The sequence below is a fragment of the Rutilus rutilus genome (assembly GCF_951802725.1).
Source record: "Rutilus rutilus genome assembly, chromosome: 14".
Classification (NCBI taxonomy): domain Eukaryota; kingdom Metazoa; phylum Chordata; class Actinopteri; order Cypriniformes; family Leuciscidae; genus Rutilus; species Rutilus rutilus.
In genome coordinates this window covers 9,731,187-9,852,976 of record NC_140219.1, presented here as the reverse complement: position 1 = coordinate 9,852,976, position 121,790 = coordinate 9,731,187, and the positions used below count along the sequence as shown (strand labels likewise).

The 121,790-nt window shown below is 37.0% G+C and overlaps 16 protein-coding genes across 25 annotated transcripts in view; 7 read left to right on the top strand and 9 right to left on the bottom strand.

Moving 5' to 3' along the window:
- The window catches only part of LOC311304084 (uncharacterized protein), a 7,675-nt gene extending 4,207 nt beyond the window's left edge, over positions 1-3,468 (bottom strand). The window contains exons 1-10 of the mRNA XM_084430949.1: positions 3,303-3,468; positions 3,090-3,215; positions 2,947-2,985; positions 1,658-2,677; positions 1,424-1,563; positions 1,123-1,324; positions 918-1,034; positions 604-806; positions 373-520; positions 1-295 (exon numbers count right to left, since the gene is read on the bottom strand). The exon at positions 1-295 is cut by the window's left edge and continues 389 nt beyond it. Of these exons, the coding sequence (XP_084287075.1) occupies positions 1-295; positions 373-520; positions 604-806; positions 918-1,034; positions 1,123-1,324; positions 1,424-1,563; positions 1,658-2,677; positions 2,947-2,980 (2,159 nt within the window). The 5' untranslated portion in view covers positions 2,981-2,985; positions 3,090-3,215; positions 3,303-3,468. The remainder of the gene's footprint in view (positions 296-372; positions 521-603; positions 807-917; positions 1,035-1,122; positions 1,325-1,423; positions 1,564-1,657; positions 2,678-2,946; positions 2,986-3,089; positions 3,216-3,302) is intronic.
- Positions 3,469-12,693: 9,225 nt separating this feature from the next.
- cnot6b (CCR4-NOT transcription complex, subunit 6b) lies at positions 12,694-24,016 on the bottom strand. Of its 3 annotated transcripts, none has more exons than XM_084430848.1 (12): positions 23,867-24,016; positions 22,633-22,754; positions 22,314-22,500; positions 20,411-20,496; positions 20,215-20,319; positions 15,775-15,843; positions 15,530-15,687; positions 15,000-15,154; positions 14,728-14,882; positions 13,881-14,114; positions 13,432-13,634; positions 12,694-13,045 (listed from the first exon to the last, which is right to left on the bottom strand). In XM_084430848.1, exons 2-12 carry the CDS (start codon positions 22,742-22,744, stop codon positions 12,833-12,835), a joined length of 1,677 nt encoding a protein of 558 aa, XP_084286974.1. In that variant the 5' UTR covers positions 22,745-22,754; positions 23,867-24,016; the 3' UTR covers positions 12,694-12,832. The 3 variants fall into 3 exon arrangements, with proteins under 3 accessions (XP_084286974.1, XP_084286976.1, XP_084286975.1); XM_084430850.1 differs by having other exon boundaries at positions 13,881-14,111; XM_084430849.1 differs by having other exon boundaries at positions 23,881-24,016.
- Positions 24,017-24,717: 701 nt separating this feature from the next.
- On the bottom strand, positions 24,718-31,474 carry simc1 (SUMO interacting motifs containing 1). The gene is made up of 10 exons (XM_084431005.1): positions 31,084-31,474; positions 28,134-29,432; positions 27,093-27,346; positions 26,739-26,808; positions 26,482-26,645; positions 26,277-26,369; positions 25,593-25,724; positions 25,341-25,497; positions 25,158-25,242; positions 24,718-25,004 (listed from the first exon to the last, which is right to left on the bottom strand). Exons 1-10 carry the CDS (start codon positions 31,210-31,212, stop codon positions 24,781-24,783), a joined length of 2,607 nt encoding a protein of 868 aa, XP_084287131.1. The 5' UTR covers positions 31,213-31,474; the 3' UTR covers positions 24,718-24,780.
- A 2,813-nt stretch (positions 31,475-34,287) lies between these two features.
- On the top strand, positions 34,288-43,357 carry mmp17b (matrix metallopeptidase 17b). Its single transcript, XM_084429372.1, has 12 exons — positions 34,288-34,395; positions 37,128-37,399; positions 38,083-38,215; positions 38,299-38,458; positions 38,631-38,739; positions 38,849-39,020; positions 40,078-40,254; positions 40,407-40,533; positions 41,037-41,107; positions 41,300-41,449; positions 42,167-42,430; positions 42,540-43,357. The coding sequence occupies exons 2-12, from the start codon at positions 37,235-37,237 to the stop codon at positions 42,872-42,874; spliced, it is 1,863 nt and encodes a 620-aa protein (XP_084285498.1). The 5' UTR covers positions 34,288-34,395; positions 37,128-37,234; the 3' UTR covers positions 42,875-43,357.
- Positions 43,358-43,740: 383 nt separating this feature from the next.
- On the top strand, positions 43,741-45,126 carry LOC311304332 (saxitoxin and tetrodotoxin-binding protein 1). Of its 2 annotated transcripts, none has more exons than XM_084431292.1 (6): positions 43,741-43,960; positions 44,079-44,227; positions 44,313-44,377; positions 44,463-44,573; positions 44,663-44,770; positions 45,004-45,126. In XM_084431292.1, the coding sequence occupies exons 1-6, from the start codon at positions 43,844-43,846 to the stop codon at positions 45,030-45,032; spliced, it is 579 nt and encodes a 192-aa protein (XP_084287418.1). In that variant the 5' UTR covers positions 43,741-43,843; the 3' UTR covers positions 45,033-45,126. The 2 variants fall into 2 exon arrangements, with proteins under 2 accessions (XP_084287418.1, XP_084287417.1); XM_084431291.1 differs by having other exon boundaries at positions 43,801-43,960; positions 44,058-44,227.
- Positions 45,127-46,689: 1,563 nt separating this feature from the next.
- Positions 46,690-61,595, top strand: LOC311303417 (alpha-1,3-mannosyl-glycoprotein 4-beta-N-acetylglucosaminyltransferase B). 2 transcript variants are annotated; one of them, XR_014629754.1, is made up of 15 exons: positions 46,690-47,063; positions 50,736-50,888; positions 50,961-51,092; positions 51,982-52,115; positions 53,388-53,434; positions 53,534-53,647; positions 53,730-53,805; positions 53,895-54,009; positions 54,410-54,540; positions 54,635-54,742; positions 55,781-55,919; positions 56,708-56,786; positions 57,511-57,586; positions 58,992-59,104; positions 61,068-61,595. XR_014629754.1 is itself a non-coding variant. In XM_084429871.1 (15 exons), exons 1-15 carry the CDS (start codon positions 46,976-46,978, stop codon positions 61,083-61,085), a joined length of 1,581 nt encoding a protein of 526 aa, XP_084285997.1. In that variant the 5' UTR covers positions 46,690-46,975; the 3' UTR covers positions 61,086-61,595. The 2 variants fall into 2 exon arrangements, 1 of the variants encoding a protein (XP_084285997.1); XM_084429871.1 differs by having other exon boundaries at positions 55,723-55,919.
- A 786-nt stretch (positions 61,596-62,381) lies between these two features.
- On the bottom strand, positions 62,382-64,536 carry scocb (short coiled-coil protein b). 4 transcript variants are annotated; one of them, XM_084429872.1, is made up of 4 exons: positions 64,453-64,536; positions 63,918-64,021; positions 63,304-63,384; positions 62,382-63,077 (listed from the first exon to the last, which is right to left on the bottom strand). In XM_084429872.1, exons 2-4 carry the CDS (start codon positions 63,934-63,936, stop codon positions 62,935-62,937), a joined length of 243 nt encoding a protein of 80 aa, XP_084285998.1. In that variant the 5' UTR covers positions 63,937-64,021; positions 64,453-64,536; the 3' UTR covers positions 62,382-62,934. The 4 variants fall into 4 exon arrangements, with proteins under 4 accessions (XP_084285998.1, XP_084286000.1, XP_084285999.1 ...); XM_084429874.1 differs by having other exon boundaries at positions 64,448-64,532; XM_084429873.1 differs by having other exon boundaries at positions 64,441-64,525.
- An 860-nt stretch (positions 64,537-65,396) lies between these two features.
- On the bottom strand, positions 65,397-69,757 carry LOC311303197 (uncharacterized protein). The gene is made up of 4 exons (XM_084429510.1): positions 69,023-69,757; positions 68,651-68,832; positions 67,913-68,009; positions 65,397-67,375 (listed from the first exon to the last, which is right to left on the bottom strand). Exons 1-4 carry the CDS (start codon positions 69,315-69,317, stop codon positions 66,519-66,521), a joined length of 1,431 nt encoding a protein of 476 aa, XP_084285636.1. The 5' UTR covers positions 69,318-69,757; the 3' UTR covers positions 65,397-66,518.
- A 398-nt stretch (positions 69,758-70,155) lies between these two features.
- On the top strand, positions 70,156-71,651 carry mif (macrophage migration inhibitory factor). Its single transcript, XM_084429517.1, has 3 exons — positions 70,156-70,457; positions 71,066-71,238; positions 71,416-71,651. Exons 1-3 carry the CDS (start codon positions 70,350-70,352, stop codon positions 71,480-71,482), a joined length of 348 nt encoding a protein of 115 aa, XP_084285643.1. The 5' UTR covers positions 70,156-70,349; the 3' UTR covers positions 71,483-71,651.
- A 370-nt stretch (positions 71,652-72,021) lies between these two features.
- selenoh (selenoprotein H) lies at positions 72,022-73,987 on the bottom strand. The gene is made up of 5 exons (XM_084429516.1): positions 73,858-73,987; positions 73,138-73,264; positions 72,669-72,811; positions 72,425-72,535; positions 72,022-72,322 (listed from the first exon to the last, which is right to left on the bottom strand). Exons 1-4 carry the CDS (start codon positions 73,877-73,879, stop codon positions 72,429-72,431), a joined length of 399 nt encoding a protein of 132 aa, XP_084285642.1. The 5' UTR covers positions 73,880-73,987; the 3' UTR covers positions 72,022-72,322; positions 72,425-72,428.
- A 977-nt stretch (positions 73,988-74,964) lies between these two features.
- On the top strand, positions 74,965-79,222 carry clp1 (cleavage factor polyribonucleotide kinase subunit 1). 2 transcript variants are annotated; one of them, XM_084429512.1, is made up of 6 exons: positions 74,965-75,054; positions 75,386-75,669; positions 75,755-75,862; positions 76,786-76,905; positions 77,007-77,144; positions 78,373-79,222. In XM_084429512.1, exons 2-6 carry the CDS (start codon positions 75,394-75,396, stop codon positions 79,066-79,068), a joined length of 1,338 nt encoding a protein of 445 aa, XP_084285638.1. In that variant the 5' UTR covers positions 74,965-75,054; positions 75,386-75,393; the 3' UTR covers positions 79,069-79,222. The 2 variants fall into 2 exon arrangements, with proteins under 2 accessions (XP_084285638.1, XP_084285637.1); XM_084429511.1 differs by having other exon boundaries at positions 75,015-75,292.
- A 121-nt stretch (positions 79,223-79,343) lies between these two features.
- zdhhc5b (zDHHC palmitoyltransferase 5b) lies at positions 79,344-92,878 on the top strand. 2 transcript variants are annotated; one of them, XM_084429396.1, is made up of 13 exons: positions 79,344-79,700; positions 81,106-82,409; positions 82,492-82,613; positions 83,308-83,465; positions 83,577-83,749; positions 83,845-83,947; positions 84,075-84,166; positions 84,263-84,377; positions 85,142-85,250; positions 85,370-85,476; positions 86,395-87,143; positions 87,470-87,492; positions 89,786-89,898. In XM_084429396.1, the coding sequence occupies exons 2-12, from the start codon at positions 82,273-82,275 to the stop codon at positions 87,489-87,491; spliced, it is 1,887 nt and encodes a 628-aa protein (XP_084285522.1). In that variant the 5' UTR covers positions 79,344-79,700; positions 81,106-82,272; the 3' UTR covers position 87,492; positions 89,786-89,898. The 2 variants fall into 2 exon arrangements, with proteins under 2 accessions (XP_084285522.1, XP_084285521.1); XM_084429395.1 differs by lacking the exon at positions 87,470-87,492 and having other exon boundaries at positions 89,786-92,878.
- A 743-nt stretch (positions 92,879-93,621) lies between these two features.
- septin8b (septin 8b) lies at positions 93,622-99,529 on the bottom strand. Its single transcript, XM_084429397.1, has 10 exons — positions 99,281-99,529; positions 97,615-97,729; positions 97,336-97,531; positions 97,053-97,239; positions 96,762-96,923; positions 96,570-96,666; positions 95,429-95,597; positions 95,114-95,246; positions 94,695-94,873; positions 93,622-94,235 (listed from the first exon to the last, which is right to left on the bottom strand). The coding sequence occupies exons 1-10, from the start codon at positions 99,344-99,346 to the stop codon at positions 94,232-94,234; spliced, it is 1,308 nt and encodes a 435-aa protein (XP_084285523.1). The 5' UTR covers positions 99,347-99,529; the 3' UTR covers positions 93,622-94,231.
- Positions 99,530-100,273: 744 nt separating this feature from the next.
- Positions 100,274-111,520, bottom strand: sfxn1 (sideroflexin 1). The gene is made up of 11 exons (XM_084431087.1): positions 111,417-111,520; positions 108,165-108,334; positions 107,875-108,045; positions 107,632-107,730; positions 107,451-107,526; positions 107,086-107,171; positions 104,416-104,543; positions 103,431-103,480; positions 103,186-103,235; positions 103,038-103,085; positions 100,274-102,931 (listed from the first exon to the last, which is right to left on the bottom strand). Exons 2-11 carry the CDS (start codon positions 108,326-108,328, stop codon positions 102,835-102,837), a joined length of 969 nt encoding a protein of 322 aa, XP_084287213.1. The 5' UTR covers positions 108,329-108,334; positions 111,417-111,520; the 3' UTR covers positions 100,274-102,834.
- A 1,216-nt stretch (positions 111,521-112,736) lies between these two features.
- ppp2caa (protein phosphatase 2 catalytic subunit alpha a) lies at positions 112,737-117,208 on the bottom strand. Its single transcript, XM_084431004.1, has 7 exons — positions 116,785-117,208; positions 115,339-115,548; positions 115,055-115,228; positions 114,834-114,923; positions 114,554-114,715; positions 113,674-113,792; positions 112,737-113,551 (listed from the first exon to the last, which is right to left on the bottom strand). The coding sequence occupies exons 1-7, from the start codon at positions 116,884-116,886 to the stop codon at positions 113,479-113,481; spliced, it is 930 nt and encodes a 309-aa protein (XP_084287130.1). The 5' UTR covers positions 116,887-117,208; the 3' UTR covers positions 112,737-113,478.
- Positions 117,209-117,994: 786 nt separating this feature from the next.
- On the top strand, positions 117,995-120,217 carry LOC311304143 (UPF0461 protein C5orf24 homolog). Its single transcript, XM_084431003.1, has 2 exons — positions 117,995-118,238; positions 118,744-120,217. Exons 1-2 carry the CDS (start codon positions 118,197-118,199, stop codon positions 119,347-119,349), a joined length of 648 nt encoding a protein of 215 aa, XP_084287129.1. The 5' UTR covers positions 117,995-118,196; the 3' UTR covers positions 119,350-120,217.
- The last annotated feature ends 1,573 nt before the right edge of the window (positions 120,218-121,790 follow it).

The window sequence follows — 121,790 nt, the reverse complement described above, 5'->3', positions numbered from 1 at the left end:
CCTTCTATCATGGTTTTAACCCAGGGTAAATGGACGACAAGCTCCTTGGCTGAGGCCTTGGCCACATTTTCAGCTGTGGCCTCACACAATCTGCCATCAAAAGGTCTGAAAAATGCCTGTCGAGTTCTATTGTTAGCATGTCGTGCAACACGTCCCGCTACATCTGAAATGTAGATAGTCGGTGGAGTTTTTAAATTCAAAAGCGCATCAACGTGGTCCCTCGCTGACTCTTGCCACCAAAGAGGTGAACAAACGTAAACAATGGCATGTGGGCAGCCAACATGGAGAACACCACCTGAAAAAAGGGATCGACAAAAGCTAAAACATTTCTTCTAACGAACTCAATTGAAAAATTGTACATTGTTGCCATACCTCCAGTCTTCTGTAGTTTGATGAACATTTTGGGGTAAATGTCTTTGTATAGAAGTAGCTCCTCCAAGCGATTAATGATATCTGAGGCAGAGCCAGCAACAGATACTCCAAGTTGTGCACATGCTGCCAGCAGCTCACTTTTGGAAGGCTTGAAAAAGAAATGTAACTATTTAGTTTTTTGATTCACAATAAAATGTGTGTTTATAAGTAATAATTATGGCATAGTAATACCTTTTTTGATTCTAGCAGTTTTAGCACTGTGTCCTCAGCAGCATGCGAGTCCACAGGTGGCGACTTGTCACTTAGACGATCTGAAAACCCTTTGAGGATCTCTGTTTTTGTTAAAACTTTTCCAGCTCTGCAGGAGGATCCAAGCCAAGGGGCAAAAGATGAGTAGGACAGTTCACTGGAGAAAGGGTTTCTCTCTTTTGTTTCTATAGGTGATGAAGGGGGAAAGGACAAATTATATATCTTAGCAATTAAGTAGTATTTAAATGACAATCCATATGATCACATAAATTAATGTTTGTGAGTATAGTTCTTACCATAACTGAAACCAACACAAATTAATTCCTTTTCCAATGATGAATATCTCTCATCAACATCAACTGTAAGGTCACTTGGTTGTACATTCTCAGTGCATGGTCTCTTCAGGAGATTGACTAGTGGAAAAAATTATGTCATAAATTCACTACACCAATCATAAATGACTTTTATTTATATACACTGTAATTTCTATAAATAGCTTACCAGGTAAATCAAAGGCCACCTTCCAATTACCATCAGCAATTAGGATAGGTGGTTCATGGCCACAGCGAATACAAGAAAAGTCATAGCTATATCTGGTCATTGCCCAGAAATGAAAAAATGCTTTCCTCAGGGTGTTGTGGTGAATTGTCACTTGAAGAAGGTCCTCCATCATTGACAAAAATCGCCCAATGGCCGTGTTTGTCTTTAAAGTGTGGTAATTAAAAAAATATTCCTTAAAATACATACTTTAAAATCAATTTTTACATGCTGTTCATATGTATTACAAATAACTTTTTCTTACCTTTAGGGCAGATGTCATCATAGCACATAGACGAGTAGTCAAAATGATTCTATTATTGAAATTATGAAAACCTGAAGTGTATTCCTGAAATCTGACTGGTGTCTTGCAGATCAGGCAGTATTTAACACACACTGTAACACCTTTATTAGGAAAGAGAACAAAAAAAACACATACTTTACTGTGGCATTATCACACATTTACAAATGTTTGAATTTTTTTATTGAATGTACAAACCTTTCTTCACTGAATCTATATCGTAGACTGACGCAGTCTTTGTGGCAACCACTGGTTCTGTGAGACCTGGTGGGGTTGGCCCAGGGCAATAAGGACATGTTGCCTCTGTGGGCTCAAACCTTATCGGGACCTGACTTGCCTGAGTCCTTAATTGCTGTGGCAAAGTTTCTGGTATTCTTTTGTTTTGCCAGAGATAGTTGGTCATGGCAACGAGTTGGTGCTTCTTTAGTCCTTCCCCTACAACACCAAGTTCAATCTCTTCATTTTCAGAGGGGTCCCCTGACAAGTCACTGTCTGCTCTGAAAGACTCAATTAATAAATCTTCTCTTTCTTGGAAGAGCCACCACATTGCCATATAGATATGGACACATCGATACTGTTTCTTTGTGCTTTTACAAAGGCAATACCAGTCCCCCAACAATTTGTCAAAGGACACTCTTGTCCGCCCAAAGAGGCACCATCTTTCTTTCTTTCCCGAATAAATGGAAAAGTAAACAAATCTGCCAGAATATCCATGTTTCTCAAAGAAAATAGGAAAAACAGAGCAGATTCCCTCTAATGACGCTGAACTGCTAAGTTCAGTGCACTCCGTCAGTCTGGTGGTGGAAATCAGTCCTTTTTCCTGCATCGTCTTCAAAGATTCTTCTCTCACAGGCTCAGGAGGAATGTATGGTGGAGCAGAAGAAACTCTGATTAAATGTTCACACTCTGCACCAGGCTTTCCACTAAGTTTGGCCAGAGTCATGAACTCCCGGCACTCTGCTACTTCACAGCCAATGACTTGAGAGGTGGTGCTTTTCTGCATATGTATTGGGACTCTTTGGCCTCTACTATTTTTGGCTGTGATGAAGATGCCTTGCTGTACATCAACACAGTAAACAGGATCTGATGTTGCATGAAACTCTTTTTCATGTCTACGAAGACTCCCTGCTGTAGTAAAAGAGGATGAGCAGTGGCAACACAGAAAGCTCTGCTCACCAACAGGAGCACTCACTGCATTTTCATTTTTCTTTGGCTCACCTAAAAATGTAAATAAATTACAGTAGCAGTTTCAGAATTAGCGAGTGAGTTTGATTAGTATGTCATATGTTGTTATGTACCAGGCTTAATTAATAGCTATGGACCATGTTATGTACACATACTATAGAGACCAAGACTAAATGTCATCTGTTACAACAATTAGTTTCCAATTTAGATATTATGAAATGACCGAAAACATTAAGTGTTGTAGGCTTGAAATATCAACAGAAAATTATAACTATGCAGATATAAAATTAACAAATGCATACTTTTATTTGGCAGGTCTCTGAATGGTGTTACCATGCAACCTGCAAAACAAATATATTAAGTCAGTGAAAACAGTACTTTTAATAGGTTATGTGTTTGGCAATAGCATGATTAATAATCATGTAATAGCATAATTAATTCCTACCATGTTTCTGCAGATGATCTTCAAATGCATTTCGCCTTTGTAAAATCCTGTCACACTTAAAGCAATGCCAGTGACTTCTTTTTAATTTGTCAATTTTGTCACAAAAGCATGGTACAGTGAACAGAACTGTTAAAAAACACATAAAGAGAATAGTGTATAATAAAACTAATAATTTAGTGAATAACATATGTTACAAAACCAACATATGCTCACCAAAATCCCCATCTTTGAAGTGCACAGCATATTTAAAATGTTTTTTTTCTAGGTGCTCTTCTGACCCATCCACAGCCTGTCTGCATAGCTGGCAGTTTTTCCCTTCATTGGCCTTAATTAAACTAATACGGTCTTTGAACGTTTGAAGACCTAAGGGACAAAACAATACAATACTGCACCTAATAAACAATTGCGTTTATATAATCATATATTTTATAATATAATACTATATAATTACAATTCTAAACTATAGCTTATAAATTATAGTGGTATATGCGAATAACATTTTACGATACTACTTAAGTAGGCCTACGCTCAGCCTATAAGCTAGGCTATACCACTGCATGACATGCATATTATACATAATGTAATAATCAATGGAATCTACATCATTCTACGTTATTTATATTTAAGGGTATTTCATTTTTGTGATTTTTATCTCGATGGCTTACTTTAACTTAAGTTACTTTCATTGACTTAAGTTAGCCTACTCATCCTCAGTATCGACGAAGAAATCGCTTGACTTACCGTTCATGTTTGACCAAAATGATTGTGGTATAATGATTATAGTTTATGATGAGTATAATGATTATAGTGATTATGATTATAGTTTTTTTTTTTTTTTTTTTCTAGCGTCTTACTCGCAAACAAATACACCACCACCACCACCACCAGATGTTCCTCAACTGTCGCAAGTTTTAGGTTATTTTGCGCTAGCCAGTGTGGACTTGTACTGACACCTACTGGCGTGCATGGAGCATCATGCATCAATAAAGGTTACAGAAACGGACGCGACTGTTAATACGTTATTAGTGACCCATGGTAGATTTATTTCATGTCTTTCCTAGAATGGCCAGTTTGTGACTTTGCGAGATAAACAACATAAAGTAGCACTGGTATTACAAAACATTCAGTGCCACATATACCAATCAAATACGTGACACAAATAACACGTTTGATAAAATATTAATGCACTTTAATTCGTTTAATTGTTATTTTAAATATCACAAAATGAGGCTATTTATTCAGGATTTTGTGCCACAATTACGTCAGTAGGCTATAGGTGTTCGATTAATCTGTCAGTCACTACTGGATGTGTCGCAACACGGTGACATGTTCCGCGACTCGGTGTCAGTCAGGTGTCAGTGTGTCGCGATGTCAGTGACACATGCCACTCCACCACTGGCACATGCCAATAATGTCAGTGACACATGCCACTATCCACTGGCACATGCCAATGAAGACCGGATGTGCCACCGGATGTGCCAATACGCATAGTGACATGTGCCATTGGCTTCTGTGCGTCAGATGCCATGTCACTTAATGTTAATACCGCCTCTCAAGATACCGTAGGCGCGAATTTAGATATGCATTATGCACTGATAAGCGAGCGCAAGTTGTAGCAGCTGCGAGGACAGTGAATGTGCAGGCAGCCAGTCTTAAAGGAGTGATTGATTGTTCGCGGCACTGTGCAAAAAAATACTTAGGCCTAATGTCTGATGTCGGGTTACACAAAGCAAATCATCTACACAATTATTTAGTTTTCTTATTTAACCCCTTAACTGTCACCCCCCTTTTTGAGAATGGACATTAAAATGCACTATTCAAGCTTAAATGGTTGTAATTCAAGAATGCTTTGCAGTATAGACCTAAGTTTGGTCTTGTTTTAAATGGAAAAAGTAGCAGATTATTGCTGAAGTGAAAGCACTTCAAATAAATAAATAAAAAATTATGAAAAAGTTATGGAAGTTTAAATTTACATTAAATCAAATATAATTTATTTAATATTTTTTCTTTTATATAAAATATATATTTTACAAAATGTTTTTACTATAAAATCAAAGCCATATATCTAACGAAGTTGTGTTCTAAATTTGAAGTTGATATCACAAAAATGAAAGTTCCCATGAGATTTTGTTTAGGCGTAATACCAGAAATAGCCACCGGGTGACATTGAATTCCATTGAATTTAATTGTATGCATTCTGCCATAACAAATTAATAAATTTCTGTCCAAATAACACTTCTGTCACAAAACATGGAACCTTGAGACTCAGACCTTTCTGACAATATGTGTTTTGTCAAGATTAGAAAAGATTTTGATCATAAATTATGAAACATAATGGCCGAAAAGGGGAGGAGCCTGATAAAATCATTTAGAGTACTGTTTCTATGGTAATGCAATGTCCAATTTCAAAACGGTTTTCACAGGATAAATTCTGAGATCGTAAGCTTTCGAATGATACCTAATTTATGATAACTACTAAAATATGTAATGTAATAAAAAAAGTGATAAAAAAGATCATATTATATTTTGGATAATATATATATATATATATATTATAATTTTTAGAGGATAATATTATTTTATCATTTTTTATTGACAAATACTAGATTATATGTTATATTATGAACTTTTAGCATGAAACCCAACGTTTCAATTATTAAAAGTGTGATTTTTTGAGGTGCACCATTGTAAAAATTCAAAATAAATTCATCTATTTCTATTCCTACATAATTTCTAACAAAAAACAGGGCTAAACTATCTTAGGAGCCTTAGACCTTTCCAACGATATATAGTTTGTCATGATTAGGTTAGGATTTAATTGTAATAAATTGAAGTAAACTTAAATGTCCCGCTAGCGGGCCGACAATTTAGTTGTAATAATAATTTTGGCATAAGGCTTATTAGCGTTAGGCTACAGCCTGAAAGGTCTGATTTACGCACTGTTACAACAGTCATTGTTTTTGTTTTTGTTTTTTTTGCAATGACATTTGACTTCATGATTTTAATGTTTTTTTGTGGCAGACTAAAGACTGACAGACTGTTGATCTTTGAATAAAAATATGTTTGGTTCAGGTTTGAAATTCATTATATTTTATAGGCTGTAGTCTAATATCATAGTAGATCCTATATAGTAAACAAATAACAACAAACTGTCACAGTCCAAAGACGAAGATGAGTCAAAAGTTCCAATCCAAAGGTACATAATAAAATAAATAAAAACTCAGATAATCTGACACAGTGTAACAACATGTCTATACAAACAATATCCTACAATAAACAGGAAACCAAGGAACTATACAAGGAAGTAGCTATACAATGAACTAAAAGACTACAGGTGTGATCAAATTAAATGTAACTGATAAGAGCGGGAAACTTGAAAAAAGGAAACTAACTCAAAGTCCATGAAAATGGAACTAAACCAACAAATTACTTTATGTGACACAAACAAATAAAACAACCTTTTTAAAAGTTTTGGGTCAGTAAGACTTTTTAAATGTGATGTTTTTATTTGATTTATTTAATCAGAAAATACAGTAAAAACTGTAATATTGTATGGTTCTATTTTGATGTATTTAATTTAACAATTTATTCCTGTGATGGCAAAGCTGAATTTTCAGCAGCCATTCCGTGTCACATGATCCTTCAAAAACTAAAAAGAATTTCATTTTGTAACATTATAAATGTCTTTACTGGAATTTTTGAGCAATTTACTGCATCCTTGCTGAATAAAAGAGTTAATTTCTTTTTCTTTTTAGACCCTAAACTTTTGAACAGTAGTGTAAATAAGCTGTTCGTTTTTAAGCTATACATCAGAGCTAGTTAGCTTTGGTTTCTCATTCTTATTGGCCTCATTTGTGGTTTGCTTAACGTCTTTGCTTACTTTGAGACCAGTAGATCACTTATAAAGAGCGTCAGTCATGTTTTCCACAGGCCTTTGCATGAACTGTGTTCAGGTGCTGTTGTAATCCTTGGAAAGAGAAAGGACGCTAACAGGCGTGACACATCTGCTTACACTTATCAAGATTTTGAACTCTGCCACGTCAATAACCGTGAGATGAAAGACCTGGAATAGCACAGCCAAAACAGAAGACACAAGTCTACAGGAATAAACGAAAGCAACTCCAGCATGCCTTTACTTTATTATTTAATGAGAATGGATTTGGCTCCAACAATCATGACAATTACAACAGTAGGCTAAATTTGCAGAGTTTAATTGCAGTCAATTTCAAGTTAAACAAGTGATTTCCCCATGAGAACTTTGCATTCATTCATATACTTCATATGTATATGCATTTGATTTTGTGATTTAACTAACTTGACATGTACTGGTTTCAAGCAAAGAGGCTTTTTTTTTTTTCATCGGCAGACTATTCCCCCTATTTTCTACCATATCTATATCTATATATCTATATATCTATATTTATATGTCCTCCCATTTTCAACAGATATATTGTATTACTATAAAAAGATTTTAAAAAACGTAGACATAAACTGAACAAATTTCACAGATGTTTGGTGAACAGAAATGGAATGAGTCCTAGAACAGAGCAGGGGTCAATATCAAAAGTTGTCAGTATTTGGTGTGGCCAGCAGCTGCTTTAAGAACTACAGAACTACTCTCATCTTCATGGACGGCACCAGATCTGCCAGTTCTTGCTGTGAAATGTTACTCCAGTCTTTCACCAAGGCACTTGTAAATTCTCTACCACATCTGCAGGGACACGTGGTTTGGCACTGCAAGGATGATCAGCTGTCGTTCCTGTCTCCCGGTAGCACTGTCTTAGGTGTGTTATATTACAAACATTGCAGTTTATTGCTCTGGCCATATCTGCAGTCCTCATGTCTCTCTGCAGCAGGACTATGGCATGTTAACAGAGTTGATCAGGGGCTTGGGCATCTGTCTTCTGGTGGTTTTCAGAGCCAGTAGAAAGGTCTCTTTATTGTCCAAAGTTATTTGAACAGGTCCGGCATATACAGCTCGGCAAACTCACAAGAGGTGAAAAGGGTGAAATGTAAATTAATTAAATTCCTGTATGGGGTTTTGGGGCATCACCCCTTAGAAGAAAATTGTGATTTTCAACATGTAAATTCTGGCACACTCTGACAAGAAAAAAAAGGGAAAAGACAAAATCACCAAAAAAAAAAAGTACATTTATTGACACACTAAGGCTGCCAAATTTGATTAGATTTCGATTCAATGTCAATTAATTTGGCACAGTACATGGCAAAGTTCAAAGAAAAAAAAAAACAGCTAACCAATCACAGCACATTTCGTCTTTCAGAAGGAGTGGCTTCATCGAAAACGAAGTTCAACCAGACTGGGGAGAGAAGAGCTGTAATATGTAAAATATGTGAAAGATAATGTTGTCAATAAATAAATTTTGTTTTAGACTGTTACAGTCTGACACTTTTGTCATTTAGCACATATTTTTATTAAAATATAAATTATTGACAAAACTTATATTTCTGTAAAAGTAAAATGGACAATGTGAAATCAAGGAAAACTGACTACATTAAAAAAACATCAAGACTATGACTACAAAAGAAAAAAAAGCTATAAAAATTAACACCGCACAAGATTATTGCTAAGAAATCCTCCAGTGTTCTGACTTAAGTGTTATCATTCTGTCCAAAAGTAATGTTTACAAGAATAAGCAACAGTCCACTGAGAAAAGATGTTCATGAATCAGCATCAGTGTTGCTAAGAGCCATTTAGTTGTTAAACCCTAAAGACCGTTTTGTGTTCTCAGCTCATATTTGTAACTCTTGGATGTGTGGTTGTGGCCTGTTACGGTCCATCTGTTCACATGGCACCACCTTGTGGATAATACCTCATTAAGCCTCTTAAAGAGAAGAAACCTAAAAGTCACTACTAAAAGTGCCAGAAAAATAATAATAATAATAATAATAATAAAGCATTAAGCTAAATGTAGCATACTGAACATTGTATTTATATTATCACATTTTGCACATGCACCAAAAGGTACAAAGTGACAGATTTGAAGAAAATACAACAGGTCATGAAGCAGAAAGAATTTATTATCAACCATATAGGAAAATACATTACTGTAAAGGAACTTCTATGTACAGATCTCTTAAACTAAAAATACAGAGAACGGACAGAAAATAGTTGCTTACCATTCTTTTCCAGAGATTTTTTTTAAGAGCTGCCTTTTTGGGTTTTTATTAGAGACCGAACATTCATTGAATATCATGAAAGCTTTTCTTTTTCTTTTTTTAATGACTGAGTGTTTATCTCTGCTGGCAATATCTTGAATGGTAAACAAGAGTTGATCCCATGTACTACATAATGGCTCATGACAGTAAGTAAAGTGTTAGTCAAAGAGAAACTACAGTAAAAAGTCACTGGCCTCTATGAAACACACGGTAGGTAAAAATTAAAACAGCCCAGCTAATCTATCAATTTTATTGCAGCAGGTTTTTAGTATCAAAAACAAAGGCTGGAAAAGATCTGTTATAATATAAAGGGTAAAGCAGGAGGAAAGCAAGAGGTAATGGAAAATAAAAGAGGACAGTAAAGACAGATTTGATTATAATTTGCTGTTTCTCACTAGTTTAAGCGTAGATGTTGGATGTGTACTACTGAAATTAAGAAAATACTTTGACATTTAAGGTCTTTGTTTGGGAAAGATGAATTAAATCAATTTAACATGGGTCTTTCAATTTAGTCTCCATTACCTATTCTGTTACTACGATCACTTTAAGCGGCAATGTCAGGTACAACCACTTATTATGAAATGCACCGATATTTGATAAGTCTAATACTTTACCATACCGTTTATGTAAGCGAGACACCATCTCCGATAACACCTGGGGCCGGTTGCATGAACTGCATAGTCTAAAAAGATAGTCATCTTATTTTATTTTATTTTATTCAGGACTGGTCCTAACTTTTTAATGTCAGTTATATAAAAAGGTCGATTGGTCTAATTTGAATCAGAAAAGTAAAACTGATAACCTTTTGACTAATTGCTAGTGTGTCAAATTAGTTCTTAAGACAGAGTCTTAAGTCTGGCTAAGTTTATGCAACTGGCCACTGATGTCAAACCGCTCTCCATCATGACACTAAACTGCACGAAAACTTGTCTACTCTCAAAGCAGGATGCCCTACAGATTTAACATTATCCATCTTTGAGCACCTACTTCAATCAGAGGAGCAAATTTGTTATAGGACCAATAAGCAATGCGAAACAGATCGTTAAAAAGAGACACCAATAATACAGGAGAATGCATTATATACAAACACCACACAACTCATTTGTTTTGTAGAAAGGAAATATTCAATGCACATTTTATTCACATTTTACAAAAAGCTAATTTCATTTCTACTATAATACCATTAACAATTCATGGTCACTTAAGACAAAACAAAAAGCTAAAGAATATTGTGAAGAGGCCCCGAATAACAGAAGACTGCTCTGGTTCTTACTGCTAAAATAAAGCAAGACGTAAAAGCGATACTGCTGCATTGTTGAAAGAAACTGATGTGTGACATGTTGAACGTGTGATGGTCATGCTGACATCAGTTTAGTGGAACAAAATAAATTAAGTGCTAAACACCTAACCACAATCAGACCAATCAGTCTTAGAGATGATAATTTGGTCCAAAGGCTCAGAACTAGGTTAGGAAGATAGTTTCAAAATTAAAAATGCCACGTGAAATACCATAAGAGGACAATCTAACTTTTACAATTGGCTTCAGAAGAATGTATCAAGCTGGCACTAAACAGGAAAGATTATGGCCATTTAAAACCGATTCTAGACAGATGTAAATATGGAAATGTATACACAGTCTTGACTTTAAAATGTGTGTTGCAAAAAAAAAAAATTCTTGAAGCAAAAATAAAATGTCCTATACCTGATTTCTTGAGCCTCTTAGACCTCAAGAAGATGAAGATGCACTGATAGCATGATGCAATCCGAAAAATAATCTACATAAAATTTCCACCACAACAATAGTAAAGGGTTTTTTTTTCAAGACAGGTTGTTGCAGGTGGAGTTGTGCAAAACAGAAACACAGTTGCACTATATATAAAGGAATGGCAGAAGTGTTACTGACTTGACTTCACATAGACAGATGGCATGTTACGGAGCTTCGCGACTCCACTCCCTTTACATATACAGCACCAAGACACACTGAAAAAAATTGTTTGAAATGAATGATTGAATGGACAAGAAAAGCATGTACTCTGTAAGTTACAAAAGAAAATAAAAAAAAAATAAAGTGCAAAATGAGCGATAAGTGCAAAGGCATGGCAGTGAGAACCAGGAACAACCTCTTTGTCTTCTATACAAGCTGGTAAGTTTTTTGATTATTTTTTATAAAAATGTAGCTTACAACACAATCTTATTTTTCTGAATTTGGATCATAATTTATTCTTAGTACAAAAGAACATTTAATAAAATAAAATAAAAAAAATATTCTTGAATGTGGCTCATATACAATCAAGTCAAGCCTAAGTTTTTCTGTTAATATATTCAATTACATTTTGTACAAAGACCTGGGAGAACCCCTCTGATACAATGTAGGGGGTGGTAACGGCTAGGTCGGAACATTACTAGCCTCAAGAACAGTGCTACAGATCTTTCGAAGACGTGTGTAACGAGAGGATAAAAAGGTATGGGAAATCCTTTTCAACCTAATATAGTGACAAATCGCTGGTTAAAAGACTCCCTATATAAAACCTCCATTTCTAATAAAAACCTCCCTTTTATAACCACAGTGATATCAAGCGCAGTTTAAATTATTCACATAGCCTGTCGTACAAAGAGCCTACCCCCATAGAACTGGTTAAAACAATAGTGCGCAAAAAGCAGTGCCGCTGAATCGAGACCTCTAAAATAATTTGGTTTACATATTAAGCTCAAACCATTCCAACTCCCATCTGAGGGAGAGAGAAAGACAAATAAGTGCTTTTTTTTTTTACATAATATAAGCGTGTAAAAACATTCCGTAACAGTGCACTCGCTTAGAACGTATAGAGCGTTCTGAATATTGCACCATTGATGGAAGATTAAAACATCAGGAGATGAAGCACCGATGTAGAGCGAGTTTCAGCACCGCGCAAGTGAAAAAGCTTTTGGGGTTCCATTCTCTTTTCCCGGTTGGGGACAAATTTTACTTACTGAGTTTGGTCTGCACAAAATATTGGTCACTCATCCAAAGGCGAATTATGTAAGTGTGTCTGAAATTAAATACAACTGCTAGCAATGTCTCTGTTCAGTGGAATGTCAACTTTAAAAAAAAAAAGTGTTTAAATTGAGGGTGAATTCATGAAGAAATTGGTTAATGCTTATTTGCAGAAATATAATAACGGCTGGTTATAGTATTAATATCTGACCATAAAAGGAACTAAAACAATCTGCAATCCCTTTGAGTGTGTGACCAAGTCTTAGCCTCATCTTACAGTTGATACATTGCATGCACACAAGCTATGTCCAACAATAAAAAATAAAAAAATGATGATAATATATCAGCTTATGGGAGGGATTGATTCAAAAAAATAAAAAAATATCTATAGCTTAACAAATAGAAAACTTGTTGGACCCTAAAAATGAATAAAGGTACAAGAGAAAAAAATATATATGTGTATATATTATATATATATATATATATACATATATATATATATATAAAGAAACAGCTTCTAGAGGTTTTATCGTTTTCAAAAAACGTATAAGAGTTGGGACTCTGCAGCGCCACAAGTGCCCGGGAGGGCTCACTACCTGTGTCCAGGTAAGTGGATCCCATTAAGAGGGGGAGGATAAGGCAGGACCAACTCCAGTTGTGCAAACAGGGAGAAGTGATCTGAGGGGATGTGAGGGTGTGGGCAACCACTGATATTGTTATCCAAGAGCCAGTTTGTGTCCAAAGGCCCGAGGACACCCAGCAAGCTCAGTTGTGGCCTGGAGTAGAAGATGTAGTCAATGACACCCTAAATTGGGTTTAAAAAAAAGGGAGTTGTGAGCACACACAGTTGAAGCACACAACAAGAGCTGTTTTCATTCTTTCTGCTGTTCATCTGTTATGTTACTGCACATGGCAGAGCAAGAAATGGCACGACATGACACTGCGTGCATGTCAAGTTAACAAAATGAAACGCTATAGTCAATATCAATACATCCATCCCTGTTTAGAGAGTGAGATTTTGGACCTAGAGTTTCAGATACAGAAATGGGTGCTAATGACACAGTTTAAAAAGACAAAGTTGTATCAATACATCATTTTATAGTAAATTTCATCTTGGTATTGATACTTTTGACATAACTAGTTGTAAACTCTGACTTTGGCAGGTCACTTTAATTAGCTCACTGTACTTACCTTGAAGTCAAAAGTGTAATTGGTGTAAGGCATGAGCCCATTCTCATAGGCACTCTTCAACTTGAAACCATGCGTGATCCTTTCGCTAGATGTGCTGATCTTGCCGTTGCAGTTGAAGTTGGTCAGACTGTCGCTGTAGCGCAGTTCCTTGAAGTCTTTGTGTGTGCAGTCCACCCCACCTGTGCTCAGGTACTCCACAACACCTACAATCAGAACCGAAACTCATTAAACATGTCTACAGATGTAACTATTAAACAGATGGTGTAAGGACAACATGAAATCAATCTATTTACTTTGTCATTGGTCTTATTTTGTAGTATACTTTTTTTTATAGCATTTGTACATAACTTTGTCAAACTCACATCAGTCAATCATTTATTATAGGATTCAAAAACACACTTTTAACAACACAAATGAGAAAATGAGACTGTGGCTTTAAGAAGGCTTACCCGAGTCAGGAAGTGAGTTGAGGTCAGCACACAGCACTAAAGGGATGGTGTTGGTTTCTCCAGACACAGAGGAGAGCTTCAGACTGCGGGAGGCCTTGTCTATGATATTCTTCACCTCTGACAGGAACATCATGGTCTGCACCAGCTTCACGTCAGAGTATTCTGGGTCCCAGTGCATGTGAGCATTAGCCACTAGTAGGAGCTGTTTCTCCATAGCATGGATAGACTTACCTGCTGTAGGAAGGGGGGAAAAAGGCTGTTTGTGAAATGTGGAAATAGGACATTATATTTTGCATAAAGAAATTAACATTGCATTATTTTGTATTGTAGAATTATATTTGAATTATATATATATACACATTTGTGATAAGCAAGCACCTTTTATGCTCACCAAGGCTGCATTTATCAACAACAACAAAAAAAACAGTAAGAACAGTAATATTGTGAAATATTACAATTTAAGATTTAAAAAAATATAATAATAATAATAATAATAATAATAATAATAATAAATGAAATAGAAAAGTTATGTAATTTTATCCTACAGTGGCCAAGCTGAATTTTCAGTCTTCAGTGACACATGATTTGAAACATTTAGAAACCATTATTATCAATGTTGAAAACATTTTTGGAAAGCGGATTCTTTGATGAAAAAAGTTCAGGAACAGCATTTATTTAAAAAACATTTTTTTGGTAACAATGTAAAAATCTTTAATGTCACTTTTAATCAACTCATTATTTTAAAGTCATTATTTTTTTTTTATGTGTGAAAGAGGCTGCTCAATTGTCATAAATAGTCTCAATGGGGGGGGGGGGAATGAGGGGGGGTTATCATGCAGATACTCACATGGCACCTCTATTAACTCATTCTTTAGCTCCAGCAATGCGGCCACCCCAATGTTGTCCTTGGTCATGACCCGATTCAGCATAGCCTCCGAGCCCTCTGAATTGGCCATAGCCAGCTGGTTAAACTCTACTGTGTGTTTCTGCACCATGCTGAACCTAAAAGCAAAAAACTTAAAGCTGGTTCCATGTTTTCATTCAAAACAACACTGAAACAAATCTGTCAGACAGAGTCTTGCACCACACTTCTCAACACTTGAGTGTTACTTTACTCACTTTTCAGTCTTGTAGAATATTGCACACCCATCTACATGTTTCCTGTCCGATTCAGACATGGTTCTGGCCCGGGATTTTGGGCTGAAGAATCCATCATATCCCTGTTTACTCAGCTCCACAAGGAAGTAGTTATAATACTGTTCCGTCTCCACTTCCTGTGCATGAAACAGCAGACTAAGTGATTCTGACAAACAGTGCTGTCGGGGTAAACCCATTGACTATTCAGAGCTACCTGTTGTGCATCACTGAGCTAAAAAAGAAAAAGTGACCTTTAAAGAAACAAAACACAGGGAGAACACTTCATCTATTAGGACAGGCATTCTCAAATACACCAGAAGGTTATCAGTGGATTATTATGTGAAGCAAATGAAAGTATTGAAAAAAATTACAGTTAAGATACATTTTAAATACGGCATTTTTGTCTGTTCTGAGACATTGCTGTAATTTACTGCACATTGTGCTCTAAAACTAAAAAGCAACCACAAGTTACGTAATTTGAGTACCCCTGGGCTTGCATAAGTTCTTTATACCTGTAAACTGATAATATCTGCATTGCAGCTGAGGATCTCCTGCATAATGGACTTTTTCCTGTAGCTCCAATTAAGGGCCCAGGACGGGCAGTAGCCATAAAGCTGGCGTGTGGCGTACTTATCACACAGCACGTTGTAGCACATTACAGTTAACAGGGCTGGTAAAGCAAAGAGGAGAGCAAAATATCAGGCAAAGTGTCCTCAGGTTTCGAATTATGTTTCTACGGTTTTCAAGAAACATCTACCTGTTGGTCTCGTCCTTTCAGGCTCCTGCAGCACAATCCAGGATCTGGATGGAGGTTGCTCTGTTGGGACTGTGAAGGCAAATTATATGCATTTAAGGACAATAATTTGAATTTAATCTGCAAAGGTAAAAAAAATGTTTTAAAAATTTAAAAAAAAAAGCTGTGCAATTCTATATAAATGTTTTTTGATTTTTCAGTTGAATCACAATTTAGAAATCAATTGACCTTTCGCCGAGCCCCGCCCCCCTTAGTTACTGTTGCTACGTCCGACAAACAAATGGTCAAACACGACCAGCGCGACAGATTGCCATGACGGGAAGAGGTATACCCGTGCGTGTCAGTGACCATTTTTGGAGCAATACCTCCGCGATATCCTCCAGATCGAGGCAAAAGGGGTTACAGTATGCAGTGGAGGGATATATTCAAAATATAAAAATAGTACGCAATGAAGGAGACACGACTATCTACGTCTCTATCGAGGCTAATGCTTACCGGTGTTCATACACATAATTTGTGATATGACAAAGAACAAGAAAACAAGTGTTTAAAAGCATTGAAAGACACTCACTGTTGTGTTTTTGTGTGAAAGAAAAAACTCTCTGAAAATAAAAGTGCTGTCAGCAATAATTTCTTATGTGTGTTTTTTCGCATAACACACTATGACTAAAATTTTAAATGCTGCAAAACACATGGGAGTTATATTCTCGATGCTGTAGTTTATCTGATCAGTCACAGTATATCATTAATCAAGCTTAATTTGACTTTTCAACTACAATTAGGCAGGGTGAACTGAAAGCTTTTACAATCTTTTAGCTATAACTTATATCATTGACAAAAGTACGTGGTGCATTTTCTTCCAAAAATGATTTTCTTTCTCAAATTCATGCTTCAAGTTGACAACACACAATAAATGAAATCACACAATAACTGTTTAACCAGACATAGCCTTAATTTGCATCTAAATAACTTTCATTGCTTGTCTTTCATAATGCACTTACCATAATATTTATTAGGGGGACAACAGATCACAAAACTCGCGGTTGAGACCATAATATTTATTAGTGGGGCAACGAATCATAAAACTCGCGGTTCAGACAATATTATGTTTTTTGAGTAACAGATAGGATAGTTTTTCAGATCAGAAAAACAAAACAAAAAAAACTTTAAGTAGCCATCGACACCACAGCCAGCAGACGTATTTATGCTTCGTAATGTTCGACACATTTAACTGGGAGTGGGGCCGTCCACACTGTTTTATCCATTGTAGGCATCGCTCACGTTGTGTTTTCGGCTTTGGGAATGGAAAGAACACAACTCCTCCAGACAATCTCTCGGGGTATCTAGTGTCCGATTTACAAACGCCGTGGGCGCACGCTTCACCATCTTGCTAATGTTTGTCGGACCTGCTCACATAGTAACGGTTGCTATGATGTGTGATTGGACAATGGCCGTTTTGGGGGAGGGGCCGGCGAAAGGTCAATTGTATCAGCATTTAAACGGGCTTAAAACAAAAGAACTGCTGTGCAAATTTTTTTTTTTTAAATAACAGAAGCTGAATCAGAATTTGAAATTGAATCAGAACAGAAATTGAAATTACTTGAGTTTTTAAAACACCAGCCTAAATGCTCTCATACTGATAGATACACTAGTTTATATGTTTGAAGGAAGTAGAATAAAATAAAATAAAAGTAAGGATGCATTAAAGCGATCAAGTGTGACATTAAAGACTTTTACATAGTTACAAAACAATTCAATAATAAATGCTGCTATTTTGTACTTCCTATTAATCAAAGAATCCTGTTATCAACATTGGTAAGAGGAAATTATTCTTGAGCACCAAATCAGCATATTAAAATGATTTCTGAAGGATCATGTGACACTGGAGAAATGATGCTGAAAATTCAGCTTTGCCATTACAGGAATAAATTAAAATTAAAAATATATTAAAGTTGAAATCAGTTATTTTACATTGTAATAGTATTTTTATATTTAGACTTTTTGATTGTGCATTAAATCATCAACAAGAGCTTCATGAAGATATTTGATATAATCGCCCAGCACTAACAGTGAATACTGTGAAACATGGACAACTGTCCATGATACTACAGTAATTTTAGAGAGGAAATGTAGAGGGAAAAAAACAGACATGGACAGATCTTTAGGGCTGGACCCGAATATTTGTTCAGTGGGTTGGTATTCGATTCTAAATTTTGGGATTCAAATATTCTTTTTTCCCCCCGCACACCTGGCATCCCTCTCGAAACGGTTCTCATTCGCGCTTCAATATGTTTACACTATAAAATCTTTATCCGTTTTTATTAGGATGGACAGTTGAAGGAGCCCAACCTCGTTATACTCTATCTAGTATTCTCTATCTAGAGCGCACAACTGCATGAGCTTGTATTTTGGATTAAGCTGCGTTGCTTTGACATTGTGGAAAATAGAATAATAGAAAAAAATAAGAAAAGAAAAAATGTATTAGCCTTTTTACCTGTTATTTAGGGCTGTGCCGGTAAACTTGACAACCGCACCACCGGCGGTGGTCCGCCAAAACACATTTTTTGAATGCTGTCTAACTGATTTACATGAATATTATGACACGAGTGAAGCAAAGCTTTGTTTACAAAAATAGGTTAGCAAATAAATGTTACATCGCAGCCATGCAAACATTTTGATTCATGATGAATGAGAGCTGCGTGTGAGCCCATAAAATTAAGCTTTGTATTTTGCGATCTGGGGCCGTATTCACAAAGAATTTTAAGGCTAAAAGTAGCTCCTAACTGGCGAATTTAGGAGCAACTCCTAAAAATAATGGGCGTGTCACTCGTAACTTTTTTGACTAAGAGTAATTCACAAAGCATTTTAGCCCTAAAAGTAGCACCTAAGCCTGGGACAGCTTAAAAGAAGTCGAGAGGACTCCTAACTCACTAAGACCTATTCACAAACCGCTTTTTGTGGCATTTCACGTTGCGATGTTTTTAAATGCGTATACGGCGGCTACAGGAGCTTCCAATCGCGAGGGAACAATTTTGCATTGTAGGCATAACTAGGGATGCAATAACGCCACCAACAACAACCAAAACTAGGCTACTCATTCATTGCATGTAAACTAATTGTAACGTTTGATTGTGAATCAAATTAAAATGTTCTTCTCTTTGCAAACGTAGGCAGAGGCATATAGTGACAGATTAATTCAATAATGTTGCAAAGATATTGCATCAATCCATATGTTTCATTAGGCTACTAGGCTATTTGTTTTTCCTTACTTTTTATTCATTTAGGCTATTTATTCAGTTATTCATCATCTTCCGTCCTTCGCACTACTTGTGTAGCGCACGCATTCTCAGACCTGTCACCTGTCAATCATCATCGTAGGGGAGGTGTTTGGAATCATTCCCGCGTTACAATAATCAGCCAATCAAGGTGGTCACTTCAGTCAAGCTCGTGCATGAGTAATGACGTCATCCATAGCAACAAAGACTCACTCTTAGTTTAGGAGATGTCATTTTTCTTTACTAAGAGTAGGTCTGAAAGGCGTTGTGAATAACTTTTAAGAGAAAACTCCTAGCTAAAATCTTTTAGTGTGATTTAGGAGTACTCCTAGTGGTAAGATAAAATGCTTTGTGAATACGGCCCCTGGTCTCCCGATTATCAGCGAATTTAACAATATTCCATTAGTTATTCCACTGGACATGGAATCTTTTATTTATTTTCCCAAATCTTCACTCACCATTCATTTTATAAACGTTTCTTCCTGTGGTTCGCGTTTAATTAGGCCTATTATATTCGTATTCTTTACTGTGGTAAAGTAGAAAAACTGCTGTAGGACAGATAGTCTAACTTTTCACTTGCACGTAAAAAAAAATTTAACACAGTTTTTGCTTGTTATTAGACTTGGTAAGGCGCGTCAAGATTATTTGTTAAGTGCATTTCACACACGCGGGTGATTTGAGTTTCGCTTTCTCTGGCAGCACAAAATCAAACAGCCTAAATGTCTTGCCCTTGTGGAAGATAAAATTTGCTCTTCAGACATTTTACAACAAGTTGAAAACGAAGATATTAGAAAAGAGATGGTCTCTTTCTTGCTCGTGTCCCACATCCCTCTCAAAGCACAGAGCGGTAGGCTTAGGCTATAGCACGCATCTTTGTGTGGAAATATAAAACGAATATTTTTTTAATATTTAACTTTATTATATTATTTAATATGTTACCTTTATTTACTGATATTTATTTTTAATGCTTTAGTGTGTTGTTTCATTGACGGAAGTGCTCAAATAAACACACATGTCTGTTACGAAATGGATGTTTGAGCCTTGTTTATTTTTTATATTTCTCTCCGAAATGTATTTATTTATTACTACCGAAGCTTCGAAGCTCAAAAAAAAAAAATTCGGACCAGCCCTACAGATCTTAAACAGTTAATTTGTCCGAGACACCTACTGCGCTTAATAGCACCGGCTAGATTGTCCAAAAGGTAATTCAGCAGTCGCCGGGTGCCATCTGGCTCCTGGTAGAGGCTCATAATCTCTTGAGTGAGTGGATTGCCTGCAGAGACACAAACAAACAGTCAGTAGGAAACCTTCACTACAAAGTGATGATCTCAAGATGTTGCAATCCCCAGAACAATGACACTCACCTTTCAACCCCAGTGTTTGTAACTGAAACAGTTTCCCCAATTCAAAAGGCAGAACCCGCAACTGGTTGTTATTTAAAAGCAGTTCCCTGTGGAAAACCGAAAAAGAATGTTAACGACCAATAAACTAATCAGCTGTGCGCTCAATGCTAGATTAAAAACACAATAACAATAAAAACTTCTGAATAAAACCTATTGACCAATCTATTACCATGATTTTCATGTCATGTCAAACAATTATTAAAAAAAAATGTAATCATTGATAACACTTTACAATAAGGTCAAATGTTTTAACATTAATGAAACAACTAACATTGGAAAATAAATAAATAAATAAATATTATATATTTATATATATATTAGGGCTGTCCCCGACTATGGATTTTCATAGTCGAATCAGAATCGTCATGTCTTGCCTATAGTCGACTAATAGTCGAATCATGTGTATGGGGGCGGGGCTTTAACGTTTCAAAGCCGCGATGTACAGAAAATCACACAAAGATATAGAAGAAAATGTATAAAAACATTTTGGATCAATAAAACTAAGAAATAACATAACTCCAGAAAGGCCACACTGCAGACAGGATTTGCATTTCACATGCAAATCAAATTAAATCTGCTAAATTACCTGTGCGAGCAGGCCAGCCTACAGCACAACATCGATGCACCGAAAAAATAAACAATTAATTTACTCAAAATAAATTAGAACAGAATAGGCCTATACCTTTCTAATAAATAAAAAATACAAAACGAAATAAATCAGAATCAAGTCACAAGATGAGGAGCAAATGTGTGCAAAATGCCTAAAGTGCAGGGGAACATATATTCAAAACACAAGCCACAAATAGTTAGATTAGATAACCCTGACAGATTAATAAATAAAATAAAAATAAAGAAATTATTAAAATAACGATAGTAGCCAGAATTTTCAACTTTGTCTTTTTAACTGCAGAAACAACAATAAATGCTAAACTGGAGGCAGTCTTTTTTGCTAAAAATGGTCACAGCATCCAAAAATCAAATTAGAACCGGCTGAAAAGTTTTGAAATCACTTGTACCCTACCTGATCGAGAGAACAAATCCAGTCTTTCACTCTGTCTGTGTCCGTTGGAGTCTTTTCAAATTGTGCACGCGGATAAAATACATTCTAACGTGAAACCCAGTCTATGCGTGAAACGTGTTAACGTTGGTCGGCAGAAGTGCGATCATGGTTTTCCTGATGCTAAATCCAGCCTTGGAGAATATCCTTTCTGATGGTGTACATCCACACTTTAGATTTTCTTATCCCAGACATACATTGTTAAAGATTTAAATCCTTGCCGCCAAGACGCTCCTCTGTCGGTCACGGATCGAAAGTGAAACTTAAATCTGTCACGGGGTGTTTGGATTTATTCACGCACGTTAAAAAATATTTATTAAAAGCTTCTTTCTTTGCACATTTTTATATACAGCATTATCATAATAGGCTGAATATTAACGTATTGACATAAAAGCTAGTTCTATGTGAAATTGAGCGCCCTCATGTAGCCAAAGGGGCATGATCCTCGTTTCATAACACCTCTGCAAAGATTCGACCATGAGATCGGTAGTCGAATCAGGCTCCTCCTATCGAAGCATCGAATCTTCGACTATTCGGGGTCACCCCTAATATATATATATTTTTTTTTTATAACTGATACTCAAATTCACTATTGACATTTATAACCTCGAGATTAGACCTGGAAATCACAATTTAAACTTTCCTGGCATTCCCATGACTGTGGAAACCGTGTTAGGAGTGATCTAGTTTCATCAAGTGCGGTCATAAGAGCGTTTTTCCTTTTTTTCCCTCTGTATTGCAAACACATTAAATGGAACTTAATGATCCATGGAGAGAATAACACAGCTTTTGCTCCAAGTAGTTCACCTGAGAGACACCATGTTGCCAAGCTCTGCTGGCAGGCTCCTGATTTTATTGGACGACAGGTCCAAGAACACAAGGTTGTGCAGCTTGGCAATTTCAGGTGGGACGCGTGACAGGGAGTTGTCACCGAGGTGCAAAGCAGTGAGGTGTGTGAGTGACCAAAGGCCCGAGCTGAGACTCCGAACATTACCTGAGACAGAAACAGACATAAATATTAATAAAAAGATCTCGCTTTAATTGGGTTCACTTCCATTGTAGAAGTGATCTGAAGTTAGTTAATCTAAATAGATTTCAATCAGAGGATTTAATTCAAGACACATACCAGTTATTTCAAGGCCATCCCAAATGGATTTTTTCCCACTGTTTGCCTCCTCACTGGACATTATAGTGTACATCCGCCTGGCATCAAGCGGGTCATATTTCTCCTTGGGCATCCCTAGAGCACTGTGTGGGACAAATACATATACAGATTTATATAACAAGAAAAAATATGCCATCTTAAAGCCTGTTATTTATTTATATATTTATTTATATACATACATACACACACACACACACACACATATATATATATATATATATATATATATATACACACACACACACACACACACACAACTCGTCTGTAAATATAGTTAGACTTTAAAGGATATATAAAATAAGATTAGCCTAGATAACGAGTCACGACTTAGATTCAATAATTCAGATAAGACCAAACATTTTGCTTGTCTCAAAACTTTACGAGCTGCCGATCTAGGCTATACTGCATCATATGACAGCAGCACCAAGAAATTCGACAACTCAAAAGGTTAAGCACAGTCCTTTGTTTTCCACAAATTTTCGTCTTAACTTTGTTTAGGTAATAATTAAAAAGTAGCCTAATAAATAAACAGGCAGCTAAATGACATCGCTAACTATCAAAACAAACGCAACTTGTGAATAACTATCTTAGCTCCTTACAAGAACAAAACACACCTGTTACACACGCTACAACACTAATTAGAATAGCAACATGTCTAATAATATTTAATCGTCATAATTAGACAATTTCGTGCATGTCCAAGAAGACCAAAGGAAGACATGCCACAAAGAACGCAAGCTAACAAACAGCTACGTTAAGTTAGCTCGATGCTATGTTAATGCCCCAATTAAACTCATCAATATTTTAAAACGCAGCCTTCACAGAGTGACATAACATGAAACATCATGTTAATCACACACGTTTAAAATAATAAGCACCCAATGCCTCTGTTTAAAAACAAACATTTTACCACAGCTAACCTGGTTTGCTATCAACATTAGCCACAGGCTACTTAAGGTTCAACACTCTAAAAGATATATATTTCTCTAACATGTGTTAAATAAACTGATATTTGGGAAATACTGTGCACATTTTTTTTTTTACAATAATTACACTTGAATCAAATTATATTCTCTTTAAATGAACAAAGAGTAGCTAACTAGTGTCACGTTAGCTATAACGTTAGCTAACTTGGAAACAAGCCCAAACCGGAAATCGGAACAGCAAATCTTTGCAAATTGTCTTTCAGAATTACCTCCAATAGCATACCAACTCCTAAAGTCAGTTGTTTGTCTCGCTGAGGCTTTAATTCATTCGTTCGTGTCGGCTGTGCAGATACGGGAAGCAGCGCAGCATCATGGCGGAGGATTTTGTACAGCTGTTGTGCTAACTTACTCTCCAAAACAAGGGTCCATGTGCCCATATCATGCTGTTCATGTCTCAAGTCTCAACCCATAATAAGCTGCCTCCCTAGAACGCACCTGTGGTGCTCAAACATCCTGTCTAGGATGCAGCTCAATAGCATTTGAGACAGTCATTCTACCATTTCATTTGTAATAATGTCGTTTAGTGTTTTGGAAACATGTTTTAAAATCAAACTGAACTTAACATGAAAAAACCTTTCCCATTTTATAAAACATTTTCATGAAGAAGATCATTTATTGATGCGGGAAATTACTGTGACGCAGCTTTGAGCAATTATTTTGACATTAAAAGAATAATTCACAAAATGATTTACTTACTGTTAACACGAGAGAGAATACATGATGATCTGGGTAGCCAGAATTTGGGAAAACTATTCCTTTTCGCACACAAAACCATATAAAGTTGTTATTATTTTATGTCTGCTATTGAAAAGTATATTATAATAATAATGTATTATATTATTTCTCTTGTTTGGTATGTGTAGTGAAACAAATTGTATTAAAGTAAATGTATTTAAAAAAAAAAGAAGCAAAGTTATTATAAAGGTTTAATTAAATTGTCAACAGAATGCTTAGAATCTTTTGAAACATGACCTTATATACCCCGACAATTAGCGCTTGAGACTCTATTTATTATTATTATTTGCTTTTGGCTGGTATGTGTAGTGAACAAAAACTCAAATTGTATAAAAAAATTATTTATTTAAAAAAAAAAAGAAAATGTCAAACAAAGTTATTAAAAGGTTTAATGACTTGAAGTAACACTGGACATGTCAGTAATGTGTTCTTGTAGTTGGCATAGTAATTCCTGCATTCCCATGGGGAGAGCGTGGCCGATGTCATCCGCTGCTCGTGACAGGAAGGCGTCTGCTGCCTCTTGCACTGCTGAGCATTTCACCTGATCATCCCGTGTCCAAATCAGAGCACGCATCCTATCAAAGCGCTTTGTGATGGGAGAGTGTAGGTGACCTGGGGAACAAAGATTGAAAGAAAGGTAAAGAGAACAACTATTATGATCACCTGGTTTTATCACTTAAAATTTCTTTCAAATGCTTAATTTTCTTTTTTATTTGCCTTATTATGTATAACCTTAAAAGAGCTGTGATAGCACTAGTTTGTCACCTGTCACCACTTCTTCATAGCTGAGCATCAGCATCCACAGAAGCTGAAGAAGTTCATCCCATTTTCTCCATTTCTCTGCTCCATCCTGTCACACCATGCAGGGAGATCATATCAGTACAGCTGTTATGCAGAATAACAATGCAAAATGTTAATCTGGAATAAAAGACTGTAATGATCTTTTACTGAGGGTTCTGAAGTCAGTGTGGAGCTCTTAAGGTAGTGTAGCAGCAAGCTTAGAGACATGGGCAAGCGTGTCTTCTGAGAACAAGCCTCGTCCAGCAGCAGCTTCAACAACTTGCATCTCAGCAGCTTGCTCTCCAGAGTACTCAACAATAAGAGTCTAAAACAATACAAAGGGCAGCAAAAACTCAACATTCAATTAAGCTCTGTGCAACCTCTGATTATATTGATTATCTTTTTTTTTTTATTGTTCACCTTATCTTCCTGCAAGAACACATTCTGTCAAGCCAACTGAAGAGCTCTTCTGAAAGTTTGTCTGAATTGTAGGTGGGGTCCTTGTCCACCTCTAGGGCCAATGTTAACATCCTCTGAAGAGATAATACAATCCTGTAACAAAGAAAGTAAATGTTTCTCTTTTGCAAAGAAAAGAAGGAAAGTACAATCCAAACTGCTTTCCGTAGACTGTTGTTGTATGGCAAAATATATTTCCCTAAGAATGTGTTATTTTATACTACTGTTCAAAGTTTGGGGTCTGTATGATTTTCTGTTATCAATTTAAAATAACTGTTTTCTTTGTAATTTATTTAAAGCTGAATTTCCAGCAGTCAATACTCCAGTCTTCAGTGTCACATCTTCAGAAATCATTCTGATATGCTGATTTGCCGCTCAAGAAACATTTCTTATTATCATCCATGTTGAAACCAGTTGTGCTGCTTCATATGTTTGTTGATGCGATACATTTTTATTCAAGCTTATTTGATTAATATAAAGTTCAAGATGACATTTTTTTTAAACATTATAAGTGTCTTTGTCACTTTTTTTTATCAATTAAATGCATCCCTGCTGAATAGAAGTATAATTTCATTTAAAAAAAATCTTACTGACCCCAAATATTTGAACATTAGTGTATAATGATAACAAAATGAGCACTTCATATACTTAAGACAGTTGTCCTCTTTCTTTGGATATTCCACATCTTTTGAGTTGTTCACTGACTCCTTAGCAGCATTAATGATCCAATTTATTAGATCCCTAAGAAGAAGAATCACATAATTGCACACATAATATGATATGACAGTTCATTATTTATTACTGTATGCAAAGTCAAGTAAAGCCGATTGCAAAAATTGGGGCTTAAACTCACCTGACTTGCCCAAACGTTTCAGGGCCACATGAAAGCATCTTCTTTGCAACAGAGTGTTGAAGACATTGAGTCCTGAGTTTAAAATGAAAGTCATCTTCTAAAACCTGCAACACATATTGCAGGAGCATGTACCGGACCTCTGTCCGCAACCTCCTAGTGTCCTCCTTAAGACAGGAAGAATGAAGAGTGGAACATTTAAGAAAATTAGAGCATTACTCATAAATATAAGTATTTAAAATGTGCTAGAAAGTACCTACCTGGTCCTTCATAGCCGTCTTCATCAGTTCCCAATCCCATGGGACTGTAGAAGCATCCACAGGGTGGTATCTGAACATACAAAACAAACTGAAATTATAAAATAAACATGAATAGTACGTTTAACACCTGAATTTTTTGGGGGGAGTTGGGGGTGGGTGGATATTTCCGTTTTCATTGAACAGGAAGGGCAGATAGGATCACATGTTGGAGCACATACACTAGCTAACAGGGTACATCTCTGACTTAATCATGACTTTTTCATGAAAATGTAAAATGTTCAGCTAAAATAGTTTCACAAAACTGTTTTGAATAGGGAAAAAACTCAAAGTAGTTGCAGATGTGATCCCACTCACCTCTGAGTCTTCATCAATAGGTTATAGGCCTCTACGACTAGGACATCAGTGCTCTGTGGGTCCAAGAAAATCCCCCTGAGCAGATGTTTCGTAATGTCCACCGGTGGGTAAAACCGAGGCTGAATGAAGTCAGAGAGCAGCTGAAGAGTGCCCTCTGGATAATTCTCCTCAATAGTGCTGTAAACCAAACTAAGGCTCTGTCGGCACAGGGGCTCAGCGGGACCATAGTGTTCACCTTCCTCCTCATCGTCATGCTGTTAAAAAACGAAAAGTGACCGACTGAAATGTATTTCGCTAGGAATGCTGTATGAATACTGATGAAATGCCAAGGTAATATAATGCATAATATAGTCTTATATATTTTTTTCATGAAAATATATATAAAAAAAAAAACTTTGCTCCTATGCAGATTTCACATTCACCAACAGAAAGCTGCTTGGTTTGAAAATGATTTAAAGTGCTTCATACATTGCAACACTTTTGACGGTTGCAAAATTTTTAATGTGATCGTACCTTAAGAGTTTACTGTATGATTTGTTAAAATGAGCTAACATGGCTAGGCCTGTCACAATCATGAATTCTGTGCTGACTATTAATTGTCAAATAACTATGTCGAATCATATATAATAATTAAAGTTATAATAAAATAGGTCCTTATGATTTATTTTGATGTTGTGATGATATTTATATAAAATAATATAATTCATTTAACATAATATAATGCAGTCTGATTAAACCCACAAACCCTCATTTCATATGAAATTACAAGTAAATGTGAATTGAACTGAATTGAATATGAGGGAAGTCTTTTGTGTTTTATATATTCTTTTGCAAAATGCGACTGAAATTTAAACTGCACAATTATTGCGGGGTTTTTTTCAAATTATTGTGATTAATCAAGAATCTTGACAGGCCTTAAATGTGATTTAAGATTAAGATTTACAGTACATACAGAATCAAATTAAGAAGACACCAATCTCATTATTGTGTCTATTGAATGTACCTATAAAAAAAAGCAATGTGCACATCAAAACATCTTACCATCAGTGGAACCATTCCACCCATGCACTGACTTAATTTTCTGTACTGAGCCAGACAAATATGTTGTCTATCTTGTGAGTTGTTTTCAGAGAGATCTGAAACCACATTATCCGGCACATTTTCACTGTCGTAATCGCTGCTTGTCTCCCAAAGCCTGATGGAAGGGCTTTGTGAGGATACTGCATCTAAATCATTTCTCCTTAGCTCTGCTCTCTCTGAAAAGATTGGCGGGGAGGGCTGCGAGAGGAGGAGGCTGAAGGTGCTACTTGGTGAGCTCAGCGTAGACAGATCAGGGGAATGTGCCACTGTGTCGCTGGCAAGAATCTCCGTGGAAGTGGGACTGCAGGGTTTACTCTGGATAGATCTAAGTTCAAGGCTCCAGTGGGGCGAGGCCCTAGATGAGGTAGGTATGGAGGGGGAAGAAGGTTCTGGCCGAACCGGAGTATGTAGACCCTCATTTTCGCAGATATTCATCATTTCAACATTATCATTCAAAGAAAGTGCATTGGACTTTGATGCAGTAAAAGTATCAGAAGAAAGTTCAAAGGTCTGAGGTGACAGTTGACTGTTGTATGTTGTAAATGGGTGATCCTTATCTTCAGATTTATTGGATGAGTCAGAAAATATATAAGCATCTACCTCACTCGGACAGTAATATGGACTGTCAAGACTGTAAGAAGAATGAACACTGCCTTCCCATTTCTGTGATGAGTCAAAATTTTCTTTGTTTTCTTGGTCTGTGTCTATGCTGCAGACAGCTGGTGTACTAAGCTGTGTGTCTTTAGTGTTCTGCGATATATCTGCAATAGAGTTCTTTAATACTTCAGATACATTTTTTAAAGAATTTTTACTTGTATCATTTGAGCTGCAACGTTCCAAACACTTGTCCCAGCTCAACTGTTCAGACGACAAGCTTGAATTACAATTTGTGTCCTCATGCAAATGATTTTCTGTTCTTTGGAGCACGTCTGTGAGACCATTCTCCTGAGAGAGTGACTTAGAGACGACAGACTGCACACTGTTCCCTACAAAACACTCTGAATTAGCTACATCTTTTCCAACACTTGTTCGAGATTGTGATTCTAGAGGTTTTCCAAAAGATGTCAGTGTTACATGCACTTTCTTGTCTTTGCTTTCTACTGATGACAGAGTCGGTGATGGATTCTGAAGCTGGACGTCGCCATCATCAGGAGGATCGTCTTCACTTAAATCTATAACTTCTAAGGAGGAGCAAGTATCTCTTCTTGAGCATCTTCGCCTTGGAGGGGTTAACTTATGGTCTGTGATATCAATGAGGACCTGAGACAAACAAACAATGAAGAAAGTAGGAGAAATCAGGAGAAATATAGTGGTAATTGGACTTTTCAATGGCTTACCACCATTATTGGCAACTACAGAACAGGGGCCAGTTGCATAAACATAGCCATTATTATGATAAGACTGCGTCTTAAGTACTAGTATGACAAACTAGCAGTTAGTCAAGGGGAATCAGGCTTACTTAGACCAATGCAAACAGACAGGCAGACACAGAGATTCCTGCCTTTATTAGAGAGAAGATTATGTTTAGCCCCCTCTCTCCGAAGCTTTGAATATTCGATGTTCATTACTACCGAAGCTTCGAAGCTCAAAAAATGGTATTCGGACCAGCCCTACTAGTATGACAAACTAGTGGTTAGTCAAGGGGGAATCAGGCTTACTTAGACCAATCTATGTTTTTATGTAACTGACTTAAACAGTTCTGAACAGTCTTAAAGGAAGAAATGTGATGACTAACTTGTAAGACTAGTCTTAGCAGTTTATGCAACCAGCCCCAGGTGGCTAATGGACGATATGTAATATATAGCATATAGACAGTTGATTACCATCACAAAATAACACTAAAAAAGGGAAAGGGTTAGGGTTAAATCTCGTTAACACCGTAACTATATAGCATTCACACCAACGCAGAATATCGTTTTGTTGTTTATAATAAGCGCGCGCTGCAGTTATGTCGTCAGCCGCTATGCTCAATGGTTGTCGATGTTTTTATGTTATTAGCTGTGGAAAAATTGTTAAAATATGTTTATCTGTGCCGTTATCGATGTTATAATTAAGTTATAATATGCCGTCATAATTGTGCTATTCTTTAACATCTGCAACGATTTTTAAAACAATATCGTTATAGTTATAGTTACCGTCCTTGTTGTAAACGGGCCTTCATCCCACTTATTATACTGCTACTTAACCAAACAAATAAATACATGGCTATATATTTATTAAAGTTGAAATAGTTTTGTTAGCTTACTTGCACAGAAGGTGGAGCGAAAGATCACGATCTGCACAGCTATCATACTGAGCTCTCAACTGAGCAACGTTTGACCAATCAGATTCACTTATTCCAGAGAACCGCGTAATATAACAGCAAATGAGATGTACACACATTCATCATACACGCTTAAATTAAACTGTTTCACACAATACTCGAAATTTACTAAACATATTCACCAAATATGGTATTATGGGCAATGCCAAATATCAGCCGATTTATTATATTATATATAATATTTTATCACATTATTTTATATAACTCTATAGAAATGCCTTGATATCGAAATAATGAAAATGAAATAAATAAAAATGTTTAATACAATGAATGAAAAAAAAAATAGAAAAAAAAAAAATATATAATATGCACTTGAAGGTTGTTGTGTTCTGCAAGCCTATCAAAATCTCTTAAATACTCGGTGACGTCATTTGCGCGCGTACCAACGTACCTGCAGCCAATTGTCCGCGCGCTATGTGTAAAAAGCGAACAGCACGTGCTGTTGGAAACAAGTGTAAGTTCACGCACACCCTGAACAAATCTCCGATTTGCATGTGTAATCGACAGAAATCGATAAAAGCCCAAGCGGACAAAATCAAGCAAGACCTTGAGACTCTGATAAAGACAAACTGCAAATAGTAAACTTACAGGTGTGACTGGGAGCCATTCTGTTCGGATGAACGGAACTCCATCTTCTTTGTCTTCGTTGTAACTACTTATAACCTCTAAATCAGAGTCGTCATCGGTGCCCGAGCTGACACAAATAATATCCTCCATAATTCTGCCTCACCCTGTCCCATCAGTCATGTTTGTGCCGACAGATGTCTTGAGCAACAAAAATAGTGGGTCCAGGAGAGTGCATGAATAGTGCACTAAAAGTTGATAGTTACTGTTGTCAAACAAACCTCCACAAAAACAAAATAGTCACGCAGGTAAATGTCAATACTAGTGTCACCTAAATGTTTTGGTTTCACTATTGCAGGATTTGATGAAGGAGGAACTTCCGCAAGTGTCGGTTATGCGGAAGTGTGTTTGGATTAGTGGATTTACGGACCGGAGTGATTTATTTATACTTGTCTGTATCGGTATGCTTTTAGTTGCGCTGTACGCAAACATAGATACCCGTTTGTCACATTCCATATGTATATGAAATTCCAAATTCATAGAATGTATTGCTGTCGAGAATGCAGTTTGACCTGAAGCACATATTGCTTTAATCTTGCCATTGAAAGAGGCGGGGATGTAGCTCAGTGGTAGAGCGCATGCTTTGCATGTATGAGGCCCCGGGTTCAATCCCCGGCATCTCCACTTTTTTTTTCGACTTTCTTGTTGTTGTCTAGAATATAACTTGGACTGTTGTCAAAGTCGCGTAATTTAAAAAAACGGATTTTAAAATAATGGATTCTATTTAAAATATTATAAAATGTCATTTATTCCTGTGATGGCAAAGCTGAATTTTAAGCAGCCATTTACTCCATCTTTAGAGTCATAACCTCTTTCATTCTAATATGTTGATTTGAATCTCAAGAAACATTTTATTATCCAATTATTTATTATGTTTATGTCCAATCATGGTTGGAAACTTTTTGCTGTGAAATATTTTTGTGGAAACCATGATAGATTGAAAAGTTTGGGGTAGCCCAAGGATAAGATTGAAAAAGAAAGATAGAAATTAATACCTTTATTCAACAATGATGCATTTAATTGGTCAAAAGTAAAGAAATTTATAATGTTATGTTATAATGTTATAAAAGTATTTCAAATAAATGCTGTTCTTACACTAAAAAAAAAAACCTTTTTTTTTCAAGATAAGCATTTCAGTTAATTAATTCAAATTGAATTGAATAAAAGGCCTATATATTATTCGTATTATGAATAAATAATTTTAAATAAGTGAAAAAGAACTAGAGCTTAATAAAACATTTCGTATAAATCTCAATGGAACAAGGGAATGGACCATTTAGTTTATGTGATTCGTATTCATAAATAAAAAAGAATAAAAAATGAAAATATGTTTAAATTTAAGATTAATACAAAATGTTTTATTAAGCTCCAGTTTTTTTACTAATTCAAAATGCATTTAAAACTCATTCTTAATGTATAATATAAATAATAATATTATTCAATTCAATTTGATGGAATTTTACTATTAATTGAAATGCATAAATCTTGAAAAAAGTATCACGATTTCCACAAAAATATTAAGCAGCAAAAGCTGTTTCAACATTGATAATAATAAGAACCATTATTAACAATTGAGCACCAATAATAATTGAGCCAAATCAGCATATTACAATGATTTCTGAAGACTGGAGTAATGGCTGCTGAAAATTCAGCTTTGCAACCACATGAATACATTTAAAAATATATAATAGAAAAGAGTTTCAATTGCAATAATATAATATTTCATCATTTCGTACGGTTTTTACTGCGCATAAAACACTTTGTTCAAAAGTTTGTAATAATTACATTTTTTTATGTTTTTGATATATTTATATCAAATACAAAACTTTTGCCTAAACAGGAGCATAAGTGACTCACTGGGAGTCTGTATGTTGTGGTATTAATCAGAGGTGACTAGTAAAACATTCCCAGTGCCGCCAGCAATGTTGAGGCCCATGTCCTGGGTGCACAATGAATATCTGTATTGCGGAGTTCCTCTAAAGGGATCCCAGTTGTCTTGGAGACAAGGAAGTTCACTTGGCCTTTTGTGGCTCTTGATCACTCTCTTTTTGAACACTCACATCCATTCACACATAAACTTCCTGCCTTGTGCATCTTTCTAAAAATACGATGAACACATCTGCCCCACTGGCCCGCACACTTTGACCTGTGGGTCAAAATTATCAGTAGGACAACAAGGCATCAATGCACCCTTTGCTTATTCCGCTCTCTCTCTCTGGAAAGTCGTTTGTAAAATAGCAAAAATTACCAGTATAGCCTGTGCCATTTTAAAGCGGTTAAAAGCTGTAATATCTCAATAAGATCGAGCACTGAGGTGATAAGGTTTCTGGCCCCTTTGACAGGTTATACTCTGAGAAGTTTAACAGATCAGGAGGTCAAGTTACACTATAAACATTCAGCACACGCCTCTATTGCCCATGTAAGTATGCTTTTCCAATCCGGATATTCCCCTGGGACTCGCACAGTATTATCCAGCGAAAAAGACAGATAGCCCATCTGGAAATGTGCTTTCGCTCTTGCTTTCTGCCATGATACACAAACTACAAGTTAACCCCTGCACTGAAATCCCAGTTAAAAAAAAAATGTTATTAAAAAAATATTATATTTTATTAATTTTATGTGCGCCGACAAATGTTTACATTTTTTAAATGCAGAAATTGTAAGAAAAAAGTTGTGTATCTCACTCTGGAATGTCGTAGACCAAACAGCAACAATGCATTTAGCTAGATCTGTTCAAATCTTCGTTTTTAAAATTTTTTTAATCCTTTCGTTAAGAGGATTTAATCCAGACATATCCACAACTACACACAAGCCCAAAGATAAAGTGTAACCCTAATCCGGCAGTTGACTCAGATCTCACATAAAAGGATCCATATATATGTAAATGTTCATACTGTGTTCATTAGTGTTTTAATGAGACATTTGAGTTTTAAAAATAAAGTATATGAAATTTGGCAGAGGGTGGACAAACATGTGCAACTAAGCATGTCTCTAAATCTCTTCACTGCATATAAAGAGGCTTTTTTACACTGGTATCTTCCAAACACAGAGAGAGAGAGTGAGCAAATGCCCGATGCACTTAGCAGGGGTGGGTGGGGACGTCATTGAGTGGGGTATTAGGAGTCAATTGTGCAAGTGCAGAGGCAGAAGGAGAGAGAGGGGGGTGGTGGGGGTGTGGAGATGAGAGGAACACATCTGTTCAGGAACAGAGAAGGAGGGCAAGCACGACAGAGCACTCGAGTGCAAAGGGAGAAAGAGAAAGAAGTTGTTGGGACGGTAAGCATGTCCAAATTCTTTCTATTTTGAATGATATAATTTCTTGCATTAACTTCGACTTTGCATACAACTGTAATTGTAACTTTTCTTTGATGTCGTCTGAATATTTTGAGCTTTTTAAATGAGATTAAAATGATTATGGATTCATTGTTATGTCTCATAAATATTTTGTTCTTTATTGTGCTGTAAATTATGGCTTTAAATGAACGCTAACTCGTAAGAAATGCAACCCATCAAGGATTACATGAAGCTAAAATCTCTGTCTGAGAATTTATTACCACACCTTGATCCCTATGTCAACAGATTTCCAAACAGATTGTGGTAGAGCATGTATAAGTGTAACACTTTTTTAGTTTTTCTCATGTTTTCAGAAATGTTTAGCTTAAAGCTTTGAATCCACACACCCAGAAAACACTTGTAATATACAAATTGGCTAAATGTTTTAACCTAAAGCTTTGAAATATGCTTTCATAAGCAGTCATTACTTGTCAATTCAGTTTAAGTCAGAAACAGTTAAACTTGAAGGTTTCTTTCCTATCATTTAGTCTGTATTATTGTAATGGCAGCATATGATGACAAATACATGTTAAATAAAATGAAAATATGACCCTAAAAGTTTTATAAGTTCATACGTTTTTACACTGTCCTCTACACACACACATCTGAAACTGTCAGAGATTTTGTGACAAGGTTGATCGATTGAATTGCAGATCGTAAATGACACGTGGATGCATTGTGCAATATGTTATTGTATTTATTGAGCGCATTTATGCAGGTTCTCCCCTACTGTCTTTCTGTGACTGGGTCAGACACTCGTGATTTATACACATTTACAGTGGGTACGGAAAGTATTCAGACCCCCTTAAAATGTTTCACTCTTTGTTATATTGCAGCCATTTGCTAAAATCATTTAAGTTAATTTGTTCTCCTCATTATTGTACACACAGCACCCCATATTGACAGAAAAACACAGAATTGTTGACATTTTTGCACATTTATTAAAAAAGAAAAACTGAAATATCACATGGTCCTAAGTATTCAGACCCTTTGCTCAGTATTTAGTAGAAGCACCCTTTTGATCTAATACAGCCATGAGTCTTTTTGGGAAAGATGCAACAAGTTTTTCACACCTGGATTTGGGTATCCTCATGCCATTCCTCCTTGCAGATCCTCTCCAGTTCTGTCAGGTTGGATGGTAAACGTTGGTGGACAGCCATTTTCAGGTCTCTCCAGAGATGCTCAATTGGGTTTAAGTCAGGGCTCTGGCTGGGCCATTCAAGAACAGTCACGGAGTTGTTGTGAAGCCACTCCTTCGTTATTTTAGCTGTGTGCTTAGGGTCATTGTCTTGTTGGAAGGTGAACCTTCGGCCCAGTCTGAGGTTCAGAGCACTCTGGAGAAGGTTTTCGTCCAGGATATCCCTGTACTTGGCCGCATTCATCTTTCCCTCGATTGCAACCAGTAGTCCTGTCCCTGCAGCTGAAAAACACCCCCACAGCATGATGCTGCCACCACCATGCTTCACTGTTGAGACAGGTGATGAGCAGTGCCTGGTTTTCTCCACACATACCGCTTAGAATTAAGGCCAAAAAGTTCTATCTTGGTCTCATCAGACCAAAGAATCTTATTTATCATCATCTTGGAGTCCTTCAGGTGTGCTTTCATGTGTCTCGCACTGAGGAGAGGCTTCCGTCGGGCCACTCTGCCATAAAGCCCCGACTGGTGGATGGCTGCAGTGATGGTTGACTTACTACAACTTTCTCCCATCTCCCGACTGCATCTCTGGAGCTCAGCCACAGTGATCTTTGGGTTCTTCTTTACCTCTCTCACCAAGGCTCTTCTCCCCCGATAGCTCAGTTTGGCCGGACGGCCAGCTCTAGGAAGGGTTCTGGTCATCCCAAACTCAAATGAAGGTGTAGAACCATCTCAAGGATGATCAGAAGAAATGGACAGCACCTGAGTTAAATATGAGTGTCACAGCAAAGGGTCTGAATACTTAGGACCATGTGATATTTCAGTTTTTCTTTTTTAATAAATGTGCAAAAATGTCAACAATTCTGTGTTTTTCTGTCAATATGGGGTGCTGTGTGTACAATAATGAGGGGGAAAAAATGAACAAATGATTTTAGCAAATGGCTGCAATATAACAAAGAGTGAAAAATTTAAGGGGGTCTGAATACTTTCCGTACCCACTGTACATGCACACATGTGTCTCTGCCCATTGTTTCCTGTCAGTCTCCCTCCTTTTCTTACACTGTCCTCTGTCCTTGTCCCCCGAGACTGGCAGCGTTTTCCTTTAATTCCATTATTCCATTACTCTTCTTTTCTGTGCCCCATTCCCCCGTCCCTCCTCTACTCTAACAACCCGTCATCTCCCACATTGTCTCATTTCTTTAATGAAATGACACCTGCCAATTTAATTAAAGCCCCACATCCGCTATGCTTCTCGTCTTTTCTTTTAAAATGAAACACATAAAACCTCTGCAGCCTTTTCATCCTTCACTCTTTGATACTTGTCATCTGCAATTCAATCATGCAGCTTTACAACCAAAGCAGTCAGCAGTGTAGTAGTATAAATTATTTTAGGACTGAAAGAGGTCCTGAGTTAAGCAATCCCTTGTAATGAGATTGCACAACTGATTTACATTCTTTTAGGAAGTTGTTGTTGTCCTTTAGAATAGAACACAATCTTAAATAATCATTACTAAATTATCTCCAAACTCTACATTTACAGTGCTGACATCAATCCTACAATTCCTCAACACCATCTCAGTTTCAGCAAAGACGATGTCATTGAAATCACTTGACTGAGGAGGATTGACATTGGGTAACATTGGTATTATGGCGATGTTTTGGACAGCAGTTGTTTTCTACATGTGTGGACGTACAGTGGAAGTTTATGGAACGGCTGATAAAGATGTACTGCCAACCAGTTTGGCAAGAACAGTTACATCTACCGCTTTACCCACTGTCATACCCACAGAAGATGAGAGCATTAAACTTGTGGTGAGAACGTGTCTTGAACTTATACACGATTCAGTTGGAAAATATTGTTCCATTATAAGTCAACATGAAAATTACCCTATTTTCTTACCCATTTCTTTCTTTTCCTTATCCTTAATGTACCTTTCTAGACTTATTGTGCCTGATCCATTGGTGTATGTTTTCCCACATTATTTAGTTAAATTCCCATAAATGATTAACAATGCATAATTAGCAATTATGCCAAGTTTGGGGTCATTAATTGTAAAGTTTTTAAGTCTCTTCTGCTCACCAAGGCTGCATTTATTAGATGTACAATAAAATATAATATTGTGAAATATTATTACAATAAAAAAAAATAACACTCTTCTATTTGAATATTTTTTTTATTTATTTTTTATTCCTCTAATGGCAAATTAGAATTTTCAGCATCATTACTCCAGGCTTCAGTCACATGATCCTTCAGAAATCATTCTAATATGTTGATTTAGTGCTCAAGAAACATTTATTATTATTATCAATGATGAACAGTTCTGCCGCTTAATTTTTTTATGGAAACTATATAAAAAAAAAAAAAATCAGGATTCATTTTTTCAGTATTATTTTTAATAAAAATCTGATAACAAAAAGTCTTTACTGATCAATTAAATGCATCTTTGCGGAATAAAAGTATTATTTTCTTTCAAAAATGTTGTTCTGTTTGGCAGGATTGGCTCACGAAGTATGGATACCTCCCACCCCCTGATCCCTCGACAGGTCAGTTACAGGCCTGGACAGCTGTTACTCAAGCAGTGAAGGAAATGCAGAGGTTTGCTGGTTTGGATGAAACAGGAGTCTTAGGTATGAACAACACTTTCCCACACTCTTTTGAAATCTCAGTCTTATTTAATGCCTTCCTTAATTCCCTCACCTTCCTGTCACAGATGAAGCGACTGTTCAGTTGATGCAGACACCCCGTTGTTCACTTCCGGATGATGATGATGATGATCAAACCATCCAGCTTTCGGCATTACACGGTGATATTGAAAATCAAAGGATGAAAAGAGCTGTTTCTACCTGGACGAGAAGAAATATCAACTGGAGGTTAGACTGATTATTTTACCAGTTGCGTTTTTCTTCCTGCTTTTTCTACCGTCTGCCTTAACTTACTTGATAGTTAGTTTACAGTATCACAATAAAGTAAAGACTGTAGAAAAAGATTAAAAACACATAAACACAACATTTTTGTTCTTAGTCCAACTCTCTTATTTCTCAGGTTGCGCTCTTACCCTGCATCTTCTAAACTGTCCCGTGAAACGATTCGCTCCCTCGTATACTATGCCCTCCGAGTGTGGGCCGATCCAACATTGCTTGAGTTTCATGAGGTTATGGCTATACTTTTTAAAACTCAAAAATTAGCACTGTGTTTCTGACCTTAACAATGTTCCTGTTTTTATGGGTTCATGTAAATACACGTTGAACTATTTTGAATAGGTGCGAGGACCAGAGGGAGCAGATCTCCAAATAGATTTCTTGCATGGTCCCCATGGAGATGGATATCCCTTTGATGGAGCAGGTGGATCTGTTGGCCATGCCTTCTTTCCATCAGACCCAGACAGGGCAGGTGGAGTTCACCTGGATGCAGAGGAGGAATGGGCTTTCAGAGGTAATTCTGCAAAACACTCATAGATAAGGAATAATGTACAAAGCCGAAATAAAACCCAACAGGGTAGATCAGTACATTATCCACTGATATTAATATAATGGCCAAAAATTAAAGCAATAATTTTGCTACAAGTGAATTTAAGCGTCACAAACTTATAATGTGCAATATGAGAGACAAATATTTTTATCAAATATGAGATTTGCTAAATAATTTAATTGAACAGTTATTAAATAATTGTTGTTTTTAGAGATTAGCATCCCCATCTCACACTTGCTTAAGTTTTGTTTTCACGCCATGTTGTACTCAGAGCTGTCTACGTCCTCTGAATTTTGCACTTTACAAGTTGTAATTTCGAGGTTGTGAACGCTTTTTACAAATCGTATTCTCATATTTACTGTAGGCCTACCTACAACATGGCGTGAACACACCTTTAATCTAAATGTAAAAATAGCAGGAAATTAGTAATTAAATATCCACAATGAAGTATCCAATATACTTCATTTACATATATATATATCCAGTATTGATGCATATAATGCCCTTTTACAGTCTTGATTTTGTTTTTAGACTCTACAAGAATAGGCTTTCATGCTTGAATATATAAAAAACACCAAATTTCTTCACATATTTTACTTTGTTGCAGCACCTCTCTTCCTAGTCTGTCAGTAACGCTCTGTTTAGTTCCGGTCTCTATGGCCCTATCCCAAATGGCACCCTAAACACTCACGGTCTTCCTATGAGTCCGCACTTTCATGACATAACACCGCTTTGATTTTCTGGAAGAAGTGTACTGTGGAGCTTGCATCAGTGCGGGCTCGGCAAAAATGCACATCGAGGGCGCATATCAACCGCAAAAGGGGCGCTCGCAAGCACCCTTCTGAAACCTAAAATGACAAATGGGACACCCTACGGTCTCATGGACTTAACAGACACGCGCACGCAGCAGCCATTGTAAGTCCACAAAACCAAAAGTGCATATGAAGTGTGGCATTTGGGACAGGGCATATGAAGCCCCTCCTTCCGAAAAGCTCAATGTGCTCTTAATATTTACATGCAGCAACTGAGGGCACAGATCTGTTCACGGTGCTGGTGCATGAGCTTGGTCACGCCCTCGGACTGACCCATTCATCAGCACGGCAATCTGTAATGCGTCCATACTACCAAGGGCCCCTGGGAGACCCACTCCACTTCAGCCTGGGACACCACGACCTTCAACACATCACGGCCCTTTATGGTAACTGTCATTAAACTCCTCGATTGGAATGTCTGTTCGGCAGTTATAGCTCATGGGATTCATGTGAAATCTGAATATCATGTACATGAGACTCAAATAATCTATTCTGCATGTGTGTGTGTGTGTGTGTGTGTGTCTGTTTATGAATTCAGGTAAGAGGGGTGACCATATTCCAACTGACAAGCCTCTTCTTGTGACGGAAGCCCAGTTGCGTCATCGAGATGGAGGAATACACAGACTCACACACATGTACAGACATGCACACAGTCATTTGGACAGGTAAGAGAGGATCAGTTAAACTTTTTGAATTGAACATCAAATCAAAATTGAGCCTATTTACTAATGCATATTCCTTATTGTGCCTAATGCTGGAATACTACTACAAATATAATATGAAAGGATTTTAAATTGTATTTTGTATTGTATCTAAAATTAAATTTTAGATTATTGGAGTATGTTTTACAAAATACAAACACTAGGAAATACACTAAACGACATCATACACTATACCAGACTTATGAGTAGTTAAAAAAAAAAAAACAATCTTAGGAGATGCATGGTGCATTTGGGCAAAAGTTGTGTGATGTATTCCTGCCTTAACTAGATACATCACATTACAGAACTATAATGTGTTCTGAACACTGTTTTATGCTGATTTTAAAGACATGAATCTAAATTTGAATATTTAAATATCTTGGAAACTTTTCTTGTTGTTAGTTTGTTCAAATGTATTTTAATGAAGAGAAATATATTTTGAAATATCTCACTTTGTCTCAATCAAGTTCTGTGGATCGCTGTAACACCAGTTTTGATGCAGTTGCCAAGATTCGAGGAGAGATTTTCTTTTTCAAAGGTAGATATTTGAAGTATTGAAATAATTTAGGGCTAATTTATGGAGTATATACTTCCTCCACTTTGTGTTTTCATCTTGTTATTGGTCTACCAGAGACTATCCATCCATTCAGTGTCACCATATACAGTAACAAATTATTTATTCTTATTCCTCCCTTTTTAAATATCTATCTTACCCTCACACATTTTGCAGGGCAAAACATGTGGAGAGTGAGTAGAGGTGGTCTCGTGTCAGTCAGGGCTGTTCCTGTACAGAGACTTTGGTCGGCTCTTCCTTCTTCACTGCCTCCACTGCGAGCGGTTCTGGAGAGACACACAGATCATGCCATCATCTTTATCAGTGGTCAGTTTCCCTGCACAATCACATCACAAACCCACATTTTTGAGCTGATTTCAACCCCACTTTTGTGAGTTCATTTATTTAATTTAAAGAATAAAGATTTATTTTACTTGGCCTCAGTGCAAAGAATAAAAATATGGCAAATAGCATTAAATAATGTTTACACTAAGTGTAAATAGCAGTATTTTTAAGTGTAAATAGTGTTGTACATTATAAAACAGTATGCAATAACATATTCAGTGTACATGATTACATTTATTATAATCATAAATGGATGCTGCCTTTTTGGGGCCTTACTTGTCCCTATCCCTAAAGCACAGCTCTACACCTATTTCCACTTTTCGAATATTTTCTTACATTTTTATTTAAAATAAATGCCTTTCCGAACTGACATGCAATGGGAAAAAGAATAAAGAATTGCATCAGAAAAAAGGCGGATTTGGTTGTGTCAAAAGCTAAATCCTCTATATTTACTCTCCATGCCACAAGATGGATTTCTTTTGTAATTTGGCCTAGCTCAAACAGACAATGGTGGGCGGAGCCAGTGTAAATAGCTTTTGCCAACAAAATGGGCTATTTGTACGAGTGTCTATTTGTAAACTGACACTCTGTAAAAATATAACTTAAATAGACAGAGGCTGATATATCCGCTTAAAATGAAAACACACTTTTTAGATGGTTCCTAAACCCCTGCTACTTTTATTTAACACAAATGTGCAGGTTCCCAGGTTTGGCTGTTCAAGGATCTGTCACTCCAAGACGGTTTCCCTCAGCCTCTGTCTACTCTGGAGGACTCAGAGGGACTGTGGCAAGGATTGCACTGGGACCCTACTCAGGGTGTGGTGTGGGGGTCTTTGAGAAAGGACGGAGAGAAAGGAGAAAGCCCAGAGGAAAGCAAAGTCTGGAGAGAGCTTACTGAAGGAGGAGTGAATGGAATCATCACTGAGAATGATGACGAGAGAGAAAGGGCCGGAGAATTTAAGGGTGTGTTGCTTTTATAATATTTATACAATAATACAGCATTGCATGTGGAGGTATGTGTAACAGTGTTTCACAGCACTACTGACTTTTTTTAATCCTCTACGTCAATCAGGTTCGACCTACGTTTTCAAAGGCAGCTCCTATTGGAAATTTACTCACCCAGGCTCAGCCCCTGAAGAAGGATACCCCCGGCTTCTGGCCGCCGATTGGTTGGACTGCCCTCAGCCGTCCTCTTACAGCCCCGGTGACATCTCTTTGATCTCCCACTATGGTCAACGGGAGCTTCGTGAGCAGAAAGGGCAAAGAATAATCGACCAGATCAGGCACAAAGACAAAACAAGAGATAAACCTCATAGCTGGGACTGTCCATGTCTAAACTGTGCAGTGACTCAAACTGGACCTATTTTACTTCTGCCCATTTTATTTCTGATCACTGTGATTTGTTAACCGTCACTTTAATTATTTCCACTTTCAAGTTCACAATCATACCCAAAAATGACTTCTAATATCCTATTAGACATTTGGAAATAGTTGGCAAGATGAGTAGTTCTGTTGTTGTACGTACAGTAACTCCTAACCGAAACGCTGGTCTTATTTCTCTGTTAATTCCAGTTTCAGTTGCTAAACCGCCTTACTAAGTTAGGTTAGTTTTACTGCAGCACATTCTTGTTCATGTTATCAACCAAAAAGGTATAAAACAAATATCAACAAAATGTTAATGATTTACAGTTCAGAGTCTGTTTGTGAAGGAGGCAAATAAGCACAATACTATTCGCCTCCTTCATAAGCTTTAGAGTTTAAAAGCATAATGATAATATACATATTTTGATCATGAAGATGCAGAGAGCATCCATTGGGTTCCAAAATGTGATTTAATCTTGATTTCTCCTTATTAAAATAGTGTGAGAATTTTGATTAAAGATAAAGTGCAAAGAAAAATGACTGGAAAATACCAATGTACTTTTTAAAAAGAATTTATTACTGCGGGATGGATGATTAAATAATGATATAATAAAATCTAAATAAAAATGATATGTATATTTGTTTTAATATATTTTATGGATTCTACTTTTATCAATAATATATTTTATAAATATTACATTTCATGTAAAATTTCTTTATTCTTTTTTCATTTTATTTTTTTATGCACCCAAAAACTATGGCAATAAAAAGATAAATGTGAGCATTATTTTATTAAATACTGGCATGTTCTGTTACCTCAGGAATTTCCTGATCCCTAAAGTCCAAAAAATTTCCCACTTTAATCATTTCGGGTTACTGGCACGCATTACAAACAACTGTTGCGTCACTTCAGAAAAAACAGAGGATAATGTGTGATAAGCGGTTCTATTTAAAGTACTTGTTCCCCAGGTGATGCAGCATAACTTTCTGAAAACACATTTCTGAGGTTCTACAATGTCGTCTTTGGTGGTTTTGACTGCTTTTCTGGGCCTGTTTAGTTTAAATCAGGCCACTCTGCCAGGCTGTAAGGAGCTCATAACGCCACTAACCCTGGAGGATGACTCCAAAATTGTAAGTGCATTATTTATATGTTTTAAAGCAAGTATTATTTCAAAGTAAACAAATACAGCATGCTTATATAGGACAATAACGCACTGAAACTTCACAGCTTCTATTTTCTTCCAAACAGATCATGGGGAAATGGATCTTCCTTGAAGGCATAGCTGATCACCACTTATTTACAGACATATTGAAGTCTGTTAACAGCTCATGGGTGGAGTTTGGCCCAAGCACTCTTACACTTGCAAACACGTTATCTCTCAGTCAAGGGAACATGATGTAAGATTGTCCTGTTTTTAACATGCTTTGCTATATTGAATTTCATCATGACCAGAATTCTGAATCAGATCACTCTCCCCCTCAGGAAAGGAAAATGTGAGTTTACCAAAATCAACACAGTTCTTAAAAACAGTACATTTTATGCCAATGGTAAGTTAACAAAAGCTTATTCATTTCAGTCCAAACTTATGAGTTTCGAGCACTAAGGAATGTTAAACTGTTGTTTGATCCACAGAGACTGACACAATATCAGAGGGAAACTTCTTGCCATCCTGTCCAGAGTGTCTCACCATGAGCTTCGTCAGCCAATTCAAAAATGAGACCATAAAAACGCTGTACTTTTTCAGTAAGTCACAAAATCCATATAGATGTAGACATTAAAGTTAAAGTAATGCATTTCATGACAAATTGTGTGCGATGTTTCCCTCCTTGCAGAGAGAGAGTTAAGCAACCCAACCGAGTCTGACATGGACATGTACTGGAAGCAAGCTGAGTGTCTTGGATTCAAAAGAGAAGCCCAGTACTCCTATGATGGTGTAACAGGTCAGTATGGGTTTCAGTTTAATTTAGTTTATTATTATTCAGTTTAATTTTAACTCATGATACAGAAGTTCCAGGTAAATCTTTCACGAACATGTCAAGGTCATAATTTAACTCTCAAATAAAAAAGAAATCCTAATGAATTGATATGCAATTATTTACATATATAATGCACACTGTAAATTGACATTTTCTTTTCTTTAAATGTAGCTTTTTTCTTTCTTCTCTCACTGCAGAATTCTGTGTCGAAGTACAGCCCATCTGACAAGAAGCCAAGTTTGGACAAATCAGATCAATAAATCTTTTTTTAGCTGCACAAAATAAATAAAATGTAAGAACCACTATAACAAAAAGAACAATGTGTCTCTGTTATTCATCTTGGTGTGTATTTTTAATAAAAACCGTGATACATTTTTTTAAAAACTCATAAAACTTTATCTGTGACTTATAAATCACATCATAATGTGATTTATAAATCACATTATTTATAAATGTGACTTTGTGGGTAAGTTTAGTATCTTTTGGGATTGTCCTCCTTTCTAAAGGCTCATGGTCTTTCTGACAAGGGCATGCCCACAGTTTTATGCACTCAATTGATTCCAATTCACAGAACCTATTGCATCACTTCAGAAAAGAAAGATAAGTGCTATGTGGCAGGCATGTTAGAGAAACAGACCTTCTGTGCAAGTATAAAATACAGAAGATGCTTTCCAGGTGAACTAACATGCTGCTCATGATAAAGAAGAACGTAAATTATTTAAAACATCTGGTCTTGCATTTGGATACAAAAAATGCCTGAAGTTGCGAGAGCAACTACAATTACACCTCAAAGCAAATCAATGAAACCAAAACTAGAAACGGGTTCATGTTTTCAGTGTTGTTAGAGACTACCATCAATGTTGGGTGCAAATAATTAGTAACCCAATTACTGTAATTTAATTACTTTTCCCTTGAAAAAGTAAAGGGACTACTCTTCATTGTTCTGTATTTTATTGCAGTTACTTCTTGCATTATACTGTATAGACTATACAATCATTTCTTATAAACAATAGTGGATTTAACGTGAAAATGTAATGTTGCAAAGTATGTTTTTAAGGTAACCTTCTCCCCTTTCACACTGTGGTCAGTTCAATGATAATTTATGCAATTGTATATTGTTTATTTGAAAGAATCATATTGTTCAACTGGTCGAGGTTTATGGGATTTAGAGATGAATTAGTAATAAGCAATCTAATACTTTTTAAGATAGTAATTACAGTAATCTAATGACGCTGTTAAAGATGCAATTGGTCTAGTAATTAATTACTATTTTAGAGTAACTTACCCAAAACTGACTACCATACACCACTAGGTGTCACTTTCCCCCCATATAATCCTCCATGGAATCCGAAATCTCCAGGTCACTCAATGTCCAAAGTGTCGGCAATAGCCTTACAAACAGATCAGTCAGACTGGAAGTCCAGTTAGACCACCCTTAAGAACAGCTTTGAGAGACTTTTAACCATCTTTAAGCCAACTTATCTGAGGCATGTCTGACTGTGACTGAAAAAAAAAAAAACATTATTTCTGGTTAGTTATAGATAGATTTGGTAGTTAGGCAAATCATAATATTATTTGTAAATTAATATTTTTAACAAGTAAAATGTCCATATTTCTCTATAGGTTATGCATGGTAACAAAACTCTTTGGTCTTGACATTCATTAAACACAGTACTCATTATTCATTAACAATTGTAGTTGTTTTCTAAACTACTTTAAATTCAAGCAGATCCACGTAATACTCCAATATCAAAGTCTAATACTGACAGAAATATAGGCATTTAAACAAAATAGGTTAAAAATAACAGTACCCTACTAGCAGCAGCGTCCTCATGAATATGCAACGACTGGATGAATATTCATGAGCTGAACAGGTGGAGGATGGCGCCGCTGCTGTTTAAAGGTGTGAGGGGTTTATTTTTTAACTTAGTTCCTCGTGCAATACAATGTTATCAGCTGACAGCTCGTTTTGCGACAATGAATGTAGCTGGCCTGGTGTGGACAAAGTAGGAGTCCTTTTAAAATGACTTTCATTAAATACTAAACATTATTCCAGTTCAACCAGACGTTACGGGAAAGAAACGGCAGCTAACATTTTCATAGTGGTAGCTTGAGGATTTTGCCTTCCTAAGAGCGTACGAGTAGTGTTCCTGTATTCCTGAGGATGAGATGAGGCCCTGGCATGGCAAACTTTTCTTCCTCGCGGGTTTTGTACTATGTGTGTTGACGTTAACCTCCTGGCACACATCAAAGTCAGGTGAGTGTCATCATCTTATAATGTGCCTGTGCGGATGGCCTCTAAATTATTCGGATTAGATAACTCTTTTTTCTTTTTTTTTTCTTTGCTATATGTTTGTTAATTTCTCTTAATTGAGAGTCTGATTGAAGTGTAAATTAATGCCAATGATATCGTAATTGATACTTTTTGAGAGATGGAAACCTTGTCATAGATACGTCAATTTTGAAAGTTGTATACAGAAATATAGCCTATAAATTAATTTAAAATGATTTTATATCTATATTTTAATTTATTTGTGGAGTGAGGATAAAAAAAGAGAGAAGCAATCTTGGGCTTTTTAATAAAGAGATCCAATCCTGCTCGTTTTAAAGCTAGCATGTTCATTAGCCTATAAGTTTGAATCTAAACTCTGCGGGAAGATGTGATCACCCCTGGTTTAGAGATATATCCAGACACCACAACTGAAATAGCTTTTACTAAACTTTTATTATAAGCTTTACTAAGATACACTTGTTACCAAATGATGAGTTAAAGGAATAGTTCACCCAAAAATGAAAAGTCTGTCATCATTTACTCTCCCTCAAGTTGTTCCAAACCTGTATGACTTTCTTTCTTCTGCTGAACACAAAAGAAGATATTTTGAAGAAAGTCGGTAACCAAACGACTGATGGACCCCATTGACTTCCATAGTAGAAAAAAAAAAATATATATATATATACTATGGATGTCAATGGGGACCAGCAACTGTTTAATTACCAACCTTCTTTAAAATATCTTCTTTTGTGTTTAGCAGAAGAAAGGAAATCATACAGGTTTGGAACAACTTGAGGGAGAGTAAATGATGACAGAATTAAAAATTTTGGGTGAACTATCAAGACGTGGTGGAATGAACGTCAGCTTCCCTATCGCCAGACACACCCGCATTGCAGGAACTCATTCTTAACAGTTCTTGAAAGTTGTTCAGCCCTTTCCAAGATGGAAAAATATTTTGAAAAAGGTGATTTTGAAAGTAAAATTCTAAACACTCAATTAGACAAATAATGTGTTTAACACGTTAATTAATTGCATTGTGACATCGTGTGTGTGTGTATATACATACCGGCAAAGTGTGAAATCCCGGTATTGTATAAGAATGCCTAGGCAATGTATAGAATGCCTGATGGTTTTTGGCAAAAATACATTACCTAATTAAGTCGCTGTTTGGATTATTTAAGTCTATGACTGGATCATTATTGGTGTGATTATTATGTTTCTAGCATGTTTGGGGACAGTTCTTTTAACTCTAATTGATGGAGTGTGTAGCTTTTCATTTCTAGTTCACCCAAAAATTGAAATTATCCCATAATTTACTCACCCTATACACATATTGGTGTATATGACTTTCTTCTTTCAGCCAAACATAATCAGAGTTATATTAAAACATATATCTTGGCTCTTCCAAGCTTTATAATGGGTACCTGAGATTTTGAAGTCCAAAAAAAGCGCATCCATCCATCATAAAAGTAATCCATACAGCTCCAGGGGGTTAAAGGGTTAGTTCACCCAAAAATGAAAATTCTGTCAGTAATTACTCACCCTCATGTTGTTCCAACCCCGTAAGACCTTCGTTCATCTTCGGAACACAAATTAAGATATTTTTTATTTTTTAAGCGACGAGAATACTTTTTGTGCGCAAAAACAAACAAAAATAACGACTTTATTCCACTTTTCATTTCTTTCTCTCTGGGCCTCGAGTCTTTTCATGTAGTGTTTAAGCGTAGCGCGTCTGTGTTGCACGTCACCACGTAGGCTCACTATTGGGCGACGCTGGTCACGTGTGTGCTACGTGGTGACGTGCAACACAGACTACGCTTAAACACTACGTGAAAAGACTCGAGGCCCAGAGAGAAGGAAATGAATAGTGGAATAAAGTCGTTATTTTTGTTTGTTTTTGCGCACAAAAAGTATTCTCGTCGCTTTATAAACTTAAGATTGAGCCACTGTAGTCACTTGGACTATATTAACGATGTCTTTAATACATTTTCTGGGCCAGCAAGTTATAGTGTCTTAGAAGCCTATGGAGGAGTGATCCAGCTCTCAGATTTAATCAAAAATATCTTCATTTGTGTTCCGAAGATGAACGAAAGTCTTACAGGGTTGGAACAACATGAGGGTGAGTAATTACTGACAGAATTTTCATTTTTGGGTGAACTAACCCTTTAATAAAGGCCTTCTGAAGTGAAGCAATACATTTTTGTAAGAAAAATATCCATGTTTATAACTTTATAATCTTGCTTTCGGTAACGGCCGTACGCAAGTCTAGTTCCGGTGGATGAGTAAACTCAGAATCTCTATATATGGAGATCTAATTATGTCAGAACGGACTTGTAATGTAGCCTAATTAACAAGCTGATCAAATCGTTTGTGTATTCACATATATCAAATCATATATATTTCGAAATGCCAAACAACCACAACAACAAAGTACAGCAAAGCAAAGAGGAATTTCTGGAGCTCATTAAAGGGATAGTTCACTTTGAAATTAATTTTTGATATGTTTTAGCTTACCTCAAGGGCATCCAAGATGTAGGTGTCTTTGTTTCCGCAGTAGTTTCAATTTTGATATTTTTAGGTCAAACCGTTCTTGTCTGTCAGTCATATAATGCAGGTCTGTGGTCACTGTCTCAAAACACAAGCACAGAGTCCAAATTAAAACAATTCCCCATCGTCCAAATGAAACAATTCCCCATCATAAGTACACATTGATGGCCTAAGACACGAAACGAGCGGTTTGTGTGAGAAAACGAACAGTATTTATATAGTTTTTAGCTCTTGAAAACAGCACACGTCCAAATGGTCTGACGGCGCGGGCGAGTATAGATGTATACATAGATGTCGCCTTGGCTACTGCAGTTCATTGGAACGAAACCGTAGCAAAGCGACATCTAGTGTATATATCTATGCGGGTATAGATGTATACACTAGATGTCGCCTTCGCTACTGCAGTTCATTGGAACGAAACCGTAGCCAAGGCGACATCTATGTATACATCTATACTCGCCCGCGCCGTCAGATCATTTGGAGGTGTGCTGTTTTCAAGAGCTAAAAACTATATAAATACTGTTCGTTTTCTCACACAAACCGCTCGTTTCGTGTCTTAGGCCATCAATGTGTACTTATGATGGGGAATTGTTTCATTTGGACGATGGGGAATTGTTTTAATTTGGACTCTGTGCTTGTGTTTTGAGACAGTGACCACAGACCTGCATTATATGACTGACAGACAAGAACGGTTTGACCTAAAAATATCAAAATTGAAACTACTGCGGAAACAAAGACACCTACATCTTGGATGCCCTTGAGGTAAGCTAAAACATATCAAAAATTAATTTCAAAGTGAACTATCCCTTTAACATAGATGAGTATTTACCATCTTTTGCAGCATTTATTCAACACTGCGGACTTCCTTAAACTACAGACTTCCTTAAAAGATAAAGTTATATGGCATAGTTTTTGTTTGTTTTTTTGTCTGCAGAAAGCCAAAGGAAGCATGCTGCATGCTGCCCCCCCACACACATATTTTTAGGAACTAATTATTTTCTGTGAATTCAACATAGTGAATTCAACAAATGCTGTTGATAAAGCTTACCTTGTTTTGGCCTGACATCCCTTTAATTCACATCCAGAGATGATTGGTGTTCTATTCTCCAGAGAACTTGCCATTGGAGCTGCATATGGTCTATGAGAGGTTACTGCGGGCAGAACAGCGCGGGGAGGTCTTATCAAAAGAGCTGCTTAAAGTGCTGGGCCACCTACAAAACCACAGCATTGCTCTATCTAATCTCTCAATCAGCAACTCCTCAGGTGAGTCCAAGCACTTTTCCTTCTGTAATATTTGTGTCTGTTTGGTTATTCACTATTTTATCTGCCTTTCAGCTATATTAGAAGAGAGAATCATTCGGCACTTGTTGCCTTCACAGCCTAATGCCTTCATCTACTTGCCTCATCTGAAAGAGCACAATGACAGTCTGAAACCCATCGTTCACCTGGGGCAGCGACGCACTGGAGGTCTGTCTCCCATTATAGCTTTTTGCGACTGTATAATTGCAGTGCTTGCAATTTGCAATTGAATTAAATTTAAACCATGTCTTATGCCCGGTTTCACAGACAAGGCTTAAGCCTAGTCCCAGACTAAAATGCGTGTTTGAGCTGTCTTAAAGGGATAGTTCACCCAAAAATGAAAATGATGTCATCATTTACTCACCCTCAAGTTTTTCCAGGCCTGTATGAATTTCTTTCTTCTGCTGAACACAAAAGAAGATATTTTGAATAATGTTGGTAACCAAACAGTTGATGGACCCCATTGACTTCCATAGTATTTTTTTTCCCATACATGAAAGTTAGTGGGGCCCATCAACTCTTTGGTTACCCATGATGACAGAATTAACATTTTTGGGTGAGCTATCCCTTTAACTGAAAGCAACTAGCACTGGGATATCTTAAAATATGTCAGTGCCATTGTTTTGTCTCAAGATGCACACCAGTTATGTTTTTAAGGCACGTTTATAATAGCTTTTTAATGACCTATAGCTGCTGTTACACTGCAGATGGTGTTTATGCATTGTTTATGCAACTTCCTGATGCTTGTTTAGTGTTATGTAAACACTAAAAAGAAGCAAAGCATCTCTGTTGCAGCCTTTCAAAACCTAAAGCTAAACCTAAACCTAAGCTTAGCTGAAACTTGAACACTTTTTTTTTCTGCCTAGCAAGCCCTACAAACCTAATGTCCTGTATTGTATTTAATATTTTTTTATTATAATTTTGAACATATGCTTTATGTTTCTTTTTACTTTGTCAGTTATGTTGTTTCTAATGGTTTTAAACACATACACAATAAATGTTTTATCACTGTAATGCATTCACCATAGGCTGACACAGTGTTTAACTGTTTTTGCAGTGTCTCTGGTGTTTGGAGTGCCCACCGTGTACAGGCAGAAACAGAGTTATCTAGTGAACACACTCCAGTCTCTCCTATATGACCTTTCATCTGTAGAGAGGAAAGATATTGTCATTGTAGTCTTTGTTGCCGAGGTAACCCTTAACATTTGCTCTTTGTTTTCTTATATCTCTCCTGGCTTTTCTGTTCTATTGCTCTGGTAAGGCTGCATTCAACTTCATGGTATTATATCATCTCATTCCTCTTAACCTCTCTGTTTCATTTGGTTTTGTGTTGTTTTTCTGTTTTCTGTAGTTTAAATACTTGAATGTTTTGACTAACATTATATATGGATTTTTGATAAAGCTGTGAATGAAGAAGACCCTAAAGATAGTTCTGGGACCGTTAGCTTTGAGGCTATCTATATGCTAGTAAATTTCTTAATTGACAGTATTGCTCTTTTCGGAAAATATTTGATCAAATCTTGCCGTGTTTCCAAATTACTGTCCAATCTCTTGCTCTCTAGAAGGAGAATACCCCTTTCAAAGTATCACCTGCCCCTGACTACCAATAGCACATAAAGCACATAAATAAATGCCTATTGGCCAAAAAAGAAGAGGAATGGGGTCTTTGGCCTAACTTTCTGCTCCAATAGAGATGAATCCTAAATGATTTTTAACCAAGGATTTTGGTGATGTTGTATACATCAGCAAAATTGTTTACAAAAAGAAGTAATAAAAGTCAGACTTGGCTGAGCTGATCTAATGAGAATTTGTTGGCAAAATGAATAATAAAAGTTGGATCTGTGCTAAAAATTTGTTAAATGTTCTTCATAACGTTTTCTGCTTCATTTTCTTATTATTTCAACTCTTCTCCTTTTTGGTGCACTTTTTACTTGTTTGATCTTGGACTTTTGGCCCTGTTTATTAAATATGAGATTTGGTTTGTTGATTCTTTATTTTTTTTATTTTGAACTTTATTTGAATTAGTACACATAATAATTATTTACAATACACTAGCATTAAGAATTCTCTTTTGCTCACCAAGGCTGCATTTATTTGATTAAAAATAACTCATTTCATATATTTTAAAATGCAATGTATTCATGTGATGCAAAGCTGAATTTTCAGCATCATTACTCCAGTGTCACATGATCCTAACGAAATCATTCTAATATGATGACTTTGTGCTCAAGAAACATTTATTCTTATTATCAATGTTGAAAGCAGTTGTGCGGTTTAATATTTTTGATTTTTTTTGATGAATAGAAAGTTAAAAAGGACAACATTTATTTGAAATAGAAATCTTCTGTAACATAAATGTCTTTACTGTTACTTTTGATCAGTTTCATGCATTCGTATAATTTCTTTGGAATGGTACTATTTTATTGTTCTTTTCATTGATGTGTATTTTCATTCTTCTCTTAGACAAATGCAACTTTTGTGAACGCTGTTGTACAGAGTGTACAGACCAAGTGAGTGTTTCATTAACAACTCATCTGTTTCATATGAGATGTTTCATCTTTCTGTAAGCTGGCTGTGCAAGTAACTGATCACAATTTCACTCTGTGTAGTCTCCCAAATGCTGTCAGTTCTGGATTGATTGAGGTGATCTCTCCATCTCCTCACTTTTACCCAGACTTCAGTAACCTGAAGGAAACTTTTGGAGACCCTAAGGAGCGAGTCAGGTTAGTGCAGGTTGTGCAAATACTGTGAGTAACTGGAAAGAGATGGTTTATTAATGTGATCCATTTGTTTCATTGGTCACAGATGGAGGACCAAGCAGAACCTTGACTACAGTTTCCTCATGCTGTATGCGCAGTTTAAGGGCTCATACTATGTCCAGGTAATGCCAAGACAACGCCATACAACTCATTGATAGCTCTATGTTTAATTGTTTTTATAATCAGTCTGTATTTTTTGCATGTGTTTCAGCTAGAAGATGATATTGTAGCAAAGCAAGGATTCTTTGAGTCCATGAAAAAATATATAGAACTGGTGTTTTCCGAGGAGTGGCTTTTCCTGGAGTTTTCCCAGCTGGGATTCATTGGTCAGTGTGTTGTCCTCTCCATTCATTAATGTCCTATCCTGTTCTCTTCACTCCGACCATTTCTCTTTGTTCAGTTGTTTCATTCGTGCACCGTTTTGTTATTTGGACATAACAGTCAGTGTCAGTTCCAGAAGTGGAAAGGAAAAATAAGCCCTCTTGGTTTGAAAACAAACACATCTACTGCTAGAATTTGCTTACGGGCGTATTTGCACTTAAAAGAACAATTCAGTTCACATACTGTCAATTATTTAAATAGTTTCTTAAATGAACCAGGGGTGCGTTTCCCAAAAGCATCGTTAGCCAACTTTGGTCGCAAACATACTATTTACTATGACCAAATCTGTGATACTTTTTGTGTCCTAGCATGAATTTAAGCATATCGCTGATTTTTCAATTCTAGGCAAGCTTTTTCGCTCATCAGATCTGCCAATGATTGTGGAGTTCATCCTGATGTTCCACAAAGACAAGCCAATCGATTGGCTGCTTGATCACATCCTGTGGGTTAAAGTGTGTAACCCAGAGAAAGACTCAGTAAGTTTTGGTATAATTGTTTTTGTTTGTTTGTTTTTCAGTGAGATTGATGTAAGGCATATCATTGTTCATCATTATAATTCTTTGCACTTAGAAACATTGCAGTGATGCGAAGGCCCGACTGAAGAGAACTTACAAACCCTCATTGTTTCAGCATGTTGGTTTGCATTCCTCGCTGCCTGGTAAAATACAAAACCTAAAGGTATTTTAAATTTCCATTTCCTTGTAGGAAGCTTTTCAAATGTGTATACTGTATATGCTAGGGTTTAGTTTCAGTAAACTAAAACTTAAACCATAAAAAACATTTTTTGTTACTTAAAATAAAATAAATGAAAAACAAAACAAACGTATTTTATTTAGGCTAGTTGCCAAGTAAATGGAAAATATATATAAAAAAAACGAATTAAAAATAGTATTAAAAACTATAGTAGCATAATATCAGAAGCATTACTAGTAGAATAGTGGCTACCTACTAAACCATCCAACAGTAGTATAGGTCTGTAGGTTTGGACAACAGCTTATCTACATTGCAAACATGACATTTACATTATTTATATTGGCACGTTTTTCCATAGTGACTTACAAACTCGGAATAACACAGCTCAAGTGATTCATCTTAAAGGTGAAGTGTGTTATTTCTGCTGTGCAGTCTGATGGTTAGAGAGTCAGACTGTTAACCTGATTGAATGAGTGCACTATAATGCCCACTGTGGTTTGGGACATCACTACAAATGACTGTCCCCTCAAATAGTGCCCTATTTAAGGGTATAAGGGGTGATTTTGACCCATTGCAAAGTTTATATCGAATCTGCTTCAGCTCATCTGCATGTGATTTCATGAAAAGCTTGATTAACTGGTTCTGGTGTGTTTGTTTAAAGTTAGAGCTAAATTCTTTAGGACAATGGGTCCCCTGGAACAAGGTTGAAGACTGATGATTATAACGTCAAAAAGAATGACACACTTCATTACAGGTGCAGCAGTACAAAGTTTTAAACGTGTCCAGAAAAGATTTCACATGAAGCCTATTGAGAGAGCGTTCTAAATCACTCACTAATTGGATTCCATTTCAGTTAGGATGCTGACTTCGAAGGCAGCTGCTTGTGTTGACAGTATACAGCAAGGAAGCTCACTAAGTTTTGGAAAAGAGCTTATGTGTTGTCTGTATTTATATGTCATATGCAGGATAAAAATTTTGGGAATCAGGTGCTGTTTAAAGGCCACAATAATAACCCATCTGCAGAAATCAGCAGCAGTCTGGAGAAATATCAGTCTCACTCTCTGGAGAGAGCTTACAATGGAAAGGACTTCTTCTGGGGCCTCACACCCAAAAGAGGAGATTATATTCTCTTCACTTTTTCCAAGCCTCAAGCTGTCAAAGGGTGAGACACCAGCAAAGGACATTTATGTGATGAGTATACATAAGTTTAAACTGGTACAGGCAATCTTGCTAAAGTGCTATAGTTTGTCTTACAGGTACATTTCTGGGTAAACTATCCCTTTATCTGTGTGCATTGTAAATATCTCTTTATTTGGATGTATAAATATAGAAGTAAAAGCCCAGCAGCAGTGTAAATGTACCCAGCTGTCTGCTCCAGTGAAAAATTGTTGACCAGTGACTTCAGTTTAAGCTCCTTTGAGCACGAAATTCTATATAGCCCATGTTTGTTCAGGAGCTGAATACACTGTGACAGCAAACTTTTTAAATCCCCCTGAAGCACACACAAAAGAGTTTTAGGAGGCTCTAAAATGGCATCAAATTAACTAAGTTAGGATCTAAAATTTAGTTGCTTTTTGGCGATGGCCTTGTAAAGAAATCTGAACTTTCTCAGTATCTGTCACTTGACAAAGAGTGGCGTAATGAACACAGGGAAATTCCTGGCTGCCTAAACGATTACAAAAAGATAGAGAAACAATGAATTGTTTAAACTGTACACATAACTTAACTATGCGTAACCTCCTAATCCAGTCATCAGTGAAGTTTAAAGGTATCTTGTGGGTTAAACACAAGCTCTAACTTTAACTCTAACAACAGCATCTGTGGAATGAGAAACATTTCGAAAAACATAGTGTAACACAAATGGACTTCCAATGAAACTTCCACTGACTGATTTAACTTGTATAACAAGTATGTATAACTTGTATGACTGATTTAACAACTCACTTCCAGGTACCTTTTTCGATCTGGCAATATTGAGACAAATGGTGACCGGTTTTACAACACAACAGTGGAGGTGCTCCCTACTAATGTAAGTATCATGCCAACACTATTTCTGGTCAAGTTACCAAAGTAACACTCAAAATATCTGCTTTCAGCAAATTGTGAAATATTATTAAACACTATTAACATTGTAAATGAAATAGAGTCTTCCTACAATCCTACTATATTGTGTTGTGTTTTATTTGATTACATCATTTACTGTGATTCATGGGACTGTAATTAATTTTCTCATAAAAGATGTTAAGAATACAGTTTTATTATTATTATTATTTATTTGTTGCCGTTCATCTCAGGTTGGTTGCTGGTTGGCAAAAGTTTTTGGAAATCCCTTAAATTCTTTGAAATCCCTTGCCAGAACCAATTCCTCAGAAAAATGGGCGGTTCTCAGTTTGTGTTTAGTCTGTGTTGTTTGTGTAAGATATATATAGGTATTGTCTTACGTTAGCTTTAGACGTTGCATTGTGCATTGAGACGTATCTGACTACGCCCTTTATCTCTCTGTACATTTGTCTTCATTTGCTTGCAGTGATGATGCTGCCTTTCTCCTTTACTTGTTAGTCACCCATCTAAACCGACAGAAAGCTGACACCCATAACCAAATATGTGGCTTTGCATCACTTGAGATTTCGTTAAAGTTCATTCAAACTTTATCTCAAACCTGCTAGACTAGGATTTTTGTTACGGACATCCTTTTTTATTCATTTGCACCCAAGTACAAAGTGCTGACAGGTGCATGTCTGTCTGTTTTACAGAACTCTGTGAAAGAGAAGGTGGAGAGAGGAGAATTATCCTGCTGTAAACCCTCATCCGATGGCTTTGTCGAGATAGGTACACAACCATTACTGATTTCCTGTTTCTTTCTTTTCTTTTTTTCTGTCCCTCAATTGTAAAAGTTGCATAAATACAAGCAATTCACTCATTTAAGTAATTTACCGAGTAAAATACATGGTAAAAAATAAGAAAGTGATGATACTAGTCAGATATGAGTATCATCAAGCTAGCTGTGATGATAATTATGATTATTACAGGAAACTCCTGAAAGATTTGGCCAGCAAGTGAAGTCTGTAGGGTTAGGTATCAAGAACCGGTTCTTATTCAGAGCTGGTTCAGTTGGTTTGTTTTTTCTTCCTTGTTTTTTTTTTTTTTTTTTGTAATAGTGCTGAATGAATTTCATGAAGTCCTGTTTCATTAACATTTCTTGAACGTTTTTTTTCTCCTAGTGCACTGAGCACTGAAGCTGAGTGTACTGAAGCTATGACAGTGTATTTCCTGAATCTACCGGAATCTATATTTATTCAGCAAGGATGCATTAAATTGATAAAAAATGACAGTAAAACTTTTATAATATTAAAAAAGCTTTTTATTTCAAATAAATGCTGAACTTTCTATTAATCAAAGAACCCTAAAAAAAAAAACCTATTGCTGTTTCCACAAAGAATATTTAGCAGCACAAATGATTTCAACCGTGAGAATGATAACTTAAGAAATGCTTCTTGAACAGCAAATCATCATATCAGAATGATTTCTGAAGGATCATGTGACACTGAAGACTAGAATAATGATGCTGAAAATTCAGCTTTGCCATCATTTTAAAATGCATTCAAATAGAAAACACTTATTTTAATTATATTTCATATATATTATATAATTTTTCTGTATTTTTTATCAAATGCAGCCTTGGTGACCATAAAACATTCAAAAAACCTTACCGACCCCAAACTTTTTAACAGTAGTGTAGGCCTACATGTACTCGAAGCTTGTGAGACTTAAATTGGTCATAAAAGTAATATTTAATAAAATAAAAAAATATTTTTGTTTTCTAAAAGACTGATTAATAATGAAAGCATCAAGTAACTGGAATCTAAATTGTATTACATTTATTAAGAACCAGCTAGATTTCTTGATTTTAGTATCAACTACTGAAATATTGATGCAACAGCCATGAAATTGTGTTTTACGACTGTTAACGATCAAACAAGGTTATCAGACACTATTTGTCGATAACTGGTCGTAAACGTGAGCGAGTATGAATGTGCATGTCTGTAATGCACACACCCGCTTTGATTTCATCTCTCTGGACAAACCACAGTAAGAAATGTGAGAACAAAAACTGGTTATGTAAAAATGTGAGGCCAATGTCTGGGATCAAGCGCTTTTCATGCAATGTAAATTCAAAAAGGCAGAGGTTTCCATGTTCTTTGTGATGAGATGTTAACAATGTTTGTGTTTGTAGATTCTTTCAAGAATGGAGTGGCTGAGGGAGAAGTGAATGGTGCATTAGAAGAAATAGCGGCCATGAGACTCCTGATTCACTCTGATTCTGACGTCTGGGTTCTTCTCAGTGAGGTGAACCACATTCGTATCATCTATATATAACCTTTAGAAACATGCCTCACTAAATTGGGAAGGGCTTGAGATAACAATGACTTAATTCAGAGAAAGGCATGCTCACATGTGTATTGCATAACTCTAATACACAGAAGTGCAGACCCAACCCAATTTTGTTGACGTTTCACCAGGGAATTACACAATGGAAAAACACAATGATTCGTTTGCACATATATTTGTGTGAGGTTTTTCTCCCTTACAGTAAAATTAAATTAAAGTAAGGAAGAGGTCACAAATCATCTGTGTGACAAACAAATCCAGTCAAGTACTCGTAGGGCTTGTCAGGGCGGTTTATTGGGTCTTTCGTTAAAATGTAATGCTAAGCTAGTTTAGCATTCTCCAGCTCAAGTCATTTCCTTCACGTAGAAAAGTGGAAAGTTATATCTTAAAATTTCATATCATTAGAAACTAAGGACTCTTAATATGGTATCTAATCATGAAATGGCAAAAATGGCCACAATTGTTTTTATGCCTTTCGTCCCCTCGTTCCAAACAAAATCTTTGATCAAAACTTATTTTATTGTAATAACCATTTCACGAGTTCATTTGCAGCAGCAGCTTCAACTGGAGCTTAGATATACCCCCCAGTGGGACTACTAATGCTTAGAAGATCAGTCTGGTAGCAAGATGCCTAAATTATGTTGGTGAAGGTGGCGGGATGCCAAAATAGCTGTTGCTGGAACAAGTTGAGCGGCTGCTTACAGTATATGCTCTGGCAGTTAACTGAAAGATTAGATGGGTTCGCTCCTCCCGAAATTACGTTTAGGAACTTCACTTCATGCTCGATTTTGCCCTTTGAAAGTCCCTTTAGAATTTCGACATGTTTCTTTCAATATTCTTTTAATTTTTAAACTTGAATTAAGTCAAATTGTCCACATGATAAATTTGCATTATACCCCCGGTCTCACAGACAAGGTTTAAGTCTAGTCCCAGACTAAAATGCATGTTTGAGCTCTTTTAACTGAAAGCAACTTGCACGGAGATATCTTAAAATATGTCAGTGCCATTGTTTTGTCTCAAGATGCACACCAGTTATGTTTCTTTCTAAGACACGTTTATGAAAGCTACTTAAATGTCCTTATTGAACTTAGGCCTAATACTGGCCTAATCTAAGCCCTCTCTGTGAAACCAGGCCTTTATCTGCTAATAACAGTTTTTTATTATTAAATTTGTTAATAACAAAGGTGCAACTAAACCCTCAAATCCAATCATTATTACATATTCAGGTCGTTAGCGACCCTATACCATTTTTACGAAAACAGGCATTCTTTTATAAAACAAAAAATCTTGTTATATTGTTTATAATGAATTGATTGAGGAAAATTAAGAAGGTTGATGTCTAACTTTGAAAAATGAATGAGGAGGAGGGTAGTGAATGATGTCCTAGGTCACTAAAGACCCACGGTTTGCTTTTAAGGGTTAAATTGACAAATATTTGTTGGTTTTTAGTTTTATCTTTGCTGAGTTTCTTTTAACATCTATGCACTTAAAATTAGCATGTGTGTAATTTAACCAAACAGAAAACAGAAACAGAAAATGTATTTGTCTACTTTTACTAGTTAAGAGATCAGCAACAATGAAACAGTGAAACAATGAAACAATGACCATCTTTGTCATCAGTTCTCTGTACTCTGTAATTTGCATTCGTTTTGCAAAATTCTTGGAAATTCATTCACAGTATAAATCATCGCAGATGGATCTAAATAATTCTAAAGATGATGATAAATTAGAAAATTCTCCAAAAGTCACTATTATTCACCATTTTATTGACATTTTAGTTCTGTTGCAAGTCATTTAAATCTTGTCTTTACATTTAAAAAGCCTTTTTGAGAAAGTCTCTGGCAGTTTCAATAGCCTTGTTTTCAGCTGTGACACAGTATCTAAGGTTTGCTTAAAAGTCACGTCTCTCTCTTTTTGACAGATCTTTATTAAAGTTTGATGAGTTGAGGAGAGAGAAGAAATTTGAGCCGCATGGTAACATGTAATACCCCCTGCCGTGGACAACAGCCGCATGGTAACATGTAATACCCCCTGCCGTGGACAACAGCACACGCTGCTGGTCTGGAAAGGAACTTCCCTATGCTTGAACGATTGTGATTATGTGCAATCTTGAGGTCCAACGTAAATACTGAAGTATAGGATGTTTCCCTCATTTATGTGAGCAAAGTTTTTACACTGTTGTTTTATTGTGGTCTATGGTTTTGTTTGTTTGGTTTATTTTATTTCTGTCTAAATTATTTTTTTAAATGTTATTCATTATTTTGTTGCAAAAACAACTTAAAGAGACCACACACAAGGTATCTGACCATATTTTTATATTCTATCGAATTTAAATTATATGTCAATAAATGACAACTTCTAATTTCATCATTATGTGTGCTTTTCTGCTGATATAATATTCTTGCTTTTTTACTATTATTTCCGCCTCACCTGCATCAAGTGGAATTGCAAAGATAAGAAAAAAAAAAGAAAGAAAATGAAATTCCATTGGTCAGATAAACATAGTCCTGTCCAGTGCAATTGTTTCAGACTAATTGGGGTGATTGATTGCACTAACAGTATTATTTTAGTTTTATTGTAGTTTTATTAATATTTTGAATTAGCTTTAATTTGTATATTTTTAGTTTTCAATTTTAGTTGAATTTTTAGTCATTTCGTTATGTGCTTTTACAAATTTTCTGTATTCCCCTCCCCCCCTGCTATTTAGGTTTAATGTTTTATTTTTATTTTAGTGCTTCAGCTTAAACTTGTTTCAGTTTATTGCCAAGGCAACATTTCTAATTTTCGTTAATTTTTATTTCAAATTTCATTTTGTTTCAGATAACAGAAATATACAGTTCTCAGTTTTAATCTTGGTCTTGCTGTAGGTGATCATTCCAACATATTGGTTACTGCATAGTTAAACACTTGACTGTTTGTCCTTCCGAACACCTTTTGTGACCCTGTGAAAGATGAAGACACACATTCAGATGCATATTCACGATTGAGAGCAAGGGTTGAGGAGAGGAAGGCGTGTGGATAATAACGCTATTCTATGAGACTCAGTTCCTCACTCCTCTGATGAAAGCAGATGGGTACCAGAGACTATAGTCCTCCAAACTCTGGTGGAATATGTGTAGACTTGAATCCCAGATGAAGTGAGGTGACTGAACGAGAAGCAAACAACCACAGGGGCCTACAAAACCTAAACAGAAGGACTCACTCACAGCACAGCAAATTATTATTATTATTTTTTAATTAAAACAGGCATTTGCAATGCCACACAATGGTAAGATTCTACACATACAAACACAACAAATGCATAAAGATATTCAGAGGCACAGATGTAATGCAAGCCAGAGAACTCCCTTCTGTTGATAGCACCAAGAAAAGGGTCTAAATTTCATTCCCTGATCAGAATGACCTGAAATGTTTTCTCTCAACTTGAGTATAATCAGTGCTGATACAGACAAACAGCTCAGCGCAACTGTCATGCCATCACAACTGCACTCTCAACTACACAACAAAAGTGTGAAATACAAAATACATATTTTAAAAACAATTTAAAATATTACAAAATTAATATCGTACCCTGTGTGAACATAAAAAAAAAACTACAAAAACAACCTAACTAAAATGATTTTTAGCATGTTGAACAAAACCATTGAAAATTAAATGTAAACAAATATTAATACTGATAAATAAAACAAATGTAAACATTTACCATTTTAGTGACATAGGGATAAAACGAGTCTAGTGGAAGGGTTTATCTGCGTGGGGTTGTGGGTCTGGGAGAGAGGGATGCTCCCTTACTTCCGTTTGCTTTTGGAGTCAGTGGTCTGAAACACGCTAGATGCCGACATGAGGTTCTCAATGTACTGCCCAAGAACCTGATTCTCTGATTTTAACTTCAGATTTTCTTCTTTTACCGCGTCCACCCGAGCTGAGAGATCTACCAAAACGAGAGAGAAAAAGACTTAAAGCTTGTTATTTAATAAAAGGTTGAAAAGTGACCAACACTAAGGTCATGGGTTCGATTTAGGGAATGCATAAACTGATCAAATGTATACCTTCAATGCAGTGTAAGTTGCTTTGGATAAAAGCTTCAGCCAAATGCATGAATGTTAATGTAAATCTGTTAATATTAGGTAACAAACCAAGTGGTGCTGATTACTTGCCTTCGAGAGTATTCTGCAACTCAAGGACCTGGTTTATAAGTCTGGTTTTCTCCTCCAATTCCACCTGGTTTTCTATGTCCCCTGGAAGACAAAGTCACCATCAAAATAAGTTCCCCTTCCTCATTTCTTCACTTCTCTGATTAAGTGTTTAATAGCGCTATGGCGGGACAACCTGTCACTCACATGACATCACAGCAATAGCAAACTACAACCATCCAATCAATTCCCGATGGACAAAATCAGAAAGAAAAGACAACTTCTGTTTCATGCCAACTTTAAACACCTTGCACTGGGAAAGTCTTTAATGTTTATTATTAACAAAAAATTAAACTATTAAAATTTAATGGAGAATTGTTTTACAATATAATGCCCCTCCTTACTGTAATTTACATGTATTGATTAGAATTTACATTTAAAAAAAAAAAAGATTATTTTCATCCCTTTTTCTGTTTATTGTCAACTTCAATTTGACATTCATTTGATACCTTAATAAAATAAAGAATATGAAGAGAGAAAAAAAGAAACTCTAGACACTATGTTGCTGTGTGTGGTACTTTCTATAAAACAAAACGAAAAAATGCCAAGATTAATCCACACTCCACATTGGATCTTACCATCCATGTCAGAATTCATGGCGAAATACTCGTCTTCTGTTTTAAAATGCAGGGCTGCGACTCGAGTGGAAACACTTCAGGATGAGCACAAGGCCTGGTGGAAACTGTAAAAAATAAAACAAAAACAATAGACCAGGAGTTTGAAAAGACATTCATTCATAGATATGTGGACGGTGCACCCACAACCCACAACATTCGTTGATGCTGCAATGCTAGGCGCTACATATCTAAAAAGCATGCGCATTGTGTAACGTTATGTCTATTTTATGTAACATAATAGTAGCCTATATATGTTTGTAGATGGCCGAAGTCAAAATACACAAAATAAAGCGCAAAATAGTTTTATATCTTATTGTAAAACTGCTGCTAACGTTACTCAGTTTAGCTGCGGTTAGCTGACACACAGCTGATGAGGTAAACAAACCAAGACACTGCCCATTACAGTCCCCTCTGAAGCACAATTCATATCCTTCGCTTAAATGTATACTCATATAAATCTACAAAATAAAAATACATAAATTACATAATACCCAACCCTTCGAAATGTACAATTAGACCGGATGAAGAGGTGTCACACTGCACAGCGATGTCTTCTGGAGTCTGACGTCATGGATTAGGGATTAACCGGTGGTATTAACCCTTTAGATCCCACAACAAAAATCTTTTATTATAAAGGTAATTATTTTCCTAAGAAAATGTTACATTAACTAATGCAAATAAAGACTCAAAGTAAACTAGCGGTAGACAATGACAATTTTTGTACTACATTGACCCTCTTTTTTTTTATTTTTTATTATTGTGTGATGTTTCGTACAGTATTTTTATTATATCACTGTATGCTCATGCTCGTTTTCTCGCAATAAAACAAACAAACAAAAACGTTATGACTTCGTTAAACTAGTGCTCATTTCAAAGAATTGCTTCAAAACTGGTTGACTCGAGAACAGCTCGGACTGATTAAATACAAAAAGGGAACAAATCGTTCGGTCCAATTCCAACGAAACGTTCAGAGCTGCTATTTTTTGGGGGAAGGATTTTCAAACACTGAAAATCCACGTGCAAACAATATCATCAAGCATTTACAAACGCCTTTCATCTGTTAAACTTGAGGGGGAAATTACTTATAAATAACAGGCAAATAAGCAAGGCGCATTTCATGAGGTGTTGAGCTATTCATCCGGAGCTTGAGTAACGTTTATCTCTGGTAAATGGAATATTACCTTTGACTCTTTGATTGCTGGTCATGATTTGTTTGCACACAAAAGAAAATATTTTAAACAATGTGACAATGTTGGTAACCAGAGAGTTGACGGTAGCCATTGACTTCCATAGTAAAAAACAAAACAAAACAAAAAAACGCTCTGGTTACCAGCATTCTTTAAAATATTTTCTTTTGTGTTCAACGGAAGAAAGAAACTCATACAGGATTGGAACATCATGAGGGTGAGTAAATGATGACAAAATGTTTTGCAAAAACATGAACTAGCCTATTCCTTTAATTACAAGACCTAAAGCAATACTGTTATCATCACAACAAATATTTCACTTCTGAATTAAAAACAACACAAAAGATACTCAAGAATGCATGAATAACACAATTGGTTATTAATAATAAACAAGTTTTTAAAAATGTCCTTGTTCACAAAAAATATTTCACAGCCTGTTATAAGTTGCTTGACATAACAAAATAGAGTTGTTTGCATTTTTGGAGTTGGAACAGAGCTGCTTATGTTGCTATATGTATATATACGCTCTAACTGTGAATAATGAGCAAACAGTTTTTGAATAATAACAATAAATAATAAAATCCACTTTGAGATATTGTAATTGCACTAGGTTAAAGGGTTAGTTCACCCAAAAATGAAAATTCTGTCAGTAATTACTCACCCTCATGTTGTTCCAACCCCGTAAGACCTTCGTTCATCTTCGGAACACAAATTAAGATATTTTTTATTAAATCTGAGAGCTGTCTCACTCCTCCATAGGCTTCTTAGGCATTATAACTTGCTGGCCCAGAAAATGTATTAAAGATATCGTTAATATAGTCCAAGTGACTACAGTGGCTCAATCTTAAGTTTATAAAGCGACGAGAATACTTTTTGTGCGCAAAAAAAAAACTCGAGGCCCAGAGAGAAGGAAATTTATAGTGGAATAAAGTCGTTATTTTAGTTTTTTTTGCGCACAAAAAGTATTCTCGTCGCTTTATAAACTTAAGATTGAGCCACTGTAGTCACTTGGACTATATTAACGATGTCTTTAATACATTTTCTGGGCCAGCAAGTTATAATGCCTTGGAGGAGTGATCCAGCTCTCAGATTTAATCAAAAATGAAGGTCTTACGGGGTTGGAACAACATGAGGGTGAGTAATTACTGACAGAATTTTCATTTTTGGGTGAACTAACCCTTTAAGTGTGCCTTGCTTTGAGGTTTAGGGTTTGTATACAAGTCAGTAAGTAATGAGATCATGTTTGGAGTAATTAAAAGAAGCATGTGGTAAGATGCAAATAGAAAAATTTGAAAGAACAAGGTCTTTTGAGCGCTCCAGATCTGACTAGTTAAGGTCTAATATTGTGTAAGATTCTCACGAACAGTGTATAACATTAAGTGTTATACAGACACTGATGCTGCTTGAACTGCTCAGTATCGCTGAATGTCTGGTTGCACTGAGAGCAGTGGTGGGAGTTTCGCAGCGGTGGGAGTTTCACCGTTGCATCTCCAATGTGGATGTGCTGATGCCGTTTAAGGTATTCCACTCGACTGAATCGTTTTCCACACGCCCCGCACTCGTACGGCCTTTCACCCGTGTGGATGCGCTGGTGCCTCTCCAGGTTGCCGAGACGACTGAAGCTGCGGCCACACTGCGGGCACCTGTGTGGACGCTCACCTGTGTGAACCAGCTGATGGCGTTCGAGGGAGCGCGAGTGCGTGAAGCGTTTGCCACAGAGTTCGCAGTGGTGCGGCTGCTCTCCCGCCTGCACGCATTCGTGGTTCTTAAGGCTCCAGGCATGGCCGAACGCTCTCCCGCACACGGAGCACTGATAAGGCCGATCCTCGGCCGCAGGGCACGAGTGCTTCATGAGGTCAGACGTGGAGTTGAAGCCGCTGCCGCACCGTGCGCAGAAATGCAGCATGTCCCCGCTCTCTCCTCCCGACTCCTCTTCCTTGTTCGTAGGGGCTGATGGGAGTTCTGTAGGGTCTGCCCTATGTGAGGACGACGACATACCCTGCTGAGAGCTGCATAAACCGTCTAGTCCGATGAACGCCACACCTTCGGATCCACACGCCTCCTGAGACGGGCTGCCCAGACCGGACTCTGCCTCCTCACGTTCACGCTCCGCCTTGAGGGCCGTCTCCAGTCCACTGAGCTCGTCTCCAACAGTCATCGTCTCCGCCGCTTGCCCCTCCCACACTTCAGCAGCAGTGGATTCAGGGCCAGTAGAGGCGGGGCCCATTTCTCCTGCAGACACAAATACTCATTTCAGTACAGTTTAGTTTGCACATTAAGGATCTACATTTGATCTATTTAATGCATCATTGCTGAATAAAAATATGAATTTCTTTAAAAAAAAATAATTAAAAAAATCAATTTTTGAAATAAAAACTTTTTTCTGTGTGTATTTAATCACCCATCATGTTGTTCCAAACCTGTATGCTATTCTTTTTTTCCAATGAGGAACTTCTGAAGAATTTACACACTTTTCTATACAACAGCAATTCATGGTGCCCACGACTGTCAACTAGCTCAAAAAAACAACAACCTTGCAACATGACAGCCATGGTCCCTATATACTGTTAATGTACAGAGAAAAAGTGTACATTCATATTGTAAGTGTAGTGTATTTCTCCTTTTGTTTCACAAAAAAAAAAGCACACAGATTTAAAACAACATAAAAATGGAGAATTGACAGAACTGTGATCTTCGAGTAAACTATTCATGTTCACAATCACAAAAAAACAATAACCGTTTTCCAAAACAGAGCATTGCAGTGCTTACCGTGGGTGGGACTGGGGGAGGGAGGGCTGGTTTCACTTTGGTTCATCTGTAGAGCCTCTTGCAACAGCCTCAGGGAGTCTGATCTGTAGCCTTCCACCTTTATCCATCATCCCACAGAAGCAGAAAGAGCGAAAACGCAAGGTGTGAAATAAATTCCCTTTGCTCATAATAATGCATCTCTTTTAAAACTGATAATAAACACTTAAGACACATCTGAGGTGGGAGTAACCGTGTTACTTATGTGCTGTTATTTTAACATTTAAACTTGTTTTAGTGCAATGACGGCATTTTAGATTGATTTGCAGGTAAGTGGGCGGTCCTGAAGACGCTGTCATATTCTTTTCCGACAACCTCCAATAGTCCACTTGTGGTTTGAGCAACAAGATGATAAAATGCATGAACCCTATTTACACTAGTAATTAACATTGTCCAATTTTGTTCTGATCTATCTAGCATATTTTGGGAATATGAATTACACATAAATCACATGATCTCAATCTAGAGGGAAAGACAGTGACATCAAAAAAGTGAATTACAGTTTCTATAATTGTTGTCACCAATGATGGGTTATGATGATCTTTGGGCAGTTTTTGCACTTGCAAAATATACTTTGAAATTAGTTTGAAAAATCTCAAAATGGGATTGTTCTCTTCAGATCCTTCTGTCCGTAGCCCTCTGCATCTCCTCTCTCTCCTCCACTCCCTGCAGCTCATTCCTAACATCCGATTGGCTACTCACCTCCTCTTTAATGCCGGCCACCTCCTTCCTCTCCCCAGAGACGCATATCCTTTCCTCCTCCTCCCCCTCCCCACCTCCTTCAGTTGGCAGATGGACACGGAACACGTCCCTCCTCTCATCCCTCACTCCTCCAGTCCCCTCATCCCACGCATTAGCACTCCACTCCTTCCCTTGCTTGCCTCCTGAGAGAGAAAGATGGGAGGGGGAAGAGAGGAGAGAGGAGGACAGGAGGGGGAGGGAGGAATCCAAAAGAGGAGGAGAGGGAGGAGAAAGAAACCTGAGAACTGAGGAGCAGGTCGCCATTATGGTTTCTCTCTTAAAGCACGATAAAACAGTATCACCCAATGAATCCGAGTTGGCCAGTGCGCTTACTTTGGAGATCCGTTCTTCGCGCTTTGCGCACGGTGTCGTCCGCGCCAAGCAGACCAGACGCGCGCCGACTGGCCGCCCAGCCCATGCCATATTTGCGTTCGTTTCTCAATTTATTCTCTGTCAGCCTCAGTCTCAATTTCAGCGCTTCGTTCTCTTTTCTGTTCAGAGAGATTTCCACCAGGTAGTCGTTCACCGTGTCCTGGAAGAGTTTGGTGATCTCGCACACGGATGCGCGGACCAAACTGTCCATGACAGCGGTCAGGTGCGCTTGAAAGGTCTTGACCGATTCCGCCATAGCTTTACTAGTGTTCAGTCGCACATATAATAAATAAAGTTGTGCCCCAAAAACTATCAACGAATCCCTGTTACGCCATATATCAGCACCAGTTATACTTCATGTTTTTAAACATCCGCTTTACTACAACAACAACAAGACTTAATTTAAATGCGCATGTGGTTAAAATAATCTGACATCAACAGTGGCAACGGCTGGCACCCGTAACTTTGTACACAGCCAATGGAATGAACCCTGTTCCTCTATCTTTAAGCCAGCGACCACACAAATCAAACCCTCAAAAGATCAAATTCCACTCCAGATGACCGCACAAATATCGTGGTCGGCTAAAAAAGATCTGTGTTCATGTTTTACCGGTGTTTATGCGCTATCAACGGAACAATTTCACCCAGTCGCGACCACCCCTCTCAACTCAAGAGGTTTTAATTCTCGCCTACAATATTATTTCCGGATGTCGCGTTCTGCGCATGCACAGAGCTACCGTAATTACCCGAAAAAATGGACCCACGAAGGGTCAAGGTATGGCTGGTTAGCTTTGGCAGCTAGCCCCTGCTGGTAGTTTGTTAGTTTTTTTTCCCTCCATTGAATAAACATATTGACAATTATACAATTATGCATACAAAATTAAAACACATTAAAGAGAAAAAAAATTAAATACGAAAATTGTCCTTTTTTTGTTGCAAAGCACTTTGAGCTGCATTCCTCGTATAAAATATGCTATAAAAATAAAGTTTATCATTATTAAAACAGATGTTTCAGCATTTAATAAAAATATAATCAATAAATAAAATAGATAAATAAAAATATTTTAAACTTTCAATTATACCCAAAAAGAAAAGATGGCAGTTTGTGCATCTCGGAGTTCTGGGTCAGTCAAATCTTTGTGTTTTACGGTAGCCTACAAGAAGTACTAGCATCGTGGTTACTTGCCGTATTCAACCAGGGCTCACATCTGGACACATTCCCGAAGGCGTTGGTCCTTCTACCTTGCACTATTTAGCAGTACGTGCTGCCTGTCTCTCCGTTGCAGTCATGCCGATGTTCGTGGTGAACACAAATGTAGCAAAGGACTCGGTTCCTGCTGAGCTGCTGTCGGAGGCCACGCAAGAGCTCGCCAAAGCGATGGGCAAACCCGCGCAGGTGAGCAGACTGTATTTTTCTTGTTTTTAAAAATAAAATAAAACATATTGCATTGCATATGCATTGACTTTGCATATCAGTCTGCATGGAATGAGGGAATAATTACTGTTACGAGTCTACGAAACATACACGAGACTCTGTTATCCTCTTAGCTCATGTCATTGGATTAAAATAGTTTTAAACCTAAAGACATTTAGGCAGCCTATGTATCATTATTGATTGTTTAGATTTAAGCTAGTTTAGTGATGGGTCCGACTCATTTCCTTGAATCATACTTTCGAACGTTTCAAAGAACCAGTTCAAAAAAACCGATTCATTGATTCTTTTACGTCATGACGCAATATCGCGTTACATCAGTGACATCACATCATGAATCTAAAACGTTCCAATAAATCCATTTGTAGGGACTTTTTGCTGTTTATCAGGATTTACCAATATGATCCCTCGTATTAAATTCCTGTGTATTTCAGTTAAGTGTTTTGCTGCAACATTATAATAAACCAAATATGTATTTAAATCACACGATACTAAAAGTATTTTTTTTTTATTCAAAAGAACTGAATTATTAACTGTTTAATCTTGTCTGTCTTTGTATTGATATGTGATAGTATATTGCCGTACACATCATCCCGGATCAGATGATGATGTTCGGTGGAAAAGGAGATCCGTGCGCGCTCTGCTCCCTCACCAGCATCGGAAAGATCGGGAGCGCGCAAAATAAGCAATACTCCAAACTTCTTATGGGCTTGCTCAACAAACACCTTGGCATTTCACCTGACAGGTACCTGTAAATCCACACAATATAGCTGTCTCTCTTTTACCAGAAGAACATTTAACAATGCTGTGCAAAAATAAAGCTTTAGCTTCCAAATTCTGCGCTTCATATTGTGGAGGATGAGTACGTGTCAAATTTAGCGTAGTGTTTGTGTTTAATGAAGCTTCTTGTATTGCTTTTCAGGATCTATATAAACTTCGTTGATATGGATGGAGCCAATGTGGCTTGGAACAGCACCACCTTCGGATAAAGAAAAGGGATGTATGGCTCGACATAAGGCTACGGTTTCTACTCCAGCTTTACTCAGAGAAGAGCTGTTGGGAGCATAATGTCTTCAGTCGATTTAGTCTTATAACAAACAGCACTTACTGCTTACAACAGAGACCATCTTTTGACAATAAAGTTTTCTTTAAACTGTATTGAGATGCTGTGTTTTTGTTACACATGCTTCTTGAAAGCACAAATGCTCAGGAAGTCAATGTTGATAAAGGAATTGTATAATCTTTAAATGCAATATTTTTCTAAAACTAGTTCCAGGTTGTGATTGAAATTTCCTTCAGTCCGAGGCTTATTCATTTCACTTTTGGTGTGAAAGGGCCTTTACATTTCCCAAAAAAAGAACTTGTTAGTACTTACTAGTATTAGTTACTAATAATGTAATGCATTATTTTTTTCATAAAAAGCAACTAATAAAAGCAATTAGTTACTTTTTTAGGGAGTAATGCAATATTGCAACATTACTTTAAAAGTAACTTTCCCCAACACAGATTAACATAATGATGGTGCAGATTAAAGGGAGATCAAGCTATATTTATTTGTATTCAAGCAGTAAAAAAGAAAGAAAGAGAAAATAATGTGCTTTACCAAACTATAACATGGAGTTCTATAGAGAGACAGGTAACAGCGATCTAGAAACTAGTCATATCCAAACAGAACATGAAGAGTTTAAGAGCTTAACAGAAGAAACCAGGAAAGGTCAATTATCCAGTCCAGAACAAAGGAGCTGATCATCAGAAAACAGACGGGGAGATTTTCCCATTAGTCCATTAACATCATTATGCATCCAATGTCCAGGAACAAAGACGACTGACTAGAGGGAGAAAATAAATTAGGAAAATATCACTTTATTGCGATTTACAAAGCTATAATATGTTAAAAACAAGTTAATAGCAAAAAAAATGTATCTTCTAACCTTTCTACTTGCTCTTCAGCACTTCTTTCAGGGCAGACACCACTTCAGCAGGATCGGGAAACTTCAGTTTGCGTGGAGGACCCTTCTTAATGCCAGACCACAAAACAATCTCTGTTCAAGAGAAAGAAATACAGAGGTAGCATGTGTAAATAATTCTTTGGACATCCATAGATTGTGGCTGTACAATCTTGCTACTCAATGGCATCAGTAAAAGACATGTATGGATACTGGTTGGCAGTCTTACCTTTATCTCCCTCCATCAGTGTGACCTCAAAGCTGTTCCGCCGAGGTTTCTCTGGATTGAGCACCACGTGAAGTTCAGGGTGCGAAGCCGCAAGTGCCTCACGCACACCTTCCGCATTCCGCCCGTAGACTCGTCAGCTTTTACTGTACAACAGCAAGAATATAAACATGACTCATATATAAAACTTTTTTTATTTATTATTATTATTATTAAAGGGCAATATCTGCCACCTGCAAGTCATTTTTAAGGGGCAATTTTACCTTTTTGAGGGAGTTTCTTTTTTCTAACAATAAGAGGACACTATAAACAATATATGTAAAACCCTACAATTGATTGAATATATTTCTTCTTTTAATATGGCTATAAAATCAAAGTAGCAAAACAAACCACCTGTAAATAACACACAAAATATTATTACACAGTGTAAACAGCATGAACTCATTTTAAATAACTAGCCATGTGTTCTCACCAATGCTCAATGACAACCCTTTGTCCTGTTTCCTCATCTTTTTTCTCTACTCCATCCAGCTTTTCTTTTTTCTCTTCCACTGCAGCTGCTTCTGAATCTACATCAGCCTTACGCTTCCGACCACGACCTGCATATTTAGGTGGATCACAGTGTTTTTAGTTTGCATAAATCAAGATAAACTGGTAATCAAGGATACATATGTATAAAATTGAGCCTAAACAAAGACAAAAATGCATTTGTGACCATTTTGATCACAAACCCACTTTGCATACTACTTAATGTCATTAAAACATTACATATATTGATTACATATATTCAAATAATATTCATAGTTGTAATCTAATTATTTATTATGGTGTCAAAAACAAACAAAAAAGCGATTTAAAAATCGGTTCTGAATTATAGGACATTTAAATTTGCATCCCATCAGTTGTGAACCAATCAGTCAACCTAGGCTATTTCTCGGGTTATACAAGATATGCATTCATAATCTTTCGCAAGTTAATTAGACGATCTTAAATTTGAGGGACTGTATGAGAGATATTGCCTGATGTGGTTGTGTTAGGCGTGACCTAACACAACCACATTGACTCCTACTGAAAATACAGAACCTGGCAAACACGAAAACTCATAACCTGCTAATGTGAAGCGCAGCACAAAAGATTAAAGTAATCAATTCTAGTTTCAAGACCACATATAAACGTTTTCAGTGTTACACACCTGATTTGGCCCGAGTCGCCATTGCTGCAAGCCCACAACATGTGAAGACTGCAGAGTTTGGCGGGTTATGTATGTTGCAGAAAAAAAAGTGTTGAATAATTCTGTGAAAGTTAGACGGACAGTGCCGCCTTTTGGTGTGGAAAGTCTTGACAGTCTTGCAGCCAAGGTATTTTTGAAGTTGGTGCTTAAAAACATTGAAAATATCCCGGTATAAGGGTGTCGTGTTATACAGGATTCATTTGTTTAAATATGAGAGATAATGAGAATAGCGAGTTACACCGCTGCCAAGTCATTTTATTACTTTAAGAGACCACAAAATATAGGGGTGCATTCAGGTTGATTGGGACACTTTTTCCAATTTCCAGGTTTCTCACAAGAGGAAGTCGTAATTAAATACATAAAATGTATTAATGCATTAAATATATATCTTCACAAGTAAAAGACAAAGCATAGGCCTATACATACCCCCAACATTTGTACTGAGAATTTATATTTATTATCAACAAAAGACTATAAATAATGCAAATTAAATTAAGAAATAGCCTAGAACAAATATAGTGACATTACATTAGGACATTGGGCTACATTAATTAAACAAATCGTAGTCTTTCTGGGTTTATGTTTTTCTTTCTTTCTATCTTTTTTTGTTTTTGTTTAGACTTTTTAGATTATTTCGCTATTTTTATTCTAGATTAGAAGTTTAGTAGAATCTGGAATAACCAAGGATGTAAACTATCTTGTAAACAGTGAGAGAAAACCGGTATCACAGGACCACTTTAATTCTGACACAAATTAATTAATAAATCTTCGGAACAGAGTGACGAACCACCAGCAACCAATCTTTTTTTCTTTAATCCTGTATACAAAAGCCACGGTAAAATCACCAGAGACACTTTTTTTATTTTATTTTACTTCTGTCACTACCAAGAGACATTTCTTGTATATGGAAGCATACTTGGCATTGGCAATAAAGCTCTTTCTGATTCTGAACACATGTTTTAGAATAGTCCGATTTTTCTATTCTTTATTTATATGAGATTTACGGAACACAGTCATATAGTTTAAAATACAGTCAAAATACAGTAAATAATCTGTGCAATGTTATCTGCATGCTGAGAGAATGTTGGTCATTGGTCAACCATCGCATGACATCATCTACACGCGACAGTGGCGACACGGCACGGCTTCATCAGTGTGGTATGTTGGTTTGACAACAATCTGGTCTGCAGGGAAGAAATAAGCGAGTATTTATAAATAACGAGGTGTAGTTTGAACAGTGGATGTTTGGAATAGTGTAGACACGTTACGATATATTAAAAATATCATTTGCAAAAGCCCAACGGGCTAACGGTAACAAGCTAATTCAGTGTGACATAATTCAAATAAAACACGTTTTTTTGCCTAAATATTTCACAGAGGGGACGAATTCAAACAGGTATAGCACAATCATTTGTTATCTTATCATGTTTAAGAATACAAGTAAGTTAGCTCGCAAATTTTAAACATTCTAGTTCTTTCTCTGTCACAGCCTGAGCCATGACTGCAGAAGCCCCAGAAAAGTCAGCCGAGGATGGCCTGAGCTCGTCGGGCAGTGCTGGGACTTCAGGCACACGATTCGACTTGGAGAGAGAGACAGAACTGCGTTTTGAGGTCGAAACAGGAGAACGAGTCCAACTCGAGCTGTTCTCCGGTATGGCAGAGGTGTTCGGATCCGAGCTGAACCGAAATAAGAAGTACACGTTCGGGCCAGGCTCTAAGATCGCTGTGTTCACCTGGCATGGCTGCACTGTGGCACTTTCAGGCAAGACAGAGGTGAGAGAAGTTAAAATGATGTCAGAGGCTTTAATGACAAGGAACGAAGAATCAATTCAAACATGTCTGTCTTCCATAAATATAGGTGGCTTATGTGTCCAAAGATACACCCATGATGCTGTATCTCAACACCCATGCAGCTCTAGAGCAGATGAGACGTCAAGCGGAGAAAGACAATGAGAGAGGCCCTCGGGTATGTTAACAGGCAATTTATTTCAAAAGTTTGGGGTCAGTAAGGTTTTATTTGAAAGAAATTAATACTTTTACTCAGCAAAAAAGAATTATATTGATCAAAAAGGACATTAAAGTCAATGTTACCAAAGATTTCTATTTCAAATGAATGATTCCTTTGAACTGTCTGTTCATCAAAAAAATTCTGAAAAAAAGTATCACAGTTTCCACAAAAATAATAAGCAGTACAGCTGTTTTCAGCATCGATGGTAATAAGAAATGTTTCTTGAGCTTGAGCAAACTCTAACTCTGACGACAGGAGTAATGATGCTGAAAATTCAGCTTTGCCGTAACAGAAAACTTTGTAATTTGTAAATTGTAATAATATTTCACAATATTTCTGTTTTTATGTATTTTTGATCAAATAAAGAAAAGAGACTTTTTTAAATATATATACAAAAAACAAAATACCCTCTTTTGAATAGTCACCTTTATTTATATAGCGCTTTGCAGTGAAAAGAGGAAAATAATGCAACCAAGTTTGTTTTGGCTGCACAGCAGATCTAGAAGAAAATAGCATCATAGTCCAGCTTAAGTGAGTTCAGTGATGGTTGTTAACAGTGAAAAGTTATTAATTTAGTTCATTTTTATATATATATATAGTTTCTCATATAATGGTGTCAGTTCTGACAGATCAATAATAATGTTGAATATTAAGTGTCCCCAACTAAGAAAGCCAAAGACGACAAAGGCACTACAATTGTAGCGTATATATTAAGAGTGGGAATATTTAGGCACCTCACAATTTGATAGGATTTCAATTACGATTCAGAGGGCTGCGATGCGATGATGATTATCAATGCATCTGGATGGATTTCTATACAGGATTTCCTTTTTTCTCAGTGTGTGACTATATATGTGGTTAAACAGGGTTTGTTGTCATAGGTAATGGTAGTCGGACCAACTGATGTGGGAAAGACAACATTATGTCGAGTGTTGTTGAACTGTGCTGTGCGACTGGGACGAAGACCTACGTTGGTAGAATTGGATGTCGGCCAGAGCAGCGTGAGTAAAGGATGCCTGAAGGATCAATGCAGATCTGCTAAGCATTACAGAATTGTAAGAAATGAAACACCATATGCATGTTTAATTGTTCTTGTCTTTAGATCTCTGTGCCTGGAACCATGGCAGCGCTGTGCATTGAGCGTCCTGCTGATGTAGAAGAAGGCTTCTCTGTGCAGGCTCCGCTTGTCTTTCACTTTGGCTCCACCACACCAGGAACAAACATCAAACTTTACAACAAGGTAATGGCAAAGTTGCACTTAAGGGATTGTTGTCTTTATACTTCAGTGATTCACTGAGCTTTGGGCCATAAATTATTGGAGCAGATTGATCTTGGCCCCAAACTATCCTGGCAGTGTTTAATCAATAATAACGAGAAGAAGTGCATTTATCTTTCACTTAAACGCAGCTATAAAGTCTCACTTTTCTTCTGTAATTGTTGATGCAGAAACAGCAAAGTCAGTTTTTGTAGCAGTAACTGAGGGAAAAGTAGTACTCACTGGTTGCATTGTGACATTGTGCTCATTTTTAAAATTATTTCAGAGAAACAGTATCAATATTACTAGGGTGAAAGAGTTTAGTAACAATAATCATCTTAGCTTTGAGTAGTAGGAATGTTAAAGAAAACATGTAATCAAATAGTTAACCCATTAACTTGTTTAATGTACGTTCCTGTTTTATGGTGCTTGGTCCATTAGTGCATGTTATTCCAAATTTAAAAGTCAGTCTTTTTTTTTAATGAATAGTACTTACTAAATATTTAATGTTGTATACTGTTATGTATAATATGAAATGTTTTAACTGTTTCTGTTTCTTTCTTTCTTTTATTTTTTTAATATTTATATTAATATTTTTGTGTGATTATTATTATTTATTTAAATTTTTTGTCTGATTGTAATACAGTACTGTTCAAAAGTTTGGGGTCAGTAATTATTTTTTTATTTTTTTAAGAAATTATTATATTTAGCAAGGATGCATTAAATTGATCAAAATTTACACTAGACTTTTACATGTTTGCAAAAACTTTTCTTTTTTTTTTCTCTTTATTAAAGAATCCAGAAAAATGTATCTGTTTTCACAAAAATATTAACCAGCACTACTGTTTTCAACATTTATAATAGTAAGAAATGTTTCTTGAGCAGCAAATCAGAATATTAAAATGATATCTGAAGGATCGTGTGACACTGAAGACTGGAGTAATGATGCTGAAAATCCAGCTATGCCATCACAGGAATAAATATTTAATTAATAGTTATGTTATAATATTCAGCCTGTGTGAGCATTAGAGACTTCTTTCAAAAACATTACAAAATCTTACCGACCCCAACATTTTGAACGGTAGTGTATGTCAGATTACTGAAGTAACAGGTTGAAAATGCTGTTTCATGTTGACTTCACTATGCATCATCCAGACAAATTAAAAGAATGTGTTATAATGAATGTCTCTTTTTTTTTTTCCTCTTTGTGTAGCTGACTTCAAGCCTTGCAGAAGTGTTTTCCCAGCGCTGCGAAGTGAACCGCAAAGCTAGTGTGGGTGGCTGTATAATCAACACATGTGGCTGGGTTAAAGGTTCAGGCTACCAGGCACTGGTCCACTGTGCTTCAGCCTTCCAGGTGGATGTTGTTCTAGTCCTGGATCAGGAGCGCCTCTACAATGAGCTTAAACGTGACCTGCCACACTTTGTACGTGTCGTCCTTCTTCCAAAATCCGGTGGCGTGGTGGAACGCTCCAAGGACTGCCGGCGAGAGTCACGGGACGAAAAGATCCGGGAATACTTCTATGGTTTCCGTGGAACTTCCTTTTACCCTCACGCCTTTGATGTGCGCTTTTCAGATGTGCGCATTTACAAGATTGGTGCGCCCTCTATCCCAGACTCCTGTCTCCCCCTGGGTATGTCTCAGGACGACACCCAGCTCAAACTCGTCCCAGTCAGCCCCGGCAGGGATTTGACCCACCACGTGCTGAGTGTGAGTTCGGTGGAGGATGAAACCGAGGTGGGTGCGGGTCAGAGCAGAGGGATTCTAGAGAGTCCGGTGTGTGGCTTTATAGTGGTGACAGCGGTGGACACACAAGCTCAAGTGATGACGGTACTCTCACCGGCGCCCAGACCGCTGCCACGACACACTCTGCTCATCATGGACATTCGTTTCATCGACCTTAAATAGAAGCATACAAGTATTTGTCGCAATGTTTGGTTTTCAAAGGGCTAATTTTAATAATTTTGTACATTTGTAAAAGCTGCTGTTATTTTATTTTTTTATAAATTCAATTGCAATTGTATATGTCCTTCTGAACATACAATAAAACAAACCAAAACCAGTTTGACTACGTTATTCTACATGACATTTTTTCTTCATTGAAATGACATGCTTTGAGCAAACAAATTTGGAGCAATTGTTATTTTGACATGCTATATAGTGTGTAGACACTAATCAATTCCGGATCTCAGTCTGGATGTCGTATGCCGGTGTCCCGAAATGATGCTGGGGACGAAGAAGAAGATGATGATGCCTTGTTAAGGGTTTTATTTTTGGCTTATCAGACTCTGCATCGGATAAACGACTTGGGGAGTTTTCAGCCCCGGGCGTATACACAGATCAAAAGCCGTTTCCCGGGCCGTAGAAAGACACGGAGATTAAGGGAGAGAGCGGATAGAGAGAGCTGAAGCTCATCTCCCATCAGATATTACCGCTAACCCGGGCCAGGATGCAGAAGAGAAACCGAGTCTCCAAATCACAGGATGTGTGAATAAACGCCATCCATTTAAAGTACGTAAAGTGGGGATATACGACACAGAGTGAGTATATACCAGTGGATGTCATTCATAATAGATGTGTTATTTATTTAAAAGCGTTTAGGCTCAAGTTGCGATTTGCTTTTGCTCTGTTTTGAAATCGGATCAATAGCACCGCGTTTCATTTTCCTTCAGTCGAGGCTGTAACAAATGGAGTCCCAGGCTTGACTTTGCGGCCTAGTTAAACAGAATACAAAACACGATATGAAAAGTTAAATTATCGTATTTTACTCTGGTTTATAAGTTATTTGTGCTACTACTTTATCAATATGCATTCGTTCTGTGTTTTGAAGTCTAGTTTTACTGTGTAAGGTAGTATTTTGGAGGACTATATTCTTAGCTGGGGTGATAAGCTTACGAACACGGGACAGTTTTTACTCTGAATTTTGCTTTTATGTTTGAAATTGTTTGTTTTGATATTTAAGTAATATTGGGACTCAATTCACCAGTTTGGTTTGTGTTTTTGCTGTAGTGAATGACTGCGTCCGCTAATGAGTTGCCTAACGTTACCTAGCTACCTAGACAGCGTTTTTATGCATTATAGTTCTATAATATTCAAACGTGTGCTATGCACATATTAAGTCAATAAATGTCTAGGTAGGTGGACAGCTCAAAATAATTTTAAATGTAAATTTTCTCTTCCTTGAAGTGCATCTATAGTAAACTGGACCTGTCTTGTAAACATTACAGCTAGCCGGTGAAAAACCATTGTAGTCACTGTTTTTTTTTTTTACAAGACTATTTAATTGTTAAACTGACCGTTGTAGGTCAGTGACATCCTAACATAATTTTCCAGTTTATTATTGATTATGTGGTCTGGTCAGATATCATCTGACATCCATCATCCAGTTAATTATTGATTAAAAGTTGATGGTCTGATATGATTTAACATGTTTATTAATTAATCAAATCAAGATATTATTCCCATATGAACTGAATCAGTTTTCAGGTGTTACTGTGAATGAAGACAGCAGAAGTAGCTGCAAGAAAAGAAGATTATGAGTCGTGTAATAAGGCTTGTGTTTGCAAGGCTCAAGGGCACTGCGTGGTCAGTGGGACAGCAAAGCCAAGGAGAAAAAGGGGATTGTAACAGGGGGATGGGTTTGGGGGGAATTGTATACAAAAAAACCTGGTGGAGAATACAGGAGAAGAGAGGCACACCCTTTCCTGGTGAGTCAGAAGTTGTGACACAGAGCAGCAAAAGCATGATCAGGTTTCAACACGATGTGTGTGTACACATGTAGATTTCACAATTCATTGCTTTATGGTTTCGCTTTGTTCATGTGATCATTCGTTTGATACGGGCTGCTTGTAAATGAAATGGAACCGGTATGGAGACTGTCAAGAATCTGTAAGGTCAGGTCATGAGTTCACATCTTACGTGTTTTATTATCTCCTCTTCTTATAGATACCGCTCAGGCCTGTTAAGGAATCAGAAAGGAGCAGGGCAGCATTCTAGACTCATCAGTGTCATCCATGTGAGGAAAGAAAGGCCTCATGGGACATTATGCAGGGGTAAAATGGTTTTGCACACTCATGTGTCACCAAGACTTGGAGTTTTCAACCCTGGACATATCCGGATTGCGTGCAATTGCTGTGGTGGACACGCACTCAGTTGCGGGCGTTGCTATTTTTCATATGAACCTCTGAAAAACAACTCTGCCACGTTATCATGTGGATTTCTAAACTTGCAAGATTCGTGTGATTGCGGCCTGGGAAACTGTTTTTCCAGACCTGTTTTTCTGCTCGCTTTTTGGCCAGTTTGTCTCTTATCGAAGTGTGAGAATAGTTCACCCCAGAAGAGTGGAAAATGAGCTCTCATTTAGGGCACAAGACATCAAGAGCTCTGTTTTATATTTTGTTCTAGTAATTACAATCTTTTCTTAGACGGACTGCTCCAGGGGGAATCCAGACTCCCATTGAGATTGTAGAAAGAAAGTCTTTTTTTCTTTTTTTTTTGTCTTGTAGTTTATTTTTTTCCTCATACTTTTTTGTTTCATTGTATACCTCCCACCAAAACTTTTTTCTTTCTGTAGTCTGACATCATACTCGCATGGGCTCATCTGCTGTGATGCTTTAAGAAATATGAGATTGGTCTCTGAGCGATATACTGTGTGAATGGCTGTACTCAAATTGCTGCTTCCTTTGAGCTCTTTTTGGTGTAACATGGGGCTTACCAGAGATTTGCACTAAAAGAGCTTTGCTGTCACTTGATTTTCTTTTTAATGACCAAATCTTGTTACATTCAAGCCATATGAACTTATTTTTGATTAAACTAGAGCTGTTTTTGTATTTTAGTAAAGTCGTTGTATCGCAAATTGTGTATATGAATTGAGTCTATTTTTTATGTATCAGCACAGACGTATACAAAAAAACATCTGCACTATTTTACGTTAACATTTGATTTAAGGACAGAAATGCACCTTGATTTGTGAGAACATAATTCTGTTTATATCAGTTTCACTAAAGTTATTATGGCCATAGCTACACACCATCCTCACTCAGGTGAGAGACAGGCTTTCTTCTCTCTCTGACAGCTTCCCCTATTCCGCAGTTTTTTTTTTTACTCCTCCAAATGCCTGTGGCTCTCAGTGTGGGCGGGGCTCTTGGAGACCCCTCCCCATCTCGCCCATTTCGCCCCAGTCGCTATGTGCCTGTGTCCGCAGCTACCGCCTTCCTTGTGGGGGCCACTACACTGTTTCTCTGTTTCACGTGAGTAGAACCTAAATGCATTAATTCAGAAACTCAGTGTCTAAGTATTACTGTACGTGTAATGAGAGAAATCTCTGTGTAGGTGTCCGTGGCTGTCAGACCGGATCTCCTCCACCATTCCGCTCTATAATGCTGTGGTCTTCCTCTTCACACTGGCCAACTTCTGTATGGCCACATTCATGGACCCCGGCATCTTTCCTAGAGGTACGCACTTCAATTTATTTTTATGTAATTTACATTGAGAAAATGTGAGTAAATCCTTCTTAGTTGTGTGAAGGTGGGTGACTCTGGATATAAGGGGCACCTCAATACGACCGAAAGGGCACTTTCGCTTTCACTTTCATGATTAAAGGGGTTGGGGCTACCTTTTTACTGTATTTTTAATGAAATTGAACACTACAGTATGCCAGTGTTGTTTTCAATAAAAAAAACATTTGCACAAAGCAAGCTGATCCACTTTTCCATGTTGATAAGAGCATTAAAATGAGAAAAAAATTATGTGACAAAAAGAAATCAAGGGACATGGATAAAAATGTGCGATTAATTGCGAGTTAACTATGACATTAATGCGATTAATCACGATTATAATCGTGATTTTCGTGAAAGATATTTTAATCGTTTGACAGCACTATATACAGTGGGGAGAACAAGTAAGGAAAACCTGCAAAATCGGCAGTGTATCAAATACTTGTTCTCCCCACTGTGTGTATGTATGTATGTATGTATGTATGTGTGTGTATATATATATATATATATATATATATATATTACATGTGTAATAAGCAAAATGTTTTCATTGTGAATTACAATTTCCTTAAATTTTTCTTTTGGTGGGAAAGTATGACCTGGACAGTATTTATTGTGTTTGACCTGTGACGTGTGCGCACATGTCTTACAGCTGAGGAAGATGAGGATAAAGAGGATGATTTCCGGGCTCCGCTTTATAAGACGGTGGAGGTGAGGGGCATTCAGGTGCGGATGAAGTGGTGCTCCACGTGCCGCTTTTACAGACCACCGCGCTGTTCACACTGTTCCGTGTGTGACAACTGTGTGGAGGTACTCACATATTCACCGTAGTTTCACACTAAAAAAAGTCTTTAGTGTTTCGGTTATAGTCTTGACTTTGATTTTTTTTTATTGTCTAAATGTGTGTATGCATGTGTTTAGGAGTTTGACCATCATTGCCCATGGGTGAACAACTGCATTGGGAGGCGGAACTATCGTTATTTCTTTCTGTTCCTGTTCTCGCTCACTATTCACATTATGAATGTGTTTGGCTTCAGTCTGCTATACATCCTCCATCACACTAAACAACTGGACCAGGTCCACGCTGGAGTCACGTATCCTTTACACATAATGCACTCACATACGCAATATGCACATAAATACACATCAACCTGTTCTGTTCTGTTGGTATCCTTAACACGCTACTCAGTATGGCAGTGATGTGTGTAGCTGGTCTGTTTTTTGTCCCGGTTGCGGGACTTACTGGGTTCCATGTTGTTCTTGTAGCCAGAGGGAGAACGACCAATGAACAGGTGTGTCTGTGTGTGTGTTCGGGTGTGTCTTTTGTCCACATTGTGTGTGTTTAGTCGAACAGAATGATGTTAATTTTCTGCCTGATTTCCAAGGGCGTGTTTTCAATTTTCCTCTCTTCACCCTCAGGTGACCGGGAAGTTCAGAGGCGGCGTTAACCCCTTCACACACGGATGTTTGAAAAACATTGCACACGTGCTGTGTAGTTCGCAGGCTCCCAGGTTAAAAAATCGTATTTCCTTACAAATAAAAATGTCTGTTTTGCAGATTTTGTTGAAAATGAAGTTCTAATTGTATGTAAATGTTTTTTTGGGCAGGTATCTTGGTCGCTTACGAAAGCCTCGTTCTGTTCAGGTCCAGCCACCATTTTTGCGGCCACCTCTATCTGAAGCCCAGCTAGCTGCTAAAGTCCTGGATAATGGCATCCAGCAGGTACAAACATCTTATCATACCTTTTTTCATCATGCTAACATTCATGGTTTGCAGCCTCAGTGTTTTCCAAATGGAGTAGGTCTGTAATGGTAGTTTTTTTTGTTTTTGCGCAGTGTAAATTGATTCAGTAAATAAATAAAGATAATGTAATAAATATAATATAATAGATCAACTATAATAGATCAACTTTAAAACATAAAGCGAAACATAATTAGACATTGATAATAATTTGAGCAGTGTTTTTGAGCCATATTTGGACTTTTATATTAAATTATTTGTTTTTATTATTGTTGGACCGCCAATAAGTGGTCATTAAATTGCTTATTTAATGCATTATAATAATTAAAATTGTCACAAGGAATTTGATATGTAATTGTTGTAGCCTAGTAATTATTTGGATACTGCTGTGCAAAAAAAAAATCATGAATACAAAAATATTAAATATTGGTTCTGCTTTTCTAACATTTACACACAAAAATTATATATATATATATTTTTATTATATTTTTTTTTCATTTTTCTTTTTTCAATTCTTACATCCAAACTTGACACTATTTAATATTTGTCATGCTCTAGTCTTTTCGTTTCAGCTATCTCTGCAGCTGAAATGATCAACTTGCTTTTGAAAGTAATTGACGTACAATGCTAAAGATCTCTGTTAAGAGTAGGTTCATAAAAACCCTTTAGACGAACAGGCTATTTTTGATAAGAGTTGCTCTGTGTGTGTGTGTGTGTGTGTGTGTGTGTGTGTGTGTGTACTTCAGTCTAAAAGTAGTCTGGAGATAATGGAGAGTCAGTCCACTGATGCTGATCCACCTCCACCACCCAAACCAGAGCACAGATACCCTGGGCTGCCTCACACACAAAATGAAGGTTTGTGCACATGCATCATAGATGTCAGATCATGAGTAATATTACTTTTTCCAATGAGGTCAAGTAAAGATAAAAGGAAAATATAATATATTTTTATAACAATCTTTTCTTTCAATCAGAGTGCAGCTTGCTGAACGAGACTCCACCCACACCTTCATTGTATAAATATAGGCCGGCCTACAGCAGCCCAGGAAAAAAACAAATGGCGTCCACACATTCCAGCAAGGTAAGTCTAAGTGGAGTACACATAAGTTCAGGTACAGAAACTGTCAAATATATTTTTTAGTTTAAGACAACCATGATGCACTTTGCATTGCATTTTTTTCCCCTTTTTTGTTAATCCTTTCTTTTATTATTTTTCTTGATTATCTGAAATCACTGGCAGTCAGTGAGCGAGTAAGTGTAGATGTGAGTCGTCTGTTGTTATGGTGTGTTTTGCACCTTGCTCTTGTGTTTTGTCATTTTGACTCTGCAGTTGTTGCGTTTTATTCAAGCTGGACTCTTTCCTGTTGCCGTTTTCCTCATTCTGAAGCATAACTTGACTCCTTTCCTTCATCCATTCTGTAAAAAATGGCATGAATCTTGTCAAATCCTCCTTGATTGTTTTAAACATAATTCTTGTGCCTCCATACGTTCCTACGGAGCCCCCAAGGGGACATGGTGATGGGAAGAAAAACCATTTCAGCACTTCTGCGTTCGCTCACCTTTGGATTTTGCTGAGACACTTTGCGTCCGCTCGCAAACCGTTTGCATTTTATAATGTGCTATTTGAGTATTTTAAACTTGCAGTGACTGTATTTTGCCCCAGTCTGTTTAATTAAATAAAAGAATCTCAGATACAGGATTTATTTTGAGATTAACAGTTTGTTCTCAAAAGCTCTGAAATATAGTTTTTCTATGCTTGTCAATGTGGTCGAACGCAAAACTTTGCACAAGAATGCAAAAGTTTTCCAAGCAAATGCAAAAGCATTTAAATAGAATTTTTCCTACAATCTCCAATGTCCCCTTATGGGCTCCGTACGTCCCTTTTATACAGTGTGGTTTGCTCAAACTTTCAGTTGTGTGTCATCCTTCATCTCTTCGGTGATGCTTCAGCTGTCAGGAACGTTTGGTGTACACTTTCTGTCTTTCTATTTCCTCTCAGATGAGTCGAGGGAACAGTATGACCGAGTCTCCCTCTGTCCCCGTCACCACTGGGCAGCCCAGCTACCTCTCAGACCCCAGTTTGTCAAGCCGAGGGGGTGCAGGGTGCCGTGGGGGAGGGGAGGGGGGTAGAGCAGGCTCGGGGGGGCTGGGTGGGGCTTCTGCGTTTGGCGGGCGATCTTACCCTTCTTTTACAGACACCCTCCTCCAATCAGCAGCAGCCTCTTGCTCCTCAAGCCTTCGCTCTGCCCAAACGGCCCACAATGCCCTTGGGCCCCTCATCTCTGAGGGTACGACCTCCACTAGCTACAAGAGTTTAGCCAATCAGACGCGCAACGGCAGCTTGTCATACGAAAGCCTGCTGACGCCCTCCGAAAGTCCAGAGTTTGAGTCTGCTGCTCATGAGCTGTCCCCGCCCAGACCGCACCCTCCGAACTCTCTTAGCACAGTACCGGGGCCCCCGCCTATTTTGGGGTACACGTCCCCTTTCCTGTCTGCTCAGCAAAGGGAGGGCTCTCTCCAGGCCTGCCCTGCCCCCCTAAGACCCTCCCCCAACAGAGCTTTCCTGCGCCCAACAAGCTCACCCCCTTCTCGAGCTCCACCCCTTTCTCCTCGCGCTCGCTCATTGGGCTCCCCTCCTCCTGGCCCTGCCCCTGGCCATACACCTCTGGGCAAATCACTGTCCTACGGAGGTGGCGCCGAATTACAGCACCGCCCCTCTACATCAGGGGGCGGGACTCCGATGCCGAAGTGAGTAATGCCTGCAGATTTTAGCCATCTCTCTCTCTCCCCCCCCCCCCCCCCCCCCCGAAAAAAACCTGCACGCCTGTGTGTGTGATGGTCAAGTAGAACATTGAGGTCCAGTGTTCGTGATTGTATTCATTTGGTTTGGTCTCTCTTCTTCTCTTTGTTCAGTAACACTGTCTCTTTCTTCCTGCAACCCATGGCCACTCTACTGTCCCTCGAATTTCTATACGCACCCTCTATCTTTCTCTGTCCTTTTTCCTTCTCTGTTTTCTTTCTTTACGTTTGTCTGCTCTCTTCTGCTCTCCCTCCTCCTGCCTTGTGGCCATAAGGATGACTATGTCTCTGTGCTAAGGTTCGTCTTATTTTGCAAATTTTTATGTCTTAAAAGTCAACATATTGGAAAACCGTAATATTTACAGTGGGTACGGAAAGTATTCAGACCCCCTTAAATTTTTCACTCTTTGTTATATTGCAGCCATTTGCTAAAATCATTTAAGGTCATTTTTTTTCCTCATTATTGTACACACAGCACCCCACATTGACAGAAAAACACAGAATTGTTGACATTTTTACACATTTATTAAAAAAGAAAAACTGAAATATCACATGGTCCTAAGTATTCAGACCTTTGCTCAGTATTTAGTAGAAGCACCCTTTTGATCTAATACAGCCATGAGTCTTTTTGGGAAAGATGCAACAAGTTTTTCACACCTGGATTTGGGTATCCTCTGCCATTCCTCCTTGCAGATCCTCTCCAGTTCTGTCAGGTTGGATGGTAAACGTTGGTGGACAGCCATTTTCAGGTCTCTCCAGAGATGCTCAATTGGGTTTAAGTCAGGGCTCTGGCTGGGCCATTCAAGAACAGTCACGAAGTTGTTGTGAAGCCACTCCTTTGTTATTTTAGCTGTGTGCTTAGGGTCATTGTCTTGTTGGAAGGTGAACCTTCGGCCCAGTCTGAGGTCCAGAGCACTCTGGAGAAGGTTTTCGTCCAGGATATCCCTGTACTTGGCCACATTTATCTTTCCCTCGATTGCAACCAGTCGTCCTGTCCCTGCAGCTGAAAAACACCCCCACAGCATGATGCTGCCACCACCATGCTTCACTGTTTTCTCCACACACACCGCTTAGAATTAAGGCCAAAAAGTTCTATCCTGGTCTCATCAGACCAGAGACTCTTATTTATCACCATCTTGGAGTCCTTCAGGTGTGCTTTCATGTGTCTTGCACTGAGGAGAGGCTTCCGTCGGGCCACTCTGCCATAAAGCCCCGACTGGTGGATGGCTGCAGTGATGGTTGACTTACTACAACTTTCTCCCATCTCCCGACTGCATCTCTGGAGCTCAGCCACAGTGATCTTTGGGTTCTTCTTTACCTCTCTCACCAAGGCTCTTCTCCCCCGATAGCTCAGTTTGGCCGGACGGCCAGCTCTAGGAAGGGTTCTGGTCGTCCCAAACGTCTTCCATTTTAAGGATTATGGAGGCCACTGTGCTCTTAGGAACCTTAAGTGCAGCAAAAAAAATTTTGTAACCTTGGCCAGATCTGTGCCTTGCCACAATTCTGTCTCTGAGCTCTTCAGGCAGTTCCTTTGACCTCATGATTCTCATTTGCTCTGACATGCACTGTGAGCTGTAAGGTCTTATATAGACAGGTGTGTGGCTTTCCTAATCAAGTCCGATCAGTATAATCAAACACAGCTGGACTCAAATGAAGGTGTAGAACCATCTCAAGGATGATCAGAAGAAATGGACAGCACCTGAGTTAAATATATGAGTGTCACAGCAAAGGGTCTGAATACTTAGGACCATGTGATATTTCAGTTTTTCTTTTTTAATAAATGTGCAAAAATGTCAACAATTCTGTGTTTTTCTGTCAATGTGGGGTGCTGTGTGTACAATAATGAGGAAAAAAATGAACTTAAATTTTAGCAAATGGCTGCAATATAACAAAGAGTGAAAAATTTAAGGGGGTCTGAATACTTTCCGTACCCACTGTAACATTTCTACCTCTGAAACAACTTCCTTTTCGCCTGACATTGCCAAGGCAGATTAGACAGCCGTTGTAGTTCAAATAGCTTTTCTAAAATGCTTAATGCAGCAATTTCTGAATATAATAATATAGAGTTCTGCAGGGATGATGAATTTTTGTAGGCAGCACGGAAGTTAGTGTCACCCTGGCTGGTTCCCTTGCCAAAAAAACAATAGGAATTTTTCATTGGCTTTTGGATTATTGCAGAAATAAGCTGTGTACAACAAAGGTTTCATGACGAACACATGATGAACACATTTTGTTCATCATGATAATCTTCACAAATGAACACAATTTTGATGAATTTTTAAGCCTAAATACAATCGGCAGAAGTAAAAAGCTAAACGTAGACTGTAAATGAACTACACCATGTTCACTTGACTTCAACATCACCATTAAGCTATTATGGTAAAAACTGGCTTGTAATTTAATGTTGACTTGAAACCTTGTTTGTGAATGTGTCTTGCTTGCTTTGTCTCTGTTACATTTAATACATATATTCCTACAACACTTTCAGTGCATCTAAGGTGTTTTTGGCTTTATTATTACCTTTTCCACATGTATCCTATCTAATTTTGTTTTACATTTCTCTCTTTTTTCCCCTCCCACCAACCATTCAGCTCGACTTTTAAACAAAACGTGGCCAATCATCACGTCTACTCACACAAACCTGCAGGAGGAGTGAAGAAAGTGACTGGTGTTGGAGGAACAACCTATGAGATTTCAGTATGAACTACTGACAAGAAAGAATCAGGATTCACTCTGCGGTTTTTGCCCTCTGAGCCTCGATCAGATATGTGTAAAGCTGCTCAACCACACATGCAAAAAAGCATATAAAGGACTACAAACACAAATCGTAAGTGTTTCCCAGTCAAACTTCATCAGTCACTGTGGAGGACATACACTAAGAACGTGGACCAGTGAAGACACGTCTTACAGCATTTGATTTTTTGAATATCAATATGGTACACAAATAACACAGACTTTCATAGTTATTTAAAGAATCATTTGGTACTTCAGTGTATTACCTATCGAAGGCTGTCAGATGATCAGTGGACATTCAGCCTTAGTAGGCGGGACCATGTGAGACACACTGCTGTCTCACCCAGAATGACGTCAACAGAAACCACAAACCTCTCAGCAGTCAGCCAATAAGCATTTGAAACATTTAGGACATGAATCACTGTTAAATCTTGCATATTCCACAGTTTCAAACCTTTGAAGGGACAGTTCACCTAAAAATGTCAATTCTGTCATCCTTTCACAGCCTCAACCTCTTTTTTCTGTGGAACACAAAAGAAGATAGTTTAACAAATGCTCTTTTCCAGACAAAAGTGTCCAGAGTCAGCAAATACAAAAAGAGCACCATAAATGTGGTCCATACGAGTTCTAAAGTAATAAGTAGGGATGCACAATTTATCATACATATATGTTCATTGTTAAAGGGATACTCCACTTTTTTTGGAAATGGGCTCATTTTACAACTCCCCCAGAGTTAAACAGTTGAGTTTTACCGTTTTCGAATCCATTCAGCCGATCTCTGTGTCTGGGGGTCCCACTTTTAGCATAGCTTAGCATAGATCATTGAATCGGACATGACCATTAGCATCTCTCTCAAAAAAAATTACCAAAGAGTTTCGATATTTTTCCTATTTAAAACTTGACTCTTCTGTAGTTACATCGTGTACTAAGACCGACAGAAAATGTAAAGGCGCTGCGTCATATCATTACGCCTGCTGCACTCATGGTACGGCAGCAAAGTTTCTTGATTATTACGCTGGAATGAGAGTATAGTTCCTAGCCATATCAGTCTAGAAAATCGCAACTTTACATTTTCCGTCGGTCTTAGTACACGATGTAACTACAGAAGAGTCAAGTTTTAAATAGGAAAAATATCTAAACTCTTTGGTCAATTTTTTGCGAGAGATGCTAATGGTCTTGTCTGATTCAATGATCTATGCTAAGCTATGCTAAAAGTGGTACCGCCAGACCCAGAGTTCGGCTGAATGGATTCGAAAACGGTAAAACTCAACTGTTTAACTCTGGGGGAGTTATAAAATGAGCCTATTTCCCAAAAAAGTGGAGAATCCCTTTAATGTTATCGTTATCCGCCCGATATATTAAATAAAGCCTATAAATGATGGATTTTTTTTTTCCTTCAGCTGAGACACAGATGAACAGACATTCAGATGCACACTGTTCACCAAGATGGTTTTGAATTGCTTGAAATATGATTGGAATCACTTCAAAAAAGGAAAATACAGTTAAGTGCAACGTACACAGCGCAAGTCTGTCATACAGGCTACATAAAATTATAATGAGAACATTATAATTGTGTGCTTGGGACATGGATTTTAATGGTGAGACTTTTGTTTTTGTAATCAGGCTCTCCAAAATTATATACAAATTTGGATTTAGATTGATCGGCCAATATATCGGTCATCGGCTCTCAAATATAAAGAGTTATCGATAACGACCAAAGTTTTCATATCGGTGCATCCCTAGTAATAAATTTCAATCTGTTCCTCACAAAAGCTATCTTAAGTCATTATTAACTGCAAATTCTGCCATCAGTCACAACTCTCAAATTGAATTTTCGCATACGCATATTCAAACTTCGAGCACAAAACGCAAGAATTGCATTTAGTGTTGTTGACATGACATATTTGAAACGTGCATGTGTGCTTATCACAGAATTGTAATTTTTGGGTGAACTATTCCTTTAATTTATTTCTTAGTTCTTTTTTTTTTTGCTGTTCTTTTATACAGGTACAGATGTATATTATAAGTATAACGTTTGATAAAGAAGATAATATTAAAATGCAGGCATATATGATGTATGATTGTTTGTTTTAGGTGGGAAGGTGTTTGTCAGATTTATATGGCTGCATCAGCCAGATGAAATTGTCAGCCAAAGAGACTCATGACAGATAGCACACTCGGCAAGTAGGAGCGAATGTAAAGACACAAGTTACTAGAGCACAACATTTTAATCGAAAGGTCATTTAGATTAAGTACTGAAGATATCGTATGCAAACTGTAACTTAGTGTCAGCGTGTCTACCAATCAAGGGAGATACTCTCTTGACACATGGTCAGCCAATCACATGAGAGTTTATTTATTCAGCCAGAAGAGGCCAGTGCAAGTACATGCTGGATGCACCATCATATGGATGGGGACATTGATTTTTAAATTTCGTTCTTTTATGTTTTTTATGAAACTGGACATTGGTTCAAATAAACAACCAGAGTGCAGTTATCTCCTCCTAGATATATATAAGTTTGATTGTATTCGTCTATGTGAGAGAATGAGTGTGACATTTTAGTTTAACTTACCTGACTGTACAAGAGCACATTCCAGCTATCCTTTTGGTTCAGATCAGAGGTCATTCACGTCTTTTGTCTGGCTTTTGAGGTCTGAGGACCAGCGGCCGGTCAGTGTAAGATATAAAAGCCGCTTATGCAGAGACACATGCAAGGTTTTTTTTAAAATCTTTTGTCATTTCCACCATGGCCTTATGATGCCTTTTTAACTGTTATCAAGGGTATTTCAGTCTGTATACTGGATCTGAGAGATGACGGTTAGATTGTTGTGTTGAGTTTTGGGGAAGAATGCAGACTCTTTTTAACCCTTCTGTATTCCTTTAATGCCGCTGACTCTGAGTCATATGAGCAACACATTTTCAACAGAACAATAAATGATTCAAGAGTGAACACATGCTAAGTTTCCTCATTTTACATTGCAATGTTTTTAAACCATTTTGTCATGATGTACAATGCATTTCAGTAGGTGGTTGAGGTGTAAAGATTGTAAAGAATCAGTTCAGGCACCTGCTGCACTAATAACAAACACCATCTGGAAATGCATCTCTTGCTCTGGAGAATTCAGCAAGTAACTGGTGGTTTAAGTGCTTTTGGGATTTGGTTAAGTACACGTGGTAATCCTTTGGCAAAAGCCACTAAGGCTGACGCAAATCTTCTAGTTCAATACCTTTCAGAGGTCAGAGAATATGCAGACGGGAGCAAATAAGCTAAAAAAAAAAAAAAAAAAAAATGGACTAAAGGAAGGACACCAAACTTTGAGGCACTAATCAAAAAAATTTTTTTTTTAAGATTCTCTCAAAGAAAAGCCTTGTAGTATACTCTTAATTGAATTGGTCATGCATAAAAAAAAAAAACTTTCTTTATATTTATTATTGAGTGGTTCTTGTATATGGAGTCCCAAACCTGAATAAACTAAAAATAAATAAGTGTTATAATAGGAAAATAAATAAAGGAATATATGACTTGATAAAATGAATACGATAAAAAAAGTCCTGAATTATTGTATTACTTTTTTGTATTTATTTTAACATTATTTTTATTTTTAACTTTATATTTATATTTTATTTGTGCATTCTTATATCTTTATTTTTATTAAAATAAAATATATTATTTCTATATTTATCTCCATTCTTATAGAAAAAAAACGAAGTATTTTTTATTTCAAAATTCAAAAATATACAGTTGCATTTGTGTAACATCAGTAGAGATATTTAACATTTAAAAATACCATCATTATGCTGGTTAATAATCAAACAATTAATCTTACAGTACAGTACTCTAAATGATATGTTAACAGTCCAGTTCTGCATGAATATAAGACAATGACAAAGTTAACTGGTTTTAATCAAACCAGTTCAAAGTTAAACAGAGCTTCATGTTTACTTTAAAGGGTTAATTGACCCAAAAATGTAAATTATCTCATAATTATCTCTCCAAACCTGTATGTCTTTTTTTTTTCTTCTTCTGTGGCCCACAAAAAATATTTATATTTTGAAGAATGTTGGTAATTTGGTTAAGTTATGGTTACCATTGACTTCCATTGTTTGAACAACGATATCTCATGTTCCACAAAAGAGGGTAGGTTTGGAATGATATGGGGGTGAATAAATGATGACAAAATTTACATTTTAGGTGAACTATCCCTTTAATAAAAATGTAAATCCAGAAGAATCAGGTACACATCAGTGGATCATCACATAGTTACTGAGCAGTGATGATGCTGATGCTTTCTTGGGTCGCCAATCAACTGAAAAGAAAATATTTATAGACGTTAATAAAATCAGCTAGATCAAAAATTAATGTTTACCAGCCAAAAAACAGAGCACTAACACATATTTCAAGAAATCAAGCACTCATTTTATTCAGAGTGAGTGCAAAAAGTGGCAAACACACTTAATCACGGGGCGTAAATGCAAGCTGATCCGGCAGCTGGCACTGGCAGTACCAGGCAACTAGTGTCATCATCTGTCTCTCCATCCTTAAACATGCCAAAACCCCATCTGCCAGTGTGCTCCAATATTACAGCATTGAAGCTCTCCTATCCCAGAATCCTCTGCCCTGGCATCAGAGCCCAGAAGAGCCCAGCCAACACAGACAAACAAAAAGACCTCAGACGCTTGTGAATGCAGACACAGATCAGGCTCATTCACAGACGGTGACTACCAGAGATGGGAACAGATAGTCTCAGAGGGAGGAGAAGGCTTACGTTTTCTTATCTTTGTCTTTTTTCATGGCAGAGGAGCCTTGAAGAGACTGTAGGGTTTCCGCAGCCACTTTCCTCCTGTTGAAGGTGTTCATCTCCTCTTCTAAATCTCTACGCTTCTCCTCCAGGTTCCTCTTCTCCTCCTGATGTGTGCGTTTCAGCATCTCAAATCTTTCATGAAGCTGGGAATACAGAACAAGAGCTCATTTAATGAGATACTTTGATTTTATTTTTGCAATAAATTAAATGATTTATTATGAGCGTATCATTTAAATAATTCTGTTAATGTTTAATCGATTAACACCCCTAGTTCAGTGCTGAGATGCTCGCAATTTTATTTTATTTATATTTTTTTGGTTTAGTTTTGTATTTTTACATGACCATTTATATTAAAATGAAATGAGAAAACCAGTGGTTTATACCTCTCTCTCCTTCTCTTTTAGCTCTGCTTCTGTCTCCTTCACTTTGTTGACAAACATCTGTCTCATCTGCTCCTCCTTGAGTTGTAGCTCGCCGATAAATTCCCTCCTCTTGGCCACGTATGTCTCCTGCAGACTGAATGCGAGGACAGATAGTGAGAAGAGATCGCACTTGATGCAATGAATGTGTATGTAATGTTTCCATGATCATATGATGCATCCTAAATCAATTTACTGTTTTTTTACAGCAAGACTAAGACTAACTAGTACAAGTTAGCAATTCATTGTAGAAGTGTCTTGGATTAGATCTTGCAGTACCTGAAGGGTTCGCTGTCAGGGTCTGTGTCTTTAAAGCCCATCTCCTCCAGTTTGCAGCGTCGGTACAGCTCATAGTGTCTGGCGTGGGTCTGTTCCCTCAGGTCCAACATGTTGACACGGATTAGCATCTCTCTCAGCTTTACAAAGTCACAGTGACTCTCGTTCTCCACTGAGGACAAAGCCCAGACATCATCATTTCATTAAAGTCACCATGAAATCAAAATTGACAATCCTTATTTTTTTCTTTTGCCTTAAAATCCCCTCCCTCTTGCAGTGACATCTCTTCTCTGATGATGGCTACATTTGAAATGGCCTACTGTAGCCTATAGCAAGCGAAAAACAGTAGGCCTATGTGACAAGAATAGTACGACAGAATTTACAGTACTCTAAAACGCATATTACAAAATGTACCCGGATGACCTTCTTCCGGTGAGATTCTGAAGTGTGCATAAGATGGACATGAGGCCATGAGAGAATATTTATGAATGACAGTGAAGCGACGTAACTGACACTTGTAGGCCACATGATAATGACAACATGGCGAATGTAGTACGTCCAGATTTCATTTATACAACACTCACTCATACTACACAGAACATACTTTTTTACCTTTGCCGGTAGCAAAGTAATTACTTATTCAAATGAAGTACCTACTAAAGAGAGTGTGTGATTTCAGACGCAGCCGATGTGTTTTTCGGTGTAAGGGCGTGACAACCTGTCACTCACATGAGATTGACCAATAGCAAACCACAACCATCCAATGGTCCAATCATTTCCTGATAGACAAAATCAAGTCCCGCCTTATTTTTTCTTGTACATGAAGCCGTTTCACTGATATAGACATCACAACTACCATTTCATGCCGACTTTAATAATCTGGTGTAGTATTTAAAGCATCCTTGATGAATTAAAAGTATTAATATCTTCTTTTTTTTTTTTTTTTTTATCTACATAATTCCCCATGGCTGCACAAGAAGCATAATATACAAAGTAAAGTAATTGCATCCTTTGCTATTCATTTGCATTTGCACTAAAACATTTCCTGGTTTAACTGTAAATAAAAAAGAGAGAAAAATGCCCAATTTGTCCATTTTTTCTAATCTAAAGTAAGACAATGATAATCCCTTTATGTGCTACCTACCCTGTACCACTCCCCATGGATACTGTCTGGCTCGCACCATTTTGTTCCCAATTTGAACCTCTTCACTGCTTCCAATCACAGCAAAAGGCAGATGCGCCTGCAACACAAGTCACTGGCTCAACATTAAAGGTGCCTCTATAGGAACATAGTGTGTATCTGTTGTATATGTATATTTTCTCGAGTTCCTGTTACATTCATAGAAGAGTTTATTTCAGTCACAGCTTCATCATCTGTTGGGAACTGGTAGATCTGAACACCGTTGCTGACCAGTTCACTCATGATCTTGATCTTAAATTTTTGAAGCTCACTCTTGGAAATAGTGTCTGCCTTTGCAATGATGGGAATAATGTTGACCTGGTTGGGAAGGAAAAATATGGATATACATGAATAATATGATTCTCTGTATAATTTATACAATAAATGCACAATTTATAGCCTATTATTAAAAGACAATAAATGACAAACACTTTCTGAATACGATACCTTGCTGTCCAGTTTCTTCATGGTGACTAAGTCCAGAGATTTCAGTGAATGTCCAGTGGGAGCAATAAAGTAGAGGCAGATATGGATGCGCGAATCATGATAGTTATGAAGGGAACGTTTAATTTTAAGCTCTTCTTCAAGGAAGTTTTCAAACTGGGCATCAATGTAGTCCACAATCGGTTTATAACTGCAGAGAAACAATAAAAGGTGTAAGATTTTGATTTGATCCTGACATTTCGTTATCAATGTCATTCATATACCTTTCAGTGCATATAAGCATTACCTTTCTTCTTTATTAACCTGGTCGCCAAATCCCACAGTGTCTACAATGGTCAGCTGCAAATCCACGTTGCTTTCCTGTAGGTTGTACGTTCTGGGGCGTAAACGCACGCCGTTCTGGAAGTGGCTGGCCTCTTCATTTTCGAACGATGTGTTAAAAAGTGTGTTCATTAAAGTGGATTTGCCTATTCCAGTTTCACCTGTAGAAACGAAGCAATCTCTTGCATCAATCCTAATATTTAAATGCCAGCTCTGCAGGGTTTTAACAGCACTTCTTCCTCACCTACGCAGAGAATGTTGAAGCTGAATCCTTGGCTCACTGATTTGCTGACCAGCTGGTCAGGAAGACTGTCAAAACCGACATGACCGTTGAGAGAGAGAGTCCTCATCTCCTCAGACTGAGAAATTACAACATCAAGAAAGTTTGACATGACATACCAGGAAAACATTGACTGTGTCATGATGAATAATTGCCACAAGGGTCTTTGTAAAAATGACATTATAGTGAATGTAACGTCTAACAAAACGTTTATTGTTGTCTTCAATAATAATAAAGGTTTTAATAATCAATTAAACTGTAAATTAATATGTAAGATACAAGTAAGATACAAGTAAATGTAATAATACATTTGCATATAGTTGGGGTAAGAAAGATGAATACTTTTATTAAGCAAAGAATTAAATTGATCAAAACTATAGTGACCGTAAAGACATTTGTTACAAACGATTTCTGTCAAATAAATGCTGTTCTTTTGAATTTTCTACTCATCAAATAATCCTGAAAAAATGTGTCACAGTCTCCACAAAAATTTTAAGCAGCACAAGTGTTTGCTACAGCAGCAAATCAGCATATTAGAATGATTTCTGAAGGATCATGTGACACTGAAGACTGGAGTAATGATGCTGAAAATTCAGCTTTGCCATCACAGGAATAAAGTTCATTTTTTAAAATGGAATAATATCTCACAATATTATCAGTGCTCCAACACAACCAAAAACTGTCCCGCTTTTGCATTGTTCTCCCTAATATGTCTATTAATATATGGAGATAGTGATCAAAGCGGAGAAGCAGACCCATGTCATTTTGTAACTGAGCATATTGGTATGCATGGACCAGGGTTTGAGTCTCGATCACAGAGAAAAGCAGCATGCTGAGGTATTCAGAGATCCTCACTCTGTACAAACACAAGGAAGTGTTTCACACAGCCTTCATCTGTTCCACTGCCCCAGTATTCTTAACACACACACTGGGGCACAAAGGGCTCTTTATGCAGCCTGTGTTTCTCAGCATACTGAGGGTTTCCACTGCCATTGCCCTGAGAAACATCCTTTAAGTGCAGGGTTAAAAGCATATTATTTATTTTAAAAGCATAACTGAACAGTAGTAGGATGATACTCTTGCACAAATGTAAAAACATCTCAAACTTCATAAGGGAGAGACTGAGGGACATTGGGATACATGCTGACTGAAGCGGCAACCAGAAGCAGCAATGCTGATCTGCTTACAAGAACTAATCAGCTTTAAATGACTTTGACAATGGATTTAGACCCTAATGTTAAACTATAAATATAAACTACAAGCAAATGAATGCTTTTTAGAAGTAGCCTATAACAGACATGCATGACATGCATTGTGAAGAATCACAACAGTGATTTAGAGTAGGACCAAAAATGAGGAATGAAGTCCAACTCGAATAAAAAATAAAAAAAACTGGAAAAAGCTCACGCTTTTCTCCATTGCAACCAACATCTTAACACATGTTGCATATGACAACATCTTGCACATATTAGCACATAAACATAGGGAAATTATGAAATGTGAAAAAAAGTTAAATAATCTTGACCAACTAATCCAGTCGTCATACCTCTCGATGCACACACTGCAACTTAAACATGCATGTTAAACTGTGAAAAATATGTGCCGTAAATGAAAGATGCAAATAACTTACAGAATAGATGTTTACATCTGTGGCAGCCATACAGATAGTACTGACACTGACAGTATATGCTCTCATTTATTGCTCGCTCTCTCTCTCTCTCTCTCTCTCTCTCTCTCTCTCTCTCTCTCTCTCTCTCTCTCTCTCTCTCTCTCTCTCTCTCTCTCTCTCTCTCATTCCAACATATGGACACTTGATGGAAACACCCCTCGGCTGAATTAAAATGCTGTCCGTGTTTCCCCCAAGTTCACTCCCTAGTGCACTTACAAACGCACTTGTTTCAGAAAAGACTTGTTTATTTTTCTTTCAAGTGTCCAATCAAGTCTCAGTGCTGGGCGAGATACTCCGCAGATATAGCTAGCTAACCTAACAGGAGGCAACTAAAATGAAAAACCCAGAGGCTTCCAAATGACTTGAATAATAAAAAACATTTGAATAAAATCTAATTAAACAATTATCATCTGTATAGTTTAGTGTAATGTTGTAAACCGCCTGAAGTGGACGCAAGTTGACGTTCCAACACGTCCAGTAGGTGTCGCCCTTTATCCGTTTTATTTTCACCTTACCTACAATGTCAATCAGCCACCAGAAGGGGATATTTGGACACTCAGGAAACGTTTTAAAAAAGGATACAATTTCAAAGATAACAAAATATCAGATCAAGTGACACCTGCAAATATATATATATATTTGAGCTTTTCTTAGAACGGACTTCACTTTTCTGAGAATTGTATGCGAATAGATTTTAGAGGACGAAGTCAGTTCCCCTTAACTTTACACAGGTGTAAATCATCACATTAGATAGGCTATATATATATATATATTTTTTTTTTATAACTTTTACTTATTTGATGTTTCTAATTGAAATTACATTGATACATTTTGAATCGCACCACAGCCAACTGACGGTAAGTGAACTAACATCTGTTAATTAATATTGAGGAAAAACTGCAAGAAAAGACATTAAAAAGTTAACTAAATAAGGACAAGCTGCAAAAACGATCCATTGCTTTATAATACTCTTTATTTAGGTAATCCACACAGTACAGTGTAATCTACACAGTACAATTTCCCCATTCACTGTAAAATAAGAAACATTTTTTAAATATTCATCTTTAAAATCTTACACCCGTCTCATTCACTGTAAACAAATTATTGTACGAATCAGAGCAACTTGTTCATTTAAAGAGTAGATTACTGAGTCACACCTGCCACCCCAGAGTATTCTGTTTTGTTCCAAGTATGCAGACGCCTTGAATTGTTGATTATGGTATCCGGAAATAAACAGTGGTATGCTGTGTTTAATGCACAAGGGAACATATTCATTTGCATTTCACTTAGTATATGATTAATAAAGTCAACAACCTCATAAAGTAAAAAAAAAAGAAAAAAAAAAGGTGTGCTGTAATTTCCTGTCTAAAGATCCTCATGGCTGTTGTGATTCTCCGAACAAACCAGCAGTCCTTGAGCAGTTTTATGTCAAATCAGCTATGAATTCAATTCATTTATACAAGATCCATAAGTATCACGTTTCTCAAATGCAATAGGAACGATCAGAGATCTGAGCACCTATCTTGCCCAGGACCGTTGTTGCTGAGGGGGGCAGCCTGTTAATGTTTGTGTTGCTAATGACCCTGATCTTACCACAAAATAATATCCAACGCATGATAAAAACCTAAAATTGTTCTCTATCCATTGTCTTCCACAGAGACATTGTCTTTCAATCATGATGAATAATACTGAAAACCTTCAGGGAATCTTGAAGAACAAGGACTGTTTTTCACAATTAGAACAAAAACAAAGAGTGGTTACCAATATAACCACCAGCATATTCACAGAAATGTATGTGCTTAGTTTGATTTCATTATTGCCAACACTACATTCATGAACTGAACAAATGTGGCACATCAACAGTCTAACAACAACATTAATCAAAGCTCTCAACACACAGCTATCCATAGGCTGTTACACTCTCTTAGTACGTTACGTATTAAACATTAAACATATTTAAATACCTCAACACATGAAGACTTAGTCAATTTAATGGAAAGTTCACAAAGATTAACATCATTAATTCTAAAAATATATAACATAGCCAAAAGTACATGGACACCCGTACACAATACACAATTTTTAAACTCCTAATTTCAAAATATTAAACATTAACTGATCCGTTTGCTAATATATCACATTTCACTCTTCTAGGAAGGCTTTCTACGAGTGTGTTAGATCCAGCGATGGGACAGGGCTCACAGTCGGTCTTACAATTCATCCTAAAGAACGATGATTTGTGCAGACCAATCAACATAGTTCAAAAAAAGGTGGTAAGTCATTTTTTTATGGATCTTGGGCATAAAGATTAAAATACAGTTCTCTAGAATCTCTTGAAAAAGATTTGGCCTCAGAAATGACTGAAATGCCAAACCTGTTCATTCGAAGGAGCTGTCCACAAACTTTTGGCCATGTAGTGTAGATGGAAAATAGGAACAGGATTTATGGAAAGGCAATGTTGCACTTCATAAATGGAAAATTTACACTACACTTTTATAAAATCGTTCTACAGATTGTGTCCTTACTCAAAATTGGTGGGAAAGGATACAGAAAATGAGACTAGTACATTAGCATTCTATTTTCATGTAGACTGTTTTGTGTGAGGACTTAAACATATGTAACAAAATATGGCACATGAGAATTTTTGGAGGGTGAACCAAAGTAAATGGCCATTCATTAAACAGAAAACAAGTGAGGTTTGACAAGATTGTGTGGAAAAACAATGCATTTCCTTGAACTGCTAAAGGAATAGACTTTGGAACAGTCAATGAGAACACGTTGAACTTTAACCTCACACTATTTTCACTTACAAAAAGTTTGTTCATGCATCGTCGACAGGCAGAATAAATTATATGAACATACGCACTATTCTTGTATAACACCCTAAGAGTGAAACTCAAATACTGAGGATAGTAAAATAGATAAAACTCTTCTTAAAACTCATGCTGTTGTTTATCGGTTTATTAAACCTGGATCTAAGGAAATTTGCAGCAGAGGTTTGTATTTGGCAACGTTTTAAACGGATTGCACTATTGTCATAAAGACGTCCCTTGACTTTTCTTGTAACTGAAATGAAATTTGGCTGTACTGTATAAACTGAAGAGATAAACACGAAATACTGACAACAATGCAATACAGACTAATAAAAAAACAAGGTCAACATCTGCCATCTTTGATCCTTACTGAAAATGACATTGAGTGGCACATGGAATAATAATTTTCAATAATCTGGCAGCAAACTGAATTATAAAAAAAAAAACAAAAAAAAACAACGAAATGTATATACAGTAGCGAGCACCGTCATATACATGTCAGACAAAAGACCGGCACAAATTGGCAACGACAATAAGGATTTAGCTTAAAAAGAATTAAAAGTCAAAAATGTAAAACCATCCTACAAAATGACTGAGTTGGTATGTCCTGGAGAGGAACGGGTGAACTTTGGCACACAAAAATATGTTTTAGATGGTACGTGAAACCATTACAGTAGAGAGGAGATTCACCAACGTTTGTCTTTACAGTCCTTTGTTGAAGTAGACCGTCTCTATTCCAGGATGACTGGCTCGAATCTTCTCCTGCAGCTCTGGTTCCAGGCGGCTCACTGCCATAGAGCTGTGTGAACAAATTGGAATTATGAAGTGCATCATTCTGAAGTTATTCAAAAGATTCCAAAATCATACATGCATTTAGTTCCAAACTGTTTTGAGAACGTTCTCACCTCTTTTGTGGGAATAACGCACAACACAATGGGGTTGCAAACACAAGGCTAAGAAGAAAGAAAGTACAAAAGAGTGGGTCACAAATTCTTGAATGTCTTTCAGAAGATAACAGTTTATTAGACCATCAGTCTATCTTTGGCAACTCACCAAAACCCAACCAAGCCAACTTGAATGGGTGCACTCATCCACGGAAACCTCTGAAAAAATAAAGAGAGGGAGAAAAAAAAAAAATCAACCTGGCAACAAAGCCCATGATTCTATGGGGCCATTGTAAGGGCTGAAGCATTCAAGCAGACTGGACACTGTAGACGGGTATGTGTTAAGGCTGAACAATTTTCATTAAGATTTTCAGTCACGTAAACAAAACATTTATAATGCAATTTTGAAATTACCTTGAGGAAGGCCTTCTTTTCCAAAGAGTTCATTAAAAACGGAGGGATTGCTACAGGACGAAAACAATTAGTTATATTACTTGCTTGCAATTACAGTGTCCCATAACCAGATATGCAACATTGCGTCTGCATAAGACAGTGAGGGATGAAAGCTTGAGAAAACTCATGAAAAACCTGATATTTTTATTATATATAAAATCCTTAGACTTAATTTCTGGGTTTAAAGGTACAGTAAGCAATTTCTGAGAAACATATTTGATATTTGAAATTAACCCAAACAAACACACACGCTCCTTTATTGCTCCGCTCACAAAATGCACAAACACGAGTGGAGTGAAGCAAAATAATGCTTCGCGGAAAATAAAACAAAGATGACGAATTAACGAGTGGACAAAAATACTAAAAAAATATACATAAAATTTTTTTTTACATACAGTAAACAATAGTATATACAAACAAGAGTTGGTTGTTAGTCGCCTGCAGCACAGCAGCTCCAGACAAACAATGACATTGAAAACTAGCTAATATTTACTACAACAGCATATCTTTGTTCTGTGAAACGTAGCAAAACCAATGTTACTCACATATGGAGTAGATGCAAACAACCTCAGAATCTGTTTTCAAGTAATCCCGCTCTCTAATGTCTCTCCAGCGCTAGCAAACCTTTTCAATATTAACGCAGGACAGGTCCTAAAGCTCTCATCACAACCCTTCTTTTTCCAGTAATATTCCTCTAACCCTTTCTCTTATGTAATGTCTCTCAGCCATCACTCTTTCTACAGTCTTTTTTCAAATCTCCCTCTTGCTCACTCTCTCTTCTCTCCTATCATGAGTGTATACTGTATACTGATGATTGGCTACAAGTGTGTTTTAGTCCTTTAATAATCTACTTTCAATCCAGAAATCACTAACTGCACCTTTAATAAGCATAGGTGAAAAGTCAGCTTAATGAACGACAATCTCAAGACTTTTAGAGTAAACAAACCCATTCCCGGAGAGGCCATGAGGATTCTGGAAACCACCACTTGTGTAATGGCCTGTTGAGCTGCATTTGAAGATTCTCCTAACCGATTGTCATTCTCATCTGTTACTGGAATGCCATGTTTTAGTTCCCTGAGACACAAAAGGAAAGATGCGCTCCATATGACATACTCACTTCATGTCTATTATAAATGAACAGCAACACACAATATTACGTTACTGTTTTGAACCACTGCTGACGGTTTGGGGTCAGTAGATTATTTCATCTTTTTAAGGAAATAATTGTATTAAGCCAGGATGCATTAAATTGATCAATCGTGACAGTAGACATTTATAATGTTACAAAAGAGTTCTATTTCTGTTCTTTTGAAATTCTAAAGAATCCTGAAAAAAAAAGTAACACCACAGTTTCCACAAACATATTAAGAACCACAACTGTTTTCAACATTGATAGTAATAAATGTTTCTCGAGCATCAAATCAGCATATTTGAAGGATCATGTGACACTGAAGATTCAGTGAAAATTCAGTGATTCGGAAAATTCAATTTTGCCATCACAGGAATAAATTACATAGAAACAATACAATTACAATAGAAACAATTACAACAATTACAATACAATAACAATTACAATAGAAAACAGGTATATTAAATTGTAATAACATTTCACAATATTACTGTATTTTTAATCAAATAAATGGAGTCGTTGTGAGCATAAGAGGCTCTTTCAAAAACATTTTAAAAAATGTTACCGACCCCAAACTTTTGAATGTTTGTGTATATATATATATATATATATATATATATATATATATATATATATATATATATATATATATATGAAGAGTTCAGATGCAAAAGCCTCTAAGTGCCATCTGAAATTTTCTTCTAGAATCATCATTTTTATCAAGCTTGTATATTTAAGTTCAGTAATTTCTCTTAAATGACAATTCATAGGTAATTTTCATTGTCATTTAAGTGAAATTACTGAACTTAAATATACAAGCTTGATCAAAATGATGATTCTAGAAGAAAACTTCAGATGGCACTTATGGCTTTTGCATCTGAACTCTTCATATATATATATATATATATATATATATACAGTGAGGGAAATAAGTATTTGAACACCTGAGAAAATCAATGTTAATATTTGGTACAGTAGCCTTTGTTTGCAATTACAGAGGTCAAACGTTTCCTGTAGTTTTTCACCAGGTTTGCACACACTGCAGGAGGGATTTTGGCCCACTCCTCCACACAGATCTTCTCTAGATCAGTCAGGTTTCTGGGCTGTCGCTGAGAAACACGGAGTTTGAGCTCCCTCCAAAGATTCTCTATTGGGTTTAGGTCTGGAGACTGGCTAGGCCATGCCAGAACCTTGATATGCTTCTTACAGAGCCACTCCTTGGTTATCCTGGCTGTGTGCTTCGGGTCATTGTCATGTTGGAAGACCCAGCCTCGACCCATCTTCAATGCTCTAACTGAGGGAAGGAGGTTGTTCCCCAAAATCTCGCAATACATGGCCCCGGTCATCCTCTCCTTAATACAGTGCAGTCGCCCTGTCCCATGTGCAGAAAAACACCCCCAACGCATGATGCTACCACCCCCATGCTTCACAGTAGGGATGTGTTCTTGGGATGGTACTCATCATTCTTCTTCCTCCAAACACGTTTAGTGGAATTATGACCAAAAAGTTCTATTTTGGTCTCATCTGACCACATGACTTTCTCCCATGACTCCTCTGGATCATCCAAATGGTCATTGGCAAACTTAAGACGGGCCTTGACATGTGCTGGTTTAAGCAGGGGAACCTTCCGTGCCATGCATGATTTCAAACCATGACGTCTTAGTGTATTACCAACAGTAACCTTGGAAACGGTGGTCCCAGCTCTTTTCAGGTCATTGACCAGCTCCTCCCGTGTTCTGGGCTGATTTCTCACCTTTCTTAGGATCATTGAGACCCCACGAGGTGTGATCTTGCATGGAGTCCCAGTCCGAGGGAGATTGACAGTCATGTTTAGCTTCTTCCATTTTCTAATGATTGCTCCAACAGTGGACCTTTTTTCACCAAGCTGCTTGGCAATTTCCCCGTAGCCCTTTCCAGCCTTGTGGAGGTGTACAATTTTGTCTCTAGTGTCTTTGGACAGCTCTTTGGTCTTGGCCATGTTAGTAGTTGGATTCTTACTGATTGTATGGGGTGGACAGGTGTCTTTATGCAGCTAACGACCTCAAACAGGTGCATCTAATTTAGGATAATAAATGGAGTGGAGGTGGACATTTTAAAGGCAGACTAACAGGTCTTTGAGGGTCAGAATTCTAGCTGATAGACAGGTGTTCAAATACTTATTTGCAGCTGTATCATACAAATAAATAGTTAAAAAATCATATATTGTGATTTCTGGATTTTTTTTTTTAGATTATGTCTCTCACAGTGGGCATGCACCTACGATGACAATTTCAGACCCCTCCATGATTTCCAAGTGGGAGAACTTGCAAAATAGCAGGGTGTTCAAATACTTATTTTCCTCACTGTATATATGTGTGTACTGTATATATATGTATATGCATTGAGAATCTTTTTGTGATCACAAAATTCCATGACTACCGAGCAACCAATTCAGAGTAAAAGGTCAAACCTCTTTATGCAAACGATTTGTTCTAGATAATTATTTACCGTTGTCTCATGAGTGGAATATTGATACAGTTAGCAGCAGCTACAGCAGCGAATGGCACAAAGCGTCCTATGAGTGGGGACACATGCTGAAAGACAGAAAATTAAACATAATTACTAATTATTACATGAACACATAGTGAGCACTGAGCAAAATATTTAATACTTTGATGTGAAGGAGTTAAAAATTATTAGTAAGCGATAACCGGTGATCGAAGTGGGGGGGGGTCAAAATACCGGCAACATGTGAGAAGTGCCGGTACACAAGAAAAAGTGAGGGTACGCTACAGGTTAAAATATGGAAGTGCCGGTACTGTGTACCGGTCCGTACCGGCCCACTTCGAGCACTGGCCATGACAGAGCATTACCTTTGCTAATGCATTTAGTCCTAAAGCAGTAGCCACGGCCCCTGTGGTGGCTGATACATATGCTGTGCCAAGCTGGCTGCAAGGACATATATTAGGAATTTAGGGATATTGCAAATTAGCTGAAATAAGAATTGCATAAAGTGAAACAAATATTCATATGCATGATCTAAAGTCCTCTCACTTTACTGTGATGGGGGCGTCTCCACTCCTGTTGGTGTAGTTGACTATTGCATTGAAAGACTGATTGATCCACTGCCAAAACAGAACTGCTGGAGTCGTTCTAAAAGCAGGAGAGAGAGAGTATAAATATCCAGCATTATATGTGGTAAAATTGTTTATTATCCAGAAAAAATCCACCAAGTCTTATAGCTACACTGTAGCCGCTATAATAATGGATTACACAGCAAAACCCAGCATGATTTACCTGTAGAACGTCATCATGCATCCAGTGATGGTCATGTTCATAGGAACCTGAGCAGACATGCGACCAATCAAGAGCATTTTCTCGCCTGTGTCTGGATGGAATGCCGAGTCAAAAACATACTTCGCCCTCCACAGCTCATCTTCTGTGAGACCCGGTGATACCACCCCTTTTCTTCAGGGATAAGAGAATGGAAGATGATGGCGTACTTGGTATCTGGCAAACTCAGCATATGTAACAATGAATCCTATACAAAAGCACATGCTGTAAATAAATGCAGAGAAGAGACTTACTTGTAATCCTGAATAATCTGACGTGCATTTTCTAATTGTTCATTCGACAGGAGGATGTTTCTAGGGTCTGTGACAGTGAAGAAATGCTTTGCGCGACCCACAAATGTTCCCTGATCCCAGCGTGGCTCTTTAATGTTTATGGAGGTGGAGAGCACGGCTGCCATGGTACACTGTGAACATATTACACTGTTAAAACCTTGGAAACACTTCACTTATTCTTTTAACACACAACAGTGTAAATGTCTTTGAAAACAAGTTATTTTTATATATGGTATAGCAAGAAGCTGAAGAAAGATTCTTAAAAACTACTTCTGTTTTGCTCCACAGAAGAATTACAACATGCAGGTTTGGAATAATGGCGAGTACACTAACGTTCAAAAGGTTGGGAAGATTTTTTTCTGTTTTTGAAAGAAGTTTCTCAAAGGCTGCATTTGTTTGAATAAACATACAGTAAGAATGTTAATATTGTGAAATTGTATTACCATTTAAAAGTAAAACAACTATTTTCTATTTTAATATATTTTAAAAACTAATTTATTAATTGTTATTTATTCCTGTGATGGCAAAGCTGAATTTTCAGCATCAATACAGCATCATTCAGAAACATTTCTTGTTATCAATGTTGAAAACAGTTGTGCTGCTTAATATTTATGTGGACACTGTGATACTTTATTCTAGTATTCTTTGATAAATGGAAAGTTCAAAAGAACAGCATTAATTTGAAATGGTAATCTTTTATAACATTATAAATGTTTTTACCTTTTAAGCAATTTTAAGCATCCTTGCTGAATAAAAGTATTGATTTCTCCCAAAATAATAATAATAATAATAATTACTTGCCCCAGACTTTTGATAGATAATGTACATTTCTTGGTGAGCAGTAAGTTTTTATGTCTTATATGGAGAAAAGACTTTACTAAAATAACATAGAGAGAATTAAAAGCCTTTTTTGTTTTTCCAGCAAGAAAAAAAAACCAAAACTGAATAATGCTTGCACATGACATTCCTCCCCCGATTAGGCCACCGCTGAATCAGCATGTAGTTTCTAAAGACACAGCTGACCAGCCAAGCAAAGAAAGGTTCGAACATCAGTCGCTCTGAAAATGACATTTGGTTCTGCTAGTCCCCATGTAAAGCAGCACCTATGTGTATATATGGCCTGTGTGTCTATAAACAATTGTGAAAAGTATAAGATTAGAATATTAGTCACAGGGGAGGGGGTTGATGAATTTAAAAGGGTAGTACACTCAAAAAAATCTTTCACAATTTACCCTTTCTCATTTATTTTAAACCTGTATGACTTTCTTCTGTGGAAAACAAATAAAATATCAGTCAGAATGGCAGAAATGACAGTCTCAGTCTCATAATTTTCCATGCAATGAAAGTGAAACTGTACTGAGGCTGTCATTTCTGCCTAACTGCAAGTCTTTTTGTTTTATTCTGAAGAAAGAAACTATGTGGGTTTTAAATTATACAAGGGTAGTATTTGGGGGGGATTTTTACAGTCCTTGCGATTGTTAACTTTCCAATGACGAATAGAAAACCAATTTCAGTAAGTGTTTCAAGGTTGAATGTAAGATACAACTGGGGGGAGAGAAACAGGATTTAACCATTTATTTCCATGTGCATATTCCAAGAATACGCATTCACAAAGGCAAAATTAAATAAACCACACGCTGTAACGTTAAATGTGCAGCGTGGTGAAATTTTATTTAGAAAATACAGTGTTGAAGACAAAGACAGCTAAAGGGAGAACAATAAATCACGCGTTTCACTTAAACACGGCTACAAAAGTGGGTCTGTGTCTCTTTAAATCAAATCATGGTTCAAGTCAAGTGTTTTGCACGAGATCACTTGAGTCTGCTCGAGCCTGATGCTTTGGTTTGCGCTGCGTTAAACGCGTTACACTGGTGAAAGAAAGTCTGACTCATTTTCGCTAATCGGTTCTTTTGAACAGTTCGTTTCAAAGAACCGGTTCAAAAACATTACAGGGATTCGGCGATAGGCCAGCACGTGGTCACTAACATCCCAATGTGGCAACCTTTTATAGTCTATGGTGGCAACATGCTCAGAAACGTTTGGTTTGTAGGCAACTAGGGATACATAGCTTTTTTTAATTACTTTTTAAAAATAATGATATGGTTTAAAACTTAAAGCAATTTAGAAAACCAACTAAATTTCATATGCGTACTACTGATAAAAACAATTCACTTAAATTGTAAACATTTTATTAACGTTTTATTAACGTTTTATTTGTAATAGGCTATATATTTGTAATATTTCTGCTTTTGCCAATTAAGTAAGTTACTTTCTGCTCCGCATGTCTACGCGGTCGCGAATGCTCATTCTGTCGTTTTATGTCTCATTACAAATTAAGAGACGATTCTCGTTGATTCGGAATGAATCGTAAATGAATCGTTCAGTCAGTTTCGTGAACGAGTCGTTCTGACAGCTTGTGCAACCGATTCATTAAGTAAAGATCCGACTCAAAAGAACAATTCATTCACGAATCGGACATCGCTGCAAAGCAAGAATTCATATCGTGCTTTCTAAACATGAAAACATTAGTGCACACTATGGATTGGAGAGATAAGATACTGACCGATACACGGGCCTCTTGATCCGAAATGAACTTTGAACAGAGACGTAGCGTTTATGACACTTTCCCTAAACAACCCATTTCTTGCCCAATAGTATGCTTTCATGACTGTATTATTACTCTGTATTATTTAAATAATCTAGTAATAATATGCATTCACGCATCTTAATGCTTTATTTGATGTGTTAAAACATTGATGCTCTTTAAAGAGCAAAACAATATGGGATAAATGGAATGATTTAGATGGTGTCTTGTTTTGAAATCAATTGTTAGAATATCATCATTGTAGCCCATTGGCAAAGAATGGCTTCAAAACCAGTCGGTACCGGTTGGGTGGCTTCCATTGGGGCTTTCAATATGTCCTAAATATGAATTATAATATGTTTGAATATTATGATAAAAAAAAATATTGGAGGGTTGCTCCATATGATAAATATCTTAATACGTTTTAGCTTTATCTTTAAAACCATCTGTACAACTCCAGCTGTGCACCTCTTTATCAACCTCTGGATGCCACATCACAAATCCACTTACTGGCAGCATAAGGTTTTACATTCTAATGCATCCAGTAAAAAAAAAGAAAGAAAAAGAAATATATCTTGAAAATGACATCCGTGAAAAAAAAAAAAAAAACGAAAGGTCCTGTTACTTACAGTGCAACAGTGCAAAGCCCGCCGTCAGACAAAATCACAGCACTCCGCAGCAGATATCTGTCTCGCGCACCGAGGCTAATTTGGTATTTACGAATGAACGTGAAGTACGCTGCAGTAAAAGCCCAACCAACCAGCAGCGCTGCTGATATTTCAAAATAAAAGTTTCCAATATCTTGGGAAACATTGTAACATGAGAATATTAGATTTATGTCGCGATCCAAGACATTGGTTTAAAAGCAAACAAACAATGAGGCAACGGAATTTTAGTTGCTTACGTTTACGGAGTTAAATACAATACATTAGTCAGTCAGTCAACGAAAGCACTTTTATTATGAAATCTAATGAAATAAAATATTTTGATCATGAAATGTAATATCTTCATACACGCCAGATCAGGTCTACCGTCTAATAAGCCTTGGGCAAGTCAGTTTGACATTAATTTTTAACTGTTGGTTGTCTGTCTAAATTAAAACGTAAATCATTCATCTTTTTTATGAATGTTGTATTCTCCAAATAACGGGCTATTTGCACTTAGTGTAAATCTGTGTAAATAGACACTCATACCGAATAAGTAAATGCACCAACTTACGTCTGTCATTTCTTAACTCAATTTACAAGTACATTTCAATGTAATACAGAAGGATGGCTATTAATGAACACTTTAGCCTCAAGCATCAATGCATGGATCGATTCTCTGCAGAATTTAATTATTTTCAAAAAAATATTTTCGAAATGCCATTAACTTCTTGGAGCCATGTACAACCTTTTAGCTAAGTAAAACCCGTCTTATGACAATAATTAACAAGAGTTAGATCTAAGAAAATAGCTCCACCTAGCGGATATATTGAACCAAGTAATTCCTGTCATGTATTGCACTGTCATGTCGGCATGTCTGGAATGTTATGTATTAAACTCACACATTTTTAACATGTAAATTATTTATTTTTTAATCGAAATTAAGTGAGCATTGGTGTGAATTTTAAATAAAACATATTTTTAATAAATAACGTTTTTAGATATGTTTCGTTTGAAAGTTAAACGGCTCTGGTTTATATGAAGTCTTCCTTTAAAATATTCCATCCTGTTAGATAAAATTATTGAAAATAATAATAAATAATAATAGTCTGCTGTATTATATTATAACCTTCCTTAAATACTTGCTTGAATTCCAATACATAAAAAAGTGCTCAACTGTACTGCATAACAGGAATGACCTAACGATTCACATCAATCAGCAACACTGATAACATATTGCACTATCCTACAACAGAGGACGAACATAACTTTACAGCTGTTTTCTAAAAAGAAACAGACTTTACATAGATAAATAGCATGAATTTTTATTGCTGTTCAAATCCCTATTTAATTGTGCTCTGATTTAATTACAAAGTATTGGGAAATAATGCAGTAACATACAAAAGCAGAAACAAACAAAACCACTGCTCTGTAAACTAAGTACAAGAACAAATACTGCATTGAAAAAGTGCTTAAAGGACATTGAAAAGAGACTAAACCTAAAGTGTTTCATACCAACCTGCAACAAACATTGCAGTAGGCAATCAGTTAAAACAGCAATCGGACATTTGCCAGATGACAGCTCACTGTGAACCCGAGGCCATGCAGCATGAAAATGCAGCTATAATACACAGCACTATTTTAAGCTCATCACAACGTGTACATTATCCAGTCATAAGCATTTAGTGTGTAAATTCAAATATTGTTATTCCAAAACACAGCGCTTCAGAGGAATGCACAAAACCCATTAGTCTGATGAAACCCTTACATCCTGATCAAAAACACAACTGGTTTTTTTTTAGTACAGAAGAGTGAAAAGTACATGATGGAGATGAGAGAGTACTGTTACATTTTGTGTGTTTGTTGAGATTACTGCATTTATCTTGTTGCAGTACTAGATATGGCACGTTTTGGTCTAAGGACAGGGGTTTGTGTTAGAAAATGTTAACAGATGAGCATGTCTTCTATGAATAATCATTGTCCACTGGTAGTATGATAGTCCACTGATAGTGCTGCAATACTGTAATTTTAAAAAAGCCTTCCCATTTTACAGAAAATAATCTGGAGTGCGACGAGTGACATGAGGCTCTCCTCTACGTGGTGCCGGGTCAAACTGTAAACTAAAGGAAATCATTCTGTTAATATAAATGTTTATAATTGTAAAATCATAAAAATGTAACACAGGGACAGGAAATGGGAATTATCAATAAAAAAAAGTATGCTTTGTTTGTCATATACATACAAGGAGTACTTCAGCGTGTCATCAAGTTCCATGATCGCAGCCTGGTTACCACATCGGTAGCAATAATTGGGTGCGCTGAAGATCGTTACCACATTACGTTCATGACACCAGTTATAACCCTGTGAAAATGTTAAAAAAAATATATGAACAATTAGTAGATCTATTATTATCCATGAGCTACAAATTCAAAAAATGTAATAACTTTGTACCAGGGTTATTATAGTTAACTAAAACCAAAACCATAAAAAAAAGAAGAAAAAAAAAGACATTACTTGTAATAAAATGAGCGTTAACTGAAATAAAATAATATTCTATATATAATATTATTATAGCCAAGGCAAGATTTCTTACTTTCATTTAGTTTAACTTAATGAATTAAAATAACTAAAATAAAAAACTGAAATAAAAATTAATAAAAACTATATGGACGTATTATAAAAAATGTCAAAACCATACAACAAAATTACTAACATTTTAATTCAACTGGAAAATCTGAAAATAAAAACTATAATAGTATCTCTATATAATATAATAATGCTGCTTTGTGGAGTTTCAAACCTATATATATTTTCAAAGTATCTGTCTCTCTCTCTCTCTCTCTCTCTATATATATATATGATATATGGTGAGACCAGATCTCCATGCGGAGCAGTCGGACTCCTTGCGCATGCAAAAATCTCACTAGATTATTGCAATTAATGGCAAAATGTTTGTTTGGAAATGTATACTGACATTTCCCACTTACACACTACAGCAAAAGATATAAATAACTGGCTCAAAACCCCTTGCCTAATACTTTTGCACAGTACTGTACACACACAAACTTTTTTTTTATTTCTCTAATATATACATAAACATTGGTAATCAACCTCTCTTTTACCTCCATCACTAACTGGTGAGCTCTTGAGACCAGAGTCAAGCAGTTGGCATGGTTAAATGTTTCTGAGATGTCCTGGCCAAACGTGTACCCAGCCCCCCTGGGGGAAATCCCCCAACCTCCACGGTCATCCGGATCGGACCACAGCAAATCACACATGGGACCCTGCCAACAAGATTTCATAAGCTTCTGTGAGTAGTATTCACAGCTGGGACTCTTAATAATGTTGAATATTAAAGTAACACTATACATCTTTTTTGATATTCACAGGTGGCATTTATACCTCGTGGGGAACTTCTTGGATCCGGTCCAATGCGCGAATGTGATCCAGTGTGTCAATTGAAGGTGACAATCCTCCATGGAGACAGAAAATCTGTGCAGACAGAGCAAACAGAGTTGGGTTTAAGCTTTATGCGCACTCAAATTACAAAGCTTTTTGTTTTGATCTAAATGTCATAAGACCATTACAATAGATGAAATACTGTTAATCACTAATTAATTTACCTGTGTGTCTACGAGGGCTGTAAGAGGAAGGTAGTCAAAGAGGTCTGTGAAATATTTCCAAACATTTGCATTTCCATATTTTCTCAGGCACTCGTCATAAAAGCCATAAACTTGTGTGATTTGTCTGCTTTCATGGTTTCCGCGGAGGATGGTGATTCTCTCTCGATATCGAACCTGCAGGATTTACAGTTACAAAAACAAGCCATTAACATAATGCAAATTCACATTTTCTTGTATTAGGAACTTCAGATCAATGTTAAAGCTGTGTCTATTCACTCACATACCTTTAAAGACACCAGCAGTGAGACTGTCTCGACTGAATAGTAACCTCTATCCACGTAGTCTCCCATAAATAGGTAATTAGTATCTGGTGATTTACCCCCAATCTTAAACAGTTCCATAAGATCGTGAAATTGGCCATGTACATCTCCGCATACTGTGACCGGGCAACGCACTTCCTGGACGTTTGACTCTTTGGATAAAATTTCTTTAGCCTGCAATAGATAAAACAAGCAGCTTAGACAACAAGAAATGGTCTCAACTATTAACCTAACGTGCATTTAAAATTTCTAACAAAGAGGCAATGTAGACACGGACCAGTTATTAATAATAATGGCATGTGTTCTTGGAAACAAATTAAGAGGGACTAAATACACTAAAAAAAAATTGTCTAATAGCCTTCAAATGTGCGGTTACACTTTATTTTAAGGTGTCTGTGTAACAGTGTAATTATATATTTAAGTACTTAGTATTCATAATTAACTACATGTACTTACTAAAGGGTAAGGGTTAGAGTTAGGATTGGGGTTTGGTTTAGGGTTAGTTGCTTGTAATTACGCATATATTATAGTTAATAGTGCAGTCACTTATATGTAACGTGGTGTAACAAGGACACTGTAAAATAAAGAGTTACCAAATGTGCTTTCTGTGGTATCTAAATTAATTTGTAATAATAATAACTGTTATTGTTCTTTATTTATTTTAACATATGAAAATATAGATTTTATCTCCACAGTACAAACTGAGGCAGATCTCCCTTTGTGCTCCACAGAAAAAAGCAAATCATGCAGGCTTGAACATTGTGTGGGTGAGTACTTGACGACAGAATTTCATTTTTAGGTCAACTATTTAAGGAAACAAGTGTGCATTTTTATTTTTATTTTACATTGTGAGGGATAAAACTTATAGCAGAACATAAAAAAATGGCTTAAAAGAATAAGGACATGCTGATTAATGCATGTGGACTAATTCTAGATGCGCACTTGAAATAATGGGCAATTATAATATTGCTAAGCAACAAGAATGGCTTTGTTTTTAACACATTAAAACCACATAAATTAAATACGACACAAAATTTCCCCCACTGAGCGAGGTTGGTGTATCTGAACCTTTACCGTCCCATGTTGGCTTAGAAAGAAAAGACAAACCCCAAACTCTGCCTGACAACGAATAACAAAAGTGGGCATAACCTGAGGAGCTCTGGTTGCTAACTGCGCTCCACAGCCGACAACCAATAGTCACATTCATGGCGCACAGACGGCCAATAATAGAATAATTCGGCACCGCCATCTTCGGATTGCGGCCAGTGGGAAGGGCGCACTGCAACTGTCTCTGAGCCGATAACAAATTTACGGTCTGCTGCTGCACCCACGGGCCGCCTGTCATAACACGTGTTTTAACCTTAACATTCAATGCAACACTGACACAGGTGACCGATGATCGTCACTCACCTTCTCGCATAAAATTTTCACTTGGTTTTCCGATAGTTGTTTGCACTCGTTCAGTTGCTCGATCCATTGGTCCAGTTCTTTCGTGAATACCTTCTCGTCCATTCTCGACACTTCCTTAAATCATGCAAGTAATGTTAAAAATAAGGTGAAACGAGTCAAAATGCTTTATATGGGTTTGGCGTCATGCGTCAAAGTAATCAATCCCAGTTTAAAATGAAGCTGTCGACTCCTTGATTACTTGAAATGGCCTGAAACTTTTACTCCCTCAAGAATAAAACGATGATTGCAGCTCTTTGTAAGCAGTAAACGATTAAAACTACAGCCTGAAAGCTCCTTTGATTTCGGTCAGACTCTGGTTATGATGCGCAGCAGCGACGAAGAATCCGCTCATGTAGCTTGACGTCACCTAATCCGCATTCAAAATAACGAATCCTACTATCGCGAAGGCTTGATGCTTAATATTAAGCAGTCAAGCCTGTTCCATTGGTAGATTGCGACGCCGCACCTTTATGACCTAATTCATATTTATAAATTAGGCGTTCGCAATAGGAAGGCTGTCAATGAACGTCAGCCTGACCTTATTAATATTGACCAGGGCAGTTTTCGCCATAGTAGCATTTGTCGCAGATCTATTGCTTTGTCTCTTGTGCGTTTAGTGCCGCCAACTGATGTACAAGGGGAATTACAGTAATTTGAGAACTGCTACATAGGTTTGTCTGGTGTAAATAATCATAATAATGATGAGTTATTACTATTATGCTAGTTGCTGGAAATTGAAGGATCTTTCTTGAATTTATAACAATAAGTAGGCTAGCTAATAATAATATTATGCTCTGTTGCTGGAAAGTGAAGCAGTATTGTCTTTCTTTAACATTCTTTCTTTACACTTTGTTATTCATATACTGATTTAATGATATCATATCCTACATTATAATGTGATTATGTTAAAAATATATATTTTCTCATATATCTATAGTGACTGACTGCGCTTTCTTCTCTGTAAGCTCTCACAATAAATTAGCTTTTCATTAAACACAAATCTGACTTAAATAATAATTAAAAAAAATCTTTTTTAGCACCAAATAAATTATATAAATGAATAAATATCGAGGATAATAGTGGCGCGTGAGCTGACACCAGGGCCTTCTGGTATTTGCTGAAGAACAGTATAAATTCCTATCAGCAGCTGACGCATGCGTATAAGCTTTTCATACTATTTTATTATTTTTTCTAGTGAAAATGGCTGCCTTTCAGCTTTAAACCTCAGCGGTTCAGGGGAAAAATATCCATCCCTTAAACCAGAATTAGCACGATTGTTCGGAAAGAAAGCATCTTGCGCTTCAAGAATGTGCATATTAGTGCGTTAATAAAATGATGCTTTTGCTTTCAAGAATGGAAGATAGATCTGTTTCATGTTTAACCCATTACATTCCGTGATCCGCGTTCCAGATGAGGTAAAGTACTTTCTTCATTGCATTATTTAACGCAAAATTACATCTAATTTATATTACATTTCATTTCATTTTATTTACAGCAATTGAAAGACTATTATATATTAAAAACCGAATAGCGCCGGGAAAAAAAGATACCAAACGTGCAGAATGACAGGACAACGATGGACTTGCATAAGAGATATTCTGCGGTCCTTGGCTTTTTGTGATAAAACATTGTGTTTGCTTATCCAGCTGTACATTGTGACATACTTAAAGTTTGACTATTTCCATAGTTCGACTCTCTCTGCATAACTTTCCATGGTTAATTGAACAGGCCTGTTGTTTTCTTTTTGATTGACGTCGTCAATCACTCAGTTGCGATGCACGCGCTCGTTGTAAGATGTTTGGAAAGTATAAATTGCAATACTTTTATATTCGGTTGTTATTTTACAATACAAATAAACATTTTACTAACCACTGTATCTTTTTCCAATCTAACGTTTTAAAATATATTTTATTTGAACAGAAAATGATGCACCAAGTAGCCAGCAACAGCAACGACTATGGTCTGGGTAGTATTGGGGATGATGGGCAACACCCAGCCAGTCATTTTGAGTTGTGCAGTTCACAGTCCAACAAATTTTACCCCACTGTCCCACCTCCCTCGCTACAACTGCCACTCCCAAACTTGCCCCCCTTGCCACAGAGCATGATCAAGCCCATGTCTTGCCAAATGCAAGACTCCCAGAATGAATTTCACTCCCAAACCGTTCGAATGAGGGGTGCAGATGCTCCAGAGGGCTCTAAGAAAAAGAAGGGCCTTGGGAAGTCCGGACGACGAGGCAGGCCCTCAGGTACCACTAAGTCTGCAGGGTACAGGACAAGTACGGGACGACCGCCTGGGACCACCAGAGCAGCAGGTTTTAAAACCAGCCCAGGAAGGCCATTGGGCACTACCAAAGCTGCAGGCTACAAGGTGAGCCCAGGTAGGCCTCCAGGCAGCATCAAAACACTATCAAGGCTTAATAAACTGGACTATGGCGCCTGCAATGGTGCACCGTTCCCTTACACCATGATGCAGAAGAGGGCCTTGTGCGAAGCTTCTGTGAAAGAGAAAGACACTACAGAGTGAAAACTTTTTTTTTTTTATTGCAAGGAGGGACTAGGGATGTGGGTGCATGTCCAAAGTCACAGTGAATTGTGTTTGCAATGTCAAACTCTTGCAAGGAACAAAAAAAAGAAGAAAAAAAGATGGATTTTGATACCTAAACTCATGTGTATGTGCCAGTGTTATCCTTTTGTGTATCTTTTTCCAAAGACCATTAGCATTACCTTTCTCGCTATGACGTACGTTATCCTATTGTACAGATGTGCATGATGGTAGTATTGTGAAATAAAGTTACAGTATTGAACACATATTAATCTTTTTGGTCCTTAGACTTTGCTCAAGTGAAATGTAGAGAAACTTCAATTGTGTTGTTTTACATTTACCTTTACCTTTTCCATAAAGGTTTTGATGTAAAGTTACAGTCTTCATCACACCTGTTTGTTTCACTCTAGATTTTAGGACATAGCATTTGACTTGAAAAATCTGATCAGCAGTTCCTCTGTTCCCCTGATGTGTATGTGAAAGTGCTCTTGTTTGTAATGTCTAACAATATGTTTATCTTTTTGTTGTTGTTGTTGTTGTTGTTGTATTTATGAAATGTCTGGTGCCCTTTAAAGACAGAGGATGATGTGGATTTTTGATAAAAAGTCAAATCACAGATTTCAGCAGTGGCATAACCTTTACACATGCTTTTGTAAATATAACTGTGAGTTTATATCAGCCAGTGTGCACTGTTCCACCCAATATTGTTTTGCTGATTAATAATCCCATTTAAAATACCATGTTACTGTTGTTGTTTTTTTAACCGCTGGGATAAAACAAGTCTCAGTTTTGTGTAATTGAATACACCTGATCTGATAAAAATAAACAATTATCACTCCAAAAATATAAATTGTGTGGAAAAACTGCTGAACCACATTTCTATACAAAAAAAGATGATTTACAAAAATGTTTAAATACCAATTGACTTGGTATTAAAATTTCTCTTTTATGATGTGACTCTAGTATTAATGTATGACTATCTGTTTCAATAATAAAATATACGTAGACAAAAAAAAACAAAAACAAAAAACTGAATTTGCATTGGCTGGATAGGAAACTATTCAAAAATATTCTAAGACAAAACACATTACTAAAATACTGCCTTGAACGTTAATGACATAAACACTTTAATGCACACAATTGTGTAAGGTAAAATAAAAGTTTTACATTCTTGTTCAATTGACCAACATTTTATGGAAACAGCAGCCAAATTATGGGTTCTCTCCTACTGTCTTTGTTCTGGTTTTAAATCAGTGTCTATACAAACACTGACCGCGGATAAGTTATAAAGACCAAATTCTGAAAAAGGGAAAGTTGACAAATTAGTATAGTTTTTTTATTGCAAATATATTGCCACTTCTATATCTACCGTATTTCGTTAATAGGTCTAAAAATGAGTTTCATTTTATCTCATGACACAATAGAGGTTGACTGATGTATGTGGCAAGCCATTTTAACATTTATTCCCTTAATCTAACTGTCATCAGTTTCTATGTTAGTAGTACACAGTAGCGTTTTTTTAATTACTATTGATTAATCCAGTAACGATTAATTGGCTATTGTTTTTATTTTATATTTTTTATTTATCATTTTTAATTTATTTTATTGAGATATTATTTATTCACTGGATAGCTACTAACATGTATTTATTTGCTACTATCCTAATACTGACAAATAACTATTCCATTGTTACAGAAATGAATTAGGCTAAAAAATGTTTTGCCATTGAATTCTGTGGGGACAGTTTCCCCCGTTTTGTTGGTATCTAATTCAGGTGTATTAGTATTTAAAAATAAGATTAGTAGCCGACCTATGAGACACCATTTTCTATAAAAATCGAAGTAATATTTCTTATCTCACTATTTACTTGCCATATGTCAGCCTGGCTAATTTATAGTAATTAAAAATCTTACTAGTAAGAATGCATACAGCTGGAACATAGACTAATAACTATAGGCTAATAACAATAAAAATAAGTAATAACATAAAAAGGCCGTAATGCTGCTTTCACGCTCTATTGGAATTATTATAGTTTCCTAGTTAAAAAATTGCAAACATACGCCCTCTCAATTCAAAATTTGGATGTGATGAGCTCATAATCATGACTTCAGAAGTGGGAAGTAGAAATTTCCGCTAGCTCGTGAAGGCAACAATAGTTACTACTAGTAAGGTATAACCTACATGTTAAATCCGCTTGCCATAACTGTCTGACATATTACACTTATGCGTGGCATGGCCTAATTTCCAACCACCCACAAAAAGCGCAAAGAAAACTTAGAAAATGAAACATGCTGGAGCTTGTGTATTTTAATCGAGACCAATAAATTGTGTTTTCTCCTCATGTAACTTCGTGTGCTCGGCTACCTTGCAAAGCACGGACCGTCTCTCTAAAATGGAGGAAGTTACGCCTTTGTTAGCTCAAG

What these genes read in the sequence shown, in the direction of transcription:
- cnot6b (XM_084430848.1), bottom strand. Translation starts at nt 22,744, where the DNA reads ATGCCCAAGGAGAAATATGACCCGCTTGATGCCAGGCGGATGTACACT. An exon ending in ACAAACACTGGGGTTGAAAG is followed by an intron (nt 20,320 to 20,410) that starts GTGAGTGTCATT and finishes GTGTCTCTGCAG; the next exon opens with GCAATCCACTCACTCAAGAG. An exon ending in CAGATATTATCAGTTTACAG is followed by an intron (nt 15,155 to 15,529) that starts GTATAAAGAACT and finishes TTTCATGCACAG; the next exon opens with GAAGTGGAGACGGAACAGTA.
- simc1 (XM_084431005.1), bottom strand. Translation starts at nt 31,212, where the DNA reads ATGGAGGATATTATTTGTGTCAGCTCGGGCACCGATGACGACTCTGAT. An exon ending in AATGGCTCCCAGTCACACCT is followed by an intron (nt 29,433 to 31,083) that starts GTAAGTTTACTA and finishes TGTTTGTCTCAG; the next exon opens with GTCCTCATTGATATCACAGA. An exon ending in GAAACGTTTGGGCAAGTCAG is followed by an intron (nt 26,370 to 26,481) that starts GTGAGTTTAAGC and finishes TCTTCTTCTTAG; the next exon opens with GGATCTAATAAATTGGATCA.
- mmp17b (XM_084429372.1), top strand. Translation starts at nt 37,235, where the DNA reads ATGGCGATGTTTTGGACAGCAGTTGTTTTCTACATGTGTGGACGTACA. An exon ending in AGAGATTTTCTTTTTCAAAG is followed by an intron (nt 41,108 to 41,299) that starts GTAGATATTTGA and finishes CACATTTTGCAG; the next exon opens with GGCAAAACATGTGGAGAGTG. An exon ending in TGCCATCATCTTTATCAGTG is followed by an intron (nt 41,450 to 42,166) that starts GTCAGTTTCCCT and finishes ACAAATGTGCAG; the next exon opens with GTTCCCAGGTTTGGCTGTTC.
- LOC311304332 (XM_084431291.1), top strand. Translation starts at nt 43,844, where the DNA reads ATGTCGTCTTTGGTGGTTTTGACTGCTTTTCTGGGCCTGTTTAGTTTA. An exon ending in TGGAGGATGACTCCAAAATT is followed by an intron (nt 43,961 to 44,057) that starts GTAAGTGCATTA and finishes GAAACTTCACAG; the next exon opens with CTTCTATTTTCTTCCAAACA. An exon ending in CTCAGTCAAGGGAACATGAT is followed by an intron (nt 44,228 to 44,312) that starts GTAAGATTGTCC and finishes TCTCCCCCTCAG; the next exon opens with GAAAGGAAAATGTGAGTTTA.
- LOC311303417 (XM_084429871.1), top strand. Translation starts at nt 46,976, where the DNA reads ATGAGGCCCTGGCATGGCAAACTTTTCTTCCTCGCGGGTTTTGTACTA. An exon ending in CTCAATCAGCAACTCCTCAG is followed by an intron (nt 50,889 to 50,960) that starts GTGAGTCCAAGC and finishes TCTGCCTTTCAG; the next exon opens with CTATATTAGAAGAGAGAATC. An exon ending in GTAAAATACAAAACCTAAAG is followed by an intron (nt 54,743 to 55,722) that starts GTATTTTAAATT and finishes TGTCATATGCAG; the next exon opens with GATAAAAATTTTGGGAATCA.
- scocb (XM_084429872.1), bottom strand. An exon ending in GTTGCAGAATACTCTCGAAG is followed by an intron (nt 63,078 to 63,303) that starts GCAAGTAATCAG and finishes TCGTTTTGGTAG; the next exon opens with ATCTCTCAGCTCGGGTGGAC.
- LOC311303197 (XM_084429510.1), bottom strand. Translation starts at nt 69,317, where the DNA reads ATGGCGGAATCGGTCAAGACCTTTCAAGCGCACCTGACCGCTGTCATG. An exon ending in GCGAAGAACGGATCTCCAAA is followed by an intron (nt 68,833 to 69,022) that starts GTAAGCGCACTG and finishes TTTCTCTCTCAG; the next exon opens with GAGGCAAGCAAGGGAAGGAG. An exon ending in CTCCCCCAGTCCCACCCACG is followed by an intron (nt 67,376 to 67,912) that starts GTAAGCACTGCA and finishes TTGTGTCTGCAG; the next exon opens with GAGAAATGGGCCCCGCCTCT.
- mif (XM_084429517.1), top strand. Translation starts at nt 70,350, where the DNA reads ATGCCGATGTTCGTGGTGAACACAAATGTAGCAAAGGACTCGGTTCCT. An exon ending in CGATGGGCAAACCCGCGCAG is followed by an intron (nt 70,458 to 71,065) that starts GTGAGCAGACTG and finishes GATATGTGATAG; the next exon opens with TATATTGCCGTACACATCAT. An exon ending in CTTGGCATTTCACCTGACAG is followed by an intron (nt 71,239 to 71,415) that starts GTACCTGTAAAT and finishes ATTGCTTTTCAG; the next exon opens with GATCTATATAAACTTCGTTG.
- clp1 (XM_084429512.1), top strand. Translation starts at nt 75,394, where the DNA reads ATGACTGCAGAAGCCCCAGAAAAGTCAGCCGAGGATGGCCTGAGCTCG. An exon ending in ACAATGAGAGAGGCCCTCGG is followed by an intron (nt 75,863 to 76,785) that starts GTATGTTAACAG and finishes TTGTTGTCATAG; the next exon opens with GTAATGGTAGTCGGACCAAC. An exon ending in TGGATGTCGGCCAGAGCAGC is followed by an intron (nt 76,906 to 77,006) that starts GTGAGTAAAGGA and finishes TCTTGTCTTTAG; the next exon opens with ATCTCTGTGCCTGGAACCAT.
- zdhhc5b (XM_084429395.1), top strand. Translation starts at nt 82,273, where the DNA reads ATGCCTGTGGCTCTCAGTGTGGGCGGGGCTCTTGGAGACCCCTCCCCA. An exon ending in CCCCGGCATCTTTCCTAGAG is followed by an intron (nt 82,614 to 83,307) that starts GTACGCACTTCA and finishes CATGTCTTACAG; the next exon opens with CTGAGGAAGATGAGGATAAA. An exon ending in TGGATAATGGCATCCAGCAG is followed by an intron (nt 84,378 to 85,141) that starts GTACAAACATCT and finishes TGTGTACTTCAG; the next exon opens with TCTAAAAGTAGTCTGGAGAT.
- septin8b (XM_084429397.1), bottom strand. Translation starts at nt 99,346, where the DNA reads ATGAGAGCATATACTGTCAGTGTCAGTACTATCTGTATGGCTGCCACA. An exon ending in CCTGACAGCGAACCCTTCAG is followed by an intron (nt 95,247 to 95,428) that starts GTACTGCAAGAT and finishes CCTCGCATTCAG; the next exon opens with TCTGCAGGAGACATACGTGG. An exon ending in TAAAAGAGAAGGAGAGAGAG is followed by an intron (nt 94,874 to 95,113) that starts GTATAAACCACT and finishes CTGTATTCCCAG; the next exon opens with CTTCATGAAAGATTTGAGAT.
- sfxn1 (XM_084431087.1), bottom strand. Translation starts at nt 108,328, where the DNA reads ATGGCAGCCGTGCTCTCCACCTCCATAAACATTAAAGAGCCACGCTGG. An exon ending in TGCATGATGACGTTCTACAG is followed by an intron (nt 107,731 to 107,874) that starts GTAAATCATGCT and finishes TCCTGCTTTTAG; the next exon opens with AACGACTCCAGCAGTTCTGT. An exon ending in GCGTTATTCCCACAAAAGAG is followed by an intron (nt 102,932 to 103,037) that starts GTGAGAACGTTC and finishes TTGTTCACACAG; the next exon opens with CTCTATGGCAGTGAGCCGCC.
- ppp2caa (XM_084431004.1), bottom strand. Translation starts at nt 116,886, where the DNA reads ATGGACGAGAAGGTATTCACGAAAGAACTGGACCAATGGATCGAGCAA. An exon ending in CACTGCTGGTGTCTTTAAAG is followed by an intron (nt 115,229 to 115,338) that starts GTATGTGAGTGA and finishes TAAATCCTGCAG; the next exon opens with GTTCGATATCGAGAGAGAAT. An exon ending in GACACGCTGAAGTACTCCTT is followed by an intron (nt 113,552 to 113,673) that starts GTATGTATATGA and finishes GATTTCCTTTAG; the next exon opens with TTTACAGTTTGACCCGGCAC.
- LOC311304143 (XM_084431003.1), top strand. Translation starts at nt 118,197, where the DNA reads ATGTTTAACCCATTACATTCCGTGATCCGCGTTCCAGATGAG. An exon ending in TGATCCGCGTTCCAGATGAG is followed by an intron (nt 118,239 to 118,743) that starts GTAAAGTACTTT and finishes TTATTTGAACAG; the next exon opens with AAAATGATGCACCAAGTAGC.